General features: G+C 43.9%; 2 protein-coding genes across 4 annotated transcripts in view; one reads left to right on the top strand and one right to left on the bottom strand.

Annotated features, from left to right (window-relative positions):
• The first annotated feature begins 52,305 nt into the window (after positions 1-52,305).
• Positions 52,306-108,976, top strand: ARHGAP20 (Rho GTPase activating protein 20). Its single transcript, XM_059466239.1, has 15 exons — positions 52,306-52,404; positions 62,323-62,408; positions 80,055-80,225; positions 85,283-85,432; positions 87,275-87,316; positions 88,221-88,305; positions 90,904-90,981; positions 94,465-94,531; positions 96,459-96,641; positions 100,740-100,918; positions 103,849-104,010; positions 104,999-105,108; positions 105,340-105,529; positions 105,978-106,089; positions 107,685-108,976. Exons 1-15 carry the CDS (start codon positions 52,306-52,308, stop codon positions 108,782-108,784), a joined length of 2,814 nt encoding a protein of 937 aa, XP_059322222.1. The 3' UTR covers positions 108,785-108,976.
• A 25,305-nt stretch (positions 108,977-134,281) lies between these two features.
• The window catches only part of FDX1 (ferredoxin 1), a 15,327-nt gene continuing 5,429 nt past the window's right edge, over positions 134,282-144,179 (bottom strand). The window contains exons 2-5 of one of the 3 annotated variants that reach the window (XR_009420518.1): positions 143,644-143,768; positions 140,719-140,848; positions 134,958-137,237; positions 134,282-134,529 (exon numbers count right to left, since the gene is read on the bottom strand). Coding sequence is in view for 1 of the 3 variants with exons in the window: in XM_059493700.1 (XP_059349683.1) it covers positions 137,123-137,237; positions 140,719-140,848; positions 143,644-143,768 (370 nt within the window). In the remaining 2 variants the exon portion in view is untranslated. Of the gene's footprint in view, positions 137,238-140,718; positions 140,849-143,643; positions 143,769-144,179 lie in introns of all 3 variants that reach the window. The other 2 variants (XR_009420519.1, XM_059493700.1) reach the window with 2 other exon arrangements.

Genomic DNA, 144,179 nt, shown 5'->3' with positions numbered 1-144,179 from the left:
TGGCTGATTAAAGCCTTGCCCAGCCCTGCTGGAGGCTGAGCTTGTTTCTCTGCTTAGATGGTGCCTTGGCTGAAACAGAGCACCTCCCACAGCTCGGCGGGAAGCGCCAGCGTGATCCTGTGGAGGTGTCACGTCCCAAAATGTCAGCGGGGAAACGAGCAGTGATTTTTCTGGCACTACAAAGATGGTTCTGCATGTACTGCCTTGTATCACAGCGGGACTGGGCAGATGATAGACAGGGCTGGTGCGAAAAGCTATTTTCTCCTGAAGACTCACAAGGCCAGAGAATGCTCATGTCATTCCAGCCAGCTTGGTTGTGCCAGGTCCTCAGATAAAAATCAGCTTCTTGACTGTGGGCTTTGAACAGCCCTTAAAAGGCATCACGAGATGTAAGAAGATTAAGGTGCTGCATAGCTTTCACTTGCTTGGAAAGCTTCTGGAGCAGGGAACTTCCCCTTTCCCATAAGTTGTCCAGAATCTACTGTGGTATAAATCTTCCCAGCTAGCAAATACATGGAGTATCCTTCTTGGCAGGGCTGCTCAATCCCTTCATCTCCCATCCATCCTTGTTTGATACTAGGGGTTGCCCTGACCCAGGTGCAGGAATTTGAACTTGAGCTTGTCCAGGCCCCTCGGGATGGCATCCCATCCTTCAGGTGCATCAGCCATGCCACTCAGCTGGGTGTTGTCTGAAACTTGCTTGATCCCACTGTCTGTCATTGATGAAGACAATAAACAGTCTGATTCCAATACAGACCCCTGAGGACACTGCTTGTCTCTGATTTTCATCTGGAAATGGAGCTGTTGACCACTGATCTCCGGGTGTGACCACACAACCAATTTGCAATGTGGTAACAAAGTGAGGGTTTTCTGGAGGCTGTCTCCAGCCCCATGGCCAATGACTTGGGACCAGAAGTAAACATACTCTCCACTGTCTCTGAGGTTGCTGTGGGTAAGATGGGGATGGAGAGGATACCTTTTACAGGTACAGAGCTTCATCCTATACAGGAACACTCTGGCTGTGGGAGATACTTGCACATGTATGTTTTAATTACAGCTGGTAATGCCTCTTGCTGACAAGTTACAATGTTTGTGGCCAGCATATCAGGGGCAATCCCAATTCTAGCACTTCAGATCTGCTTTAATACCCAAAATTTGGGGTTTTTTAATGGTGAAACAAAATATGTCTCATATTTACACATGCAGGTGCAGTTCTGTCAAGGTTTAAAACCATTCTAAACTGGGAGAGAAAGTTGGTGCCTGAAGTGACGGCTGTGTCAGTGTGAAAACTGTGACTACAAACATTGCTGGAGGTGGACTGAGAGCCTGAGCATAGTCTAGCTGCTCCTTAAGAAAAGCTGTGGATGCTCCTTCCCAGAAAGAGAGCAAGTGAATTCATGACAGCTGATTCTCCCCCTATGACAGTTCTTCCCTCGGCAAAGCAAAATGAATTAGAAACAAAATCCCAACACAGCATCCACCCTGCCCCTGTGGTGTGCAGCTGAATGTATTGTAGCAGATGTCTCTGATGCCCTCTAAGAGCAACAGGACATGATTATTTTCAGCAGAGCTGAGTCCTTAGCCAGAAAAAAGAACACAACACAGTGGCTATGGCCTTCAGGAGATGGACAGAGCCATAAACAGACTGGAAGAAGGCAGACATCACTCCTGGCTTCAGGAAGGGCAGGGAGGAGGCTGCATGCTGGTCAGCCTTGCTACAGCTCCTGGGAAGATAGTGGAGCAAATCCCCTTGGAAGCCATAATTATCATCTGAAGGAAAAGAAGGTGATGGGGATCCAGCCCCACTGGACTTACCAAGGACAAATTGTGTCTGGCCAAACTTGTTGCTTTCTGTGGTAAAAGCTCTGTGGTGAAGAGGGAGTTGCTGGAGATTTCAGACAGATCTCAACAGCCTGGAGTGGCAGAGCCCTCATAAAATTGTGTAAGGACAAATGGAAAATAGCTGGAAGGGAATAACCCTCTAGCACAGTGCAGGCTGGGGACCCACTGGCTGGAAAGCAGCTTTGCAGAGGACCTGAGGATCCTGGGATCAAAAAATTGGACATGCCAGCACTCTCTTTGCAGCAAATAAGTTCAATAGCATCCTGGGTTGAATTAGGCAAAGTGTTGCCATCAGCTCAAGATAAGTGATCCTTTCCCTCTGCTCAGTGCTGGTGGGACTCATCTGGAGTGCTGGATCAATTTCAGGGCTCCTCAGTATAAGTGAGACATGGACACATATGGGTGAGTCCAGAAGTGGCTACCAAGCTGGTGGGGACTTCAGCACTTGGCTGTGAGGAGAGGCTGAGGGAGCTGGGCTTGTTCAGCCCCAAAAGAGAAGCTCAAAGGGGAGCTAGCTGCATTGTTAGTTTCCTAGTGGGAGTTGCAGGAAAGATGGAGCTGGACTGTTCTTACCTTCTCTTGAACAGAGAAAGGCAAGAGCCAATGGAGACAAGTAGCAAAATAGGTAATTTCTCCTGCATAAGGAGAAAATCTTCTGAACTAGGATAAAGATCAGAACAGAGGCTGAGAGAGGCAGTGAGATCTCCATCCTTTAGAGGGTTCAAAACTCATCTGGGTAACCTGATGTAACCTTGATTTGAGTGGGTGGTGGTGAAGCAAAAGTTCTTCCAGCAAAGAGGAAAAGAGTTTCAAGATTTTAACAGGAAGACTCCATACAAAATGCTTCCTATAGTTCATCAGTTGGAATGTTGATGATTTCACTGGTAATGTTGCCTGTCTCCATCTTCTCAGCAGTGCAGAAATTGTTAAGGTTTTGTTGGGCTTCCCTTGGCAAATGCTGCCACCAGAAAGCAGAGTATAAATACTGAGACTATGCTACATGGAGCTGTCAATCCTGCTTTGTTTTTAAGGCAATTCCCATTTCTTGAAAAACACCCTTTATTTGCTTTTCTCTCCCCACCTGAGTGGGGTGACACAGCTCCTGTGGAGTTTTACATGGTGTTTGCCGTCACTAATTGACAAAAAAGAAGTAACACAATAGGAAGGACTATTTCTGCTTTGTATTTGGCTCAGTCTCTTTTTCCTCAGCAGCTGGGATAAGTGACTTGTGATGGAAAGATACATGCACTCAGTACATTGTCTTCACACAGTCTGACACAACCAGATCACCAGATTTGCCCTTGAATTCTGAGAGTGACTTTGAAAACAGACTTTGGAAATGTGGGTCTAGCTCTGGTGCAGCTTGAAAAATCCACGTGGCAGGGACATTTTGTCCTGATGTCAAGTCTTGAGATCAGCACGGCGGTGTGAAGGCACGGCTTTGTGAAGCCTGTTTTCACACCGGGGTGCGCACTGGGAACGCGCCGGGGAGCCGGGGAGCAGCCCTGCTTCCCTGCAGCCTCCCTCCCTCTCTGCTGCTGCTGCTGCTGCAGCAACACTCCTGCACTGCTGGGGCCGTGCCAGCATGCTCTCAGCTGTCACCGCCCTGCCGCCTGCCCTCGGCTCCAAAATTCAACTGACAAATCACCTAAACCAAACACATGCGGCCCGACTTGCAAAATGGAAATAATTAAGTGTCTGCATGAAGGATTGCATTAACTCTGTGATGTTCAGGGGTGTCTGAGAGTCTGTCTGCTGCACATGTGAATTTCCTGGGGACATTGGTGCTGAGAGCTGTGGTGCAAGGCTCTAATCCATCAGGCTGAACATCAGCTTGAGCATGGCTGGACTCTGGACCATCAGGTAATCCAATGCAGCCTTTTATTTCAGCAACAGCTAAACACAGTCTTGGTTTCTTATTGTACCCTGGCCAAAGCAGAAGGGACAATCAACTTCCAACAAGGTGGATTTCCCAAAGCTGAAAATATATATGAGAAAAATTGACTGTAAGGAAAAGTGACACGGATAAATGTGAGCAACATTTGGAATTAAAACCACCTCACCACGTGGTAAAAAACCTCATGTTATCATGTGGTCTTAAAACCATTATGCCACAAACACATTAGGAACCTATAGATGTAGGTTAAAAAAGCCATGTGGTGTAGAAAAGAGGAGAAAGAGAATAAACACAGAAGGATGGAAGTTGATCTACCTAATTTAGACACCTGACTGCTGGCAAATAACAGTAAAGCATCCCTTGAATCAACCTATTTCTCACTGCTAACTGAGGGAGACACACGGACACCTTTTTCAGGAGGGCTTATCCATTCACTGCAAATTAGGGGCCCCAGCTGGGCACCCAGCTGGCTGTCACAACAGGAAAAACATTCAGTGGTTCAGTAGGGAGGTTATGGAAGTGAAGATACCAGCAGTGAGGAAAACAAGATAAGAAGAAGAGACCAGTGAGAAATTGGTGTCTAGTCAGGATAACAAGGAGGATGCCCTCCTTACCTACCTGAGTGGTCCTGGCATCCATGTTAAACTTAAAAATGCCTCAGTGCAGAGCTGGACATGTAGAACACAAGATCAGTAACAACTCAGACAGGATGCACATGGTAAATAAACTCTGCTGGGCTGCATTTAGATGATATTTAGCACCATGTAGTGATAAGGAATTATTTTCTGTCCAGCAGTAACTGAAAGGGATGTTAAACAGTAACTGCTAGCAGATCAAAGATCTGGTCAGTATAGCTTATATCCAGAAGATTGAGGTGCACTTGCAGTGGTAGAGCAGATGTCACTCTTGAGTAAATCCTTGACACCAAGGCAGGTTCCAGCATAGAGCCCTAAGGATGAGGCTGGAGAGGTTTTCAGAAGGGGGAGATAAATAGCCAGCCAGCTTTGCTAACACCACATGCCTCTTGTACAAAATGATGGAATACCCACCTCCTCCCTGCAGCCTCCAAGCACACAGTAAGGAACACAGAAATACCAGGGAAAATCACACAGGCAAAATAGTTTCTGTCCCAAATCATCAGCCCTATTAATCACCCAGGAGCTGTCCCTTTACTTAGCAAAACAAAGGTATAAGAAATTATTACATTTTTCAGGATCTGTAGTGGATCTGAACAATCCATAACTATTTCAGTTATCTTGATTTCACTTGTGTTTGTGAACATGCACTATGCTATGCTGGTATTGCCATATTAGCTATAGTGGCCTGAGTTCTGTATTTTGGAGGGTGTTCTTTCCCGGATGACACTGATACTGACTTCTTTCCAAACATTTGTTACATCCTCCATTGTTTCTTGACTGCCTTTGTGTACATGTGCATTTTCCACATGTTCGTATATTTGGATTCTGTTTTGTTCTTTGCATCCATTTTTAGAAAGTAAATAGAATGATTAATCCAAACATTTCCATATTCTCAACAGAGACATTTTGATAGTGATTTGAACAGTTTTCTCAAGAGAAAGAGCAGAGTTGAGGCTGTTTTATGTTAAAGCTTTCAAACATAGTTGTTTACCTTCTTTTAAGTGTCAGAAATTTATTTTTTAAATAAAGGAGAGCTCCAAAACCCTAATGGGAACTAGAAAAGTACTTAAGTGTACTGTTTAAATGTCACCTGTTTCCATTACACACGTTGTAAGGAATCCCTGCAGGCTCTGCAGTAGCTGTGGTTTATGTCCTGCAGTGCCAGGTCCTGCTGTGACACGGGCACAGAGTGCACAGGAGTTACCACGGCGTTCTCTAGAGGCAAGGACAGCGTGTCTTCTAAATGACATGTACCTGAGGAGCACAACTGTGTGTTTCAGACAGCCTCAGCCTGAGAGCAGGCCGCTAACAAAAAGAGGCAAAAGGTGCCTTTAAAGAACACGTACTCCAGTTTGGAATGGCCCTCAGGTGTTGCTTCATGGACTGGAACAGGTAGGAAACAGCTTATGATAGGGACAGAATTTTCTGGATTTGCCAGTACTCAGCCTCATGGCTGGGATCTGTTCAGTTCCTAAAAGTTGTGAGACTAAAAGGTGTGCTCCAGAGAGGGAGAGGTACAGGACAGACCTTCCTGAAACCCTGAAAAAGGTTTCCATGGATCTGCTGGGACACCTCCAGGAATGGTTCCCCCTCTGACTGCCCACCAACGTCAAAGATGGGTAGGGAAGTCTAAAGTAGTTAAACACCTAATTTCAGGTGTCCAAATTAAGTGCTTACATGTAAGTGAGATGACTGTGGGCAAGGGCAACCTTACTGCAAAATGTAGGCAGTTACCTAACTTTTCCCAGCAGATATAAGGAATATTGTGATAATAAACCCCATAAGCAACAGGAAGCAGCACTTTCCTGTACCTCTTCAGCTGTGAGCAGAGTGCTGGGCTGTCTGTAGGTCTTTGCTGGTCAGGGCTCCCATCTCCAGACTGGTAGGCCCTTTCACAGTCTTGATGACTTCCAGCTCATTTTGCATGGCACATTAACTTAGAAGCAGATACTCATGCTTTTATTCTTGATGAGAGATGCCGTTCTTCACACACAGCCCCATGGAGTTACCTGAAATAATTTGTGTTGACATCAGCCTCAGTAAGCACATTATTTCTGCATGTGGAAACTGCAATGAAATAAGAACATGTTTATATGTCCTGACTCAGAGACCGGCATCAGCCTTGGAAGCTCCATGTACCATTTGATTTTTGCATTTCCTTGTTATATGCAACTCTTCTTTGACTCAGGGAAAAAGGTGCCAATCCTGATTCCTGCATCCTCTCTGCTTCTGCTTGGGCTGGAGGCATGCAGGTCCTGGAGAAGGGGCTGCTGGCTGTGTGTCCACCATATCATCATCTGCCTGATGGTACAGATCAAAACCTCTTGACTTCTGTAGCATTTTACAAACTCATTCTCTCAAAGTCCTGCCCCTTGGGATGTCAAGAGTGGCAGGTCAGTGACAGACTGTGGGTTTTGTTGTTTTTTTTTAAATCTGCCAATATTGTGATAATAAGTTATTTTAAAAACACAGTTCTGGCAAACAATAAATTTGCCAGAAAGTATGACCCCACACTATCCTGTAATACAGCATAAAGTTAATTCACTGGAGGACTCCACTTGGAAAAATATTTCTCTGGCTAGGACTTCTGTAATCAGAGGGCAAGGTGCCACCACGCCTCCTGCATCCCAGGGCACATCATGTTCCTCCAAAATATGCAGTCTATATTTAGTGACCCCCTGCAGGGGTGAGGGATCTGAGCCCTGCCCATGGGCAGCTGGTGAGGAGTGTAAGGCAGGGAGCTCTTGGGCGACCCAGGGTGATGTGCTTGCTCTTGGTGAGGGCAGGACCAGACCAGTGCAAGCACCAGCAGTGAGGTGTGGAACAACTGCCCTGGTGGCCTCCAACCCCTCAGTGCAGGACAAGTGATGGGCACTGGGAACCCAATTGCTGGTCCTGGCTTTAAAGAGGTTTTCTCCTACTTACACGTGTGTCAGGGCTGCTTGATTGAATTGCTGATGGCAGCTTGGGGCCAGACAGCAGCTTTGGCTGGGCTGGGCTCCTCACAGCCTGTTCGGTACCTCCTGTACTTTATTGCTCTCCTTCCTCAGCAGTGCCTCATGCAGATGAGCTGCCTGCAGGAAGCTGCCCTGGGGATGAGGGCAGCCCCTGAGCAGTGCCTGCTCACCCAGGGTGGGATGGGGCAAGCTGGCAGAGCTGTGCTTCCTTGGCACCCTTCTCAGGGAAAAGCTTTTCTCCATTCACCCTGCAGGTTTTAATGGGCAAAGCAACGACAGACATGTGAAAAATATCTGCTGGGATCACAGCAGGGTAAGCACAGCTGGCTGCAGTGAGTGAGTCACACCTGTGTGACACTGCTGACTTTCATGGAGAGCATTCAGATTTACAGCCTTGCTGGTGGAACAGAGCTAGCATGTCTTTATTTCTTGCCTGGGTGTAATCAACCCTAGTCACTGAAGCCTGTGCAGTAAATCCTCTGGCTGAGATGAACCATAGCTTGGTGCTGGTGATGACCAGCAGTATCAGCTGATGCAACTTTTCCTATGGAAGAAAATTAGTGTACCTCCTCAATTCCCCAACCTGTTCCAAAAATAATCAAGAAAATATAAAACCTAAGCTGCTTGAATGGCAGGAAAATCTACAGGCACACTTCCCTCCCCCTGCCCCCCCAACCAAAATAAGAAACACCCGAGATCTTTGGCACACCCACAGCTGCCACCACTGAATGAGTAGGCTTTAAACCAAACACCTTAGGCAAAACTCTCACACAAAACTGACTTAAGCAAGTGGCATGAAACCCTAAGGAACCTGCCCAAAAGAAACAAAATTCCAGCTCTAATAACTACATAAACTTTACCTAAGCTGTTTTAAAAATCTTCTCTTTCCTTGTGTCATGAACATGGCTGGTTAAAAAACTCAATAATTGCTGAAGTATAACCTGTTGTATCGTTGTCTAATACAAGCTGACAAACAGAAACACCCTGAAGGTGATGAAGTCACCCCCAGTTGGTCACAAACGTGTCCCCCATGTTGAGCAAAGGACATCCTGGAGACCCAGCAAAATCCCCCACCCAGAGTCCACAGGGACAGGTGGCTGCCAAAATGCCAAACAGTAAAAAGCCAGTTTCTCCTGTTCTACAACACAACCAGGAGCACACCGTGCTCCAGGAGCAGAGATGTTCTCCCAGACCACACACTTTTGCTGTGATGGGTAAGCATAAGCTACTTTGAGTGAAAACAAACACCAAGATAGGTGTGTTGTCATTAGAAAACAGCCGAGGAAGAAGCCAAGGAATGGCCCCATTTTGGTTACAGCTTTTAGGTTTATTGGATCAAACAGGGTCTTACTATGGGCTTGATTTGTTCCCACAGTGCCCTCATCATGTGCATGCCATTTAAACTTACTAAGCAAAGATAAAGTCTGATGGTGAGGAGCCTTTATAGAACATGTTATATGTAACCATATCCCTGGGAATGCCTTTCTGTTCAGATCAAAGTCCTGCCTTGACCTGCAGGGCTGAATAATGAAGGACAGGAGAGTATTTTTAACTCAGCAGCTGGAGCTACGGGTGCATCCCAGAGAGATGCCCAGAGCTACCAGTCTATAAAAGGGATGGCAGAAGCAGCCTGGCCTTGAGCTCACGGGGCTGGGGGCAGTGACCTGGCTCTGCAGGATCCCCTCAGCCCCCTCCCCAAACGGGGACACCACTGCAGGAATGGCGAGGGGACGTTGATCTTTAGACAGGAGCTGAATGAAAGACCAAAGTGAGACCAGCGCGGTGACATACATTCTGCATTCTGACAAACAAAACACATTTGTGTGTGATACACACTTGGAGTGGTGACTTGGGGTCCCAGCACCACTGCTGGTTTGGATTCAATCACCCATGCAGCTGGTAGCTAACAGCGACACATGCCTGAAAGACAGGTACCTAAACAAAAACTTCCAATTTCATATTTAAACATCTGAGTGTGTCACCCAGAAAAGCTCCTTTTGAGCTGCCTGTTACTAAGCATCCCAAAAAAACAATATAAGTGCTGTTGGTATGAACTGTGAAATTAGTGTGAATTTAAGGGTCTAATTGTTGGCACCCAAGTCATGAAAATCTAAGTTTCCCTGGTCTAATCCATAAGGGAAAATTATTCTTTTCAGCTTTTGTGAGATTTCTCTCCTGATGTGGCTACGTCTGAGTAGTGTCATGCATTTCACTTTAATCTGTGAGACAATTTGCAATGGGGGCTAAATGTTGGTTCCTATTAATACTAAACTGAAATGCTAGGAGAACTTTAAAAATAAATGTTATGAATAGGAGAGAACAAGAAATAGAGGAAAGAGTGGAGGTATTTTTAACAAAGCAAAAATGGAGACAGTACACTATGTATTGTACTGTATTTATTATTAATGGGACAAATCAAATGAAATGCAGATCTGCTTTCCAAGGAGCCCACTGTGTGAGTCTAGGAGTGCTTACAAGTGCATGCATTTCTCATCCCCTGACATCTTGGAGGTTTGGGGATTGGTTGATTTATGGCCACTGACTCAAGCTGCAATTCTCTTTCATGGTTTTGTTTCAGAGATATGGGCAGCACTGAATTCAGTGTGGTCATAAATCGTGTGCTGGTAATTCAGTGACAAGTGGTGATGCTGTGTCAGCCCTCATCAGGGCTGGCATGGTCCCCACACACACTGCAGCCCTGCCTGCACTCTCCAGCCTCACCCAGAGGGTAAAGCAAGTGTCCTGGGGAGGGACCTCTTGGCCTTCTGGGGCTGGGAGGGCACAGCTGTGCTCACAACAGAGCTGGTTTCTCATGAAGAAGTCCTTGGTTACAATATTGTTCTCACTTAGCATGAGAAATGGAGATCCTTAGACGTGAGAGATAGCCTGAGCAGGGTTGCCCAGCTGCCCCCAGCAAAGCAGGAGACAGCAATTTTATTCTAAGGATCTGACTGCAGTGGGTGGGCAGTATACATTTTAAAAGAGGATTAAGTGAATTAAAAGCCTTTCTGCCCTTAGGAAAAAGCTGCAACACCTTCCTTACCATACAAACATACTCATCTACCCCCTTGCCCAATTGTTCCAAAGCCCTGTCAGAAAAATCCCTCTCTAGAACAATGCCAGAGCAAATGACTATGGCCAAAAGAGGGATCTCATCCAGAAAACATATCCTGGAGATATGTCAAGGACTCCATGAGGTCTGCTCGCCTTTCCTGTTTAATCTCACATGAAAGACACTCAGCTGTGGCAGCAGTGGGGATCAGGGGGAGGCAGTGATGTGTTCAAAAAATATTACATGAAAGGGTGATGTAAAATGGGCCTAAGCATCAGAGGCTCAGCCTGATGAAGGTGTCTCATTCTTAGCAATCCAAAGTACACATCCCATGCCTCTTGCCCTGCTGCAATGGGGGTGGTGCTGTAGGTCCCCCACACAACGCACCCACGTGAAGCAGAGAGGAGTTTGCTCTTTGGAAATGCCTCATTGTCTTGGAAATTTATATTTAAATTAATTCTTTCAGCATTAATTAATTAATTAATTAATTGTCTTAAAGTTGCCTTTGCTAAAGAGGAAGCTAAGTTTTGTCAGTTCACATTAGATGAGACAAATGTCCCTTGAAGTGTTTAGCTCAGATAAAAATACTGCAAGCTCTAAAGAGTTAACATTTACAGCGAGCTGAGAATGAGAGGCTCTGAGACAACAATTACTGCAAAAGTTTTAAGCATAGTCACAGAAAGGTACTGAGCCATAAATAGAGCATCAGACTTTCCCACTTGAGGTTGATTGGGGTATGAAAGTTTTTAGGAGATAATCCTTCTTTTGCCTTTGGAAAAAAAAAAAAAAAGAAAGAAAAAGCAACACACAACAAATTTCTTCTCTTTGATGAGATGTGAGATTACATTCCTTTCAACTTCACATTTTATGATGCGCTGTCACAGCAAAGGGGTGATGAATGTCCTGTGTACAAACTATTTCCAGCTGTTGATAAAACCATGGTGACCAGTGGCTTGCCCTGACCAAATGCTGCAGACAGCCTCTGCAGGCACATTTAGAGCAAAGGAGTCGCTGCCTTTGTCCAGCTCAGGAGGCCAGTTTTACTGATATCTTTGCTGGGGCACATGGAGAACTGACTGAATTCAACCTAACTCTCCAGTTTTCTGGAGCTAGGGGTTCACCTAATTTTTAAGTCTGGATAGTTCACATATTTCTTTTAACACCCTTCACATCTTTCTTTGAAAGCATAAGCAAAGCCAAGATTATGCCCTGCACCACCCTCTCCTGATGGCTGCTGGTGCCTGAGGTCACAGAGGAGATTGTCTCACAGAGCTCACGGTGGTTTTGCAGCCACTTGTTTGATGCAACTGGAGAAGGAGGAGCAGGATGACTTCACTGCAGTCCCCTGTTGCACAGGGCTGTGTGAAAGGGCTGTGGTGGGCAAGACAGCAGTGACACCACTGTGCACAACAGGCTGTGTTGACTGGCTGGTTTTCCAGGGACAGAAGTGGAGAGAACCAGCATATTGCTGACACCCTACCAAAACTTGCACCTCTGTTCCCTCTCAGTGCTGGGAAATGCCGTGATGGTTTTGCTCCAAGGAGGCTGCTCAGGCTGGAAGGGCATCCCCACCCACAGGGACAGGACAAGAAGTCCTGATGCCTTGCAAGGCTTTGGGGGCACTCTGGGCCCCCAGAGGCAGGGCCAGTGTCTAATGGCACCGGCAGTGAGCAGAGGAATGGGCTGCCCAGGGAGGCACTGGCTTGTGCACTGCTGGAAGTATTCAACTAAACAGGTCAGAAAAATATATTGGGAGCAGTGGCTGCTCTCTGAGGGCAAGTGGGATGAACTAGCAGGAGGCAGAGCCTACAGATACCCAGAAAATACATCTCTATAAAATACCTCATGAGATCCAGAAAACAATGTTTCTAAGATCACTAATATATCTTTCTTCTCCACTGGTGCCATTGCAGCTAGGGGTAATAAATATGTCTACTTAAGTAAATAAGTATGTTTGATTTTATTAAGGATTGCAGAACTGGAAACATGCTATGAGATGTGCTGTAGTGTCTTCAGTTTAACTCTTCCTTTAAATGGTATTGGATCCTATTTATGCTCTTAGCAGGAAAAAAACCCAAATATATTATTTACTGTTCTTTGAGTCTGTCTGCCAACAGTGACACCATGTTTCTTTTCCACACTTTTGGAATGATACTCTCCTTACTTCTTGTTCTGAAGTTGTACCAACCACAGCTGTTTTTCCAGGCTGTGCAGGATTCACAGATGTCTACATGCAGGTCACATGCATTTCAATGACTCAAGGCTCATCTCCAAAGGAGTAACTTCTGGCTGGAGACATTTAGTTTAAAGTAATAGAAATCTGAAATTCTGCAAAATATATCAGCAGCTTGAGCAAGACTAACACATAGCACAGCCATAAGACAATTCCTCCCGTCACTTGAAAACCAAAGCAGGCTGTATGCTGAAATTTCTATACTAATTCTTTAAGAATTTTTTAGCAGCAATCATTTGTGGTTTTTTTCTTTCAGTTCACTAACATGTGTGCGTGCATGCTGGCTGTGTCCTGACCACCCTCTGGTGAGCTTGACATCTCCATTGTTGGGTGATGGAGATCTTTCACTTCTCTGTTTTGATAAATGACTTCTGACAGGGAAAATCTGAAGTCATTGTTTCACAAACACATTCCCCTGGGCCTCTTCTAAAGAGCAGTGGCAGAGTGGAGAGTCTGAAGTGCATCTAAGTGATTGCTGCCTGCTGAAATTTATTCAGAGTTCTCTGGTCTGGAGAAGAGGTTCAATATGTCACAAGAACAAGATGTTCAGTTCTTACTGAGCTTTTGGCCTGGTCAGTAATAATTTAAAAACTCTGTCACCCTGTATATAACCTTATCTAGTCAACCTGCCAAGGCATGTGTCCTGTGCTTATTACACTCCAGTATTAGAGTGCTCTGGCTGAGAAAATAATGACCAGGAAAGACTCAGAGTGCAGGGCAGGATATATTGGAAGAGACAATATCTTCTACTAGACCTACAGATAGAAATCATGAAATGTGGACAGGCCACCCTTCCCTGGGAGCTGAAATGGGGACGGGGTCTTCCCATCTTTTCTCTGGTGACACCTTCTGCTCTCCCAAATATTTTTTTTTAACAGCACGACAGATCAGCATAGCCAGACTGCACCCAGAACAGTTGCTCTGGATCTGTATTTGATTCTTTTGCTGTCCCAATCCTAAGGAAAGCACTGTTTTCTTCAAGGCTTGTTTTGTCCAACTGTGTCCATCCATGAAAAGATGGTATTAACATTGCCTTAATTTGCCTCAGGAGAGGAAGCTCCTTCAGGCCAGAGATCAGCCCAGGGCATAGAGAGGAATAGGAAATTAAAGTGACAACAATATGCTGTTCACTGGCTTGACCTGTTACACTGTGATTTTGCACTATGCCTGTGCTTGCAGAGCTCTTGACCTGGTAGATGGCAGCAGGCTGCCCTTTACAGCTGGCATAGGGCAGCCTCACCAGCAAGGAGCACCCACAAGCTCCTGGATGGGGAGCAGCCCAGTGTGGGCTTCAGGATGCCCACCCCATCCTGCCTGTCCCTGAGGAATTTGTCTCATGTCTGCAGGCAGCAGTGACAGCTTCATGCCTCCAACAGCCATCCCACCAAGCACCCACATCTGTGGGAGCTTGCACTGGGAGTAATAGATGGGTTTATTTCAGTAACCAGGTTGTGCAAACAATTCCTTTAAGAATTTCTCTTCTTCTTGTCAGTTTTCAGGGTGTTTAATTTTTCTCTCTCAGCTTTTCCTTTGACTTTATCTGCACAGTTTTTCTTACTGATTCAGGCATGAATGCTAGGAGGAGTTATTAGAAGATCAGCAGGAGCTCTATTCATGTAAATGTAATAATAAATTACATCATTATAGTGCAGTGCAGTGCAGTGCACCTACACCACCATGCCAAGTAGATGCCACTAAATTGCAGATGCCACCTTCAGCCACAGCTTATCCCTGCCTGTACAGTTGTGCAGGAAAGTCTTGCCCCAGACTGATGCAGCTGAGATAGTAATGAAAAATCATACAGGGCCTGTGCAGGCAGGGTGTGCTTTGACAAGGATGAATTATTTTATCTGGGCAGAACAGGCAGCAAAGGCAGGAGAGAGCCTGGACCCACCTGCTGTAGGTGCAGCATGCATGCTGCTACCAGTGCACTAGCAGGGTGCTCTTTACACTGTCCTGGCCAGAGGGTGATCCTCCTTTGAATTAATTTGCTTAGAGCACTACAAAGTTACAGTTCTTTTAGAAATTCTGCCTGTGGTGCAGTGATGGAGCAATGCCCATGGGACTGTGCTAGCACCCTTCACCTGGCAACAGCATTCATCCCACTGTTTGGGAAGCTCCAGCATGGCACAGACTCCTCTGTGAGCAGCAGAAATTACTGGAAGGGCTTTGTTTTCTATGTAAATGCCCATGAAATTTCATACATGTGTGTGCATCTGATGGTAACACTTTTATTTACTGCAGTGGGAATTGCATGCCTTGCTGGTTCCTGTTACTATTCCCTTAGAGGTGTAAGTTCTGTCCAGAAGTGTTTTAGGCCAATAGAAAGGACATTGGTTTCCTATTTCTTTATCCAACTTGTCTTTTTCTTTGAGCATCTGTTTCCCAAATGTACCCCTCTTGTTCTGCACTGGAAACTGGTTCAAAACTAAGTAGGAGGTATGATGGTTAGATTGCACCCAGGGCTCTAATTTCAGGAGAAAAAATTTGAATAGAGGCTTGAAGGTGTGGGCTGCCTCTAACCAGAGCAGTGTTTAGGGGAGATATGCCCAAAATCTGATGATGCCTGTGTCTGGGAGAGGAAGGATGGCTCCAGTGAAGCTGTGGACGTTGTGCAAGATGGATTGTCTCTCGCACAATTTTGTTTTGTTTTTGTAAACTTAGCGGGATGCTTTGCCTTTTCCCATCCTTACATCAGACCTTGCTGAGTAGGACTCAACACCAAACATGCACTGCCCAGATATTGCAGGGCTTTGCTCATCACTGCTAGCAAGGCACTTGGAGGAGCAAGAGTTACAGGCATGCATAGACATATCTTGATGTCAGATGATGTTTTTGGCAGAAAGCATGAACTGCACCACTCTGGGTACAACCCCTTGTGCACATTAAGTCCTGCTTCCCCTTCCACGTCCTTGCAGCCAGGCATGCCAAGACTCAGTGCAATTCTTTATGGACTGCCAAAGAAACAAATTATTATGCACTACAAAATGAAACTGGCATTTAAAATCTAAAACACATGACATCATCACTACATGTGGAACCAGTACCATCAAATCACATGTCACCTCATAAATATTCAGGCTGGTGGGGCAAAAGAAATGAGTGGGGGATTGCTGGACAGCAAACACTCCCCAGGGTGTACTGCTTCATAAAAGGCTTTTAAGCAATATGGGGAGTGTACATACAGCTCATTCTGGATAATCCATGAGGAGCTGACTCTGCAGTGCTTGCAGGTTTGCTTGGGAGGTTCTAAGAGGGACCTTTTTTGCATGAGAGCACTGGGATGGCTGTGCGCAGGCCCATAGGAGGGGACAAAGGCCAAGAAGCCATTAGCAGGAACAGAAGCCATTTGACTCAAAATCCCACAGGAGATTGGGATCAGAATGATGCATTGCTGCTCAGCATCAGTCTGCTGACCTGATGTGGAAGTGTGTGAAAGCACCGGCTTGCTACCTCTTCCCTACAGCATCCTTCAGAACATGGAAGAATTGTCCCAAAAACTACCACTTGTGGTACTTGCTGGAAGAGAATGGGCTTCATGTTTGCCTTGTCAACATCCCAGAAAACTAATGTACAAGCTGGAAACTGTGGTTTGGTTTTGTTGAATCAGCCCCTAGTGCAACCTCCTTCCAAAGCAGCATCTAGATAATTTAAAACTAACCAGAATAAACTTAGCATTTGATTAAAATGCGATTCACCCGTTTTTATGGGATTCTTTTTGGTAGCATTGAAAAAAAATTAATTTTCAGAGAAAGAACTCATCCAGAATTCAGAATAGCTTGGTACATTAGAAATGTAATCCTCCCATTATCTCCCTGCACAACCTTTGTGAGAAACTCGATTAAATCCAATTTACATATTTCTAAGAATAGACTGTTCTGCTCTTAGTATCCATCCATCCTGAATTTATTATGAGTTCAACAAATATTTGCCTTTTTTTTCCTGAATGTAAAAATGATTTGAATTCAGCCAAATCTTACAGCATAACTGGAAGCTAAGCTTACAGAAGATTTGGAAAGCATGCTTATTATAAGACACTTCAAAATTTCTCCTAAGGGCCATGACAGGGCTCTTCCAGCATTTTTGATATAACCTGTAGGCTGGAAGCAATATGCTGCAGTAATAACTGTTCCCTGGTTTTTATACTTTACTTGTGGAAGACTATTCCCCCAAACTTAGAGCTGACAAAGAGAGCAGAGTGCTTGGGGGAAGAGAGGATGAATTAGGGTTTTCTTTGCTCCTGACAGATCTCCATTGATCTGCTGCAAGCTGTGGAAGGGAAGGGCTCCCCTAGTTGTTCCAAGGGGAGGCATGGAGAAGATGTGTGTGCCCACTGGAAGAGGCAGGGTGCTGCAGCTGGGACCTCACTGCAGAGACCTGGCAGAGCTGTTACAGCCACAGCTCTCCCCCGTTGGTTCTGTCTCCAAAGGGGAAGGCAGAAAAAGCTTTCCAAGGAGCAAAGCTGCACAGTGTCTGCAGCCCAACATCCTCACACCAGGTAGGTGGTGTGTTTCCAACAGCTTGGATGTTGGGTGGGAGTGGAAAGAGGAAAAGTTGAGCTAAAATTTAATGTCAGAAAAAATGTTTGATTTCATCATGAATGATCTTGCTGGAATTTTGCAGGCACTTTTGCTGTCTCTGTGTGCTGTGATTGGACAAGGAGTGGTGGTCCTTGATTCTGCAGTGGCGGGCAGGAGACTCCTGTGTGAAGCCGTGATGAGGTCTCTGGTGTCGAGATGACCCTGAGATGTTACAAAGTCTCTTCTTCCCAGCCCTGAGACTGAAGAAGAAGATGGGATTCCTCATCTCTTGTTCTCAAGGTTGTTTATTTTTCCTTATCTATAACATTCTTACCCTGGCCTGCTGAGGTCTGTCTGGCAGGTCTGTTCACGGCACACTGGCCGCCCTCAGGGCGGTGTTATCTTTTTATACTAAAAACTACATATACTTTATTTACAATAATTTTCCAATACCTATCACCTATGTTAGACAGTCTGTCTCTACTTGAAACTAATCCAAAAGTGCCACCATCACAGCAGAAGATGGAGGACAAGAAGGAGAAGGAGAAGGAGAAGGAGAAGGAGAAGGAGAAGGAGAAGGAGAAGGAGAAGGAGAAGGAGAAGGAGAAGGAGAAGGAGAAGGAGAAGGAGAAGGAGAAGGAGAAGGAGAAGGAGAAGGAGAAGGAGAAGGAGAAGGAGAAGGAGAAGGAGAAGGAGAAAGGCTGGACATGCCCAGATCCTTCCATCTCGCCTCTTGAACTCCCATTCTAAGAACCCCAAAATTCTACATTTTCACCCAGTGATAAATTCACTATCATTCTATTCAAACCCCTGTGGCTTCTACATCTTCATACAAAGTTGGTAATTGTTTCCATGGGTTAAAATCAAAGGCACAGGTGTCTTTGACTCCATGCCAAGGTCTCTGAGCCCCCTGCCAGGGTCTCGAGTGCTCCAGGGCATTCAGAGGAATATCCTGGGTTCTGACAAAGCCCACTCAGCTTAGACAGGACCTTTATGTGGTTCTGAGGGATGTGCTTGTCTGTGGAGTCAAATAAATCGGGCACCGAGCTGTACTGAGGGGCTGCAGGGGAAGCCAGGGTGGGGTCAGCGCTCCCAGCATTGCTCCCTAAACAAGTTCCCTGGGGCCAGTTGCCAGAAAGAGCTGTAGCACACAGCAGAAGATCCCTCAGCCAGAAACACTGGGAGTATGATGTGGGAACCCAGAACATCTCTCTGGCTGCCCAGAAGGGCCACGACCCCTGCCAGAGGGCTCAGAAGCCCTGGCATGGAACCCAAAATGCCTGTGGTTTTGATTATGACCCGTGGAACAAATTACCAACCTTACATGAAGACCAGTAAGCCACAACAATTTAGGCAGAATGACAGTGAATTTATCATGGGGTGGAAAAGTAGATTTTGGGATTTTTAGAATGGGGGTTCAGGAGGCAAGATGGAGGGGTCTGGGCGTGTCCAGCCTTTCTCCTTCTTCTTCTTCTTCTTGGCCTCCATCTTCTGCTGGGATGCTGGCACTTTTAGATTGGCTTAGAGTAGAAGCTCACTGTCTAACATAGGTGATAGGTATTGCAAAGTAATTGTAAACATTGTAAACGTAGTTTTTAGTATAAAGACATAACACCACCCCGAGGGCAGGGAGAGTGCCTGGAACTGTCCTGCTGGACGGACCTCGGCAGGGCAGGAGAAAATTTTTTATAGATAAAATGCAATAAACAACCTTGAGACCGAGAAATGAAGAGCTCCGACTCATTCTTCAAGCAGCTGGGCTGGGAAAAGAGACTTTTAACATCTCTCGGGGTCACAGTGACCAGCAAAAGATGCCGAGAGCATGAGGGCTGGCTGTGGTGGCCCTGGGCTGGGATGTGCCCTCTCCTGCACGACCATGGCCAGGAGAATGGTGACTTTCATCCCACTCCTTACAAACAGCAGATTTCCAAGTGCAGCGATTATCTGGAGAACGTGACCAGCAGAGGGTCAGACAGCAGAAGGCAGGAACAAGAACCTGCTATTCATAAGTTTTATGGCACTCAGAGCCAGCCCCAGGCTGGGCAGCAGATCCATGCTGTTTGGACAGCTGGGGCTGGGAGCAGGGCACAGGGCAGCCTGCACCAGCCCTGGCCCTGTGGATATTTCTGCCCCACTCCAACAGCACCTCTCCCTTTCTAGAAATGAACATTCAGGAGCAATTAACAAAAATAAAGGATTAAGGTGCACAGCAACAAAGGACAAGCAATGAACTCACTGCTAGAAACTGTAGCACAACAAAAAAATTAAGCTCTTTGCATTTATGTTTTACCTTTCAATTTACATTCAGCTGGCTCGCAAATGCAGGAAGGGTCCCACCTCCTGATACTTTTTTTTTTTAATGGAAATCTTTTCTCCTCTTCTGCGACTGTACAAAAAACCTCTGAAGAGGGAGAATGACTGTAGGTGGAAAGAGGCAATAGATTGCTGCAAAGAGATAGAGATGGCTGTGTGAATGCAAGGGTGGGGGGAGCAAAATAACAAAGACTTTTACCTCTTCTTTGCCTTCATTTATATTGAGCTGCAGCTTTATTTGTGGCAAGGGACAGTGAGTACTTTACAGGCAGAGATGCAGTAATTTTTAAATTGACAGTGCCCTTGTGAGTACTCACTTGTGTTTCCAATAAATCTATTTAGGACAAGTCAAGAGAAAGGAGACGACTTTTTTATAAATATGGCTTTTTGCTATTCTCCCAGACCTCTGGGTTCTATCCTTTTCCTTGCAAGGCAAAGGGCAGAATGGTTGTCTTTTCCCCTCTCTGCTGCTAGAACAGACAGAAACTGAAACTGAAGTGGCATGTAAAGAAAAATATTAAATAGAACAGAATAATACATATTAAATTGCCATCATCTTTAACAAGCACAGGGAGGATTACAGAGGTTAATAAGGACATATTTTAGAGTGTCTCCTTATCCTGAGCTCTACTCACTGTCAGTGCAAATGTTGATTAACTCAAGTGGGAGGAGCACGGCCTTTTTTGATTGCACTTGATGAGAAGAAGCAGCCAGAGAAATATAAGAAACAATAAGATATATCCTATGCCACAGTTCTGTTCACCTACTTTTTTGTTACTCTTTCTCATGAGCCCTTTTCAGCATTTGTTTCTTGCTTAGGAATGGCAGCTCACACCAGGACCTGGCTAGCCCTGCCCATGCATGGGGTCACAGACGAGGGGCAGGGATGATGAGCTGCAAAAATCTCCCACTTGCAACAAGGGTAGTGAAGCTCCCCCAGCACTTGGGAAACATCCCTACATTGCTGCTGGAGCACAGTGAGCACCCACTGCAGGATGGGGTCTGCACACTGTCCCTGGGGAAGCTGGCAACTCCTTATCCTGCATATAAACATCATTGCTGTGAAAGGGACACCATCAGCCTGCCCCTCTGTACAGACAGACAGACACACACAGCAGTCTCTGCTCGTGAGGCTCTGTATTTCCAGGGAAACAGAGGGTGTCTCTGTGCAAATCAAGGTACTGGGTGAGGCTGTGGCTTCGTGCTCTGGCTGAGTCACTGCAGCCTGTGACAAGAGGGACAGCCTGGCCTCCTGGCCCCGTTGCAGTCTGTTCCTTGCTGTGAGAGAGGGGGACATGGAGGAGCAGAGGAGGAAGGACTGCTGGGCTATTAACAGGTTTTATACTTCAGCATACACACATCTTGGTAACACAGCATGATGGGTATTGGTAGAAATAAGTCCACTTCTGTCTGTGGCAAAATTTACTGCAATACTTGTAATATTTCCATTTGGCAGTGACGACATCACACATACTTAGTATGGAAAATGTGCTTTTTTCCCCCAAATTATTCCATTACATACTGGTCCATGGACTGCCTGACCAATTAATACCACTGGGAAAAGTCTGCAAGTTTCACTTATAAACTCCTTACTTTTTTAAGCTGCTACTAGGTTCTTAAAAAATACACAAATCTCTAGAAGTACGTGTGATGTTGAATTGTCATGACTTGAAGGGACCCACCTACCATTATCAAAAATTTAAATTATTCATACCTACTTCACTATATGCTTTTAATCACAGAATAATTTGGGTTGGAAGGAACTTTTTAAGGCCAGCTAGTCTAATCCATCCTCAATGAGCAGGAACATCTTCAGGTTGATCAGATTATTCAGAAACCAATTCAACCTCATTATTCAAAGTTTCCAAGGATTTGGAGAAGTTTTCCAAGTATCCACAACCTCTCTGGTCTGTTTGTCACACAAGTTTTTTTCACAGAGGATGACACAAGCATGCAGTGAGCCCTTCTTTGGACATCCCTGCCTGAAATAGAGGGAACTTTGCCTTTTTGTTTTCAGATAGAACAATTTAAAAACATGCTAGTTTGAGGTAAGAAATCCTACTGAAATCTTGATCTTGGGGACGTGTTATGTTTGTTTGGCAGCAAGAGAAACTTGTCTTTCCTGTTCCTGGAGATTAATATACTAACAGGCCCAATTCTTATGAATTACAGAATGTTTATTAGCTGGTTTTGTTTGTTTTCTTTTCATAAAAAGAGGTTTAAAAGTAAAAGATATTGGTCTGGTGGTGCATTGCTGCTGATTCCAGTGGGTAAAAGAGTGCACCTGGGGTTTAATAGCTTCATCAGGTGTTTTCCAGGTGTAAAGTCTTCTCAAAAGTGATGATGCCACCTTCACAACTCACAAGATTTCCATTCTTTCATCATCAAGGGATATATCTGCTTGTCACCTCCATGCCTCAGGGCACCAGATTAATTTTTCATGCTAGAACTGGATGTTTCACACGGGGATGCGTACAAGACAAACCTCAAAATGAACTCTAGCAATGCATGATTCATCCCAAAACATCTCATCAGTGAAATGAATAATGAGGAACTCCTGGTACACAAGAGTTCTCTTAGTGATGGCATGTTGCCTAGAAAGAGCAGTTTCCAAAACAGTTGTGAACTTAAAACTCCAGAGTATGAATGTTCCTTAGAGATGCTGAATTAACTACAAATATGATAGTCCCTGCTTTTTCCCTTGATTTAGCTTCAACATTGACCTTCATTCAAGAATAAGGGACCAGATGTACAAAGGGGTGAATATTTTAATTCAGAATTAACTACTCAAAGAAAAACCCCATAATTCTGAAATCCTGTCATTTGGTTAATGTTGCAGAATATAATGAATTAATATCTTAAGTTAAAGATGAATTCATCACCAAGAAAAATTAATCAAAAGCAATTTAAGCTGTTATGCTAATTTTCAAATCTCAGTTGGCTTGTGCTATTCCAAAATCAGTATGCTGCTTAGCTCCAGAGCTGGATGAAGACTCTTGGGGAATGGCATGAGCTTGTTTGGAGCTGGCTGCTTTGAGCACTTTACAACTTTCAGATTCAATTATCTGTATTTTTGGTAGCCAAGAGGCAGTCACACTTCAAATTGTGAATTGTCTGAATCTGAAAGCTTTTCTTATTATATTTGGTTTGGTCACTAGGTATCTGGGAGTGTTGCAGAAGGTGTTATGGTACATTTTTATCCAAAGGTGCTTGCAATCCCTTAGCTTGACTTGTCAGCTGGCACACAGCAATGAGCTGAGTATTGAGAGCTCAGTGGTCTCTGCTCAGGACAATGGTTTCTTTACCCACCCATGGTCACAGGTCAGGGTAGGATCATTTTTATTATGCTCTATGATTTTATATGACATTTTCTTATGTCCTGTGACTCTTACTCCTTTTGCTTCTGCACAGGGCTGCTTAGCAGACCTCTCAGTCTGCATTTCTCTCTGAATTTGCCTCTGAAAAGCAAGTAGCCTGCTGTCAGAAAAGACAAATCACTGCAAAGTTGATGAATAAGAAATGTGAGTCAAACCAACTGATTTGATTTATCTGGCTTATCACAGTGGCTGCAACTTTGGGGCTGACTTTAGACATGACTCACATTGTACTTGCAAAATAGCTGCCTTAAAAATATTTTGATAGTGTATCTCAAGTAATTGGCAGCATTTCTGTTAATGCTATATGCTGTGCATGCCAGCCAACCTTTAAAAACACAGCTCAGGGCAGGTGGAGAGGAAAAAGAGAATTTGCACTAATTTTGCCAAAGCTGAAATACACGACAGGAGCTGACACAAACCCACTGATCTGCCTGACCAGCTCCTTGTCATGCTCCACCTTGCCAGGACATCTTGTGCTAGAGGAATCCAGTCTTGCATGAGGTGGGGGCATTTTGACAGTTAACAAATGGCTGATTAACACAAGCTACCTACCTAATTAATCATGAGCCTCAAATTAAATGACTGAGGGACTGATTCAGGTCAGGAGCTGTGCAACTAAATGAAGGTTATTGGGGTTACAGGCGCTGATTTGCAGTGGAAACTGTTCATCACCAGAGGCTGGAAATCAGCCTGGTGTTTGAGATCCAAGCATATCACTTTGCCAGTTAGAACAGTTTTTCCAGGCAAACAAATAAAATTTAAAAATGTGATGATGAGGATGGTCTGCAAACAGTTATCATTGGTGTCCAGTGATGTGAGCTGCTGCATCTGGGTCCCTGGAACGATGCTGACTGGTGTTCCATCAAGATCTGATGTCCTGATCTTCAGTAATCTTCATTATCTTATTTTACAACCTCATCTGGCGTTGTGCGGCTCCTTGAGCCTAATGAGAGAATTGTAAGCTGTGAGGGGCTGACTGCAGGCAGCACACCCACGGGGCACTGTGCCACCCTTGTGCTCTTCCCAGGCAGGTTCTTTAGCTAGTGTCTGAATTTCATAAGGGAAAAAAGGAAAATAAAATGTCTGGTCTGATATTTGGTAATCTGTTGGTCATGCAGAAAATGATGAAGAGTTGAAAACTTGTCAATATGCAGATCTTACTACAGTGTGACTGTATGGCTGGAAAACTGTTTCTGTTTTCCATAATCATTTCCCTCAAGTGTCCTCAGCCTTCCAACATCTCAACTGTTTGGGAATCATAACATGTGAGTTGCTTGGGCAACCAAAATCTGCCTGAACCCCTATATCCAGCTGACTGGAAGACTCCACATTTCAGAACATGGATGAGTCTTGGAAAGAAACGTTGGCTGAATGTGACACAGCTTCCCTGTCATGGACTCTAACAAGGCACTCACAGTAAGCTGAGAGCCATGTACACCAACCACCTCTAGGTGAGGACATGGAATTGAACTATTGCAGTACACACTGGTGGTAGGGTTTGATACTCTTGACACTATTTGGCACGATTCCCCTGTTTAGGATGACATGGGTCTGTGCTACAGGCATGAGGAGACTCGGGGACTGAACGAGGTACATCAGCAAGGTGTGCACTGTCGAAGGAATTGTGCTCTGGAAAGGAGCAGGAGACAACCTAGCAGAGTCCCTACCATGAGATCCCTGCTCCTTCCCTCTGTTTCATTAGAGCTCAGACTAACCTGCAGGAAAGGACCCACTCTGTCGTGCTGCCCAGTTCCTCTGCTTGCAGTGCTTTCAATGCATGTGGGATTTTGTCCATCCTCTTTGAGAGCTCTTCTGGACTTAGCTTGGACCTAGAGCTCTTTGTCCTGCTGCCATTGTGTGCCCGACCTCCATGCCATCCTCCTCACACTTGCCTGTTCTGGGGAGGAAGCATTGGCCTCATTTGAGAAATGGGAACAGAGATCCTGTGTCACCAGAAGACACTGAAAAATCTCTCAAAGAGTAGGGCACTAAGTGCAAGGAAATACTGGAGACTCAGGTATGACCTTTCTTAGATTCTGCTCTGTGCTCAGAAATGAGACTTCAAACTCTGTAGGAAAAGGCATTCACCATTAGCTTCACTGAAGCTTCTAGGAGCTTCATTCAAGATTTCATTGGAACCAAGGACTTACCCAGTGAGATCAGTAATAACCAGCATCTCTGCATAAAATGGATCCTAAAGCATAGTTAGATATATCTTATACAGCAATTGCATGTTTTTCTTAATTTACATTGGATTTTAAAAGCACAGCTGGATTTGTGAAGAGAAAATCCTGCAGTGCCTACATAGGATGGTACAGTGCCAGGTGGCACTGCTGATCCTGCAGCACATCCATGTTAACACAGCTAACCTTATAATCTGTATCCCCAGATGCATCACACACCCTGCCAGACTCCTGTCTGATTATTCTGTCTCAAAATCACTGAATCACTGCCATTTCGTTACTGATAGGTTGAATGATCAAATAAATTTGGCAGATAGTGGATAGCATTTTTTCCTGACAGATTCAAAACTAGTTGCACATGTCCTTTCCCCATAAACTGTGGGCTATCTTACAAAAAAAAAAAAAAAACAAAAGGCAAGTAGATGAACTTTTTCCCAGGAACATTAAAAAAAAAATTGTTGATATTTTCTACCATGAACTGTTAGACTATAAGGAACAATGAATAGAACACTTAATCTTGGGAACAGAGGGCATGAGCAGCTCCCCTAGTGCTGGACTGGACCTTCATGGTTTTCAGGACATCTCTCCTGATGGTTCTTTTTTGTAGGTTTAGAACTCTAAATTCTGATTTGGTTATTGTATGCTGGAAGGTTTCAGCACATCCCCTGAAGGTACCAGAACTCTTCTCCTCTCTGATTTTCAGAATTGATGTCATTCTGCTCCTTCTTAATTAATCTGACCTGTTGTGCTCTGCTACTGCTTTTGCAGTTAGGGCTTTAACCACTATTAGAAGCATGATGAATCATTTATCTTTTCCTGGAAAAGTACTTGAATCTTCCACAGAATTGTCTTCAGTTCATCTTGTCCCTTCCTGTCCAAAAACCGGCATATGTTTCTGCTGTGCTCCTCGGCTGGAAAGCGTTGTGGAGTTCAGGACTGACTTGGTCTGAGCAGTTCTAACTGCTTATAATGCTCAGAGTTGTTATAACACAATGTTCTTTTGAAAAATAATTGTTTTCCCTGCTTTGTCTGAGAAGACATGCAGCGATACCAGGAAAAGTGTGAGCTCCTTGCTCCAGGTGTTTGTCCTGCCAGAGCGTTTCAGCTAGGCGGGCTGAGGGCCCGTGGCAGCAGGTTTTGCATGAGCGTGGCACAGATGGTCCTAATCCAAAGTGCTTACAAGCTAATTGCCATGTCTCTGTACTCATTAGCGTGCGGGCACTTTTCCCAGCCGTGGTGCCGGGCTGTACGTGTGCCTGGCCAGCTGATCCCCACAATCACAGCGGCACTTCCCCGCTTCCCCTGCGGCGCTGGGCTGGAGCCACCAACCTCCAGAGCCGTGTTCACAGCTCCTCCATGTCCTGGGGTCATCTCCTGCACACAGAGCTGCCACACAGAGCTTCTCCATCCCTGACCTCTGCCAGCTTCTCCTCCTGGGAGCGGTGACTCAGGCAGCCACAAGGATGGACTCTGCTGCACTTGCTTGACCCTGCTGCCAGCAGCAAGAGGCACTTGAGGACTTACCTAACAGCATGCAGATTAACCAGGAAATGTTCTGTGCTGTTACTGACCCAAAAACATTCATGTTTCTTTAAGTGGTGGTAGCATCACATAATAAGTGAACACACACTTACCTAAAAAGGCACTTCTTTCCCCATTTGAGGAGAATTGTTTCCCAAGACTCACTTGCCCTCCTTTTGTGGCTTCCTCTTGCTAAGATGGCTGTCCTGTTTCTCTCTTGTTTTGCACACTTCTGATTTGCTTTCTCTGAAAAATATCTGCAAGTAGTTACATGGTGCTAATATATATCCACCAAGGGATGCTGTAAAATCTTTAAATGGTGATCGGGCGTTTGGCAGGCAGAAGGTGAATTGCTCTGTCTTTCCATGATCTCACACGTCGCATAAAGGGTGAACAAGGAATTTTCTAAACTGCAAAGTCCCAGAGCTGCTGTCATTCAGCAAATGTTTAAGGCACACACTGAACAGCTCCTATTTTTACTGGAAACATTTCACTAGAGCAAAAGGGAGTTGAAAACCAGAATGCCATCCTGTTTCTCAGCCCCAGAGGTGGAACTCTTCAGGTCAGGCTCAAGCAGTTCTGGAGGATGCTATGGTTGGGGAAGTTTGCACTGCTGTGCTGGGAGGATGAAATTCACTCCTAAGGACAGGAATTTTTAGGATGTGGTTAGCACCAAGGTCTTATGTCTTCCCTTTTTACTGACCTGTTCCACCCTGCAGGAACAGAAGCTATCCTTCTTCAGTGCCTTCATTCTGAAAAACCATGTTAATAGTATGTAGAAATAAATAGCCTCTGTGTGTGTTAGACCAGAAAGACACTGCCACACAGGCTGTGGTGCCCTTGCTGTCACCTGTGCTACTAAGTGTCATAAGCTCTCTAGCCTCCCCAGGACCAATAAAAAGGAAAAAAGTGACACACAGTTAACTCTCTCAGTCTTTCCAGTTTTAGCTGCTTCTGTGCAGAGTGATTTATCTTCTGTTTTCACCTGCTCTGAAATACACTAGCAAGGAGTGAGGACAGAATGGCTGCTTTTCAGTGCTTGGGGCTGGAACAGCTTTATGTTGATGCTGAGCACGTTTATGTTAATAATAATGACACATAAGACTCGTTCCTACAGAGAACCATGTCCAAATTAATCTCATGCATACAAAACCAAGGGAATTACTCACCATGCATAGCCCACCAAGATGATTAGAGAGATGGAGCTCCTTTCCTATGAGGAAAGGCTGAGAAAATTGGGGTTGTTCAGCCTGGAATAGAGAAGGCTTTGAGAAAACCTCATTGCAGCCTTCCAGTACCTAAAGGAGGCCTACAAGAAAGATGGAGAGAGGCTATTTGCATGGGCATGTAGTGACAGGAAAAGAGGAAATTGCTTCAAACTGAAAGAGAGTAGGTTTAGATTAGACATGAGGAAGAAATTCATGACTGTGAGAATGGTGAAGCACAGGTTGCCCAGAGAGGTTGTGGATGCCCCATCTCTGGAAGTGTTCAAGGCTGGGTTGGATGGGGCTCTGAGCAACCTGTGGAAAATATCCCTGACCATGGCGGGGGCATTAGAACTAGACAATTTTTTCTTTGGGTCCCTTCCAACCCAAACCATTCTATGGTTCTTTGAGGAGATTAAGGATGCATGTATCTGTGCAGAAGCAGGACTAGGCTGGCAGACAGCAGGACATGTTGCAGTTGCACACTGTGTGGTGATGCCAAACCCCTGTGTGCCACCCCCAGCCTGTGCAGGCCCTGTGCAGGAGCTCCTCAGGTGTGGTTTTGCTGCACAGAGAACAACCTGCCCCAAGAGCCTCCATACAGGGTTTGCATCCAGCATCTCAGGAGTGACAGCCCAGCCCAGCTGACCTCCCACTGCAGATGGCTACATCCCAAAGTGCAGCTTCCCTACCACCAAAGGAGAGCTTTCACCTGCTTCCAAAAAGCTCTGTTCTGAGCCAGTCTGCTACACCTTTATTGTCCCTGTGGAGCTGCACATGCTTCAGCAGTTTCTGGAGCTGTGCAGGGCAGAAGCTGGGACTGGAGAAGCTTTCTGAGAAACCTTTGCTTGCTGGAGTGGGGAAGGGGTGAGAAGGGGGCACAACAGATCACAGGTTAATTCCTGGGGCTTGCCTGAAAGTGATTCCCCAGAAGGAAGGAGAAAAAAACCCCTTGCTTTGTCCCCTTTTTTTTTTAATGTAATCTGTTACATAGCAGTACATACCAGCATCTCATATTGTGGGTTGCTTCATCCACACTAAATATCACCTCTTTTTGCAATCTGTCCTGACATATTTCTCTCAGATTATCTCATTTTGCTGTGTACAAATGCATCTGTGCCTGTACCTAAAATTAAAAAGGAAATATGATAAAAATGGGTTATTCATGCCAAAGTAACCAGAAAGTAAAGCTTTTCTTTAGTGTCTAAGCACAACATTCCCTGTAAGTATCTTTGGTACTAGAAAGCCAGTTTATTCAAGTTAAATATTGAATGTGGGTCACAATTCATCAAAAGACATTCTTAGCTTCCAGTCCATGACTGTCTCTATAGATGTCTAGTGAAAAACATCAGGATGTGCTGAAACCCTTCTGAAAACTTGCATAATTTGGGAATAAGTGCCTTTTGTGCCCTTGCTGCTTGAGTCTGAAAAACCCGGAAGCATGGATGGCAGTTTTTAGCTTTGTGAATCAGTTTCTGCATGGATGTCTTTAGCAGCCAGGGTAGGGAAAGCCTTGAAGGACTGGGTGCAGTGGCCAGCAGCTATAGTAGTCCCACACTACACAATCTGTAGTATCACCGACATGCTCTGCCAAACCCCCGCGCTGCAGCGTTTCCAAGGAGACATTAGACCATGTTAGTGTCTCGTAGGAGTTTGAAACCTGCTCCATCTGATATATTATTTAATATTTCCATTAATAGACCTCGGGGAAACTACTAATTTCTGGTCGAGCTTCTCTCAGGTCAGAGGCCAATAGCTACCCTTGCACATGAACAGGAGTTTTGGTGCTCACATGTGAAAAAAGTGGGAGAAAGTAGAAAAGAGAACTTGAAAATACTTTGAGGTTATAGAGGGAACTTGCAGTGAAATTCCCAAGCTCACTCTTTGGTTTGCAAGGGGCAGAAATGGGAGCAGAGACTGTCAGAAAACTCAGGGAAACAAATGGAAAAAATGGAAATATTTTGTGTTTTGTAACACTTTAGTAATCATGTGTTTTGGAGAAAAATGCATTGAAAGCAGAATTTTGCTACTTAAAATTCACATTTTTTTCTTTCTCTACAGGGACATCGCATTGCATAGTCATGAGCACGGAATATATAAGGGACAAGCCCTGGGCAGACTAGGAAAGCTCTAGTCTGCCCTGGGCGTGTCCCTTGTATATTCTGTATATACACTCCTCTCCTGGGCCCATGGGGAGAGATGAGTGGAGCAGCACTGCTCACCTTCATGCTCTGAGATGCTCATTTGTTTTCCCATCTATTCTTGTCCTCCAAAAAATGTGACTGTGTCAATAACAGTTTCACTAGTAAGGCAGTAATGAAATACTTACTTTGGCCTGGATTTTGACCCTGAACCCCTATAAAATACCAGCGAGATCTCAGAACTCCTCTTCTCCATTGTTACATGACTTCCCTGGGGATCAGACTGGCACACAAGCGGTAGTCAGCTATATTTTGCAGCTAGAGACATTTAATTTTACAACTTTCTAATTAGAAGGATAATTAAAAAATTTTCAAGACAAGGTCAGAGAAACATCCGTCAGGGACAGTCTGGATGTCTTGCAGCCTGTCTCAGTGTGGGGTTTGGACTGTGTGATGTCCCAAGGCTCCTTGCAGGCTTTCACACCTTCTGGCTGGAACAGTTGGACGCAGCACCCTGCCTCACCAGCTGTGCTGTGGGAGGCTTCTGCTGACAGGGAAAACGGGAGCCTCTCCAGGTGTGAGAATGTTAAAAGCAAATATAATCTTGCATTTGAAGTGACAGAGACGAATGCCTTCCCACCCTTGCCAGAACCACTCACGAGTCACCTCACCGACATTAATTTTACTCTCACTTCGTGCTGGAGAGCCAGACTGGGTTATGGATGATGACTGAAGAATGTTACTGTCCTTAGGAAAGCATTTGGGCTGCATGCTTCTGTTTTCCAGCCTTGTGAGAGGCTCACTGTTGCTCCCCAAATTCATCAGACCTGATGAATTTGCTTACTGGATTAGTGGACAAGGGGAAACAGTACAGTTCATCCAGCTGCCAGGGGTGCATTTAATACTGCATTGCGCAACAGATTGATTTGCAAGGTCAGAAAGCATGGCAGAGAATAGGCAAGAAAATGTTGAAAGGGATTAAAAAGATGGCTTAAGGGCAGAGAAAAGGCAAAGCCATTAATGAGGAAAATTTTAAGCAGTTATCTTTACTGTCGTATGGCTCTGGGTTTTTTTTTTGTGCCAGTTCTCTTGAAGAGGATACTTGGAAAACAGTGAAGGGGGAGGATGGTCCAGCCTGGCAGGATGGCAAAGGATGCAAATGCAGAGTTGAGGTGCCTTCCAGCATTCTCCTTTCTGTCCTCAGGAACTGGGTACCAGTTTGCATCAGATTCAGACTGAACGCAAAAGCAGAAGTTGATGAGCAAAGGAGTCATCCTGCTTCTGTGAGAACCCAGGCTCTTGTTTGCACACACAGCAGGACTGAGTTTTCCCCCTTTGCTTTCACATTTTCTCCCCAAGATCCCCTATTGTTTGAAAAAAAGATATGGAAATACTGGATTTCAGTTCAGCAAACAGATAAATCTTTCCCCTGGTGATGCCCAAGAGCTGGTCTTTGCCACTTGCATGGCCAGGCCAGGCAGTGCTGATGTGCTGGAACTTGGAGAGACCCTGCAGAATGACCCTACACAGCTCCAGATCCTCTGCTTTGTAAGAGCCTTTGAAAAATTGGTTACAATGGGTCACTTTGAACATACCTGGGCTGTAGCCCTCTTTGAGAAGTTCTGAGACCTTCTTGGCTTGAGGCAAAAAGGTGAAAGTGTAGATTATTTTCTGCATGAAGTGATTAGGAAACATGGCTGCGACAGCATTGCGTTTGGAAACTTAGGGCCTTTTTTCCCTGCTTCTTCCTGGTTTTCAGATTTAACACATTTTCTTTTTTCAGCTCTATGCTAATTAACATCAAACTGTAATGAGATAGAATACTTTAAAAAATAACTTAAACGAGCCAAGAGTTATAAAAATAACAAATCCTGTGGGTAGCATCCAAAAGACTTTCTATCATGCTGACTGATTAGAAGACTCACTGAATTGTCTGTATGGAAATTTTGTGTCACCAATCCCTGGCATTCAGAAATTTTGAGATTTTAAAATTATCAGGCTCACATCACTTCTATTTGCTTTTTGACTGATTTTGTAACCTCTGTACTGCAGGCTCCTTTGTTTCAATATGAGGATTTTTTCTGAAAATTCAAGGAATAGAAGCTTTTTCAATTCTTAAAGGCAAGCTGAGATTCTCTGATGTTCACTGGGTTTCAAGAACAGAGGTCTTAAAATATTGCAGATGTTGGGCATGTCACAGAGGTTATAAGGAACTGTAGGAGTAATTTATTTTCAATATGAAGAAAATACACAGATTTCAGTTTCAAAAATTTTCCTTTAAAGTGTTAAGACATTTTCATCAGAAATTGGACTCACTGTGTGCTGTTGGGCTTTCACTAGACTGGTGGTGCAAGGTGGACAGCCTGGTTGGAAAAGCAAGCCACACAACATGATTTTTCAAGGGTTGCATCCTGGAGGATTTAAATTCTTCATTCCTAAAATGACTGGAAAGGGTCTGATCCAGGTATACCCATCACTGCCTGTCATACACACTGGGACGGTGCCCCATTTGTCTGGGTACAAGGGGTGTTTCCACCTCCATCCCACTCCACTTGTCTTGACTCCTGCAGGCCAGGGCTGGGCTCTCTCAGCAGCCATCCAGATGGGGCCAGGAGATGGATGCCAGGGAGAGCTGGACTCCCCAGGGAAGTGCTGGCAGCACTCCATCGTGGGAGCTGGACCCCACTGCAGCACTGGTTCCTGGGCAGAGAACTGAAGCTCTGCATGGCTGATGCCTTTGGGAAAAGGGATGTCAGGAGCACTGATGCTGCAGCACACATTCCAGGAGACCAGGTCTGCTCAAGGCCCTGCTGACTGCAACCAATACCTCGGGTATTAAGAAGAACTGGGAGACAACCAGTTTATCTGCCAGCTTCTTCCCCCTGGCTGGAGACACCTGTGGTAAGCCATGGAGAAGGGTGCTTTACAGAAGCAGCCCCAGTAGCAGTTAAACTGGCCACAGACAAGCTTTCTTCCAAAGTTCATCCTTCCCATTCCAGAGGGTTTACTTAAGGCAGGGAATGACTTGAGCAGACAGGCAGTGCCTGAAAGCTCAGGAGACAAGGAGAAGTGACACAGGAGGGACAGAGCTGTGTCATCATAGCTGGTATCAAGCATGGCTGTGGCCATAGCTCAGCTTTCTCTATAATGGCGTTGTTTAAAAACTGTGCTCAGGCCAGGCTCTCCTTGGTTAAGAGCAGCCAGATGGACACCATAAATCAGCTGGAAAACTCTGGGCCAAACTCCATGCTCGCACTGATTCAAACAGCCCTATTTAATGTCACAAATGGGATTTGTGGAAAAGGAGCCCAAAGCAGAATTTGGCCTTTCGTGTTTGTTTAGATTAAGAAATTTGGACAGTAAAAGCCCACTTATATTCTGGCTAGCAGGGTGGGTATCAGAGCACTCGAACAGTGGGAAGCCCAGACAGATGGTTGCATGAATCACAGAGAGGCAGGTCTGATTATCTTGATATTTTCCATGAGATAAAGCGGGGGGATGTGGTGCCATATGGTGGAATATGGCTGAGGGACTCTCAGCAGCTGGGCAGGATGTGAGCACTTTCCAAGGCAAGTGGAAGAGTTCTCAGAGGGTCAGACAAGGAAAAGGTCGCTTTCTGGGACAGCCAGGGATGCTGAGCCACTGGAGCAGCAGTGTCCTGAGAGAAGGATGAGAGAATAAAACCAGACAGGATGGTCAGTGCAAAAGCACTGCAGCATGGAGGGAAACAGGGAGGAGAAAGGTAAATGTGTGAGGGCAAAGAAAGAAGGAAAGAAGTTTTGCATGGAGGAGGAGGGAAGGGAAGCCAGTGGCATTTTTGGGGCTGAGTGCCTACAGAAAGGGCAAAGGGAACAGGAGACCAGTGCTGCTGGTGTTCTCTGTCTCCAGAGGCTGCTGTTGTTTTGCTGAACCTCACAGTTATTTCTTATAGGGTACACTAAAATAAAAACAGCCTAGGATTTGCCAGTCCATCTTATCCTGAGGACTGCAGCCAAAAGGAAATTGCATAAAAGAAGTGAATTTCCACAGACATCTTTAAAAAGTGACCTTGTGCACAGTCATTTAGACTCACTTCACTTTCATGAGCTATTGGCTGGGATTGCTGGTCCAAGGCTTTCTGTTTTGCTTGCCGCAAATCTATTTGAAGAATACCCATTTTAAATATGCTACCTAAAAGCAAGGAAATTTACTCCTCTGAGGTAATCAAAGGATACAGTGGATTTATTTTTTTGAGCCCAAGAGATGCAGGACACAGCGGGTTTATTTTTTTGAGACAAGAACTCTCTGGCAGACAATGCTTAGGGGCCTGCAGGTGCACCAGGACAGTGGGTGCCTTTCACACAGAGAGTGTCAAGGAGATGACACAGTGCCACAGGACCTACCAGAAATAGCTCTCCACATCAGTAGCAAATCCAGATTATAGTGCTAAAAAACATACTCAAGAGGTTAAAAAGATTTTAGCTGCAACTCATTGGATAACCAAGGGTGCAAGGGGCTGATCCAAGGTCTGGATACCCAGAGTGGAGGCAGGGGCTTGAGATGCAGGGAGATGTGCAGTGCTGTGTCGCAGCTTGACCACTGTTTCCCAGAGAGGATTATTTGGTGTTTTTTTTTTCCCAGTGGCTGGCAGGCAAATCTCACGTGTTCAAATTGGGGAAGTGTCATAGATGTTGTTTGGGTCTGGTCAGGAAAATGAGGAATGAGCTTTCTTTTGTTTGGGTTCCGTGGTTTGCTTGAAGCCAGCCGTGTGTTTAGCAAACCTCAGAAATGAGGGTAGATACGTCAGTGAGCAAGTGGAAAAGTACTGGGGAGGAAGTGTACTAGGGCTGTCTGGAAGATGCCACATGGGCTGGCTGGACCAAAGATGCCACATGGGCTGGCTGGATCACAGGCTGGGTGAACCAAAGCTCATGCCCTGCAGTGCTGGATCTGGCTGTGGTCACGAAACCCAGGGGACACAGCGTGTGAGCCCTGGTGACACTGCAGCAGGGCCCCCTGCCTCCAGGCCTTCCAGCAGCAGGAGCCAGCCCAGCCTGGCAGGACAAACTGGAAAGGCAGCATTGGAAACCTCTTTAGGGGGCAAAGTATCAATAACTTGAGTAGTAAGGAAACAGCAGACTGGATGACTTGCTGGAAGTAAAATGGGACAAATAGTTTCAAAGCAGGTGCCTAACTTTACTCATCCAGCATGCAGCTAGTTGCTCTGATTTATTAACATTAGCTGATGTCCAGCAGTACAATTCCAGAGGGAAGCCATAATTCCCACCTTCTTTATAAGTCTCAAAAAGCTACTGGGAGTACATGTGCAGGCAGCACAGGGTCAATTTTCAGAGTGAATTACATGCTGCTGTTTTATTCTAAGAATAAGAAAGAGACTTTACATTATTTCTGTCAAGTCATTGCCCCATAGAAGGGCTGATTGTCTCTTGCATGCTGAGGAAATAGCAAATGTCTCTTTTTTTCTGTCAGAAGATCAAATAGACAGATTGCACAACAGAGGAACTGGACCCTTTGCATGGAGAAGTAGCTGTGTGAAGTAAGTGACAGCCTTTTGAGTCAGCAGACAGCTTCATCAAGAAATACAGGGTATATTTGCAGGGATGTAAAAGTGCCAGTGTGTGGGCAGACTCTTACCAGAGGCAGGTAATATGAGAGGCCCAAGGGAATGGAAGTAGTGAGGGATAACCTTGTTATGCTCCCAAGGTGGGGCTCGTGTCATGACACATGATGTGAAAAGTAGGAATGATTAACTGTGGATGTAAAAAGGCAGGATTTAGGGTGAGAAAAGGGAATTGATATCAGATTTAGTGTATGAGGCACTTTCACAGAATGGCTCTGTCAATTTGTTAGCCAGATCAACGTATGCTTTCTTACTTCAGAAATGTTCATCTCTGCTTGACACGCCGACGCAGGGATGGATGTCAGTGAAGACAAGAAAAAGGACTGCTTTGCCTTATCTGGCCTCTTTTGCAAATGTCTTACTTTCAGCAGTTTATAGCTTCCATCTTGTCCACATAATTCAGAAACATCTCCAGACAAATCCTGACTTCAGAGGCCAAGCCACAAAATCCCTTTCCAGTCGTGACCTGGTATGCAGCAGAGCTGTGAACCAGTCCTCTTGCTGTTGCTATTGCCAGCAAAGGCGCAGTGAGAGGCAGAGTTCTCCTCCCAGGGATCCTCTGAGCTCAGGGACAGGCATTTGAGGGATTTTGGCACACTCCCAGGTGATGGGGTCTTCATGCAAACCAGCTGTCTGCATGTGCTGTGCGAAGCTGAACTCTGGGCAGCAGGACTGAAACGGTTTCTTGGAAAGCGATGTGGACTTGCTACTTCCCTGGAGCTGCTATGACTGCAGTAGAACAGCATGTGTGCTCTGATCCAATGGCAATTACCCAGTCTCAAAGCAGAGGTCATGGTCATTAATGTCAGGGACCCTTTCTGGCCACAAACAACACAGTAAATAACAACATCCATGCAGCCTGCGAGAGGAGCACGGAAAGCACAGTCCCAGGTTTGATCTTCAGGATGCTCAGCCGCACCTGGGGACTGTAGCAGCTCTTTCCCAATCAAGCTGCTCTCCTGCTTGTACCACCCATGAGCTGGACTCATCTGTCCTGTGGAGATAAATTTGTGTGGGTTATGAAGACCATACAGTTTGGATTTTATGATCGGAGACATCTCCAGCTGCAGGAGGGCAGGATACAAGCTCTCTTCCCAGCTGGAAGCAGAAACCACCTGCCTGGCTCTTGTTCCAGCTGCCTGTGGACAGGCTGAGCCAAAGGAACATGCAAGGGCTTGCTGACAGAGTAGGGCAAGGGCTTGCACAGTGGGACAATGCTGCCCCACAGGTGGCCAGAGCCCTTGGCTGAAAACTGCAGGATGAAACCAGAGCAGGCAGGAAAACAATGGACAGGAAAGTGATGAATCCATCTAGGTGTCTGTGCACATGAATGTGTGTACATGTGGCTGAGGAAAGCGCAGAGCCAGAAATGCATAGAAGCAAACCCTCCAGGACGAGGACAGGTTATAGAGCCTCTCTTTGATTTACTCTAAAGGAGGCCTTCCCATTATGTCATGGGGGAAAGAAAAATGTTATTACTGTTTTATGGTGATCAAGGTAAAAATGTGTTGATCTGCCACTCTTTTGATCCAGAAAGCCTGAGCTGGTATGGTGTGATACTGAGTTTTGACAGATGAAAAGAGGGAAAATGAGCAGTGCATGAACACACTGTGCTAAGGAGCAGTCACACCTGGAAAGGACAAGGGAAGTATTCCTTTCTTTTCTGATGGTGGCAAGTGGAAAGCTCACTATAGACAGGCACAGACAGAGATGTCATTTGCAATCACCTTGCCCATGGATGACAACAATCATAAACAACTGGAAAATATGTATTTCATTAGGCTCACACACAATTACTGTCTATTTTCCACACAATTACTGCCTATTTTCTTTTCTACATTTGCATATTCATTCCAAATCCTTTCATACACAATTTAACAGATAGAAAAGAAACCCTCCCTCAAAATTCTTTGTTTTTACATAAGAAGTTAAACTGTCAATAATAATCACCATTTCCAAAGACAGCTTAAGCAGCAGAAAACTTGTGGAAGGCCATGGAATTTACTTTTTTTGTTGTTTGTTTGAGCCATATTCTTATTTAATAAGAAATTTATAGAGTATCAGTTTTCTATAAATATGTTTTCGTTGTTACCTTGTGAGATTATTTCCCCCATCAGCCATCACTAAGGTGGGAAGGGGCAGACCACAGCATCCCTGGTTTGGGCTGTTCCTGCAGGTCTCAGGATAGGCAACCACAATATTGCTGGGAAGGTGCAAAGGACACTTGAGACTCCCATTACTGCAGTGCTTGTGAGATGCTTTATTACCAGAATACTTGATGACTTGACTCTTTCTGAATACTAGCCAAGACAATGCATCAGAAGGTGCATGGATTTTCACAGCTTCTACCCATTCAGCTGCATTTTATGAATTAGGCTGTATTTTAGCAAGTTTTTTAACTAAAGTGATGTTCAGAATCTGCAACATTTTAAAGCTTGGCTTGTTTGAGATGGTTTTTTACATTTTTAATAATGAATTTAGTGAGACAGATTTCTCTCAAACTTGAGCCTGATTACCCCCAATTATTTATCCTACCTTGGACATTGTCCCTTCCATTTTCAGCTGGGCACCACTGTTTCCCATTTGGCTGCCTCTGATGGTACCATGTGAGCTGAGCTAATTTATCCAAGTGCTATGATTTCAGAAAATAGTATTGAGTTAATTTAGAGGCTGACTCAGCAGTTTTCTGAGGATAACTTTATTTAGAGACAGGATCTGAATTGTCCATCCCTGAGGTATTGAAAAGTTGCATCTCTTTCACAGGTGGCTCGTTGCACATCCCAGCCAAGCCCAAAGTCTGCCTGTCCAGGCATGTGGCATCGTCATCAGTGTCACATCTGGCTTCTCTGAAAGTGCAGCAGACTCAGTCGAAAATATTTCTGGGACAAACTTACAAAAATGCTGATCTGAAGATAGTTGTTAACCTTGCCCTCAGGACAACCGACGTAAAATCATGGTTTAGAACTTGTGTGTAGCAAAAATCCCACAATGAGGAAAAGAAACAAACTGTCTCTGTCCTGACATTTGCTATGATTATTGCTGCAATGCTCTACAACACGGCTCTCACCTTTCCATACCAAGTGGATGCCACAAACTCTAAATCAAGTAACATTAGCTCTAACATTTTGGCTATTATAGTAGCAGACCAAAAGATTTATATTTTGCTCAACATAAAATAGTTACAGCTTGTCTCTGCTGAGGAGAAAGTCACAAGTGGAATTTGGTGTCATTAAAACAATTTCTTTCTCCTTAAAACAAACCCTGTTTGTTATGGTGATTTAGCTCAACCTATCTCTTGTCCTTACCACCTGCTGCTTAGAGATGCCTAGTCAGCTTTTGGCTGGCAAAATAAACTTCTCTAGCAAGTCCCACCAGTGTTCTCATTCTATCAAGGCAAAAATAGACTCTATATGAAGAAATTCAACTTCAGACATATCAGAAATTTGAGCCACCCACCCCCTTCCAAACAACAAGTTCCTTTTTACATTATATACTGAATACACATCTTTCATTTCCTCAAGGAAATATATCTGTAATATTTCCAAAGGCAAAAAATGTATACACATATACATCTTCAGGCTTATAGAAACCTGAAACTCCAATGTATTAACTTGTCCTTGTCAGTTCTCTATCACGTGTATATGAGCTAATTTTGAAGCCTGCTCTCATTGCAGTCAGTAATAACCTATGCAGAGGTAGCAGAGTACACCCACAGTAATCACAGAATCTGCAAAGAGAAAATTCTTTAGTAGAGATAATATATTTAAACCTCAGGAACCTCCATGCTTATGTACTCTACATTTTCAGAGATGTAAATATACCTAAGAAGGGACAGAAGGGTATAAAGGTTGAAAATGGAGTTACCAAATTTGGACAAGTCTTTCCCAATGTGTCAACATCCAAATGCTTCCTGCTTGTCACCCTTTTTCCCTTCTTGTAGGGGATATGTGAAAATAACTGAAAGAATGGAAGTAAATGGGAAAACAGAGAGAAACCAGTGCAACAAATCTCTCCCAAATCTCTCACACATGCCCCCTTCTCACATCCCATGCATTGTGTTCTCAAATTGGCCAAGACTTGGTTTACTGATTAAAAGCTACGCCTCTCTGCTAAATGGTGATGAGCCATGGTGTGGTGGTAAACCAGCTCTGTGTATAGAAAGTTCTTGAAATCATTACTGTGTTGGCATCCTTCATGCATTTTACAAGTATTAGGTCTGCAATGCAAGTTATGAGAGAAATCTTTTTTTGTTTGTAAAGTAGTAAACATCTGGGGGAAAGGATAACCTTCTCACTGAGAACTAATGACAAAATAAACAAACAGCCTAAACCACATGGAAAAATAACACAGCTCCCTTGCATATGTGCTCTACATTATAGGAAGTCTAAATGCATAAAAAATGATTGGTCAGGTATGAAACAAATGTGTGTATGTACCTCCCTTTCCTCCACATTAATACAACACTAAGATTGAAAATATGATCATGAAACATCAACAGAGCAGCGGAATTATGTGCAATAAGCCACATGTGTTTCTAAATGAAAGATCTTGCCAAACAGTCTTGATTACATTTTATGATGGTGTTTTACTATCACTGGACAAAAGCAATGACGTAAAGGAAACATTCTGGGATTTTAGGGAGGCAAATGATAGGGTATCTCACACCAAAGAATAATAATCAAAACTGGCCTGGAAATGAACATTGTCACATGGATTAAAAACTGGCTGGAAAGCTACAAACACAAAGCTATGAGGCATAACAAAACACTTAGTAGAAAAGCCTCATGATCAGCCAACCTTCAATTCCTTTTGCAGAAAAGCAGGACAGGCTAACAGCCAGGATCAGTGGTAGCCAACCTGCAGGTCAGGGAAATGTACAGAACAAAGTCTCTGGCCTCCAGCCTGCTTTCTGCTGCCAGCTAGCCTCAAAGTCCTCCAGACACAGGCAGCATGTGAGAACCACTGAGAACAAATGACTAATGCTAGCAGTTATTCAGAAAGATGAACAAACAACAAACAAAGGTGAAACAAGGGAAAACAATTTGGTTTGCGCCTGGGAAAATATCCCTTGCTGTAGGTAACTGTAGAAGGCAAAGGGGGAGAAGTAATATTGTGGCAAGAAAACTTAAACTTTGAGATCAGACAAATGAAGAGTTCTTGGAGGTTTTTGGATACCACCATCCTTGTCATCCCTCATGCAGGGCAGCTAAGACAGAGATGACTTTTTATCAGCCACAATTGCTCATCTGAGCTGCACTTCAATTCTCATTTTACTTTTATTGCCATCCTCTGAAATTTTCTACAGTATTGTGGGAGTATTTTGCTCCAGTAACTCTATGGTCCCACTCATAAATGAACATTACAACTTTATTGGTAAGCATCATATGAAAATGCTGACCACAGCTGATATAATGCTCCAGTTTACAGGGACTGTGTAAAATTGCAGTGCTTTATGCAGAGAGCTGAGTGGTTTGTGGGCCAAGAAAGCTCCTGGTTCAGATTAATTCCTACTTGAGAAGAGCAACTGCTAGTAGACAAAATTATATTTACTCCAAATTGATCAATATACAGGCCAGAAAGAAAAAAACTTTTATAATGAAAATCCTTCCATAATGTGATTTAGGTATTAATTTAGCAGCAGAGTATTATTATTCCCTAACATGGTATTTATTTTACTGACAGATTTTATAGTATTCAAAGCCCTGAGTAAAAGAAGGAGCTCTCAGTGATGACTGTTAGCTTTCTGGTGTGACTGTCTGGAAGAGCAAACCATTTGTTATCCCCATTGCCATGCTCATAGCTCATTACCTAACACTCTTAGGACAATTATACTTCCATCCATATATGCTCACTAGGCAGTAAAGCAGCCAAAGCCACAGTCAAGCTCACCTTATTTCCTGCAGTCTTTAAGACATGGAGCTTGAAGAAATACCTTTTTGGGTTGGGTGAATAGCAGCTGGAGGCAGAGCTGAAAACACTAATCCTCTTTGCTGAGTGCCATTCGGTCTATAGCGAGAAATGCAAGGTAGCCATCCCAGAGCAGGGGGGATGGATGCAAGGGGGGACAAGGATGGAGCATGCTAGTGGGGGGAAATACCACCAACAGCACCCTGTTTTCAGAGGGTTTGAGAGAGGAAGAGACAGACAGCTGCAATATTCTGGAATATCTCTGTCATGTTAATGAGTCTGTAAATGACATGAATCTGCTGGATAGAGTGACGGGCTGTGGTTTAAGAGACTGGTTTTTATGTCACAACTTCAAGAGCTGGCATTATAGCTTCAGGTCCAGACTTAAGAGGCACAGGGGCAGCTCCTAAGCCCTGTGTGCCACCCCACCAGTTCACAAAGCACCCACCACATTTCCCAGCAAAGCCCTGCAAGGCTGTAGCACAGCTTTGCATCAGAGCGCTGGCCTCCTCCCTTGCCCAGCTCTGGGAAGGGGTCTTAAATGAAAGGCATCTTTCAGGGGGAGTAAAAAGCTTTTCACACTGCTGGGGTGGTCTGGAGGGGCTGGCAGCAGATGGGAAGCAGCAGGGCTGTGGTGCTTTGGGATCCACATGGTGGAGCAGCCAGGGCTCCGGAATTTGCAGAGTAAACTATGCAGGAGGTGCAATGCGGGGCTTTTGTTTTTCTGCCTATGGAAACTTCTGAAACAAAGAGAAAGGGAGAGCTCTTGCACTGATGTTATTCCAGGAGTTTCCACTGATAACACTGATGATTTGCAGCCACATATCAACCTCCTTTCTGCACCAGCTCCTCCTCAGACACAGCGCTACCCCAGAGGTTTCATTAACATCAGATCACAAACCCCTGTTAAAGAAATATGATTTATGAGCATCTTGACTGTGAATGCAGAGGTGGAGGTTTCCTGGACTGTTTTTAATGGGTTTGCATTCAGGTGCAGGAGAAGGAAAGGTAAGCTAGAAAAGGCTTGGAATGTTGATGAATTTGTGGGTGAAATAACCTTCCTCTAGCAGCTTTTTACCTTTCCTCACCAATCCAGTGAGGTAACTGTAAAATTAGGGTATTCAAAGAAAATTGCAAAGCATTAAAAAAAGCACAAAGCCAGAATATATTGTAGAATGAGTGATCATGTGATATCCATGTCATCTCAACCTTTTGAAACCAGCAGAATTGTCCTGGGGACATAAAAATATGTGTCATAATGTCATACTGCAAAACACTGGAAATCCTGCAAAACCTAGAGTGCACATTTTTACACATTTTAATTTCAGTTCAATTGAAATGGACTTTTTGCTGCCTTGGTTACTGAAATTGGCCTGGTAAGCACAAGACTCGGCCAAACCCCATAATTCACTCATTTTTCTTGACAGGCCTCTCAGGATCAACAGTTTCCACTGACCTGTAAGTCTTCAAGCCAAGAGCAAATTTCTTCAGTGCAGAAATTAATCTGTGAACCTTGAACAGCAGGAGAATCAAACTGTGATATAGTCCTGTGATAACTACTTCAGATTTCTTTTTAATAAATGCCATATTTATTAATTTAATAAATAAGTAAATAAGTGCTCTCCTTGACAATAATTTTAAGCTGTTTTTTTAAATTTCTTTTTTATTTTCATGATCAAGTACACATCCCCACAGGCAACTATGCTTTGACAACTGCAAATACATAAGATGTGAAGCTGGTAGGCTTTCCATGCTGCCATGTTCCATGAAGATGGTCCAGGAGCATCTGACAGTGATTATCTGTGCTGCATGCTTTATTTTCTCAGGAATGACATTAGCTTATATCCCAGTTACAGTAAAATAATTATAAGGTGTTTCTGTATTGAAGTTGTGTGCAAAATGTAATGCGTGGCACTGCTGCATTGCTGATGCTGCCCAGCCCCATGTCAGAGAGCTCCCTTGAGAGAAAACTCCCTGTGAGAACTAGATCATCTAAGTGCAACATTTAAAAAGAGTCATGGGGGAAAAAAGCCATGCTCCTTGAAGAAAATCATGACTTTCAGTGAAGTAATTTTAAAATGCAACACCCCTGATGCCCCCTCTCTCTGCATGTGGCATTTCTTGACTCAGAGCTCCGTGGCTGCCAGCTCTGGGCCTCTTCTGCCTCCCCATCTCCCTCCACCCCTTCCAGTCCTCTCTGCTGTTACTCTGGCCCAGATCCTCTGCATTCACGGCAATGAACATTTTCACTCTTCCAGCTTTCTGAAGAATCCTTCTTCCAAAATGTGTTAACCATTTTTTCATATTTTGGTTTCCCTACTTTAGGTTTAATATTTAACAAAGTTTATGAAACAGTCTTTTGTTTTGAAGGATCTGGCATTTATGGTGGAGACACTGAAACCCAATGACCTTTAGGGTCCCTCCCAACCCAAACCATTCTATGGTTCTATGATAACAGTAACAAAGCTTTCTTTTTCCTCAAGCTGGAATCCTAAAATAATTCAAGCCCACTATTGTTCTGCAGCTTAGCTTTCCACCCAAATGTGTGCACCTCAGTAGCAATAAACTTTCTGTTAATTTGAAAGCAATAACCATTTAGCTTTGATTTGTAACCCGGGCCCATGTCCTGCTGATTCAGGAGAAATGCTGGGTCACAGCTTTCATATTGAGAAAGAAGCGTGATAGGAATATCTGCTGGAATCTCGTCTAAACTTGAACTATCCAAATATTTTAATAGCTTTGTGGATATTTTCTGAGTTCAACAGTTATAATGTCACTTAAGAAATGTAAAATTAATGTATTTTACTTTGCTAAATGGCTTTCCATATCATGGAGAATAAGAAAAATTTTTTGTAAAATATTAAGTATGGACTGCCAACCTCCCCATACCTCTCCCCACAGCTACACCTGTCTTCAGTTAATAAAAAAGCAGGGAAACATTTGGGTTGGAAGTGGGGTGTGAAAGGAAGAGAAACATGTGCACATCATCCTTACAAACAAAACACATCCTGCTTTGGAAATGATGATTTAGAAAGGAAACGTATCAAAACGGAAAGAATTCAGAAAACAAGATGGATTGGAGGATCAGGAATCATGGACTGCAAGGAAAGCTGGAGGATTTGGTATTGTTTAGTCTAGAAATAAGGGTTGTGGGGACATAGTGTCCAAATATGTAGAAGGTAGCTCTAAGGAAGAAAGAATAAACCCTGTTCATATCCCCTGGGGTTAGGACATGTTGTCATAGGCTTAACTGAGGAGGAGATGGTTTCACCAGGGAAAATAGTTCCCAGCTGAGGTGACAACAAAGAGACAGGCTCACAAGGGAGGCTGCACATCCTCATCACCCCTCACTTATAAGAACAAGTGATTGAGAAAAGACCGAGGGAAAGCTGCCTGATGATGAGGTTAAGTGATCTTCTTAAGTCCTTCCTAAGTCTGCTTCTTAAAATTACCACGTTGGAGTTGGGAGGAGCTCGGCTACACTCTGAAACCATTAGTTTTTTTGTTTAAACATTAGGATGCTCTAAGTAGCAGCTGTGAGGCAGAGTGACTGTGGTAGGAGCCTGGCAGAGATTTTGAGCACTCCTCTGCCTTGCTCCTGCTGGCCTCCCCTTTCTAGAAATTACATCCTCTTACATTGCAGTGAAAGTCAAATTCCATTTGGAGGTTGACGGTCCTCATTGTCCATATCAGACAGAAGATCCAGGGATTTCAGCCCTCAGTGTATTTGGTTTGTGTGGCAAGGTTTTGGTATTGTGTGTGTGGAGGCTATGGGGGTGGCCTCTGTGAGAAGCTGCCAGAAGCTTCCCCCGTTTCCAACAGAACCAATGCCAGCTCCATTCAGACCCACCACTGGCCAAGGATGAGCCCATCAGTGACAGAGAAGAGCAATGGAGTGGCTTTGTAAGCACTTAGCATCCAACCAGGGTCAACCTACCCCACTTTTGTATCAGACCATTTAATCTCTAAAATGCTGGGGCTGCTGTTATGGCTGAGAAAAGCAGGAGAGCAAAGACCCTGCTCAATGGAATGCAGTGAAGTCTGGGCTCCCACCTTGGCTTACAGAGGCTGAAGATATGTGCATCAGCTTATATGGAGGAATTCAACACTCTTTAAGAAAAATAGAGCTTCCTTTTGGATCCCAAGTGAGTGGGAGGATGTCTAGTTCATTTTTTATTCATCTGAATCACTTTTGAAAGCATCCTAGTCTTGCAGTGAAACATTTTGCAGTGCGTTATGAAAGGACAACTAAAAATCTTGTCCACCTTTTTTTTTAATGTCTGTCATTCTCAGAGTGGCAATCCTACAAGCTATTAGTAAAAGGGAGTCCTCTATGGTGAACGGAAAATAGTAAATCCAGGGTGGGATCAGAAGTACAATACAATCCATCAGCACGTTAAAAACACAAACTGACAAAAAATACAGCCCTCAGGGTTCTTAAACACACTCACAGTAAAAACTGTCTGGGTTATGAATTAGAGACAGAGAAAGTGATGCCTGAAATGGATACAGAGCAAGGAAGATAAGGTGACAATTTTTATGGATGAGTGTATATTACACTCGAAAGGGTCCCCTGTCCATGGGAGCTTCCTTCATGTTTCCTGAAGAGCCAATGTCAACAGTCAACTTTCTGCTTGCAGTAAATTTAAGTCCCATCAGCCATAAAACAAAGATGCCCTATTCTTAGTGCAACCTCAACAACTTCCCGTTCTAGTCACTATAAATGTTTCTGTTACGAATGTATAATTCTCACCAGTCCCTTATATGCCAACCTGACTCATGTTACCTAATTTATCACTCTGTGCCTCAAAGCACTGAAGTGGGGATTTGGCTGTCTATGTGGCCAGTGCTTTGTGGAGCTCCAGGGAGTCTGTTGGCAACACCTGGCTGTAACACAAAAAACAGTGCAGGTTATTTATGACCTGTATGCTGATAACTATGTTTCTCAACTGCAATTTTGGGACAAGCATCTGAAAACACCTTCCCCCAGCAAAGTTTAGGTGATAGAATGTCTTTTCTCAAGAATATGTTGAATATGAATAGAAACAAACCCTGATGTTGAGTATCACTGTGAATGCTGAGGACCGTAGGTTTTCCAGGACTCAGGGAGTGTAATGGGATCACTGAGATTCAGTAAGGCTCAAGCTTATACTGAAGAGTTGTGCGTTCTGCCCATATCTGAACACTTAGTAGATGTTTGCTAAGGTCAGCCTCCTTTGTCTCAATGGAACCTACCTTTTGTACTCAGGATTAAGCTGTGGTTCCATTTCTGTGCGTTCCCACCACTACCCACCTACCAGAGAGCAAAGTTAAACAGCTCCAGGCACAAGTGCTCAGATTAAGTTTGGAAATGTTGCACACAAAGGGAAGAGATTAGGCCTTATCTTAAATGAAATGCTATCCTTTCATGTCTGATACTTAGCTCTCCTGAGGTCCTTGTGGATGTATTTCCCGTTTCTGACTTTCAACTTTGCCTCGCAATTTGCAATTGAAAGACTGAGCACTGGACCAAGACACTAAGAAAATCTTCAGTGCAGAGAAACCAAAAATAAACAATCTTATGACTGTATTAGTGTGAATGAAAGAAATAAGGCATAAAAAAGAGAAGGAAGATATAGGAAAAACAGGGAAAATGTGCATGGTAGGAAAATTCAAATGTCACTTGCTTCTGGGAGGTGTTAATATTGGGCCATATACACACTGAGATACTTATGCCAGCCATCTTTGCTCACAAGCATAGTACTGGTTCAACTACACTGATTAAAAAACCAAACTTAATTAAATCAGAGCAATGTTTGCATGCAGGAAGCATGCAGCCCTTCAAAGGCAAATTTCCCTTTGATGTGCTGGACTGAATTTCACAGAGCATAAGGCTGAAGGGAATATTAAGAATTGGTAGAATCGTTGGCTGGTTCATCCATAAGGCTGGGACATAAAAGTCTTCCCTGGGCATTAGATGTAGCCATGGGAGGATGGCCCTAGATGGCCCTAGATGGTGATCCCATGTGGAGCACCCAAGCTCAGACTCTCCCTGTACTGTGCTGTGCCTGTTCCTACAGCTGAGATGTCAGCTGAGCTCCCCATTCAGCTCCACACTCATCCCTGCTGCTGGAACACACCCCATGCTGCAAACTTGGACTCCACATTCACGTGGGATCACCTGTACTTCTGGGATAGAGAGAGCAGGAAGGTCTCTATTTATTTGACAAGCCTTGGCAGAACAGCCCAAGCGAGGTGTTTCCCAGCCCTTAAGGAGCCTTGAGGCAGAGCATCTGGCACAAAAGGCCCTGTAAACTTTACTGCTTGGGAAGGGACAGGATGGGGTGCTTCCTGTTAACGTGATACTATCTGCACAAAACATTAATAACTGCTGTGGCCTGAATCCCAGGGCGTTCATGAATTCCACTTAGCAGCTACTCACATTGCATTTAGCAGTTTTATTAGCAGTTTGCTATCAAAACAGAAGGGCAGAGCTTGGTACCCGGGACACCTTCTACCCAAACCCTCTGAGACCAGAGCACAGAGGATGCTCTCAGGTCACCACAACTTTTTGGGAAAGGAGCAGCAATAAACACCATGAAGATGAGCAATGAAGGATTCACACTGTAGGGCAAATACCTGCCTCTAAAAGCTCCTGTGCTGAGTTCCAGCATCCATTCCATTCATCCTGTGTTCTTCTCCAAGTTTTCATTTCAGCTCAGCTTTTCTCCATCTGAGTAGCTCCAATCTGTCCAGGATATGGTCCTATTTTAAGCTGTTCACAATGCACGAGCAGCACAAGATTCTAGGTACTGGGATATTAAAACAGAAAGTCATTGCATCAGATCTCATTGAAATACAACTGCCCCTGGAGATTCCAATTCAGATCAACTTCATGTCTTTAATTGCATGGGGCACTTGTGTGGTTCATAAAATTAGTGTTCAGGCAACTGTGCCCTTTTGGGGCAGATTTGATAGAACCATGGGTTTTTAGTGCAGGTTAAGTACTGTTCATTCATTTATAGCCGCACATAGTTCCTCAGATATCATCATTTTCTTGGAAGGGAATGTCTGCTAGTGCTAATGTGCTTGGAAAGCTCATAAAACCCAGAGGTAGCAGCAGCCTGTGCATCTTGCATTTGCTGACAGTTCACTGTGGGTTTCTCTGATGTGGCAGATTTACAGGGGTCATATTTCCACCTGGATGAGCTTGACCATAAATAATTCTCCCATCTTGTGTACAAACGTGATTTTCCTACAACACCCATATATTTCTCTGTCCCAATTCTCCCCCTGTCTCTCTGGTATTTTTCTTCAAACCACACCGTGGTCAAGGCAACAGAAAGAAAATCTTTTTATTAACATGCATGTTATTTTCTGAGCCTTCTATGACTTTTTTGAGGGGGGTAGGGCTCAAGCAGGATTTTAGCTGGTGGTGATAATGGTGCAGTTTAAGGCTGATTAGGTGCAATTATACACCTTGTCTTTTCATTGTTCAGACCAACTCCGGCCAGAAATCCCCAGGCTCATGTTAAAACCCTGATAGCACGAGGAGCAGCACCTAGTAGGTGCCCCACAGCCTGGGCAATGTCGCAGTGTGCCTGCTTTGCGCTGTGGGGTGGCTTAGGCAGCAAGAGCCCTGTCCTCATGCCTGGCCTCACACCAGCCCATGCGGGATTTTCATCATCCTTGGACAAACACTGAGGGAGAGCTGGGTGATTTTCCCACTGGGAATCTCTTCACAGAGGAAGGTTAACCATCAGGCAGGGGCAGTTCTGGGAATTCTGCACAGGCTGCAATTGCATCCTGTCCCCAGCCTTGATCATGCCCTCAATTTTCAAAGTTCTCTCAAATCCAAATGAAATCCAAATGAAAACCAAAAAAAGTCCTGATCTGCCAGAAAGAAACTCTTGGTTAAACTCTGAACAGTCTTTAGGGAAAGCCTATTTTTCCTGTTTCCCATTTTTGGCTGTTCTTAGCAGGTTCATTTACTTTTACCCTTTGAGATTAATCACGGTAAGGCACGAGATCCACTTGCTGCTCATGTCACACAGGGCAAGGAGCTCCAGGCTGCCTGTAGATTGCTCCTGTAGTCTGCATGCTTCCTCCTGGTCATTTCTGCTCCAGCAAGGGAGGCTTGTAAAGCCCTCCCAGTCACTCCTGCCCGTTCACACCTCCTGCTCCAAACTTCCTGTCCACTTTTCTGCCAGAGGAGGTTAAGGAAAGGTGTGGAAACATTGGATGCACAGAAGAACTGAAGCTAACAAAAACACGTTGTCTGTATGTTTGCATATGTAAATATATTTGTGCTTCAAAGAGAAGAAAGCTTCTCCATCTTGGTCACAAAACAGCAAGATTTTGATCTATTTGCCTCTGTGAGAAGGTGAAAGTCAATATTCAATGAAGACTGTGGGAAATGTGCTCATGGTAGTAGATAAAAGAACACCTCTGTGCACGTGCAAGCATTTTGGAAAGCTTATGCAACATTTCCTTTTCAAATAAACAGATACATACAGCCCTGTTTCCAAAATGTCACCGAGAATATCACTTGCAAATGTTTTTGGAAAGGAGGTTGCCAAATTGCTAAATATATTCTGTGCTTAGAATAGGCATTTTGTACTGTTTCCTTTCTACCCTGATAAATCTTTTCTAAGCCCTCCCACAGAAACTCAAAGACCTGCCTGGGGACAGCATCCCGCTGCGTTGGGTGCTTGTCCCCAGGTGTAGAGCTGGGTGCTGTGCCAGGGGAGGCCCATGGCCCTGCTCATGTCCACCTTGGTGCCAACCCCTCGCAGCACCGGCACCGTGGAGGAGCATGAAGGAGGAGAAGCAGGGACATGACCAAAGGGGTGGGAGTGGAAGGGCAGGAGAAGCTGTGAGAGCACCAGCACAAGCTCTGCACTGCATGGGGATGGTGCTCCCAGCTGGCCTGTGCCAAGGCCCAGAGGGGCAGAAACCAGCTGACATCATGGCTTTCAGAGACTCACGCTTTAAAAATTCAGAAGGCTTTTTAATATACTAGTCTGCCTCAGTGATGAATGGCCATCTGTCTGTAAATTAGTACAGATAGCAAGAATGCATCATTTCAGGGTTTTTACACTTCAGCTGAAAGACCTTACACATGCAAAGAGGAAATGGTGCAACTCATGACATGTTAGCACACACACTGCATACAGACCTCTGCCCTACCCATCCACTGCTTTCCCAGGGATATCAGGGACAGCCTGCTGGGCTTTCTGGAATCAGACAGTGTCCTCCAAGAGCTATTTCCTGTGGTCACAGGCATCTATGATTTTCTTTTTATTGGTCAGTTGTACAGTAGGGAGAAAAAGTCAGGTCAGATCCACGAAACCCCAGTGCTTCTGAGGAGGCAGAAGAACTCATACTGCATTCCAGACTTAAATATTTAATCTTTCCTTACTTACATGATTCCACTGACTCACAAAAATAAGGGCACAAGGAGAGGGCAGATCTCAACATCAATCTCAACAAAGAGATCACTGAAGCACTATTACATTGACATGCTGAGCCTAAATAATGCATCCAGGGTAGCCACATAACATGGAACCAAATTCATCATTTACGACTATTTTAGTCATATATGGCAAGAGCCACCGCCACCAAGCTGCAGAAGCAGCACATTCATTCGTGCTTCCAGGAGGAGAACCAGATTGGGTTCTCCAGATGTAAAGTAATCTTGTTAAAACTGAATCTCTTCCCAATCCAATTCACCACGGGGATGTAAAAATTCATCTTGCAGAAGGAAAGCAGTGAAATGCTGCACATGAGATGGTAGGGTCTCTGCTTTTCCTTTTGTGATCAACGTGGGAGAAAATGCATTTAGAGTCTATAACAGCTAGAAAGGCTGGAGATAAAAATATCCCTCACAACACGTAGGAAGGGTTGAAAAGAACCTCCTGGGTGATCAGGAGTAGCCCCTCACTGCTGAAGACACCACATTTAATGAAGGTATACAATAATGGACGGCTGTATCAAACCACCACCATTTGGAGCGCTACACCTTCTGCTCCTGGCTGGCAGGGATCCTCCTCCCCTTCGGATCAGTACGATCAGTACGCTTTCTTCCCTTCACCAGCTGAGATTAATTTATAGCCTACTTACAACCATTTGTTCTTGAGCCAACACCATCCATTAGTGGAACTAGCGGTCCCTCCTCCTTATTGCTCACGGCTTCCCAGAGCACGATGGCATCCCCTTGGCGATGGCATCCCCTTGGCACTGGGAGCGCACTGGGAGCCTCTGGTGCCGTGGTCGCCGGGACCCCCAGAGCTGCCCCCAGCCCACTGCTCGCTCCTCAGACGGGAGGGCTCAGGGGAGAGCCATGCCTGGCGCTGAACCGGCTGTGCAGGGACATACGGGGCACCACAGTTCTGGCAGCACCCGCGCCACTCCTCCCGGGACCGCACAGCAGCTCCCGGTGCTCTGAGCCCGCACCGCCCACCACAGCGCCCTGTGCCCACAACACCCGCGCCACTTCGGGCACCGTGCAGCGCGCCCCCAGCGCTGTGACCCCCGCCATGCCCCGCAGAGCTGTGTCCCTGTCACACCCGTCCCGTTCCCGGGATCCCTCAGCTCCCGGCTCGCCGCCGTCCCCGCGCGCCCCCGGCCCCGCAGCGCGCGCAGGCGCGGGACGCGAGCGCGCGCACCGCCGCCCACCGCCGTCCCCGTCCGCCCGCGCCCCCCGGAGGCCGCGCATGCGCGCCTCCGCCCTGCCGCTGCGGGACCCCCCTGCCCGGAGCGGGCCCGGCGCGGCGGAGGGGGCGTGGCCTGCGAGGGCGTGTCCATCGGGGGCGTGTCCCGCGCGCGGGGGGCGTGGCGCGGCGCGGCGCGCCCTGTCCATGGTGCGGGCGGCGGCGGCGCGGGTGTCCCCGCGGCGGGAGCGCGGCGGCGCGGGGCTGTATGGACGTGATGTCCCCGCAACAGGAGCACCTCGGCCCGGCCCGCTCGTCCTCGGTGAGCGGCGAGACCAGGGGCTTCGCCGCCGCCGACAGCAAGAAGGTGAGGCCGCCCCCGGAGACCGCACGGGAAAGCGCCCCCCGGTCCTCGCCCGTGTCCCGGAGCTTCCCGCGGCGGGCACCGCCGGTCAGCGCGGCCACACCGCGCGCTCCGCCGCGCCATCTCCCCGCGTCCTGTACGCCGCCGTCGGAACCGGGCTCGGGGGAGCCGCTGGCGGAGCCGGGGCTGTCGGCGGGAAGGGTTCGTGCTCCCCGGGGAGCCGGTAGTGCGGCGGTGCCCGGTGACCGGTGGATAACCGGGCACCTCGGGGGTGGCTGCACGCAGGTCCCGGCAGCACGGGGAGGCTGCTCCGGGTGTCCGGGGTAGGTCCGGAGCGCCGCTGCTCAGCTGTCCCGGGCAGCTCGGAAGGGTTTGCCGGGTGCTGTGCGGTGCGGGCACGGGGCCTGGCTGCAGGGATCTCCCAGGCAGCTGGCGCGGAGGGTGCTGCTGCACGGATGTGCGGGACCGATAAAAGGGTTTGCTACATGGATCTCGTGGGGAAACCTAAAGGACGTTTTGCTGGATGTATTTCTGGAGGTTTTGCTCGGTGGATATCGGAGCTGGGGAATGGTTTGCAGAGCGGTTATCCAGGGGATCGAGGAGGGATCGGCTGCATGTGTGCCTGGAGAGGGCGAGGGAAGGGTTTGTTGGAGATGAGGGTGTTTGGTGGCTGCTCTCGCACGTGCTTTGTGCAAGAGGAATATAAGAAGCTCCCTGAAGAAGCACCTTGTGCACGGTGTATACAATTGGTAGCAGAGGAATCTCATCCCGTCTTCAACACTGGTTGTAAAATCTGTTTGATGTCTCAGATTGTTTTTCAGCATTTGACACAATCAAGTGCAAAATGCTGTCTTCTGCATACAGCCAAGCACTTGTTTCTGCCTTTTACTTAGCTGTAACGAGCTGTGATAACCAGATTCTTCCTGCTGTATAAAACAGAAATTCTCTTTTTCTCTAGGGTTTAGCAAGTGCTGAAATGTTTTTCTATCCAAAGTAGAGCTGGTACCTTGCTGCCTTGCAGATTTTGCTTCACAATGACATTTAAATCTATTCACTGCCTTGTCTTTAGAGGTGCACTTCAGACCACTGCCAAATAGGCTGGCAGGATTAGAATGACTGGCCAGGTTTCAGTGTCTCTTAGTAAATCTGTCCACCTGGTGACAATTTAGGATGGTAGTAAAGTCTGAGCTTGTGTCCAACGCTGTGGCTGAGCAGTCCCTGGGATTTTGCTGGCCGTGGCACAGCAGTGCTGATGGGTCTCTTTGGACTGGGAGGTGATGCTGTGTGTTTCCATGGATTGTGTCCCACCAAGCCACATAGCCACAAGTCCAGCCTGACTGCAGCCCTGGGGACCTCTTCTTATGGCAGCTGCTGTCAGTGGTGGAATGGTTGCCTGGAGAGAGTTTTGCCACGATTTCTACTACACTTAAAGTACTGCAGTTAATACCTGATTGGTTTCTGAACTGGGCATGTGATACACCTACACAAGGTGGTGGAGTACCTTCTGCTGCCCAGCTGGGCAAAATGATGGAGCAGATACTCACTCTTTCCAAGTGCTGTGATCTAATTTCAGATGGCTACATGTGCAGCTTTGATTTTTATCAAACATTTATTTCATTTTTGCTGAAGACAGAACACCTTGTACCTTCCAACCTGGCAGAGCCCTGATGCTAGGCACCCAGCTGAAATGAGAAGTTATGTTCGAGTACTGCGAAGATGAACGCTTTTATCGTGCAAGTTCCACTTCATTATTCAGCATTCTGAGGACAAATATTAATGGTAGCACTTGTGTTTCCCATTCCTGCTCCAGAGAGCCCACAGTCGAAGGAATGCAGACCTTGTTTTTGCCAACGCTGACAAGAGAGCAGGGATATTACTTTTTACGGATCTTGGCAGCCCTTTTGGAATTCCTCAGCGTGGAGGCACATGCAGCGGGGGTACAGATGGAGATCCTCCTGTGGAGAAGCAGCTTGAGACCCTGGCTGGGCCCTGCAGCATATGGCAGCTTTGTACACCGTGCACAACCAGCATAGGCAGCCACCAACATCCAGCCAGCAGCCCAGCTGCTTGTCCACAGTTGTGGTGCTTCCTTGAGACGCTAGCATGTCACCTCTTTGTGTCTCTCTGGGGAAGAAGATTCCTGCCTTTATCCGTGTACAGGAAGGGAGTACTCCTAATTTTGCCTGAAGCTGAATCTCAGTGACAGTTCAAATATTTCTTTTACTGTTTGGGTCCTTTGGACTCTATATACGCCTCTTTGTTGTCTTCTACTCAGTGCCAATGCATCATTTTTTCACAACATGGAAAATCTTTTTTGGTAACAGGGATCTTACCTTGTTTGTATTGGTTGCATTCAGTGAAATGGAAGAATGTGTTAGCAAGAAATCAGTTTTGATGCTGGTGACACAACATGTCAATTAAACAATTTTGTTGCAAATATGTATTTAACAACACTGTTTTGCTTTCTGGCAAAAGCTACCTCTAAATATGTGATGCTAGTCGACCACTGAGCCTTTCTCCCTTTTTATTATTGTGACTATGTTTGCTCAGATTAGCTGAGATTTGCTGCATTGTTCTGTGGTTTCTGAACTCCTACTTCATCTTCCACTTGGCTGTCAAAACCAAGCTGAAGGATCACGTGCTTGATCACACCACAGAACCAGAACAGGGACAGAAAATGTCTAGGGCTTTTTTCATGTATTTTATGTGACCATTTAAACTAATATCCTGGAAACGTTTCTGTGCCTGTTCTTGGCATGCAAAATAATTTGCACTGCTAACCTACCTCACAGTCTGTGGGAGGTTCTCTCTGTTAAATGCTTACAACACTCTGCTAAAAGGTGACATTGAAGTGCAGTGTTTTAGTTAATGCTTTTGGAAAATTCTGGGCTAGTTTCCCTCCTTTACTGGACTTACTGGAGTCACTGGAGTCACCATGTGTGATTGACCTACAGAGAAGTTTTGTATTGACGGTTTAGCTTAGAAACCAATACCAATAAATTGATGCAACTGAAGTGGATTGCAGTAGCATGAGTAAAAGTGATTATACTGATAGAGCTTATTTCTACAAATTTGTCAAAACAAACCATGCAGCAGAGATGTCTTTTATGCCAATGTAACTGTGTCAGCAGTAGCAGCTGGGTCATTTAACCATATTTATAATTTCCTGGTGTTTCACTTCTCTCTTCTCAGAGGGGCTAGATTCCAACCAACCCTGAATATTTTATGCAGAACAATATCTGGTAGCTCAAGGAGTCAGTCCTAGGATTTTTGCTGCATCCTTGAAGATTTCAAGTAAATTCTTATAATGTTTTGGAGGCTCAGCAATTAATATTTACATCTACAAAGTGTGCAAAAAATTAACCATTTTGAATACTAATCAAAGTAGCATTTATGGTTTGAGACTTGAAATCTGGCAATTCCATCACTGTAAATACGTGTTTCTTTGTGATTCTGGTCACAAATGCAGCAACAGTTTACTGGCAGGGAAAAGAGAGTTCTAGTGTTCCTCAACAGTGTATTAAATGGACAAATTCAAGCAAATTAATGGCATTGGAAGAGTAATAATTCATAATCTTCATCCCTTGTTTTACTCTGAAAAGATGAATCAAGTATGTATTTGCCATTATATTGTATGATACCTTGATCTCATGCCAAGAGATTTATCTTTTTTAAGATAAATCTCCTTAAGCAGGGATTTCTTCTTCCTGCAAGATTCTGTCCTGGCTGAGGATGTGGTGGGTTGTTTCTAAAATCACACCTGGTAGTGCTGGAAATTTCAGACACATAGAAACACTTCTGGCATTATTTAGTGAAGTGATGAACAATTCCTATCATCCTGCAGATATATCCTGGAGCTATTTTGTCTCTGATGAGGACTGAAAAAGCTCCTACTTTAATGAAATCACCTGCAAAGTGGGTCATTAGGTTAAAATCACCTTGGTAGGGTGTGCTGGCTTGTGGTAACTTCCTGTGGTGATGTGCCTCCTGGTGCTGATTCAATTACTAACTAGTGTTAGCAATCCTTCATTTCTCTGTCCATGAGAGAACCTGAAAATTATGCAGAAAACAATGTGTGCTAGTTCTTGAGTTTCCTATTCCTGGGTTTTTTGTTTGCCCTTCCTGGTGGCACTAGGAAAGAGAGGGGCACAGTAGGTCATGTGGGATGTAACACCCAAGAACCACAAATAAAAAATTATTGCCTTTTTACTTAATGTTGCTTGAAGTAGGGATGTGGAGTGGGGGGAATCTCCTCTCTCTGTCATCTCTAAACTGCTGCTGAGAAAGTCTGTACATACAGAAACTGGGGCAGAATTTTATCCATGTATTAACCTTCATGCTTTGTGGCAAGCTTGAAAGGAAACTTTGGGCTTCAGCAAGACCATCACAAACAGAGTCACTGGTCTGAACAGTGCCCTGACTCAGTGCAGGACCCACAAGCAGCATACTCAATGTTCCCCTCCTCTGTGATGTGTTTCCTGATCTTTCACATCTTCATCTTGTGATGTAGATGAGTGGAATCTTATGAAGACATCCATATAAGTGCTTCCAAAGATTTGTATCCTTCGGGAAGAATGGTGAAACATGTTTTGTTCCTGGTTTCTTTTATCCATTTTTCTTTCTACTCCGAGATAGCCTTCAGCCTTTGCTGTGCTCTCTGGCAGCTGCTGTTCCATGAGGATGTGCTTTTGGGTCCACTGTGTTGGTAGCTCTTTTGTCTTGTGCCCCTGCAATTGTTTTCTCCACAATTATCCATCCAAAAATGGCTTTCTTTCTAGGAAGGTCCTTGTAAGTAAAAGTATTCTGCCAGCATAAACAAAAGCACATAGTTTTGTCACCTGCTCTGCCCTTATGGTAAATGGGTCTCTCTACATCTCTGCTGCTTGAGCCAGCAGTTCAAATGCAGTCATCTTCTCACCCTGTTTTTGAGGGCTCAAGAATGCTATAGGTCAGCATAGGTCCATTTCTTCCTTTAACAGAGTATAAGAATTCTTGTTATTTTTGGTACTTTTTGACAACTCTAGTCTGTAAGTCTAACAAATACTGGATTTTAGTAGGTAGGAAAATATAATCTATTGCCTCTCATAAGTGCTCCAGTGATACAGGGGTAAGAGTGATGCCCAGCTATTCTGCAAAATTGACTGCTATATGCTGAGGGTTGTTGTGATTTTTCTGATTTTCAGGCATTTAGGTGAAACTTAAAAACTGCCCCACAGTTTCAGGTATGGATTTGTTGTCAGTGCTTTGGTTGATATCTAGCTAAACCAGGAGTGTGTGCCACAGATATGTTTTGTTGCTCAGACAACAAGAGCAGAGTTTGCATGGGTGAAATCCCTTGCAGTTAACTTAAATACATTTAGAGAGTAGGATTTGTTAAAATCGGACTTCCTTTCGTTAGAAAAATAAAGCAGTGAAAGGGAGAGCTTAGCCACTTGAAAGCAATCCTCAGCTCAAGGCATTGGCACATCTGAGAGCTGTCCCTGTCACCCAGTTAAATGACCCAGGCAGATGTCCCAGCCTTGACCCATTTCTGGAGTGAGCCTGTAAATCAGGAGCCTGAAATCCTTCAGTGTCTGGGGAGGCTTTAACAAGGTTATCTGCACATTGCTGAGGAGGCATTTCTGCTGTGTTTACCTGTCACTCAGGAACTAAGTAAATTTTTCGACTGTTTTGTGTGTCTGTTCTTAAACAGACATCAAGCAACATTTTCTCATCCTAAGCTCAAACCACTGCAAGAAGACAGTTCTTCCCTGAGTTACTGAGCATACATGTTTTTCTATTCCCTGTCCTTTGCTCAGATAGCAAGGAGAGGATTGATGATGATTATTTTCTTGGTCACCTTGCTTTTCTTTTACAGTCAGTGGAGAAAAACTTCTTCAGACAAGATGAGCCGTGCCCTAAATTTTCCTTTTCTCTCTGTCAGCTCTAAAAGGAGCACAGGGCAGACAGCTCAGGTGTGTGAGTCAGAGGCTGGGGAGAGGAATCTTCCTGCCTGTGTCTCACCATGGCACGGGTCAGGCAGCACAACCTGGCAATGTGGGCAGTGTGTTCCTGGGGATTCACTGCACACAGCCCCTGGCTTAGCCTGCCTGCTCTCACCAGTAGCTGCAGCAGGGTATCCACTTAGTGCATAATTTTTAACTTCTCTAGACACTTGAAAATATTATAAACACTCTATATGCATTACTTAACACCACAAAATAAATAGTAAGTACCATTATTTTTTTTCATACATTCTTTATTTAATTCACACTCTGCCATTCTCTTTAGAAGCGTGATATAGTAAAGTGATACATGTAAAGTGCAGGAACAGTTCCAGATTTTTTGGTCTTACCATGTGTTACCTTTCCACAGTGGAAATCAATGTTGCAACTTGGCAATATATTGATTTATATAAATTTCAAATAGTGCCATCATCCGCTTCCACTGTGAGGCAAAATTAGTTGAATACTGGCATCCAGGAATAGATTTTTCCCCAAGCTGATGACTTGGGAGATACTTGTGCAAGTTTTACTGTAACCCATGGGGGTTTCTGAGGAGAGACAACATATTTTCAGTGATGTTTTGCAAGCTTTCTGTCTTCAGCATGGTGGGCTGGTCTGCTCATAAACCGCCTACCATCACGGTTTACAAAACAGTGTGTCAGATTGTAGGTCTGATTGATATCTGATGTAAATTCATTCTTCTCCAGTCTACAGGACTATGACTTTTTTTATACCACAGGAGAAACTGGCCAAATACTACCACCAGTCCAACAACTGAAATTGCAAAACCTTTTTGTTTCTGTTAAGAAGTGAAGACAACCACAACCAGAAATGCAGAAAGTATGAAGTTAAACCTGAATCGGAGGGGAAGGGGCAGCAACTCCAGCTTTTGGATGTGAGGAAGACAGAAGTAACTCTAGTTTGTCCTGACTGACACAAGATTATCATCTTTGCATCTGGCACACTGTAAACATTCATCATAGATACTGATTTTATGATACATTTCACATGGGCGTGACTCAGCCAGCAAGTATGAGAATTTCTGTCTGTGTTGACCTTTCTAATATTTAGATGAAAAAATGGGAGGTAATGATGTGGGACACATGTTGAGAAATGCTTCTCTGTGTCCCATGCTTAGATAATTGGTCAGTGCATCTCCTTTTCCTCCCAAACATCTGCTCTCACAACAGCTGTTCAGGATATATCTCCTCTTCTCCACATTGCCATCCTTGCACATAATAAAAGCAATATAAATGAGGATAGCAGGCAACTGGATCCAACTTAAAGAAAAGTGAATTTATCCTCTCCCTTCTCAAAGTGAATCGATTCAAATTGTCATAATGGTCACTTATTTTCTCTTCCCAAACTCTGTACGTAGCAAAACAGAAATAAAACACCCCTTTCTGTCTGTAATCAATGTCTCTGTGTAATGTGTTTATTTGCATACAGCTGACCTGACTCACTTGAGTGCTGTGAAAATTTTCCTTTTCTCATCAGTGATCTTTTTATGTTTTGAGGCTATTTTTTTTTCTGTTAAGATATGCTTAGTAGCTGTGCTAAGAGTTTGCCCCGAGAGGCTGTGGAATCTCATCCTTGGAGGTGTCCCAGGGTGGCCTGCTTGAATGGGTCTTGCTGTCAGCAGGTTCAGAGAGGCTGGCTCACAGACCTCTGGGATCCCCCTAACCAAGATAATCTCTGCCAGTTATTGGAGCTCTTCCTAAATTTGCTGTAGTCTAGACTTTGCTTTGGTCTTCAGACATTTGAGTCAAGACTAGAATCTCGCTGGCACAGGTGCTATTCAGCACTGCTAACCCAAGCATGAAAAATAATGCTGTAATTGCCATAGATTTTAAAATACTGCAGGTTTTTTCCCAGTGGCTTTCTTTTCAGACCTGAAGATCTCTTTGAAAATGTAATCAAACTTCCACTGCATTTGCAGGAGCTGAGATGCTCCAGTTTTTATGCCCCCAAAAAGCCACCTGCCCAGTAATGTGTAAATTGCAGTAAATTTCCCACTGGGAGGTGATGCTTTATATTAACTTCTGAAATCTGCCTGTTGTGTGACATGTGGCTGGTCTTCTGTGGCATGTTACACTGCATTGTTACACAGATTTCCTTTTGTCTTTGTATTTGCAGGTGTGCTACTTTTAAAACCTCTAACAGCTTTTCAGATTAGCTAGCAGTAAGACAAACAGATTTAATTCACTAGAACAATTTATCTTATTTAGCTATTTAAAAAACTATTTAAAAGGGACATTTCTTTTGTTAGTAATCTCTTAGTATCCAGTTATAGTCCAATTGGAGGCAGCTAAATGTTCCAAGACTTAATTTATCAGTCTTCTCTATAAGAGAAGGTTATTTTTTGATAAAATATGGAGGAGGAGATAATTTTTAAAGGCAAATTGAAATTACACAGTTGAATTTATAACAATTGCTGCACAATAGCTGTAACTGAGTGGCAAAACAAACAAGCGTGCTCTGCATCAATAAAGAGAGAACCAAAAAACTGACACAATAACAGATGGACTGCAGTGAGTAAAATAAATGCACTTGTCACAAGTGAGTAAAATATGCAGTTTCTCCGAGGGGAGCACACTGTGCACCTGCCCAAACAGAACGAGTGCCACGTCCAGCACATACATTGGCAGAAGAATCAGTTGTTCCCACTGTCCTGACATATTTGTCCTGGTAGTCAGAGGTTATTTCTGGTATGAAGGAAGAGAGTCATGCTCTGTGATTAGCTGAGAGCAGGGATTTCATGGCTGTCAGAGGTTCACCTGTTTGTGGGCTCTCAGTGGTGCTGTAAGGTACCACTGCATTGTTGGATATTATCCTGTCAGGGTCTCAGGAGGAGTTTGACCCTGGTTCTTTTGTTCCCCAGTTTATTCTGAAAAGTATTTGAGCTAAATAAGGTAACAGTCACCCTTCTGGTGGAGGGTCAGTGAGAGGAGAGGTCGTGCACCTTGGCAGCAGGCTGCACAACCAGTTCAAGACAGCCCTCCAGGGTTAGGGCCAGGACTGCTCTGCTGGTCCTGCTTCTGGCTGCAGGAGGGAGACTGAATGCATTGTGGTGAACACATGTGCGTTCAGGAAAATGTGTGTTTTTGTCTCCTGTGGGTGCTTTTGAAAATTTCTACCTCTGGGGAAAACTGTGGTATTTATTTGCTCAGGATTTTTATTGTAGTGTTCAACTTCACTGACTGGAAATCCATGCTCTCTTGTTAGCTACTGACATTTTCATCTCTTCCTTGTGCTTTCTTTTTTTTCCCCTGTGGTGTTCTCTGTCTTTGAGTGTCTCCTTTTTCCCATTCTCTTTCTACTTCTGTGCTAACAACTGTCCTGTCTCTCCCCATTTTATTTTTCTCATGCATAATCAGCAACAAAAAATGTGTCATTGTTGGCTACTGAGGGGTAAGATATGCTCCAGATTGAGTAGTAGGGAAGGAAAATGCTCTCATCTCTAAAGATTTGTTAAAAAGAGGTAGCCTAATATAATGTTTAAGGTCAGGTGAGTAGAATACAAACCTTAAATAATGGTAGATGTCAGATGTGACACAGAAATGTATGAAGTATTTGAAATTTAAACCACCATCTGGATATTTGATAAATACATCTTACTAAGGGACAAAAAAGTGGATGAGGACCAGCTCTATGTGTTTATTTCGTGTGTGCAGGGTACCTCAAGTATCTGTGTGTAGACGCTACTTTTCAGCTTTTCTTTACACTGGCTTTCTTGTAATGCTCCTGCTTTTCTTACCATATTTCCCCCTCCAGGGGGAATTTCTCTGTGATATTTTCCCCCTCAAGGGTTGCTGAGGGCACTAACAGCCTTTTTCCCATGGCCTGAAATTGGAGTGTGGCTGTGCCCAGTCTGTATGCATGCAGTTACTGTTCCAAATTTCACCTGTGATTTCATTTTGTTTCTCTTTCCAATCAGAAGATGAAGAGTTTGGCCCAAAGACGTCAGTCTGCACCATCTTTGATCTTTGTCAAAGCACTCAGCAGATCTAGATCGGCCTCCAGGTGAGTCAGTGACTTTTGCTGGCTGTGTTGTTTTGCAGTTTCTCAGCCCAAAGCTTGAAATGTTTTTGAACTATTGTCCGCATCGGGTTGTTGCACACAATTCAGGCTCCTCGGTAGCTGCACAGCTGTAAAGGCTGCTGAAAGATGTGACAGAACCAGCCCAGGCACCTGGTGGTCTCCTAGAAGGGGTTTCCCCAGTGCTGCCCCACTGAGCTGTTTATACCTGTCTGGGTGGGCAGGGCTGCTCTGCGGTTTGTAACCAGGCATGTGACGTTTGGGCTGCTCAGCTGTGAACAGTTTGTGACTGGCTTTGATTGCATGCTGTGGAGATGGCATGGGCAGAAGAAGATGAGTGCTTGCTGCCTTGGGCACTTCCACACTGTCAGGCATAACTCTGGATTGTTCACTGTAGAAATGCACAATTTAATTTGAGCTAAGTTTCTTCTGTCATTGCCTGCTGCATGGTACAGGCTCTCCAGGGCTCTGGAAGCACCTGCTGATTCAGGACAATGATGTGGGCCAGGATCTGGTGATCACAACCTTCCCCTGTCCAGTATTAGCACTTGTGGGGCTGAATTTGTGGGTGTTAAGCATTCAGCCTTTTTTGTCCTTTGTCTTCTGCCAGCACCAGCCATCCTTCCTCCCTCCCTCTCTCCTTCCTCCCATGTAAAGCTGCTATAGAAGTGGAAGTTTCTGTGGAGCCAGTCCCCTGTCCAGCCCCAGCCCTGACCTGCCATTTGAACCACTCTGCATACATAACTTTTTTCTCCCTGCACTGCAGTTCATTAGACTTTAAACTTACAAAACGTGTTTATCGAGAAGTGAACCATCTGGTCGGCTGTTAATGCTTCCAGCTGTGTACTGCTCTTTATGAAGAAATGTTATGGAGGGAAATAAAAGTATGGCTTTGTAAGGAATATTTTTTCCCACTCTATGGTGTGTTAAGTAATCAGTACGTGAGCTGTGGAAAGTTTTCTGTCTTTGATCTAATTAATATCTGGTTGGCATAATTTAGAATTCCACAGTATTTCAGAAACCTGTGAAAGTATTCTGTGAAAAAATCAGAGTTGCAAAATAGGAAAGTCAAAATTCATTTACCTGCTGGTATTCAGGCAACATTTTTCTTCAATTCTGCTTTTTGAATTTACTTTATTGCCTGCTCCATAAGTATCAGAAATCAGAAATAGCTGGAGAGACACCGACTGTAATACACATTACATTTTCACCTAAGAATTTTGTGCTTTCTGAAGTGTCTTGCTTGTATAGCCCAGATCAGAATTATTTCCAAATCTAGTGTGTGAAAAGATTCTCTCCTATGGCCAGTTGGCAGAAGCTATGTGGTAGAGAGGACCAAAGAGGGGGATGCATTTCCTTGTTCTGCAGTAAGCCATGCTTATCCTACACAACAACTGATGGATGCTGCCTCAGTCATGTCTGTCCTCTGCGTGTGGCATGGAACAATTTAGCTGCTTCCATTGTTTCCAACAGAAGTCTGTGGCCTTTGTGAGAGGTATTGGGTGAGGACTCTGAAGTCAGAGCAGGCGATTTTGTAGCTTCAGAGTCTTTCAGTTTAGAGGGTGGCACTTTGGATGGTGTTTATTATTGCTCTCAGGAGCAGCAATTCTCACCTGTGCCTGACTTTCTTGTTTGGCTGTGCAAAGTACATTCCTCTTCATCACCAAACTGATGGATGAGTTTGATCTTTCCACTCCGTTTGTTGTGTAAATGCTTAACTCTGGTGAAGTGCTTTCTCTGAAGGAGAGCTGAAGAGCAACAAAATGACTTCTCATGTTTTCTAATCTCCTCCAAATGTTTTACCTCAGACCTGTCTCTGCTCTTAGTTCTTACAGACACAGCCAGCCTGCGAAATCTATCATTCTTCTCTGGCAGTGAACCTTAATACTGGGACTCCATAACACTTACTTGTTAATGGTTGATTAATGATTTGTAGATAATAAAGCTCCTATCTGAGGTTAACAAACATCTGTGAGGGATTTATTTGAATACTCTCACCTCAGCAGCTGGCTCACCTCAATATTTGTTGAAATTAATGAACAAGTGCAAAGTTTAAAAGGGCAGGAAATACTTAGCCGAGTCAGTTTGTATTTTTATACCACTTTATATGTCAGGTGTCCCTGGTTTATATACAGGGCACTTTCATAAAATGTAGTGGCACTTTGGACAGACTTACTCTGGGGCATTTTAAAGTTTACTTTGAATAATATAAATGCTATTTATTCAAAGAAACCATTGTGACATCTGGAGATGGCTATTTAGCATTCAGAGGACTAAGGTTTTCGATGGTGGTGTTATGGTAGCTGTGATGACACAAGCATGTGAGCAAGACAAGAGGATCTAGCTGGAAAAAACAGTGCTTGTTTGTGCCATTGTCCTCTTATCAGTCCTGAAAGAGAAGCAAGTCTGAAAGTGTGGTGTGCTTAAAAGCTTGTCATCTTTTTCTCCAGCTGTATCATTGGGTTAATGAGCATTCAGCTTTCATTACAAATCTTTCCTTGCCTTGTCAATCATATAGAAGGAGTTACATGATATTTGGCCTACAGAAGAATTCTGGGATGGCTGTGTGGCATGGTGGTGCACAGAGGGAAACCTTGCTATAATCCAAGCCTCACTTGACTTGTACCTGCACGCAGAAGAGAAACATAGTAAATAGTACAGATATTATGGTGGAATTTGGGCCCTTACATCCAAGAGATGAAGATATGCAGGCCACCATTGCCACATTGTTCTTGTTTTTCTTCCTTTTTTCCCTCTACAGCTCCTTTTTCATCACAAACTTGTGATGAATAGCCATGTAGAGACTCTTCACATCATCAGATGTACTCTTCAGAAGCACTTTGAGCAATGTTATTGTAGAAATACATTGGAAAAGTAAGCTTTTGGTGTTTTTCTTGGCTCATATTTAGGTGCAGAAAAAATAAATTTGATTTTTAACTTCGTTAATGTGTATGAAATCAACAAAGGATTTGGGTTAGTTATATTTGTCCACAGACTTGTTCCACGGTTGTAATCTTCCTCTTACTTTTTCTTGGTGTCTTTTAGTGAAACCTGCACAACTTAATGATACAGTTCAGTGCAATGCAAATAACATGCTTGAAACAGAAATGTCTGAGGCCCAGATTTAAAGCAATGGGTATTGTCATCTCAAATAATTGACACAGAATAATAAAGACTTGTTTCAAGTAAAATTTTCAGCTTTTGTTCTGCCGTTGCTCAAAACAATTTTCACATGTGACAAAACCCAAATTTTTCCTCTGCATTGGTGGTCTTCTGCTTGCATCTCTAATATTTCACAGGGACAGCCAAAGTCTGTGCTGCAGCTGCCAGCAGCTTCCCCTTTTCTATTGCACACCTCAACAGATCTTTGGAGGTGATATTTTTACATGCTGAAACCAAGTAATATAATCTCACAATTTCTAAGTCTGGAAGACCATTTATAGATCTGTGTCTCCATACATTAAAGGTGTTAAAATACTGAAAATGTAGCAACTCTTTTTTGCAGTATGAAGAGTGTTTATAATATTATTTTGGTGTAAGCTGGAAGCACAGGCTGTTTTTAAAAAAAAATCCCAAAGGATATTTTTTAGAAAGTTTTATGAATAAATCCCTAAAGAACCTGAAAAGGAAGTTCCTAAAATGTTACCTCTACTCAATTTTGTTATGTGGCTTTTATGGTTGGAGAAGGGGAAGGTAAAAACTGGAGATTCGACAAGTTTCCAAGGTGTTTCCTCCCCTTGTTTACATAGAAGTAATGTTATGCCATTCACAGAGAGTCTGTTCTTCCTTCTTCCAGTGCACAGTAAGTGATTCTGGCATGTCACTTCTAGGGGTCCTGTGCCAAAGGCTAAATATCCCAGATAACGAAGATCATATGTGTAATCTAGTAATACATTCCACTTGGCGCGAGGCAAATACAGAGTGTTCCCGGAGCCTTGGACATTGTGTTTTCAGAGTTTTAGTCAGAAGAAATGTGGATGATCCAAGCTATGGGACTAGAAGAAGACAAAAAAATAGAGACTTTTAATAAATGTAAATTGCCAGAAGGCCTTAACTGTCTCTTTTTCACGGGGAAGATGAGTAGTTGATGTTTCAGGCAAAACTGACGGCAGGGATGAAAGTTCATTGTGGGTAACCAGCTTGTTATATAGATATTCCAGCTGTGATAATTTTGCTCGTTCTTCAGTCATTTCCATGCTGGTGAATAATTTGCCTGGCAGTGTAATCTCTGTGAGGCAGGTTTGGCTGGTGAGGCAATGGAGAGGGAGCTCAGGCCCCTGGCGTGCACCACGGCCATTTTTACCTGCTGGCACAGGCTGAGGCCCTGATGCAGAAGCTCTCCTGCCCGTGCTGAGGTGGGTGTTGCTCTTGCACAGCCCCCAGGCACCATGGCAGCATTTGCTGGAGCCTGGGCTGTGGATGGCACCTCCCTGGCAGAGGCCGCCCGTGCCGGGCGGAGGAGCGGCCACCATGGCCTGGCCGGCCGATGGCGCCGCTGCTGGTGAGGGCATGGCTTGGGCCAGGCAGTGCCTCGCCAGGGAGTTTGCAGAGCTGAGAGGGGCAAAGGCCGTGCTGTGTGTGCCTGCCAGTTTCCAGGTGTGCCTTCCATGTGTAGTCGGTGGGGATTTACCTCTGGAGCAGCTGCACGCCGCCAGCAGGGCTCAGAGGCAGAGCGGGAGTTGGCATGGCCAGGTACGATCCCGGCTGGCTCCAGGCTCCAGGCTCCAGCCAGTCATCTAAACTGAGTCTCCTATTCCTAGAGAGTCAGTCACCAAAGCAAAGGAAGGTGTGTCTTTGCTTCTGGGTTTAATTCTTAGATTTAATTCAGCCTCGAAAAACTTGATCAGGATTTTTTTTGTGAGGTTTTTTATTTCATTAAAAGTTTTGATGTTTTAACATTTTGTGCAGAAATCTCTGTATGAGAACTGCCCTGGATTTCTCCCCTCAATACGTCGTGTTTCCCCATGTTAGGTAAACATATATGAATGTAGCTATGATATTTTCTGAAAAATCCTTTTTTTAGGATTTTTCCTCCTGAGAAGCTGAGAGGCCTCAGGAACAAAATGTAAACAATGATTATCTGCTGCTGTGGAATGCAACAGGTGCATCTGTGATTGGTCTCATGTGGTTGTTTCTAATCAATGGCCAATCACAGTCAGCTGGCTCAGACTCTCTCTCCAAGCCACAACCCTTTGTTATCATTCCTTCTTTTTCTATTCTTAGCTAGCCTTCGAAAATCCTTTCTTCTATTCTTTTAGTACAGTTTTAATATAATATATATCATAAAATACTAAATCAAGTCTTCTGAAACATGGAGTCAGATCCTCGTCTCTTCCCTCATCCTCGGACCCCTGTGAACACGGTCACATATGAATTTGTAGAAAAATTGTAATTTAAAAACCTTGCTATTTTGTATGCTCTTCCTTTTTAATGGAATTATCATTAAAACAGCTTGTGATGATATTCTACAAGTTGTCAGTTTCTAGTATATCTAATTCATGCTTGATTAAAGCTAATTGTAACACTGGAGTATTGCTTCCTTAAGCCATGTGTTTGAACACAAAAGTTACTTTTACATAATAATAGCTGAGGATAAAATTTTATTAGCTGTTAACAAGGTGAACTTTCTGAAGCCTCAGATGGCCTTTTAACTCAGAGATTGGCAATCCTGCCCTTCTGCTGTGTTTTTTCTGTTTTGTTTTGTGTGAGTATATGTGTGCATATGTTTGTTTTTGATAAAACTCCTCAGTTCTTCATTTACGACCTACAAACTGGCTTTTAGCGATGTTTGTACATCTGGAGATCAAAATGAGCTGCGGCTTTCGGAGATATGCTGCTTTTTTATTAAAAGGAAAGGACTGGAGGTAAGAAGGAAGGCTTGGAAACAGGGTGTTGGAGGGATTGGAGTTTAAATAGGGGATTAATTTTACAGTAAGTGGCTAATAGTTTAATGCCAGTGCCTTAAGCCAATTCCCTTTTGGAGAGAATTGTGGCAGTATGAAGACAGTGAGGGGCAGTGCTCATCAGGATGCGTGCAGGGCTCTGCTTGTCCAGATGTCTCAGTGTCCACATGTGCTTTTGTCTGCAGCCCATTTAAAGGACTTTTTGGATTAGGCCTTGAGGTCTGGCAGAGCGCAGCTGTTGTCCAGCCATTGTGTATTGATGATTTTAGACCATAAAATCTCTGCCAACTGACAGTCTGGCCAAGCAGTTTGGGCAACAGCATACCTGAGGAAATCACAGACCAACTTGCTCAGTCTGCTTGTGTAAACAAGCAGAAGGGCTCTAATGATGTGCAGGCTGATGTGCTGCCTCTGGTGCTCCCACCTCTGACAAGGGCCAGCGTTAAATACCCTTTGGTCTCAGCATGGCATTGCTTCTCCTTGTCCAGCTGTGTCCTTGTGGTGCACAAAGCTGCTAGTGAGGGGTTTGTAATCACATTCTGGGAGTAACAGTCTGTATTTAGGTATCTTCTGTGCCCACTCTTCAGTGTTTGGGTACGGGGGGCTAGATCCAATAAAGGATAATAAGCCTTGGGGGCAGGGCACTAAACCCATGACAGAAAGACATTATCTCAGAGGCTTCCTGACCTCTCAAGTGCCTCTGTTGTTTAGACACTGTCCTGCTGACCAGACAGCTTACCAAACACCTGGAGTTTTGCTTTTGCACATGCCAGTGGAGCATAGCTGTTGGCAGCACTGAACAGGTAATTATCATCAAAAGGCACAGAGATGTGGGCGATCCTCTAACAGCTTTTCTCCCCAGCTCAGATCACTTGTGGAGTAGGAACCTCTGACTAATCTGCCTGAGTTGCTCTGTGAAAAACTTGTTGAATAAATAGGTGGGCAGTGAGTTATGGGAGAGCAAACAGGTGCATGTGGCTCCATGCATGTTCACAAGGAATCTAGGTCACTACACTTGCCATAGCTGGCAGCAGCAGGCATATTAAGTAATCTCTTCACCGTAATAAGATAATTCCTGTGCCGTAGTGAAAGTATCAAAATATAATTCAAAGCCCTGTAGGCACAACAAAGCCAGATTTGTTCCTGTTACAACTGGACAGGTGAGGTGACAGCCCTGTCTTCCATGTTGGCACCCAAATTGGTCATCTCTCTTAGAGGAGTGGTTCTTATACACTGCAGCCACTACAGGGGCTGAGCAGATCCTCTCTGCATGTCTGTGGTGGGGCTTTGTGGAGTTCACCCCACTGTGTCCCACAATTCACAGACTCATAGGATGGCTTGTGTTGGAAGAGACCTTGAAATCATCTACTTCTAAGCTCTTTGCCATGGAAAGGGACACTTTCCACTAGACCAGGTGGCTCAGGGCCCCATCCAGCCTGGCATTAGACACTGCCAGGGATGAGGTAACTGTAGCTTTTCTGGGAAGCCTGTGCCAGTGCCTAACCCACAATCACAGTAACAATTCTTCCTAAGATCTAATCCAAACCTACCTATCTGAATTGCTTCTTCAATAATGGGAAAATCAGACTCTGAAGGGGAAGGGCTATTGGGCAGTGAAACTCTGAGAGACCATGAGCAGCCTCACTGATATTGCCCAATGATTGAGTGGGCTGACTGACAGGCAGTGAACCCAGGCAGTCAACTAGAAAATACCATTTCCCTGTTGAAAGGACATGGTCACACCAGTGCCCTACTCTTGCCCATCTGCAGCCTGTATGACACAGAGCTGGAGATGTTAGGGTCAGCAGAAACATGTAGGCTCACTGACAGCCATTCATGATGGTCCAGAAGGGATTTCTAAAGATGTCTACACCAGTCTTTTTACCTCATGTGCACATCAGCTTTAAATTACCTGTTTCTGTAGAGATCTGCAGGATGTCCTAGCTATTTTTGGTCACCCAGGATTCCTGGCTGTTGCATGACCTGTGCTGAACTCTTGTAATACACTTTACAAGAAGATGTATGAAAACACCTTTTGAATAAAAGATCGGTTTCATCTGTGAGGTAAGTCAAAGTCAATGGAGTTGAGCCAGGCTTTTAAATGTTCCAGTTGTGATTAAGTAGGATTAATTCTCCTAACTGAAATTACTACTTCTCAAAAAAGTTAAGGTAGGACAAAACCTGTATCTCTTCAGGCAACTAAAACAATACTGGATCTCCTACTGGGACTGAGATCCCAGAGTGCTCCTCTGTATATCTCCTCAGAATGGGTAGGAAGGAGTTTTGTTGGTAGTAGCAAAGATAGCCTGTGCATCCAGGCTTCTTGTAGGCTATGAGAAGCTCCAAAAGCCCAGACATCCATGGTAGAGCTGGGGTGTTAGGTTTTGGGCTTTTCTTTTGCCTCAGTTCATCCTACTTTTTTTCTTTTTTTTTTTCTTCATTATCTTTGTTTTCTTTATTTTTTTTCCCACAAAGGTCACTTTTTGTGATCTTCTTTTTTTTTTTTTTTTTTGTCTGAACAATAAGATCTCTGTTTGGGTAGACAGTGCCTGGAATGGCATTTCCCTGGTGCAACTGCAAAGAGAGAGTAACTCAAGGTGGTGCTGCTATGTCGGTCAGTTAAAGTGAGTGGGAACTGCAGTGGGGAACAGAGGATTGATTCTTCCAAGGGCCAAAAAGCTTCTATTGACTTCTGCATGTGAATGTGTCCTCTCCCAAACGTCTCCCTTGCTCAGGGGGCCATAGACCAAAACTCCTTGAACTTGCTGGCTGACTGGAGAACACCCACACTGCAAGAGCTTTTCAACAGGATTTACATCACTTGCCCTAAATTGTTTTCTGGTGGAGATAGGCAAAATATGACCAAAACGTGTGGTGCTAATTTATACTAATAGAAAATTTTGCCCTTGTGTTAAATTTTCAGAGTAAACACCTTGCAGCTGTTTATTAAAATAAAACAAAAAGCCTTGGAAGCAAACCAAACCACAAGCGTGTTTCCTGTCTCCAGCCTCCATGCTGTGGTGCATGCTTGCTCTGCAGAGGATTGTGTCCTTTTGGCTATGTAAAAATTACTTAAGTGCAGCTTTGTTTACAGTTAAGCTGCCAAGCTTCCAGCCTGAAAAGTGTGAGGATTTTGTTTTAATGATGCATTTTACCCTACAGCTATGTGATATTTTACTGCCAGACTACAGAAAAGTAGTCTGTTATGTGCCTCTGCACCTGAAACATGTAGTGCAAACCACCACCTTATTATCTGTAGTAATTTTTATTATGCTTCATAAGGTTTTGACATCATGTAGAGATGATACAAGACAATTTTTAGAATCCTATTATAATTTAAGTTGGAATATTTTTCTCAATAAATATTGCATTACAATGTGCACGCTGAGTTTTAGAAGCAGAGGAGTCATATCCAATTTAATAAATATGAGCTTTAACCTTGATTTCTGCCCTAAAATGTAAATAAGTCAATTTATCTGAGTAAAGCTTGCTCCCAGTCCCAATTAACATATATCTTCCTCCCATTGTCCAGGCTTGTGCTTGCCCTGCCAGTGCGGAGAGTGCTTTGCAGCACATTTTGGTGGGAAGTCTTTGTGACCCTGCTGGGACTCACTGCTTGGTCTTGGGTATAATTTTCTGGAGTCCAGCTGCTTGCCTGCATAGAATGAGGACAGCCCTGTGCTGGAGGCTGTGAACTGAGGGTGATACTTGCTCCAGGTCAGAGGAGTCCCTGTGAGATCCAGGGGCACAGTCCATAAGGGAAAATGCAAGGGTGAGGGGTGACTGCCCCCTATTTGTTCGAACACATTACTTGTAAAAAAGAAGCTGCAACCAGTATAGAACACTTCTAAAGTAGAATCAGGCATTGTAAAACTTAGCAACTAATGCTCTTTGAAAATCCAAGCAGATCTCACTTCTTTCATGGTACAAAAGCTACTGTACCCACAATGGTGATGGCCTAGGGGACTTTAAAGGAGTGCTGCAGAAAATAGAACTTGCTATTTCTGGAATGCTGCACTGTTTTCACAAAGTGCTGCTTCAACTACATAAAATTTAGCAGAAATAACAGCATGCAAACATGCCCAGCATCCTCAGAACGAAGCTGCCTTGGCATAGCAGGGATCAGTTGACAGCAGATTCAGAAAAGGATTGGCAGCCCATGTGATTAAGAGAGTTTCATGCTTGTTTATTCAAGTCCCTTCTATAAATAGTCCGTGTAAGTTTACAACTGCATACTACCTTTGTGCTGGCCCACATCTTACCTACCACCTTCCTGGAAAACACTCCTACCCTCCAAGCCCATATTTTTTGTGCTTTCTTTCGCTCTCCAAGTCTAATTATTATTTATTACAATAAAGTGCGATACAAATGTAGATGAAGTGCATATTCAGGATCACAAAGATTTGAAGTGGGCAGATCCTGAGCACGTGGGTGACTCACTGAGGGCACTGGTTGTGGTTCAGAGGCAGTGGCAGAAAGGAGCAGTTAGCACCTTTAAAAATGCAGAGGATTTTATATCTCTATCTCTATATATATCTATAGCTATATATATCTGCCTAAGTAGGGCTCTGAGTTGCAGATTGCTCCGTGTGGGTGAGCCTTGTCTTGTGTTACCTCGTTCGTGGCAATGGGGGCTGTGAATGCTCATCCCTGAGACCAGCAGGGCTTTGTGTGGTTGTGCTGAACAGGCAGTGGAGATGGAGCAGGCTGGACTGAGCAGGTCATGGGAAATGGGCATGGCTGTTGGCATCCCTGTTTTCAGCACCCTTTTCCATCTATAGATAGTTTGTGCCATGCCAGAACTGTCACAAGGACACCTCCAGATAGATAGCATTACTATGAGGAGTACTGTGTTATGTCTCCCTGTTTCTTCCCTTTTCCATCTACAGCTGGGAATGATCAAGAACTTGATCAAGAACTTTCCATCTACAGCTCAATAAACAAGAACATTTGAGGGAATGATCAAGAACTTACACAGGGCTTTGCTTGTTCCTCAGCTCTTTTTCAAAGACAAAGCCCCTGGCTGACAGATTTTGGAGGTAGGTCTGCAAATGGGTGTAGTGCAGTTGTAGCCTCCTTTCTCTTCACGGCTGTTCTAGCCTGAAGAGTGATTCTTCAAGCCATGTGCTTTAATAAGCTGCCAGCATGATAGAAATTAAATTCATCTGGAGCATGAGCAGGACTATCTCCATTGTCCTGTGTTCAGGCCCGAGCATGGGCAGTTGTTTTCAGTGTACAAGAAAAGCTCTTCTTTCATTTAGTTTCTCACTCTTCTCCTTTAGCATACCGAACACAATGATCTGTTTTGTGTGATTATTTTGGCAAAGGCTGGGATGATTTTTTCAAGTTGGCTATAATGCAGTTCAAGTCACATCCAGATTGCCATTTATGATGAAATTCAATGAATGTTGAAGTTCTGAAACCTTAACATTGCCCTTTGGTGCACTATAAGGAGGGCTGCAGTGTGAGTCAGTACTCACTCCTGAGCTACAGATTTGGTTGCGTTTTTTGTTCCACCCTATCTCACCTTATTTGGTGAGCCCTTGCACACCAAATTGGACCTGTTTGCTTTTGGTTACTTAAATAATTGTTCTCACTGCCTTAGTAAGTTAATTATCTTGAATGCAAAACACCCTCTTGCCACAGGATAGATAACATGTCTGAGTGTTAACTGATTTCCAGCAGTAAACTATCTTGCCTTCCAAGCTCCAGTTAGCAGGTCTTGAATCATTAGCAAAAAAAACAGGCAAGGAAACCATCTATTAAGCTCCTATTGAAGTTCCTTCTCAAAGGACTGTTTAGGAGCTTAAGGGTCAGAGTAGGAGGCACAGAAAAAAAGTGCAAATACTGTTACCTGATTTCCAATATAAGCTCTGTTAAGAAAGTGGAGGAACTTACTTTCTAAATCTTGCTTGCTTTTGGGGGTATCTCTGCTGGTCACAAATGACATGTTTTCCCTTACTGGTAATCCATTTTGGCAAAAATACATAATGTGGGCTGAACTGTAGGCATTAGGGTGCAGATAGCTGCTGTTTTCACTAGCCTTGAAAGGATGTGGGTAGCTCCTGCTTCTCTCAGTGCGCTGCTGTAGCCCAAAGCTGTGATTCAGTGATGGTAAAGTATTTTACTGAGAGACACTGAAGTTGATTCATTGGCTTTATTATTCCTAAAGGATAAATTGTTTATTCTTTAGAGCCATGCAAAACTGGCCTTTGAGGTATACAAAGTAAGTCTGATGTCTTTGAACATGGTGAGGAAGGTTAGCAGGTGCTCTGCTTGGTGGCTTCTCTGGCCTGTAGCCAAAGCAAGGTTAGATTTATGCTGCAAGCTGCAAGCTCTACACCTCTAGGCAGATCCTCTTCATTGTCTTCATAAATGACTTGGACACATGACTTGAAGTTACACTTACATCATTTTGCTGATGATACCAAACTGGAAGGAACTGTTGCCTCCCTGGAAGGCAGAGGGGCCCTGCAGAGAGACGTAGGCAAATTAGAGACCTGGGCAATGACCAACTGCATGAAGTGTAACGTGGGCAAGCGCTGGATTCTGCACCTGGAACGGGGCAATTGTGGATGTATGGATTGACTAGGAAGTGAGACCCTGGAAAGTTCCAGGAGAAAGGGATCTGAGAGTCCTGGTCAATGACAAGTTGAATATGAGTCAGCAGTGCCCTGGCAGCCAGGAGGGCCAAGCATGTCCTGGGGTGCATCTAAAGCAGCGTGGGCAGCTGGTCGAGGAAGGGGATTCTCCTCCTCTACGCCACTCTGGTGAGATCCCACCTGGAGTTCTGTGTCCAGTTCTGGGGTCCTCAGCACAGAAAGAACATGAACCTATTGGAGCCAGGAGAGGAAAGCCATGAAGATTACTAGAAAGATGGAACACCTCTCCTAAGAGGAAAGGCTGACAGAATTGGAACTCTTCAGCCTGGAGAAGAGCTCTGTGGAGACCTTAGAGCAGCCTTCCAGTACCTAAAGGTGGCCTGTGAAAGAGGTTTCCTTAAGGGGTGTTAAGATACCCCGTGCCTAGAAAGATTCAATGTCAGGTTGGTCAGGGCTCTGAGCAACCTGATGTAGAGGAAGCTGTCCCTGCTGTTTGCAGGGGTGTAGGACTAGATAACCTTTAAATGTCCCTCCCAACCCAGGCTACTCTGTGATTCTGTGATTGAATGATTCTTGTGGGTCCTTTCCACGTCAGGACATTCTATGTTTCTGTGATTGATTGTATGAAAACTGGAAAGAACTTCTGGTCCTTACTTGAGCTTCAGCACCAGTGGAGGCATGCAGGATTTATACCTACAGTACATATTTGTGAAATGAGTGTAAGCTGAGTTGTTCACTGTAAGAGGAATTTGGAAAGGTATTGCGTATGTGTTAGACACACCAAAAGCAGCCTCAAACGTGGCTGGGCTAGTTCAGGTTTCAGCCTTTTGAACAGCTATCATTTGACTGGTCTGCTGGTGAAAAGGTGAATTTCTCACCTACATCTTGAGAAGGCCTTCAGAGGTTAAAAAGGGAAATGGCAATTTATTTCAATAGGTATCAGTCATGCAGAGAGCACTGGTGCTGCACCGTAAGAGGAAATCGACTTCTGTGGCTGCAGAGGGATCATCGGTGGAGGAAAGTTCTGGCAGAGAGCAACAACCAAACAGTGGAATGGGGTTTTGGGTGCATGAGCAGTCTGTGAGAAGGATGTCATGTACCTGAGATACCTGCAGCAGCTCATTCCAGCTTAGCTGCCTTGGAACAGGTTGTTCCCCTGAGGCATCTTAGAGCTTAATCTAAACCAATGATAGGCTGAACTCATCATCAGCTGAAGTCGGGGGAAAGCTTCCTATTGGAATAAATGACATTGGGATCATGGATTTAGTAACCACTTAGCATGGACTGTTTAGCTCTCCTTCAAAACATATTTTCTTTCATTGTTTTTGCTACAGAGAATAAAGCTGACATCTCCATTAACACCAAGAATAAACATTTTGTGGGTGATGCCATTCAGCTTTATTGGAAACCCCAAGGAAGCTCTTCAGGGGAAAGAAGTATTTTTTGTGTTTCTGTGGTTTCTGGTAAATGCAAGATCAATGAAGTGAGCTCTGATGTTTGCTTTCACACTGAATGCAGCCACGATGTGTTTTTCAGTATTTGGCTGACTACTGTAGATTTCACCCTCATATGTTTCACCTACAAATTTGCAGTGGTATTTTAAATCATAGTGTCTTTTGAATAGGCACGAAACGACTATTTTGATTAATTTGCAAAATAAGAAGTATAAAAATTTATGTTCTGTAAGCATCCAGAGAGAAATCTTCAATTATCTTTTTACTAATTTCATCCAGCACAGTGATTTTAGTCTTTTCCTGAAGAGCTCAAGAATATCTCTGTATATATCCTCCAATTACAAAATTTTCTCCTTAGCTAAAATCACACATGAAAATTTCAGACTTCCCAAAATAGCACTCTTAGAAAAAAATGTCCACTCAAGACTGGAGTTTTATAATGGCAGTGCCTTCAAAACATCAGTGTCAGCCTTAGTTCTTCACAAAATGGAACATGGTTGATTGCTGGCTCTACAGGATCCCCATCTCACCCCATCTTTCAGGAATCAGTTCACAGTTCCTTCTTAACAAACCTGGATGACAGCTTTTTTTTTTCTTCCAAAATGGAAAGATGTTACTGTGTGGGTTTTTACTTGTGCTAATCATAATCATAGTCATGATTTTAAGGGAAACACAGGAAAGGAAGACAGAGCCCTACATCACTGATTTTCATTTTCATTTATATCAGAAATCATGTTGACCTGGCTTTTGTCTAATTTTAAATAAAGGAATTTTCAAAGAATCAGTATTTATGTACTTAGCACTTTGTCAGAATTTGACTCATTTAATGGCCAGAAAAATCATTGAGCCATTAAAAACTGAACTGCAAAAATACTTCTCTCATATAAATCCCTATGCCTGAGGATATTGCTGATCTGCATTTTCAATGTAACAACACTTGGGTTTCATTCATGTCTTGTAACAAAGGAACATTAATTGAGAGGATCAAAAGCCTGGTTTCCAAAAGACATTTTTGTCACTGCTGACATAAATTTCCTCCATGTTCCTTGTTCCTGGGATGTTAGAATATTGTGGCTAAATTAATGGCTTTGATTTTTTTTTCCACTTTGAAGAAAATATTGGCACTTTTTTTTTTTTTTTTTTTTTTGATAAGGCTTATCAGGTAAGGTCTAATGTTAGTGTATGTAAGACTGCTTATTGGAGTTCAGCTGACAGGTGTGCTTGAAAGGCACTGGCTCAAAAGACAGTTCAATTCGCTTGACCCTTCTGGCAGTACTAAACCTACCACACCTTAATTTGTGTACCAACATGGCAAAGATTTTGCTTAGTTTAATTTGAGAGGCTCCTGGGCTTGAATCATGATGTAGAAAATGTACAAATAGGAATAATGAAACAGAATTGCCTATATGGAGACATAAAAGCCTGACCTTATGATTGTAAGAATGCTTACAGCGGTGTAACATGAAAAGGGTTTTCCTCACATTTGTTGTTATTGGGTTCAAGTACAGGTGAGTGTATTCCTGATTTAATCTTTGAGGTAAAAGGCATGCATGGCTTTCATGCAGGTGGACTCATCAGCATTCCTGAATTCTGCTTGAGTTTCCGTGCTGAGTGCTGCTAGGGAGTTAATGAATTGGAGTCCAGTTACCTAACACTCATTGATGAACTGGTGAGGTGGCAATTTCTAGTCCCATGGGGGTGGCAGGGTAGGAGAGGAGCTTGTTGTTCCCCTGTCTCCTGTTGCTGGCCACACATGTGTACCCCTGTTATGCTGGACCAACATTCCTCCCTCTGCTTTAACCTCCACGCTCCTGGACACCCTTTCTGCATAGGAGTGACCAAATAACTTACATTTGCATTTTTCATTCTGTAAGTCATTCCTCTTCTTTCTCTCTTACCTGAAGGGGTAGGTAATGAAAGACAAGATTAAAACACAGTTTAAGACAAAATAAGTTGAGGAATTCTTTTAAAAATTGAAGACTTCCAGCCATAAAGGGGAATCCAAGGCCCTTCCCAGCAGGTAGGGATCCTTGCCAGCTCTTTATACATCAGTGAAAGTGTGTCCTGCTAATGTAGGCCAATCTTGGAGCTTATCCTTTCTCTCCCAGCTGTCAGGATTTCCTAAATAACTTTCTGCATAATCCAGCCACAAGTATCAAGGAGAGGAGGGTCATGAGTCATCCAGGCTCTAACATAGGTACAAGGTTTATGACCTCCTTTGAAAGTTTCCTGTCCTTGTTCCTGTTTTCTTTCATTTCCTCCCCATTTGTTTTGTGACTTTCACCATACAAGCTCCATTTCTTCTCCCAGAAAAGTCTTTAGGTGTTTGTCATCCATTCCAATGGGACCAAGAATAAACTGGAATTGCAAAGTTGTTCATTTCAGCCTGCCCTTGCCAAAACTGATCCTGCCAAGTGTTTGCTTAATTTTTTAACAAGAAAAAAATAAGTAAATTATATTTGAATAAAAATTGAACTGATTTGTTTTGCCAAAGGGAAATGGTTCATTTGGAGTCATCTCTTGGGAAAGCAAATAATTGCAATGTTGGATTTCAAAATCATGAGTAAAGATACTGATGGTACCTGGATTTAATCCAGAAATTCATTATTTAAGGTACACCAGGGGTATAGGAGACCCAGGTTCAGTTCTCTCAGCTTAGTATGAGAACTTGAGGCCATGCTCTGGCTTTCTAGACCTGCTACAAGCTTCCAGGGAACCCTAGAGAAAGAGTGTCCTCCTCTCAGACCATCACATTCATTTGGTTTGGCTCCATATAAATGGTCATTTGTTACAGCAAGGCTCAGAAGGTAGGGATATCCTGGCTGGGTGAGTAAGCTGACCATCATGCTAGAGAAAATCTGTTTCTGCTTCAATAACTATTCAGCTGCTTTATGTAGAACAGTTAGATCAGGAGAGTTTGAGAGAATCATGTCTCCACCCTGTGCTGCAACTTACTCAATACCTCCTTTGAATAGATCAGTGTCTTCCAGGAGAGAGCCTGGTATTTCCCCCACAGGCTTGGGTTTGGATAACCCAGCAGCCTCAGATGAGCATAGCTGTGCTCCAGCCACACAACCAAACCCTGGAGCAGGAGCTTATTCAGTGCTTCTGGGTTGTGTACTGGGAGAGAGAAAGGCTGAGCAGCATTCTCATGTTGATAGTATGTGGTGTGTCTCTAGTAAGGTTCAGTAACACCTTATATTTGTCATTGTTTCTCAGTAATTTCTGTAAATGGCTTTTAACCCTGAGTATGAGTCCTGTTCTGATCAAGGTGGGTGTGCGGTTCACTGTTCATCATGCATTATGTGTCCCCTCTCTATTTGGAGAGCCTACAGGAGATGAAAGACTTCAGTACAAAGGGAAACAAATACAAATAGCAAAAATGGGGAGGGCTGTGTCTATATTATTGTCCTTTGCTAAATGCTACTCATGCTAAATGCTACGGGTTTTACAGCTTGGGCTGTAAAGGTTCAGTGAGGACAGTGCCTAACAGATTTTGTGTCAGAATCTGACTATTGAATTATCCTGTAAGTGCCTCTCACCTTTCACTGAAATGTGGTCAAATAAATTACTTTTTGGCAGCAGGTATGGGAAGTCACTGCCTGATTCTCACTCTCAGGCAAGTAGCTGTTTTGCTTTCCTTTATTCCATTTGTTTTATGTCCTTTTGCAGGGAAGGCTGCTTGTCCCCCATCAGCCCAGAGTCATGGCCCCTTGTGCAGTCTTTCATATGCCACAACCGAGTGCTCATCCTGGACGGCCACGTGCAGCTGAAGACGAGTCTGCAAACCCAGGAGCGACACCTTTTCCTCTTCACAGACCTTCTGGTTGTTGCCAAGTCCAAGTGAGTAAGGCCCCTCAGGTGCTGCTCCTGCAGAGCAGACCTTTTCTTCAGTGGAACATAGCATGGATTTCCAGAATGCTTTTATAGTAGAAATCTTCCCTAAATCATAAGGAAACATTTTATTTTGACCTCTCCAGGGACCTTTGAAAGCCTCATAGCCATGGAGGAATTTCAAAATGCAACATTTTATGGAAGTATCAGATGTTCTTTCATATATTTCTTGTTTTCTGTCATCTTCTCCACTTTGGGAGTGCAGTGTCACAAAAGACTCATTGGCACTCAGCTATGTCCAACGTGCTAACTTCAACTTCTTGTTTTAGACAGGTCATCTACATCCTGTGGGGTTTGGATAACACCAGTGGTTGTGTTGTAGAGGGATTAGAGGTTTTAACCCTTACCTGGAAGCTGCTTTGATACACACCAGGCATGAGCAGCTGTATAAAAATAGAGATTGCAGGCAGCGCTGCGGTGACTGGCTCTGTAGGTTGTCCTGTGCCAGAAGGAAGGAGCATGGGGAAGGGGAAGCCATGCTGAGCAGTCTGGGTAGTGTTCATGTGTAATCAGGCTTGCTGTTGAGCTCTGATTATTCACTCTACCATTCACAATTAAATCACATTTACAAGCTGTGTCGAGCATGCCAGCTTCATGCGGCATTTTTGGTTTAAGACAGTTTTAGAGGGTGCTTTCACTTGTTGTTATGGGTTATGAAGAAATAATAATAAAAAATCCTGATGTAGCTTCATTCTCTGTTAGGCACTGTGTTGTGGTTTCACAGGGTGGGCAGTCTCAATGTGAATCCTGGGCTTTTGCAACGTGTCATTTTGCTTAAGCAATTGTTTCAGGGGCTTCTGGGAAAAGCCAGAAGAAGTCTGTGTTTTTTGTAGAAATCCAAGCTGTGTCTGTTTGAATCACACATAGTAAACATAAGCCCCCCAGCTGAACTCCCTCACTTGATGTGGTGTGACAACACAGAGGATATTTTACACAAAACACGTTCCGCTGTGGGTGGGTGGAGAACATAAGGATGTTATGGGGAAATCTTGGTGTTCTACCAGCACCAGCAGTAACAGCATTGTTCTGTATTGATTTTTGTCTGTTGCTGGTTTAGGGTGGAATCCACCTCACCTAATTTCAGCTGTAAAGTGAAATACTTGCAACTTACATACGCTTCTGGGTTCCTCTTACAGTCACTGAGGCAAAACCAGCTCCTGACTGTGGCAAACTCACCTGTGCTGAGAGAGCATTGATAGTTGGGAGTCTCTCTCTCTGTCCACTGGCCATTCAGTGGGCATGGTCCCCTAGCTTAGCTCCTTAATTGTAGAGTAGTCCAGTCAGGAGGGATAAAGCCCCCTTCCCTGGTCAGCCTGCTGAGCACAAGCTGTGTTAGAGCCCCTGAGCTGCGCATTACTGCACGTTTGGCTGGGTCCCAGTGGGACTATTTGCATAGGAAAGCACTAGTTGGTGTAACCGCACAAAAATCTGCTCCCCAGGGAGTAATAACAGCTCCTACAGCATGTGATTTAATGTGGTGAAGAGAAACAATGTTAAAAAAGGTGGAAGAGAACAATTTGTGCTTTTGCATGTGAAAAAGAGGGGGGAGCAAGTCTTTGCTAGGAATGGCAAAAATAGTATTTTGAGTGATTTTACTTCATGTATTTTGAAGAACTAATTGGGATGTTCTCTCTACAGCTGCCCTGTCAGCAATTAAAGCATCAGAGCTGTCACTAATGAATGCTTCTTAAAAATCAGCATTTTTAAAGCTGTCTCACACTAAAATGCCAATGCTGATTCCTAGAAGGAAAACCCAAGTGTGTATTTTGCTATGTGGCTGTGACTCTTGACTGCCATTGACTTTTTAATAGCTGGTACAGAGTCAAAGCAGTAAGACTAGCACAGAATTAGTGATACTGTTGAATCTGACTTAACTTCAGAATTATTCCTTGTGAATAATTCTGTCTTAAGTAGTTTTTCATCTTGGGGCATATGAACCCCTAAGGTATCTTTGGTCCATCTGGGCCCATTTGGGTGGGAGCTCAGCTGCAGATGACCAGTCACTGCACAAATGGAGCTCATGTACAGTCAGGCTTTGGATGGCCAGCAAATGGGGACAAGTTTTTGCTAAAGAGAACAAGTGTCTTGTGTCCTCTGAGCTTGCTGAGTAAACTGCTTGTACAGGACTGAGCTCCTGCTTAAAGGCAACAAATTGGCATTGCTCCCATTGGAATTTGTCCATAACTGGTCCATGTATGACTTTGGACAAGGGGCCTGTGGGTTCATTTTTTTGCTTCATTCTAATAATATCTGAAATACAAACTGCTACGGTTTCCTATGATGCATTAGACTAGTTTGTAAAAAATAATAATGATACTTACATGCTGTGCTCCTCTGCTGTCCTGTCCATCACTACCTTCATGTGAGGGTTAAGTCACAAATGAAAGTTTTTCTAACTAAACCAAAGTCAAGTATGTAAAATGTTATACTCTTTTCTATGTATTGATTAGATTTCTTACAGAGAGTGTATGTCTTTATTTGTCAGAGTAAATATTACAAGGATCTGTTAGTTCAGTGATCAAGGTGTCTCACATGTGTTTTTGTGTGAGAGACACAGAGAAATTGTTTCCTTTTTCTCCTTTGTGATGTACACCTGCATACATATACGTGCCTTTTAAGGGTATTTTCCTGAAGTGGCTGGACATAGAAATGAATGGCTGAGTTCATACATGGAATTATGGCAGCAATCTCACAGTAGATCCATAAATGCTTTTGTCAGATAATTCAGTTAAGGAGATTAGCAAATCTGGAGAGAAATTAATCTCCCATCTGTTGTCGGCTGCAAGGAATCCAATTGTAAGCGAAAGGAACTGTGTGTACTCTGCAGAGGTGGCATAACTTGGGGTGTGCCGGTATCTACAGCACTGGTCTTCATGATTGTTCTGTTGATTTCAGTTGATTTGGAATCTGCCTGATATTCACAGTAACATTTGCTAGGGGACTTCCTTAAAAAATATACAATACTCATTAGATTGTTACTGCACCCATTTTTAAAATGTTCTGTCATGTTTCTTCCTTAGTCAGCAATATATTGATTTCTAAAGGTAATACTTTGGCATTTAAATAGAAGACACATGTTTCACAAATGCTAAGAAGCCATGGATTGCATAAAGGACATGGCAGATAGGGATAAAATTATACTTCAGGCTCTTTAGATGTTAGTGGAGGCTACTGTTTCAGCACCTCTGGAAATCAGGCCACTTGAATACTGATAATAGCTGAAAGCTGTGACTAGGCATGGCAAACAGGGAAGAATATACATCAAGCATGACTGGAGAACCTCCTTGTGTTTCTGCCAACACCCTGCTGACACCTGCTACTGGCACTGTAGGGATCTGACTTTATGGACCGTAAATATTAAAAAATGAAACAGCATGTAGAGTGTTCAATGTACTGGGTAATGGCAAAAAGAAGTTGAGGAGAAAGGGAGGGTCAGCAGATTGATTTGGTGGTGGAGTCAGACCAGACATCCATTTATTAACATCTACATTAGTATTCACAGCTGTATTTTTTGGTAAATCTACATTTTCACAATTAATTCAGTGGTCAGCCAAAATACAGTTATTTTTGTATTATTGACAGACCTTACTTGTTGCATCATAAACTCATTTGTTAACAAGCATGTTGAAAGGTGCTCCCGTTCTTTAAGTTTCTCTTTAATTGGGTAGCAAAATGTAATAAAGAGAGGTGAAATGTGCAGCTGATCAGGAGACACCATAGCCTTAGGTTTGATAAATATTGATGGTTCTTTCTTGACCTTCCTCTGAATGTGCTGCTCTGTCCCACCACACCTGTTAGCACAGTGTCAGCTGGAAAACTCAGACCAGCCAGGTTCATCTCTGTCCTCTTTAAAGCCACAAGGGTCAGGTGCTTTCATGTTTCAGGCTGTGTTAGTTCTGTCTGTCCCAAATCAAATACCTTGTAAACGAGGCTAATCTCAGAGAAGGTAGTCCATGTGTGCCAAAGCCCTAAGAAACTGCTCACCTGACATATTTATTTATAGAGCACTAATCACTGTGATGCCCAGCACTGTCCCTGTCCACATTTGCAACACAGTGGTGAGCTGATGTGCTCTTGGTTTCAGGGAGGTTTCTCCTCCAGCCTTTCCCTGCTGGCCCAGGAGAACCATAGCTCAGGTAATTCTGCAGGGCTTGAAGTGAGTGGCTCTAGCAGTGCTACAGAGCTGGATTGACTTCAGGAATTTTTACTTGTTTCTCACATTGCACTGCCACTCACTAATCCTACAAAGGAAGGACACTTAAAAAGAGAAATCTATTGGAAGAGTTGAAGTTAAAATGTGAAATTCTGTAAATTTGACCTTTACTCAATTTTTAGCTACATAAAACATAGGAAGGGCCACGTTTTTAAAAATTGGGCAGATTATGTCTCTTCCTTGTAGATGAGTAATTATTTTGAGAATGCACAAGGTCATGCCTCATTCTCCAGGTGATATGTTCCTAAAGCTACCATGTGGGAAGTTTATGAGGGCTGTGTGGTGACCTGTGCTATAGTTAACACAAATAGCAATTTTCTGCTTGTTTTTTCTTCAGGTTTGCTTCATTTGCCCTGGCCTAGTTGTCACTACTTAAACTCATCATCGTTTTTGACCCTGAGACTAAGCAATAGAATTGTATTGTGAACTCCTCAATGGCATTAAAGTCACTGAAAGCAGAGTCAAATACAAGTGGCAACCTTTGCCTCATAGGAAGATTTGGAGGGCAACTCTAGACATGGACAGCTTTCCCCCAAGAAGGGGGATGTCCAGGGATGCCAGAAGCAATCTGTTTATCCCATAAATAAGAGATTTGTTGATCCCATTGAAATGAAAAATTGGTATGTTTTTATATGCAACCCAATAAAACATTTTCTTCAACTGAAGCAGAAGAGCTTCTTCTATCAGCTCCAGTGCAAGCCTCACATGTGCCTGAAGGAAGGAAAACTCTAGTTGTTTAATCTGCTGTCTGTGTTTTCATGTGTGTGACACACCTGTGAATTTCCACCTGCAGGTCACACTCTCATTTCAAGCTGAAGTGCCAAGCGCGTCTCTGTGAGATGTGGACAGCATTTTGTACAGAAGAAGTGTGTGAAGGCAGCACAGACCCAGACAGGTCCTTTGTTTTGGGCTGGCCCACCACAAACTGTGTGGCAAACTTCAGGTAAGAACTGAGATAGATTTTATTTAACAAGTTACGTAGATGTTTCTAGGCTGACATGCCAGCCTATCACAGATTGATTGAGACTATCACAGATTGATTTCAGCACCAGTGAATGTGGGGAGCAGGAACTTAACTGATTCTCAAACCAATTCCTTCTACTGCTCTGAGCGAGCTGCCCTCCATACCTCATCTTCCATCTCACTTATCATTTTAAAATTTGAGAAAATACATAATTTGAGAAAGCACTTTCTGTGCTACAAACTTGGTCAGTGAAAATTACCTTTTTTTGCTATAACTCGGCAAATACCTTGGCTAATTAATAAGATGAACTACAAATATTAAACAGCCAAGCTAATGAAAGGATCAAAGACTCTCTTATATGACAATTTTAAACAGAAGGCCATGTATTGGAAGTAGCAGAAAACTTACAGTGAAATAATGACCTTTGTCCTATTTATCTTTTTTGATTTAATTGTGCCAGAGAAAATGTCAAAATTCCTCTTAAAGCAGAATCTCTGAATTTTAATATCAAGAAAAAATTTGGCTGTCTTTGCAGCATTGACTGTAAGACACATCAGGGCTGTAGAGGTAATTTCAGTGATTAGGATAATTTTAGTCTCAGCAGGAGGGCTCTTTCATTGCTTTGGATGAGGGGAGGGCACCATCCCCCTGAAATCCCAGCTGCTTTGCCTGAGTCTCAGGAATCACATTTTCTTCTTTATCAACACAGAGCAAAAGCTGGAGTATCTGGCTTAATTTCTATGTCCCATTGTCCATATCTAAGGACAATGTTGTCTACAAATTGCACTCTCCTGAGCTGGTTGTGCTGTTTGTTTTTTACACATAATAGTCCCGAAGCAGAGATGAAATTTTCTGTTGATTTTCAATTGAAGTCTTGCCAGAATTTCAGGAGCTCTGCTCTAAAGACAGTATGTGATCCTTTATAGATAACTGAAAGTAGTTGAGTAAGAAAGCAATAGCTTCAGTCAAAAACAGCTAGAGATTTACAGAAGTGAAATTATTTGATGTCTGGTACAAAGAAAAATCTAAAGGGCCATGCGTGAGTGCATAGATGTCTGTCCAGCAGAACTGAAACAACCAAATCAGAATAATTTTTTTAACATTATAAAGTGCATTTTCCTCACAGCATCAGTGAGTAGGTTTGTAGTTCCCTAAATGCCTGCTGTGTAAATTTGAAAAACTAGATTTGCAAAAGCAGCAATGGAAATAGCAGTTACATTTGGGCTGGGATTTAAATCAAGAAAGTTGAAGCAAAATTAGGTTAGATTCCTTGAACTGTCACATTATTAGCTATATTTTACTAGACTGCTTTTTATCCTTCCTAGGATACACATGAGATAAAGAGAAATGAGATAAGCCTCAAAATGTCCAAAGTTAAACCCTACTAAGTGCAGTGGACTTTTATGTACTTTGTGATGTGCTGACAAAACAAGTAATAAATAGGAATTAGAGTGGAAAGAAATCTGTGTACCTGAGGAAATACCTTTAAACTTTTGAATTAAGCTTTTTTTTTAAAGTGCCTTCCTCTTCTATTTGGACATTACTTTCAGAGTTCAACACATTTCCTACGAAATTCACTGGTGAAGCTTTACCTTCTGTGGCAAAAATGGTAACTGGGGCTTTGGATCGCCCTGGCAGGCTTCTCAGCTGACTTTTCTGAGAAGCAGACTTTTCATTCAAATCTGGGTAAACCTTTTAGGTTTTATAGGTATTTATGAAACTGCAATCAAGAGAAGGTGCATTCCATTGTTGTTTGTAGAAGGACTGTTTTGGTTTTAGAATGAAGGCTGATTTGTCCTGTTTTTCCTTTAATTCTTTCAGGTCTGCAGAACAAAAGGAAACATGGCTGTCTGTTTTGCAAAGGTACTTTATTACATGGTCTCTAAAGACACTGGAAAGAGTCCTGGTCTAGACCAGTGATTCCCAAGCTGTGGTGCTTATGCCATCATGATAGATAATATTAAGAAAAATAAAATTTCAAATATTAAGAAAAAAGAATCTCATGTCTTCTCCCTCAGTAGATGTTGTGTGCTTTATGCAACAATCCCTGTGCAAGGAGGAAGTTGCTTCTCTGTGCTCAGCAGAAAACTGGAGCAATTCCTATCACGCGTTGTTCCTTCCCAACACAGCAGCAGGAGCCTCTGCCACCATGGCTCAAGTTGAGCCTGGAGCTCTTTCCATTGTGGTGGCATTCAGGCAAGCCCAGCTCAGAAACCTCTGCTCTAACCTCTCTGCTGCTCAAGGCTGGCTGTATTTTGTCCTGAAAAAACATGCCCAGTGCTGGAGGGTTCTGTTTTCTGGTTGCCCAGTTCTTCTGGTTGAGGCTTTTGTCTTTACCTGCTTCTTCAGAGTAGCTGGGTTGTTTAAATCATCCTTGCTGGGATGATTTCCAGTTCACTGTTCTCCTGTTCAGTCCTTGGAACTAGTCTGTACTGATGGAACTGATTCCAGTAGGAGTCTGTAGTGCAGACTCAGGCATCACAATGATGGGTAGTTTTAGCTTGATTTTTTTTCCCATTTCTTTCTCTGCTGCTTACTCTGATTTCTGCAATGAACTTCAGTGCAAGAGGGCATTAGGGGGTGCCACAGTCAGCCTCCCTTCCACACACTGCTGGATACTTTCTTGTCCTCAGAGATCTTTCTACTGCAGCACGTCTGCAAAACATCTCCTTCTTACCAAGTTACTGCTTGATTGCTGTATAAACTATGTCTTGCTATTTATGTGTGCAATATTAAAAATTTACTTGTTTTGTTCTTGTTTTGTCAGTCGGATAAGAGAAGAGAAGGAAAAGGACAATCCTAAAAGCATCCGCCTGACGATAATTGCAAAGGACGTGGGGACTTGTGCATATGTAAGTGTTCTTGAGCTAAACTGGGCTCCAAATCCACATCACCTAGCAGTGCTAGTCACCTGCAAATCCTTTGCATATTGAGAGGTTTCCTTTGGTTTGCTATCTCCTTTAAGGATTCAACCCCTCGAAAAGTCTTGGCATAGACAGCCCTGTTTGTTCCCTATCTTTAATATACAATTTCTGTTTTAAGGCAGTGTGCTTGGTAAGAAATACTGGTTCTGGCAAATGAGCTAAAGACGAGAGTGTGAAGTCCCAAGAAACACCTCTAGTAGAATTTATGCATAAGCATCTCCAGAAATGTCAGTTACAGTTGTTATATTGTTTATAATAATCTTAAGTCAGTAAATCAGTGTATAAGAGCACCCCAAAATTGCCTTAAGCATGTTAATCATCAAATAATAGATTTTGGTGGATTTATAGGCGAAGAGTAGATAGTAAAGGAAGGCCACCCATAATGTGATTTGTACCTTTTTGACTATATAACTTTTAACCAATTTAAGCTAAATTCTTGTATGTAGCCAGTTCCATAGAGATACTCTAGCATTCAGTGATAGTCAAACCATCAAACCATTCTTCCTCTGCTTTTTGTAATTTCTTTCTAACTGTGCTTGTGGCATCTGTATTTCAAGCTCAGAATCCTAAGGAGCATGGACAAGGGCATAAGAAGTTTTCACAGAAGTTAGATTTCACTGTAAGTCTTTGCCCAAAAATGACTCTCCACTTAGAACTCTATATTTGCATAGATGTAAGCATAAAGGAGTCTGCCTTTTTCTATTTTTTTCCCCCCAGAAAAATCATTATTAAGTTAAACAATGACAGAATTGCCAGGTTGCTAAGACAAAAGTTAATAAGCAATACTAATAATTGTGACAGTTCAAATGCAGGACTGCTCAGGTGTAAAAGTCTATAAATCATACATGCACTCAGGTGTTGTAGTCTTGTGCCAGGGTTTGTTGGGGCTTTCTGCAGTGTCTTTTCTCCTTAGCTATAATTAGCTCTTGTGCCATATATGGTCCCTTGATGCTGACAGTCCTAGGAACAACACTCTGTAGTCTAGATATTATCAGTAATAGAACAGTAGAGGAACAGATGGAAATTTTGTGATGCACATAGTTCTTATGGTGCTGTGGTTCCTGTGCTACAGCAGCTGCAGACACCCAAGAATTATTGCATTTTTGGACAGTAGGGAAGGCTGAACACAAGGCACAAACTGTATTCTAGCCAAGAGCAAAACTTATGCAAATGTCCTGACCTACTCCTGAGAGCCAGATGTCATTGCTTCAAGCAAATGTTAAATTTTTTATGGTATGAGCGTTCAGATCTGTCCTGAAGCAAGATACACAGTATTCTCACTACTTTCCTTTCATTGCAGTGGCAGCTTGTTACTGCCAGGGTCTTACACAAAGGTACAGCTTAGATATTTTTAAAATGCAAACTGTCAGGGGTTTGTTTCACCTGAACTTCTTATGGCCAGCATAAAAGTGATGTGCTACAGGGTATTGCAGACTCTCTTGGGACTGGCAGTAAACATCTCCATCCCAGCTCTGCTGCCTTCTGTTCTTTAAGGTGGGCCTGGGTGGTTTCCTGCAGTGCGCTTGCCTTGGTTCTGCCAAGCCTTTGGTCTGACCATGAAGCAGCTGCAATCCACAAGCTGTGTGGTCCTGGTGGCAGAGCCAAGCCAGCCTCTAACAGGGCTCAGTGACCTGTGCCTGGTGAGTGGGAGCTGGCTGGGAGGCCAGGCCAGCATGGGTGTGGTGCTGTAAGCGTTGGAGCAGCCCATGGGGTGAGGCACGGAGCACTGCCCTGCAGGACAGGAGCCATGCTGCTGCCAGGCAGCAGGTGCTGAAATCTCCCTCTGGAAGGACAGCTGTGGGAAGTGGCACTTGGGCTGACACAGAGCTTGGCATTTTGTGCTGGTCACTGTAGCTGGTTAGAAAGTGGGGTCTCTGCTGCTCTGTGCTTTTCCAAACTGCCTATCTGCAGATTCAGGAGGATGCTGGAAAGGTCTTGTTTTAACTGGATGGAACATTTCCAGGAGGAAGTGCTTCTGGTACTAAGCCAAATCTAGCTTTGAGAAATCTATATAGAATGTGGGAAAGGTTATGGGGATGAACAGCCTGTGTACAATTCTTTCTTACCACAGAGATCTTCAGTTGAAAAGGACAGAAATTAACAATTGATATTTCACTGAAAAAAACTCCCTGAAATGTTTCATTGAAACTTCCATGCTTTTAAATTAATCAAACCATTATTCTTCCCTTATGCAGTGTCTAAAAGTGCTGTTAGTGGTTCTGACTTCTTGCATATTTTAATGTGGAAGTCATGTCCCAGTAATTGTAATACTCTCTTCTGATTGAGCTGTTGGGGAAGCAGGAAGCAAATATGGAAAGTGTGTGACAAAGCAGAGGAGTCAAACCCTGGTTTCAGACAGCTGGACCTTTATCTATGTAGTATAATTTATTTATCAAGTAAAATTTTAACAGGATATTCTCATTTTTTCTAACAATGAATTATGCAGAGCTACTGCACTACTCAGATACTCTTTGCAAATCCAAAATTTTAATGCCACTTTCCCCTTCTCTTTTTTTCTGTTCACAGTCAAAAACCCTAAATGTAACCAATGTTGATACAGCAAATGATGTCATTCTGATGGCTTTGCAGCAGCTGGGAATTAATGTAAGTCCTTGCACCAATTTTAATGAATCTTTCTTTGTAGGTACTTTTAACAATCAGATCTTCCCTTGCACTTTTTCCAAGTTTTAGGATATGAACATTAATGAAATCCTTTAACATAGTAGTCCAGAGTTGTTGAAATGCAGCAGAAGTGCCTTGTTAACATACAGACCTCCAGAGATTATCAAGTGCCTTAAAATTTTTGAGTGAGACTCTCATCCCTGTAAGGGATCAGTCATGTTTCAAGTTACTTTTATATCAGGTTGCTTTTGCTGATGCCTAAGAGGAGATACCTTGACACAAGGAGTGAGAGTTTGATAGAGCTCCTTTTGCATGCTTCAGTGTGAGCAAGAAGCCTGCTGGTCTGCCTGTTAGCTGGTTTCAGAGTGTGCAGACATGCATGATCAGCTGTGTCCCCAGATTGCACTGCTCCCAAGTGTCCCAGTCAGGTATTCTGAATATCCGTGGACCTTTGGAGTTATGTAATACACAAATGTAACTAGTGATTGCGTGGAATCTGAATGCACCCAATTTAAACAGTGTCCTGAGACTGTTTTGGAGAAAGGCTTTTACAGAACTTACAATAATGCAGGGTAGTGTACCAGATAGATGCAGTGATCCCTGCTAGATCAAGTGCTGCCTCAGCTGGCTTCCTTTGCCCTAACCCAGACTAGGTAGTGCCTCAGGTGTGGTAGAGGATCAGTGCCAGGGACAAGAATTCTGGCTTCTCACTGTGTTTCACAGCATGGCTCCAACCAGTACCAGTGATCATCATACACAAGCTCCTGGTGACAGCTTTTTAGCTGGTCTATCAGCTTGCTGTTTGGGTAACAGGATTTTTTAAAATGTTTTACTCATGATGCATACATTCATCTCATTGCATGGAATCTGACAAGTCTTTCCTTACCACAGCCCTGAGTGTGAAGAGTTAAATATGATGAGGAAAATGCCACTGTTATGCTTCCCTGGGGCTTCTGGAGACTCACAGCAAAAGTTGGAGTAACCTCAGGATTTGCCTTCCCCAGCATCCATTATCCATAATTTACACAGGCTTTTAATGCAGGAGTCTATTCTGCTGGCTTGGCATTTCCCAGGCACAGCAATTTGTGTCTGCCCATCTTGTTATGGCTCAGACATCTCATTTACACCAGGGCTGGGGCCCTGGCTCAGAATCCAGTAGTCCATTTAATTAAGGAATCTCTGGAGTCAATAGAGGGATTGTAAGGTGAAAAGGATAAAAGGTGAATTAAAATTAGGATTTTAATTGCAGATTGTCTCCCCTGCTCTGCACCAAAAATCAGGAGACTGAGTGCTATTACAGCTGCAAGTCTTTATTGTGATGTGCTTCATTTTTACCCATTTTACGGGAATCATTTGCGTTTCCTCACTTTGTGTACAGAAAAACCAGGAAAATGGTAATATTTAAAGAGAATACTTGGAGATTAGCAGGACAAGGAGCTGGTTGGGTTTCAGCATTGTGTTCTTTTGTATGTACCACAATCAATCTTTTCCTCCTCTTTACGTTTTTATTTCAAGTAGAAAAAGAATGAAAGCCATATGAAAGATATAAAACCTTGCCTGCAGAATTATTTGCCCAGCTAATATACTACATTTTTTACTGCGTCTTTATAGCAGAAAGCTTTTTTTTTTCATTAGAGGCGTATCATAAGATTAGCAATAAAATCAAACAAGCTAAATAAATTAAGCTGTAGCCTGCATATCAATCAAACACCCAGCCCCCTGGTAGGATTGTTCGGGCTGTAAGGAAGCTCTGCCTTACGTGCTGTATCAAGGTTTTTTATTTCTGTCCACAGAGAACCACTTGAAAGGAGCTCCATGACTTTTCAATGGCACTTATAAAAACTACATTTCACATATTGTGTGATTAATGGGGCTATTACTTTGGCTGAGTTCACTCTGGTTTAACACATCAGGGTTTTTTCCTCTGTGGTTTCTCTAGTGAAATGACAGCTAGCTCGTGCAAAATGGCATTGATCATCTGCTCCAAATTATCAAGTGGGGCAGAAAGAAGGGCCTTGGGTTTCTCAGCTTTGTAAGTACACTTGCTGACTTTTCTGGGACAGTCACATTTATCCTGACAAATGGCCTCATAAAGCCATAAAGGACAGGATTTGCAGTCAGAGATGAGCAGTCTGCCTCCTGCAACCATGCTTAACTGGCCCTTCCCTTCCCTGCTTCCCCTTCACAGCAACGAACCCTTTCATATATGTCTGTGAAAGGAAAAGCAAATACCCTTTCTTGTGCTCTTCAGCTGTATTTATTTGCTCCTGGCTGCTTGCCCCAAGGCATCAGGGATGTCTCCAAAGCCTATTTATTTTCTTTCTGCCCCCTGCTAACTGACTTAACAGCAGTGCTAATATGGGCCAGAAAGCTCTGTCAGTCAGAGAGCAGACTGCAAAGGCTTTGTTGGGTGTATCAGCATTACATCAGGTGCATGCAGCAAGTAGGAAGAGTCTCAAAAGCCTTAGGAACGCTGGGTGAAGGTCCAGAAAATGCAGGATAGTAGGCAAGTCTGTTTGAAAGGAGGTAGGAATTAACTTTGGATCTAAGTAAATGCTGTCATGAGGTATTTATTTCTTTTTATAGCCAGAAAACTTTTTTATTTTGAACTATTCTGATTTAGTAGTCTCACCAAAAAGGGATTGAAGGTAAAATAGATCACTTTTAATGCAGTGTATTTATCCACCTTTTTTTGGTACATTTATGCTAAAGGCAATATTTAGAGCTCGCTTTAATTTGGTTTGATTTAAATGAGAGGTTTTCACAGCTTTTCCCAAAAACATCACATTCCCCAGTCTTTTGAAAATGGTCTCTTTTGATGTAAATTTATCCTCTCTACTGTACACTTTAAAAGAGGGCTCAGTAGTCTTAAAACACCATCCAGCAGTCCCAAGCCCTTCCACACATAAGGGCTGCACAAAAAGGCTGCCAGCGCCCTACAACAAGATTTTGGGGCAGCACTGAGTGCCAGGAGCCTGGGGCTGCCACCCTTGCCTTGGCATCATTAGCGTGGGCTCACGTGGAGGTGCTCCTGCCCTGTGCTCCAGTGTCAGTCACAGGATGCTCTCAGCTCACCAGCATGAGCTCCTCCTGCTTAGAGATGTGGAAAAGCTGTGGAGAGGGTGGAGCAGAGTAGTGAGGGGGTCTGACATCCATCCCTCTGCTGCCAGGAGGCGCTGCAGTCCGAGGGAAAGAACTGGGGGCAGATCTCCCCCTTTTTCTTCAGAGATGATGGGCTCCAGCACCTCTCACTGCTCGGAACTGAGCCCAGGTCACATAAACCACACTACATACGACAGACACACTGCAGGAATTTTGCTGGTGGCAGACTTGGGCACTGCAAAAGTAAAGGGGATTCCTTTGACCCTGCTGGCAAGGTGCAGATTATCCTTATATTGTGAGAAACTTTATCTGAGAACCTGTCCTTAATGGCTGACAAGCTGATTCTTAGTTTTGGTTTTAAAGGGCTCTGAAAAAGACTACAAGCTATGGGTGATTTCAGGAAGAGAACATGCTCCTTACCCTCTTATTGGTAAGTTGTTGACATTGTCTTGTTTTTCAATATTCACTCAGTTACTACTGCTGTAGGGACCAAGAAATAGAGAGAAGACTAAAGTTCAGCTTCCTCTTTTGCTTTGTTTTTCCTGTTTTTTCTCTTACTTCCCTATCACATGAGTTTGCCTCTCTGGAGTTAGGGAAATGGTGATCCTTTGTTTTGAAGAGCAGATGTCTGCTTGTGTCACTAAGAGGTTGAAGAAGTTCATTTATTTCTGCCCCAGTTTTGCTGCATGAGCCCCAGAGTTTCTGCAGAGTTGGCCTCTCAAGTCACCTCCTCTTCTGGAGGTTGTCCAGCTTTCCCATATTTCTTCCTACACCTCCATAGCATTGTCCCCTCCTCAGCAAAACTCAGCAGAACTTTGAGAAATGATTTTTCCTTCCACAACTCAAGTTAACTGATTCAATCCTTTCCAATCCTGTATTTCTCATTTTAGCTGACAGCTCCTCTCTGATTAGGAGCAAATTAGTGTTTATTAATTTCTAAAATGCATTTCAAAACATTTCAGGACCAGGAATCAACACAAATCTCAGAAGTGATTGGATGGAGTGATTTGATTTTGGCCCATGATTCACTGAGAACAAATCCCTTTCCATTACTAAGAACATTTTCCTTTAGAAGCCCAGCATTACTTGTGCTGCATGAGTTTGCAGATAATTAGAACAAGAAAAACTTGTGGATTTTCTGGTTTTTTCTCCTGCACATCTAATCCCAGTAAATCTTAGCATTCCTTCTCAAAGTAACCTTAGCTACAAATGCTTCACTGGAGTCAGACAACATTAATATTTATAAAGTGTCTAACTTGTGCACCTTATAGAGAGTGCAAACTGTTTTGCCTTTGAAACATACCAGACTTTGGGTTTCTGACCATTATTGTGTATCTTCTTCAGATCAAATCACATCCATGGCGTTAAACATAAAACCAGAGAATTCAGAAATGGAAAAGGCCTTTCTAATTGACTGACTCTCACTGCAAATTCAAGTTGCAATCCTTGGAAAAGAAGAATCTGACATGAAAGTGATGCTTTTCTTGATACTTTTATGCAAAGGTTTATTAGATAAGGCAAACTTTTATTACAGGTGCACGTCAGAAGCAGAGTTTGCCTATGCCATAGCTTCTTACTATAATCTCAAATAACACCTCTTCCATTCTCTTAGTGTTCAAGTCTAACTGCAAGCTAACAAAAACATCTTAGCATTGCATCCACATTTCATATATTTAACCCACCAGGTCTTCAGACAAGTTGGAAAAGCATCTTTCCGGTGGCATTTGTGAAAGCTCCTCCAGAAATGAATTGCCTCTGTGTAGTCCCCAAAGATGCTGGTTAAGCCAACAGAGCTCATTTGCATCAGCCCTGTGATTAACGTTTCCTTCCTGTTTCAGCCTCAGACAGGAACCATAATTGTGTCTCATTTGACTGAGCTGGTGGCTGTTGGACTTAACATGCTATGGGAGGGAAGATCACTTTCATACTGGAATTTTTTGGTTTTGCATGCTCAGCAGAAATTTGACATGTCTGATCCCAAAATCTCATTTCCCTCCAGAATGATGTGAGCAAGCAGTACCTAACTTTCAGTGCCACAATAAAAGCAGTAGAAAGAGTAAACGCTGAACTCAGAAATAGTCACTTTTATTTTTTTTTTGACAGGCTTTTTTATGTGATACAGCTGTAATAGATCAGATTTTACTTTTACATCTGTTTAACTACACCAAACACGGTAACTCCCTATCTGCCAGTTTATGATTTATGCCCATGCAAATATGGAGAAAAGCAACAATTCTTAGATTACTGAGAAAGTGCTGCGGGCCAGCAAGCCAAATCTGCTTTTCCTCCAGGGCAGATGGAGTTTTGCAAGTCTCCAGTCAATCCAACAGAGATGATTTCTATTTCTCTTTGAACAGGCCACGAGTATCCCTTTGGAATCACAATGAGCCACATTCGTGACGCCATGCCCCACGGATCAAAGCCCTGTGCCTGCCCCAGGCAGCTCCAGGGCCCTTTCCTGCCGGAGCAGCTGCCCCAGGAGCTGCAGTGCCAGTTTGTGCTGAAGCCCAGCCAGGTGGCCGTGTGCCAGCAGCTGAACGGTACGTTGTCCCCTCAGCCCAGCTCTGTCCCCACACACAGCCTGGCCACCTGGCTCTGCTGCAGAAGGCACATGTGCCGGGCTGGGGGCACAGAGGAGCGTGCAGGTGTATCTTCCAGCTGCTCTGGGGGGGTTTGCACTCTAGCACTCACTGATCTGAGTGTGCTGTTGTACATGTGTCATCTTTGGAAGTTACATTGTGACAAGCTGCCTGTCAAGTGATTGTTCTCAAGTCAGCAAAAGAAAGAATCTCTCCCCTGCAATTTTTGTGAGTCTTGTTAGCTGAGCTTCTCTCTGCAGCCCTTGCTGTGCTCTGCAACAAGGCAGGATGGTTTCACAGTTCAAGAATCAAGGCTTTGGCACAGAATTCCCATGGAACATTTGGGAAATCCTTCATCTTATAAAGTACTTAGGACAACGCTCTGCCTTACTGGGACCCTCAAGTGGCAAAGTCTAGGCAGGTACCTGGGTACCTAGATGAAGTAAAGTGAATAGAACTGAGCAGATAGAACTTTATTTCAGTGCTCTTTGAGTAAAATAAAGAAGGTAATATTTTCTTCTGCCTTTGGCCTTGATGCTGCAAAAATAGGAGCACCTGCTGTCTGTTTTGTACTCTGTTGTCAATGACACAATGACTGTGCTCTGCTCATGATAAAACAAATAAGGAGATAGTGACAGGATTGGGAAATTAGACTTAGGGCAAGGATACATCCCATGGTGTGTTTTTGTTGTTCTGAACACCCTAGCATTTTCAGCTCAATTAGGTGCCTCACTTCACCATTAATAACCATATCATAGAAAAAATAACATCCACACTGTTTTCTTGGGCACTCCCCAATACTTAAAATCTTCCACAATATATGAATATTAATAGAATCCATTTGTAATGGTTTTAGAAATTAAGTACAGTGAAGCTATACCAGAGTCCATTACAAATTATTTTGGAAATTGATTATATTTTATATAAATTAATTTCCTTTCCACATGCATTCATCCACCCCCCTCCCAGTAATTTGTATCATATATTACTTCATGGCATATTTTAAGAATGAGGCAATCTAGCAAAGGGGTGTAATTAGGTTTACAGGCCCTGCTTTGGCAGCTGATGTTGACTGGCAAAAGAAAATAGAAATGCAAATCAGGCCTGTAGAGTTCTAATGCAGATGTGTTATCATCAGTGCTGTGCAAGCTGTAGGAGTGGAATGAGCCTGGCTTGGGGCAGCAGCAGCCTGGGGCAGCCTGCAGGTCATGCACAGAGACTGTGCTAAATGGGAGAAAGAGGCTTTTAGTGCATTCACCTTTCCTTCTTTCATTAGACAAAACCTGTTGAAGCGATGTATAGGTGTAAATGCTTACAAAGCAGGTTATCTCACATACAGTGCTGTTCCTTGTGCTTTTCCCGACTGTTTTAGGTTTGGAAAATGGCAAAAATTACCTGCATGCAAGCCAAGGCAATGGTCTGGCCTTTGAGCTTCAAATCAGCAAGCCAAAATCTGTGTTGGGTACCCACTGGGCGCACTGCCACATACAGAGTGAATATACAGAGTAAATTCAGTATCTGTAACCCCACACTTCACTGCCACATGCTGTGCTGCCCTCCCTGCCATCACTTCCCTGCAGTGGGACACCGCTGTGCAGGATGTGCTGTCCCTGCTGGAGGCATCAGGGACCAGCTGCCAGCTCCAGCAGTGTGCACCAGGGTGGGACAGCAGTGCAGGTGCTGACAGGCTGGTGTGACTGAGAGCTGGCCCTCAGGTCATGTAAGTGGTTCTGTGGACACCAAATTGCATCAAGTGTCCTGGCAGGATGGTTAAAGCAGTACAGGAGAGTTTTCTGTGTGGAATAAATGGGGTCTTTCTGTTGCCTCTGTTGTAGCCTTTCAGCGTGTAACAGGAATGGTCACCTACCAGTTAAACATAGCCATTAAATTATGCTCATGAGCACATTGTTAAGTAGAGCTGAAGATTTATTTAGAAGTTTCTGATTAGTTTCAAGGAGAGGAAATGCCATTTCCATGGCTAGGACATTAACTATGACTAGACATTCCCTTCATGTAAAATATGAGCAAGAAGAGGTGGCTGCTGGGAGCTCTGACCAAATTTTTCCAACAAACTGGTATTACTTTTTTCTGATTCTGGCTTAGAATAATCCACCAGAGTGAGGCCATGAGGTCTTTGTGTGGAAGTACTTCTGCAGAGCAGTAATTGGCATCTGTCTTGGCTGAGAGGAGTCTGGCCTTGTCCTAGTATTATAACTTTGCAGAGGTTCAAGGAAAGAAAGTGAACACTCACCCCTTCTCATCTCTTCTTCAGCTTAAGACTTGTGAACACCCTTTAAAAGGAGGTATGAAAAGGATGAGTTTTCCTGTTTTTCAGTGAATGTTAGTTTTTAAGGGACAGGGCATTTCATTGGCACACATCAGTTGTTGGTTTCTGCCCTGGTGTGCTGAAGAACTGGCTGAGATTTCCTTCCTGTCCCAGGAGAGAGCTGCAGTTCCTTGCAATGACCCCTTCTTCACATTCTCAGTTTGAGACATGGCTGATAAGGGGGGAACAATTAGTAAAATACTGAGAAGAGTTCCTAATTTTAAAACTCTTTTTTTTCTATTCCTTGTTCTCCAAAGTAACTTCTTCATTTTTGCTTCCACTGAGATCTACTGGGTGTACAGAAAAAAACACCAATATGTATTTGCTGCTGTGTCACTAGAACACTGGCAAACCTTTGTTTGTGAAGCAAACCTTATTCAGGTGTCAATATCTAGTTCACCTGAAGGAAAAATTATCATTTTTCAAAGTTACAGGTCAGATATGGTCTCCCAAAACATAATGTTAGACACTGCCAGACTTGCATTTCTTGAAGCTTTGGACTGCTTAAAATGTATGTCCTCATTATTTTTTATGGAAAGCATTTTTCTTCAGGCTTTCACATTCATATGTTCACGTTTGGAGTTAAACTGTAACTTTTCATCCTGTAAGCATCTAATGAAAAGACTTCCACCCATTCCCAAAGGGAGCATGATCTGGAATGGAATGACCTATAATGAAAATCACTCTTTGAGCTAAAAACCAAATTCTAATAAAGTATTGGAGAGAAAAATCTGGTATTGTACCACAATCCTTAGTTCTGCAAGACTTGGTTCTGGCCTCCACGATAGCAGAAAGTAAAATGTTTGGGAGAACCATCTAATTAAAATGTCTGTGGGGTAGGCAAGAAACTAAATCAATGCTGATTGGCTTTGAAAACATCTCAGAAAGGAAAAATATATCAGATTCAGTTTTTCCCAGTCAGCACTTCTGTCATAAACAGTCCACCCTCCTTTTCCCTTTAGCAGTAACCCATGCTGTTAAGAAGACTTCACAGTGGCTGGTGTTGAGAAAGGTCATATAAAACTCCCATTTCTCTGTCCCAATACCAGTATTTCCTTCTCTCCACCCTGCAAACAGGAGTTTCAGTTAGTTGATGTCTGATGAGGTATGTTACAGTGGGGACAAGCAGAGCCCATCAGTGTGCTGGCAGCGTGCTGCAGTGCTGGAAGGCAGTGATTGAAGGGCAGGCACCATCCTTGGGCCACAGTCAGCAAATGCTTGGAGTGAGGACACTGATGATACTCCTGCTTTGTGGAGAAGAGAGCAAAGGCTTTTCCTGGTCTGAAAATGCCCCATCCCGTTAGCTGATTCTCTGTTGGTATTTGTGGGGAGAGTCTCCCACATTGTCAGGAGAGCTAGGATGTGCTGAGGTGAGGGCAGTGGATTTGCGCCTGTGGGTGGAAAATGAGTTATTTAGCAGAGTGCAGCTGTGTGAAGTCAGCAGGCTGAGGTTTGCCATCCTGCACTTGGTGGAGAGTGCTGGCATTGCTCCAACAGTGCAGGGCAGACCCTGGTGATCCCCTTCAGGGCATGAGTGAGGCAACACATTCTACACACACACACACACACACACACAGAGGTATGTGCATGGTGGATTAGGCTTAGCTGGATGCAAGGAGTTGGTTGAGTTCATGACATTTTTTCCTTTGAAACCATAGCAACCACCAAAACCCAAATACTGGAACTAGAATTGAAATGCATTTCTTGTAATAAACACCTTTCTCTTTCCCCAGACTTAAGCCAAAAGTCATTTAAAAGGAAAAGATCTATCATAAATTGGGCTTTTTGGCGTGGCCCAGGCACTCACTTGGACAATGCACCCCTCTCCTCAACATCTGCTGTTCCTGGGAAGCTCTTTGGCCTCTTACTAACAACCATCTGTGAGGATGACAACCTGCCCAAACCCCTCTTGGTGAGTCCCAGGCTCAGGGTTGGGTCTTACAGTGGTGGGATTTCTCTGTGTGGTAAATGAGGGTATGTTTGTAAAAGGGACATTGAAATTACCCAAGCAAAGAAACCAGAAAGCTTTCCATAGGGAAACCTCATTTGTGAGTCCCAGCAAGAACTTTGGTTTTGAACATATTCTGTGGTCAGGCCAAGTTAACAACAGCTTGAGAAATGCATGTGATCAGTCTGCTGCTCTGGGCTATTTCTCCTTTATAGCCCATGCTATAAGGCTGGTTCCCTAATCCTCACTCACACAGTGTAAATAAATGCCACATTCACACATATTTTTTAAACCACTCCCAAGATCTCTGTAAAATCCCCACATCCATAAATGTCTCATCCACTGTCCCATATAGGCAGCCCACGCATGCATAAAATGCCACCTGCCCATAACCAGGCAATTTCAGAGCCTTTCTTGAAGTCATTCCAGGGCAGACAAGCATCCTGAGTCCTCATTTTTGGTCTGACAGCACCCCTGCAAAAAATAGGTGGCAGTGTGGAGGCTACAGTATCATCTTTTCATCCTGCCTTGAGGGAGCTCTGGTGCTGTGGGTGCTCTCAAAACCAGCCTAGGAGCATGAAAAAGGTTGTCCTAGAGCCCATTCCTAGGCATAATTAAGGCATGTATGTGGCATTTTTGGTCATTAGAAGGCCCTGTTGTCAGTACAGCAGATGAAGTAGTTACAAAGTGGGAATGAGGGCCCTTCATCCTAGCAGCCTGACTTCTGGCTGGAAGAAATTGCCAGAACCCCACTGAAATCAGTGGGGTCACACCAGTTTACAAGAGGAGGTGTTCTGTCTCCTAAGCTGGTGCTTGATGTGCTGCTTTATCACTGCCTGAATAGTGAATCATACCATGTTTCAGGTCTTTTAATAGTGTTTTCTTTTGAAGAAGTGTGCATTTTTATTATTTAGGTTATTTAAATAAGCCCTACAGAGATGGACTCTGTGTGGCTATGATCACCTGATCTCTCCTTCTCTCTGTTTAAGAAATGAGCCAATGCTGCATTTCAGAAATTTCTCCAACACATAAATAATAGTAAATTTTATTTGAAAAAAAATCCCCAAAGTTACTAAGCAGAGAATCACAGCTTGGTAGACTTCATGCTTTGAATTTTAAACATTGTGTTCATACCATAAAATAGAACTTCTGAATTCATGCAGCATCTCTGGAGAATAGAATACTGGGGAACTGAATGGGATTTACTTGCAAGAGAAAAAATAGCAGGGATGAATGCTGCAGGCATGCTGGATAACTGCTTCAGAGCTTGCAGCTTGCTTTCACAGCTGAAGGACTCTCTTTTAGTCATTGTCACACTGAATTGTCTTGCATCATAGCTTCATTCATGCAATTTCATCTGGGTTTGTTAGTTTAATAGGGGCTTCCCATTTTTATCTTGTGCATATTTTGTTCAAAATGTATTTTGAAAGGGTTTATTCATGTGCTAACACCCTGTGCTGTGGGAGTCAGCTTGTTTTGATGGGAGAGCTGTAAATTCCTGCAAAGAGAATGAAAATGCTGACTTGAGTCCTGCTGCCATGAAGGTGCTCCTCCAAAGTATCTGCACTTCCATTAATTCTTGATCTTGGACTTCTGCAAGAGTGAGAAAGAAACAGGAAAGAATAAAAGCAGAAGTAATAGCTTCCATTAGAGTTACTTGCTCTGCTGTGTGGCAGGAGAACCTACCTTACAATCCAGTCTAGAAAAGTCCCCAAACTCCATTCCTTATCCATTACTGTTCACTAATTCAGTTTAATGATGATGGACCAGTGTCCCAGGACCCCCCTTTGGTGTCCCTTCTCTTGCCATCATTTTTGATAACTTGGTCCTCAGGCCACTGTGTGCATGCAGATAATCCCAGGGTCTGTGTGCACGTGTTTCCCCTTTCAGAGGGATAACCCTGACAGATTCTCCATGGCATGGAGCAGGCCTGCAGGAGTTCACCTGCATGTCTGAGAGATGGCCCTCAGGAGACTGCAGAGAACTAAGCATCAAAATAAGCATCTGGCAAATATCCTGAACTTGTTATCTCAGGAGAAATTTCTGCATTTCTTTTTCTCCTTGTTTTCCTTTTATTATTTAACAGAAAATATCAGTCCCTCCTATTATTTTAAAGGCTAGGCAGGAATCTGCTTGTTTTCCCTTCTCTAATAAGCTGTGTGCTTGTTTAATCCTGTGCAGCCTCACTGGCTTCAGGGGAGCCACAAGCTGAACTTTGTCCCCCTTGGAGTGACCTCCCAGGCAGGAGCACCTTGCCTCAGAGCTGGTTCTGCTGACAGCCCTGAGCTGCTTGCAGAGTCTGATACTGCTCACAAGCAGCAAAGGGGTAAAAACCTGACTCTGATCTGCTGTAGAAGTGCAGATATGTATTAACAAACAAAGCACTTTCTAGTTTAGATAAAAATCACTTTTTTTTTCAGATATCAACAGTGAAACAGAATTCTGTCTGTGGTTGGTGATAATATTAGCTACAGTGATGAGCAGTGAGGGTCTCATACCTTTCTGCAAAGCAGTGTCTGACTGAGGCCACTGTCAAATGCAAAGCTTTGAATTAGATAGACCACTCTCCATTTCCCATACCACAGCATTTATATGTTTAAATGACTTGGCTGAAACTTGCACGGGTCCTGGAAGGTCATAAAGAAAGTTAGTGCTCAGCAGTGGCAGCACAGTATTTCTGAGGGGATGTTTCCCAAAATGAGATCCCTAAATCACAGCTTTGCTGTGCAATTTGGCAAGATCTGGAGAGTGAGCCTAGATTGTGTTTGATTTCTGATATGTTTTAGGATGAAAAGGTTTTCTTCTGTGGCAAAAATGGCAAAACTACATTTTAGTGGCACTGGACAATAAAATATATTTATGGGAAATCCTCTTGGCCTTTTTAATTTTTTTAGGACATGCTTTCCCTCCTTTACCAAGAGGGGCCTTCCACCAAGGGTATTTTCAGACGCTCTGGAAGTGCAAAAACATTCAAAGAGCTAAAGGAGAAGCTTGATTCAGGCACTGAAGTGGACCTGGCCCATGAATCCATATTTGTGACAGCATCTTTGTTTAAGGTATGTGAAGATTGTTCCTGTCTCTCTTTTTGGGTGAGCGCAGCACAGATCCTGTGCTCAACCAGGGAGGGCTTTTCTCCAGGGACAGGCCCAAAGAGGAATGAATTAACAAGAATGGGTGGCACATTAACCTTGTGAGGATCTCCACAGGAGGCTACCATTGAATTAGCATGAGGAAGAGAAGTAGCCAGCTTGTTTTGCTGACAGCTTTCCTGAGGTCTGTGCTACACCCTGGTCCTGTTACCCTCTGCATATGAAATACTAAAAGGCATGTTTGCAGACCTGTCTCCTTACACATCAGTACTACCCTACACTGCAGATCCTAGTGAGTTTATAGTGCTGCCATAAGATTTTGATTATTTTCTCCATGCATTGTACAGTCTTGTATGTCAAAACCAATGTTCCTTGTGCAAAAAAAGCATCATAGCTTCCCTCAGCCTAACTATTTTGGGAAGCTAGGATTTGGCCTTTTTCCTAAGCTGCAACAATTTCCATGTTCACAGTTGAAGTGTTAGGAAAGAAGAATAGCAGGACAATCAATGATTAGTTTAAGTACTCCATTGATTAGAGGAAGGAAGGTATTGATGCCTTGGAGTGCTTATGGTTGGGAGGTATTTGAGCTTGTCAGCTGAGGAGAAGAAACAGGTACTACAGATGAAGTGAAGTGATAAGACAGACATTATGCAACATCAAAATAACTGGTCTCACTGCAGATTTTTTAGTTCAGCAATATCAGATGAAGCATTCAAATACCTCTATTTTGACAGGAAAAGGTAGAGAAAGGCTGGAAAATAATCACTTTAAGCATAATCTAAAGTGCCTCTATCTCAGATGATTTTCTTCTGTTTTTGGTGGTTGTATGTAACAATATACTTGCCAGCAAGTGCTGTCCTATTGATACATCCTCTTGTATCTGTGTATGTTATTCCTACCCCCTCACATGCCCCAGAACAGCTACTCACGTGTTTTGTTTTTTTCTCTTGATAAGGATTTTCTTCGCAACATCCCAGGCAGTATTTTATCATCCCAGCTGTGTGATAAGTGGGTCTCTGTGCTGGATCAAGGAAATAATGAAGAGAAGATAAAAAGCATCCAAAGGTGGTTATTTATATTCTCTACATTCTTTTCCTACAAATGTATATCCCAGAATTCAGAATCACAAATATTCAATTTGCAGGTTTTTTTTAAACAAGAACATATCTTTGACGTTCTCCCTGGTTTAATTAGTGGACCATATTACCCTGTTTCTGCATTTCCATTATCTTGACTGGTGTATATCTATGGAAAGTGGTCACTGATGTGAAGAACTCTGTTTTTATGTGTTTTCAGGTTACTAGAGCATCTCCCCAGAGCTAATGTTGTTCTCCTGCGTTACATCTTTGGAGTGCTGCATGGGATAAAAATGCGATCTGAAGAGAACCAGATGAATGCCTTTAATCTGGCTGTCTGCATTGCACCTAGCCTGCTCTGGCCTCCTGTACCCTCCACTCCTGATATAGAAAGTGAATTTATTAAAAAGGTGAGAAACACTTTGGTGTAGCAGAAAACCCAACCAACCTTCATCCCATTCAACCAGGCTGTTGGTTGCAAACATGAGAAGCTTGGTACCTCTTCAAATCAGGTCTTGTCCTCTTATCAGGGCTCCAGAAACATTCATCAGTCCATTCTCATAACCTTCCTAGGAGAGGGAGAGAGAGGTCATAAAGCAATGTCCAGTGTGTCAGCAAAATGCTTCTCTCTTCAAGAGGATCTGTGGTTGTGGTGACCCCTGAACAGGACAGAGTAGAATGGAAAACATGTTTACAAGGATGTTTACCAGGACGGTTTATTGGGTCCAGGAGACCAAGAGAGTAGCTCCTGGCTGCCTTCATGGATGACATTTTGCTCCTGTTCCTCATCTGTATGGTGAGCTTGTCCTGAGTTGAGAATAGAAGATCTGACATCTCTCTCCCATTGCTTTGTTGCAGATTTCTAGTCTGGTACAGTTCCTCATTGAGAATTGCTGCAGGATTTTTGGAGATGAAATTGCCTCCCTCTTTGGAGAAATACTGATGACATGCAAGAGGGAGAACAGCTCAGGTAATGCAGATTGACGTTTTGATCCTATTAAGACAGATAAACTCAGCCAGGCAAAAGACTGGTATATTCCATGGAAGAATGCTGTTCCTTCTTCATGGGGTGTTCCCAGATACTGCTGTTCTCTTTCCATTCAGTTCCCCAAAGAATTGGTCATAATCACTGATTCAACTTACCATAGACCTGGATCATGTCACAAAATGCTTTCACAAAGACTCTTGCTCCTGTACCGGTCATCTGAACCACTACAGTTAAAAAAGGAGGGAGGGGAAACAAAGAAAATTTTAAAAGAAAAAATTTGGTGAAGGTTTCCTCTCAAATCTAGAATTTTTGCCTCAGCCTTTGTCTTCCCAAAATATCAGGAGTGATCAACAGTGGTCATAATACAGCTGTCACACCATTACACTAGGGTTGAAAGTGTCTGTTCATTATCAAAAGAGAGAGATCTCCAGAGTTTCAATGGGACATCCAGATTTTGCTGCTAGCACAGAAAAATCATGGAACTGGTGACTGAAGGTGTTTGGCAGACTAGTTGACAGAGATTTCCAGATTATCGTTAATGCTTTTATTTCTCCAGCCCTCTGATTTTGATGAAGTTTTGTGTCTCTCTTTAAAGTATTTCTGAAGCAGCATTTTTGTAAAATAAATTTTGTCACAGGTGGCCTGTACTAAAAGTGGTAATGGCACTTGTGTCAGCATGTCTGACTGACTGTGTGTGGCTGTTTCAAACTCCTGATGCTCTGCCTCCAGAGAGATTGGGTGAAATTTGGCCTGCCCCCTTCCCAGGAGTGAAGCACATAGGGTCTGCAGTGCTGGGATGTGCTGGCACTGAGAGCTCAGACCCACAACAGCAAGGTCACAGCAGCTGAATGAGCTTTCAGGCAGGCACTGAGGCACGGTGACTGCCCGTGCATGAACTGTGTCTGCTGCAAATGTGAGATAAGACAGCTTAGCCTAACCCAGAGCAAAAGAAATTTAATGTAATTCCAATTATTGCAGGTGCAGGATAGGGTCCAGGTGTGCACTGCTCAGTGCAAATGAGGTGGCTGTTTAAGCTGAGCCTAAAACTTCACAGTGTTGCTCTTAAAAATACTGTATTTTCTGGAAGAAGTAGAGGTAAGAAATATATACCCTGTTCTCTGCATTTGTCTAAAAGAAGGATAGAAAGATTAAATGCTGCTTTCATTGTCCAATAATGAAAAGAAAAAATAAATAAATTACCAAAATATGTATACCATATATGTATCTATGTATATAAATTATTGTTTACAGCTGGATTAGCTACTATCCATTTAAAAAAACCAAACCAAAGCAAAACCACAACAAAAACCCCCAAGCCTTATTTGTGCCGTTATCCTGTATTTCTTGACTGAACAGTAGCTTAGTACTCACTTTAGCTTCTCCAGTTCAAAATTAAGGGAGCAATTTTTTATTAAATTCTTAGTACTTTTGCTTGAAGAATCTTTAAAGGGCAAATGCTCCTGAAAGTAAAGGATACTTGCCGGAAAAAAAAAAAAAAAAAAAGGAAAAAAAAAAAAGCTGCTTGTCAGGAGGGCGGTTCAGTCACTGATGTGTTAACACTTGGTTTGTCCTTGCAGATGTTGCTTCTCTCCATCAGAACGACTCTTCCTATGACAGCCTGGAAAATGAGGCAAATGATGAAGCTGACTCTTCCTCCAGTGACTGGATTAAAACCTGTGATCAGGATTACAGAAGCAGGGAGTCTGTCTTCACTCTGAGCGACGGCGATTCGGAGCAGACAGAGGTGGACGAAATCCAAAGCCAAACCAAGCTGAAGCAGTTGGAAATTTCTGACGACGCGCACCCGAAGTTTTCCTTGCAAGACAACTCAAGCAAGTCTCCCTACTCCAGTGGTTTCCCCCCGGGAGCTGCCTCGGGTGCTCCCAAGGCTGTGCGGAGGCAGCGGCGCTCCTCCGAGCCAACGGTTGGCCTGCAGGCCCGCGGTTCCGGCCGCGCCGAGGACGCCGGGCCACGCGAGAGGGCCACACGCAAAGCCAGCTGTGACGTGGTCCTGCCTCATGGAAATGAGGAGTGTCTCTGCCAGCGCCGGTCGCTGCAGGTGGAGAGGCAAAAGCTCAGCAATCAGAGCTTGCTTGTAGGGATTGATGTTGGTAGAAGTGACAACACAAACAAAAACGTTGAAAGGAAAGACCTGTCTCATGGTCTCCTGCCTCCAACGCCAGAGGGATTAAATACTTGCTCAGGATTTAGCTCTTTTAGCCAGTCTTCTTCTGGGACATCTCCATCTGTGTCGTCAATTTGCTCCCTGGACAGTGCTTTCTCCCAGTTTTCAGACCAGGCTCTGTTTACTTTCAGTGAAACCTCCTCCCATTTCGACAGCACTTTCCAGTTGCTAAAGAAACACGAGGATGCTGCTGCTGCTGCCGCTGTGGCTGATGACTGTTTCCTTCCATCCACCACAGTGCCACCATCTCCACAACCTACTGACACTGGGGCTGAGAGGGGCTTGGTGGGGCCCAGCAGCAGGTCAGCACCCCTGAAACCTACTGATGGAGGCCGTGGCTGTTGCATTAAGCCCGACCTTCAGCCATTGCCTCTGAAAGTCACTGGGAGAGACGGACTTCATGAGCAAAGAGGTGGTCTAGAAAAGCATTACAGCAATCCAAAGTTTGAAGAGACTGACCAAAGCTTTTTGCAGAGGAATTTTAATGCTTAAAATAAACACCATAAAGAAAATGCCTTTGGTGTTGATGTGTGTTCATTTTAAGTTTAACATCCAGATTGTTCAAATTTAATTGAGCAGTCCCCGGACTCACAGGTTTTCTTTTTTTAGGAAACTGAGTAATGTTCCAATATGAAGCTTTGCGGGAACATTGCAGGAATAATAAAAATTGCTGAAAAGCAAGCAAACAGAAATCTCCTGAAAATCTGGAAGGGACCCAGGAGGTAACTAAGGCCAGTGTCCTGTTCCCTGACCCTGCGAGGGCAGCGGGCTGCCTGCTGGGCCTCTGTCCTTGAGCACTCGAGTGTTGAGCCTTGCAGATGTGAGTCCGAGTCCTTTGTGCTTTTGATGTAGCGTGCAAAGTCAGCATAGCTTCCATAACTGTGGTACTATACTACTGTTCTGAAACTGATAAATATGACCTTCATTGTCCTCCAAGGAGTGTGTTGTTTTCTGTATGTTTATACAGTACGTTCAATAGGTGTAGTTATTTCTTTCACGCTGCAAAAGAAAGAAAAAAGTAAACCCAAAAATATGTAAAGGGAAATGCTGAATCTTGTAACTAACACCTTGCAACTCTATGTTTCATTTATTGTGCTTTGTTGGCTGTTTTGTTCATGTTTAAGTTGTGAATAGTTTCTTAACATTGCTGTAAATGGCATTATGTATTATTGCAAGCAGAACACACGTAATTTTATTATGCAAGATCTAAAACATAAAACCACAGAATGGATTGGGTTGGAAAGGACCTTAAAGATCATCCAGTTCCAACCTCCTGCCATAGAGACAGGGGTACCTCCCACTAGACCAGGTTGCTCAGAGCCCCATCCAACCCAGCCTTGAATACTTCCAGGGATGGGGCATCCACAACTTCTTGAGGCAACCTGTTCTAGTGCTTCACCACTCTCTGAGAAGAATTTCTTCCTAATCTAATCCTGCTCTCTTTTAGTTTAAAACCTTGCCCCTTGTCCTGCTGCTATCTGCCCGTATAAAAAGTCACCTCCCTTCTTTTTGTAAGCCCCCTTAAGGTAATGGAAGGCCTAAGTGAGGTCTACCTGAAACCTCCTCTTCTCCAGGCTTAACAATCCCAACTCTCAACATTTCCTTACAGAGGAGATTTTCCATTCCTCTAATGTTCTTTGTGGTCCTCCTCTGTACCAACTCCAGCAGGTCCCTGTCCTCCCTGTGCTGGTGCCCCAGAGCTGATGCAGCCCTGCAGTGGGCTCTGAGCAGAGCAGAGGGGCAGAATCCCCTCCCTGGCCCTGCTGCCCACCACTGGATGCAGCCCAGGACACGTTTGGCTCTCTGGGCTGTGGGAGCACACTGACAGCTCATGGCCAGCCTCTCATCCTCCAGCACCTGCAAATCCTTCTCGGCCATGCTGCTCTCAGTGAGTTCCTCTCCCAGTCTGTACCTGTATCTGGGCTTGCCCTGACCCAGGGAAAGGTGCAGCACCTTGCACTTAGACTTGTTGAACCTCCTGAGGTTCTCATGGGCCCACTTCTCAAGTTTGTCCAGGTCCCTTGGGTGACATCCCGTCCTTCTGTTGTGTCAGCTGCGCCTCTCGGCATCCTGTCACCTACCAACTGCCGAGGGTGTGCTCAGTCTCACTGTCTGTGTCATACATCATATAATATATTGGAGTAATGCATTATCTAAATGCTTTGAGTTTGTATAATATATCCTGTTTAAATTTTGCTATTATATATGTTCTGAAAAAAATGTGTATTTTTGTACTTGCAAAAAACTGCTGCTAATTTTACAAGTTCTGTTTTGTTGTTACGGCACTGGTATTGATGTGTATGCATTCAATGCTATATATTAAATATTTGTTATGTCATAAATTCAGTTTATATTCTGTGGAATTTTTTTATGTGTCAGTTCTACAAGCTATTGCTGAATTCCCAATGATAGCACTGCAAATCTTGTGTGATAAAGGACTGAAGCATTTTTCTTCCACTTTGAGTGGCATCATTTCTACTGCATGCCATCATCCTGTTGATTTTTGTAAATTCTAGTAATTCTCAAGCAAGAATTCCTACTCTTTTTCTCTTAATCTAGTGGTAGGGGAATGTTTTCAGCTAATGGGATTCAGTCAACAATATGGAGGTGAAGAGAGATCTCATGGGATAATACCTATTAGGATTGGGAACAAGGAAGGGAGGGGAGTAAACCAATGAATGAGAGCAAGATTTATTCTTTAATATTAGCTGATTCTTCTTTTTCATATTCAGCTGTTTTAATAAAAACAGTAGTATGCAGGATCTGATCTGTAACAGTCACCTTCCAAAGGTAAAATACTTGGTATGCATTTTGAGACCTGTCATCTAACAGCCCTACATATCCACCTCCTTCAAAACAAACAAAGGAACGGCTGATTGATGTGATGCTATTTTGAAATAAAACAGCTACTCTGCATTTCCATTTTTTTTCAAAACAGTAAAAAGCGTATTGCCATGCTGCCAAGATTACATTGAGTAGCAAATACTGATTCATTGCATCAATAATAAAGCTTTAGAAAATCTCTAGTCTCTGCAACATAAATTTTCTGTCCTGCAAATGGTGTCTTCCTACAAGTCATTTATCCCTGCTGTCTGAAGAAAGAGTATATCAAAGTACACTTCCATATAAAGTGAATTATGTGTCTCCTTTTGAGCTGTAGCTAATGCTGGAGTGATTTCAGTTTTCAATGTATGGCAGACAAGCTGGATGTAGACCCAGCACAGTTTGAAATGCACCCTTACAAGACATACACCCTTCTGCTGCACGAGGCGTGTTCCGTGACAATCACAAAAAGAGCACTAATGGGGAAAATCACTGTCTGCAACACCCCTGAGCACACGGTGAAGGAATTGAATGCTGCTCAGACCCAAATGAATTGTACTGAACCTTTTTAGAGTGTCAGATGCAGCTCTGAGCACTGCAGTATGCATCCTCTGGCTCTGCTGTGGGTCTCCTCCATGGGCTGCAGGGAGATCTGTGCATCCCCATGGTCTGCTCCAGGCGCTGCAGAGGAATCACAGCTCTGGTACCTGGAGCACCTCCTGCCCCTCCTCTGCACCGAGCTGGGTGTCTGTAGAGCCATCCCTTGATGGCTCTCTCCAGCTGACATTGTGCATTTTTTGGCCTTTCCTTAACCCTGTTATCCCAGCTGCTGCGCTCAGCCATGACCAGCACTGGGACCATCTTGGAGCAGGCTGGCTTTGGCTCTGTTGGATACAGGGAAGATTCTGACAGCATTTCCCCCCCACAAACACATCCCTCCACACACCCCCCCACACACACACACATTCTTCTGTAGGCCCCCAGTACCAAAACCCTGCCATGTACGTCCAACACATTCTGTGAGAAGGGGGTGAGCTAGAGGTGGCCCCAAGCACTGAGCCCCCTCTCCTGCCCTGGCTCCAGCTGAGTGTCCCCCACACATCCTGCTCACTGTGGGTCACCTGTCTCCATAAAGTCCATGTAAGCTTGTCTCCATAAACTAGGGTGCTGCTTTGGAGGAGCTGCTCAAGTTCTTGTGACAAATGGTAGGTGAGATGTTTCCCAACTGCTTACTTCTTTGGTGAAGTACCAAAACCTCACAGAGAAAACATAAAATAAAAAGATAACTGACTTAGGGAAGAAACAGTGGCTGTGACTTCTCATTTACTGCTGTCAAAGACAGAAAAGGAAGCAAACTGACAAATTACCTCACTACTGGGACTTTCTGTGCCACAGGGGTTAGTGTTCTCATTGTTAGTGAGCATCCTGCCTCTGTTTCACAAGTGCTAGCCCTCATTCTTTTAAGGTAATTTCAGAGATTACTAAAATGTAAATTTAGAGCAATTTGTTCTCAGCCTTCTTTAAAGGTTTTTTGATTTTGATTTTTTTTTTTTGGTGGTTTTTTGGGTTTTTTTGGTGGGCTCTTCCATTCTTCTTCACCAATCTCATAAATGCTATTGCTTCATCCCTGCAAGTTTTATTTCTCCAGCATAGCCCAATTCAGGAAGCAGGAAGACATGTACCATCTAATCCTTATCTAAACAAGTTTGTAGAGTTGCAGCAAAATGGATTTAGATCCAGGAAATGAAGCATGACCTTTAAACTGAATGTGTCTCTCTATCCAAAACTCCAAATCACTGGATTTCTGTTAATAGCTGTTGTTTCACACCCTTTTTTGTTCTGGGGACATATGTTGTCCCAGGACCTGGTAGTTGACATCTCATTTCCAGATACGATCTACTCTATGATATTGGACAAATTTGTTTGCTTCCTCTGCTGCCTGTTTTGCACCACTGGTCTTTTCTCTGAGTATCCTGGTGTGCTGGGTCACGGTGGTGGTTGGTGTTTCCCCTCATCCTAAATATAGTGGTTGACCCAGACACGGGGGGCTGGGAGGTAGCTGCTGCTTTTGGGGACCACATGCAGAAGTGCAACCACACACATATGCACACGGTGAGGCTGCCATAACCTGTGCAAACAGGTTCGTTTCATGTCTTGCAGATGAGCCTGTGCATCTACAAAACACCCCAAACAATCTCACTGAGTTGGGCCTGTCAACCTCCTCTCATTTTTATCCATGAAAATACTGGGGAATGGAGGAGTTCAGGCTGCAAGGGGCCTTGGGAGATGCCTGGTTCAATCTCTTGCTTGCACATCCATGTATAATCATAGGATCATAGAGTTGTTTAGGTTGAAAAAACCTTTAAGATCATCATGTCCATTGCTAAACCATGTCCCTAAGCACCACATCTACACACCTTTTATGTACTTCCAGGGATGGACTCCAACACTTCCCTGGACAGCCTACTTCAGTTCTTGACAGCCCTTTATGTTTTCCTAAAAAACATAAAGGGTCTAAAACTCTCCTGGTGCAAGCTGATGCCATTTTCTCTTGTCCTATTTTTATTTGAGGGAAGAAGCTGAGCCCCACCTGGCTGCACGCTCCTGTCAGGCAGCTGCAGAGAGTGCTGAGGGCCCCCTGAGCCTCCTTTTCTCCAGGCTGAACAGCCCCAGCTTCCTCAGCTGCCCCTCACAGCACTTGTGCTCCAGACCCTTCCCCAGCTCCGCTGCCCTTCCCTGGACACGCTCCAGCCCCTCAATGTCTCTCTGGCACTGAGGGGCCCAGAACTGAGCACAGGATTGGAGCTGTGGCCTCAGCAGTGCTGGGTACAGGGGGACGGTCCCTGCCCTGCTCCTGCTGGCCACACCTGGCTGAGCCAGGCCAGGATGCCATCGGCCCTCTGGGCCACCTGGGCACACCCTGGATCATGTTCAGCTGCTGTTTGCCATCATCTCCAGGTCCTTTTCCACCGGGCAGCTTCCCAGGCACTGCCCCCAGCCTGCAGCACTGCCCGGGGTTGTTGTGACCCCAGTGCAGGACCCAACCTTGGCCTTGCTGAACATCATGCAATTGGCCCTGGCCCTGTGGTCCAGCCTGCCCAGATCCCTCTGCAGAGCCTTCCTGCCCTCCAGCAGATCAACACTCCCACTCAACTTGGTGTCATCTGTGAATTTACTGAGGCAGGTCTCAATTCCTTCACCTAGATCATTGATACAGATATCAAACAGAGCTAACTGCAAAACTGATCCCTGGGGAACATCACTTGTGACCGGCCACCTGTTGGATTTATATCTATTCCCCTCCACTCTCTGGCCCCACACATCCAACCAGCAGAGTTCTCACTCAGCAGAGTTCACCTGCCCAAGCCATGAGCAGAATGTTTGCTCCAGGTGAATGCTTCAGGTGACAGCATTGAAGGCTTGTGTCAAAGACTTGTAGCTCGTGTCCAGATGAGAGACAGCAATGTTCATCACAGCTGGAGAAATTTAGTTAAAAGCAGCTGCCTCAGGTAATTAAATAAACATAATGTTTTGGAACAATGATTACAGAATCAAGTATCACAGAATATGCTGAGTTGGAGGGGACCCACAAAAATCAACAAGTCCAACTCTTGTTCCTGCACAGCACCATCCCCAAGAGTCACACCATGTGCCCAAGAGTACTGATGAAGTTGTCTTAAATAACTCAGAAAAGGTCTAAGAAACCAGCAAAAGTTGTAGTCTTACATCCAATCTTCAGGTTATCCCAACAAACATATATTAGGACCAGAGACTACGATACATTTTCCCTCAGTATTTAGCATCTCTCCATATCCTGTGTTTGGAATACCTGAACATGCCTAAGGACGTTGCCTCAGTCCAGAACACCAGTGGCCATCCTCAAGCACTCACATCTGCAGCGAGACCCAAGGCACCAGACACGCTGGAGGCTTTTCCCTCTCCAGGGTCTGGTGAGGGAAGAGGCAGAGCAAGGGGCCGTGGCTGCACTGAGCCTCATCTTTGGCATTTGTGCAAGGCCACTTCTGCCTGGAAGAGTCCTTGGCTCCGGCCAAGTGTGAGGGGCACTGGAGCATGATGTCTGCCGGCTGAGCAGAGCCTCACAGCAACATCAGGGGAGGGAGCCAGCTCTCCCTTTCACAGACCTGCTTGCATGATTGCACTTGCTCCCAGGATTAGTTACCAACATCCCTGCGTTGAGGCCACTGTCAAGCTCAACTGATTGACCCCCTGGTGTCCAAAGGGGAAGATTCTTTGGTTAAAGGTGTTGAATATTTCTGTTAAAGCGTGGTTGCCACACAAGGCCTAAAGGTTTTGGACATCATTTGTCTTTTATAAATATGTACAATGCAGTCTGTGCTGTCATTTTTCCTTGATAGTAGGTTTGCTCCAGGCCCTGTTTTGTCGGTTTCATTGTGGCTTCAGTGCAAATGTCAGCAGTTCCTCCAGGACAAGTACTCGGTAGCTGCTGCCAGTTTCATTAAGTTAAATATTTCAGAATTTAGCCATTCTGTGACCCTGTATGGGAGAGGTGTTTCCAGTACAGAAATTATTTCTCTGCACATGATTCTCATGTCACAAACTATTTCTGTCAATGTGCTACAAATCTGCTCTCAGGCTCGGCAATAATTCTGATATAACCATTGAAGGCAAGGCTCTCCTGCTCCTCCTCCTGCTCCTCCTCTTGGCTTTTTAGAGTTTCCACAGAGTTCCCTGCTGCCCCAGAGGCTGGGATGGGGTAATGGGGGCTGGGTGGTCTGCCAGCCAGGAAGGGAAGGGACAGGAATGTGCTGCCAGTGTGCACAGCTGAGGCTCCACCATCCCAGCTGGGAGTTCAGACAATGACCTGACAGTAAGGGCTGATAAAGACAGAGTGATCAATGACCTGATGGTAAGGGCTGATAAAGACAGACTGACCTGTCTTTAAAGAAAGTGGAGAGGGACCCACTGGTGGCTGAAGCCTGGACTCAAGAGGATCCCCACAGGAGTCAAAGGGCAATGCTGGCTGTAGGATCCCAGTCACTCCTCCTACACCAAGGGGGCCCCATCCCATTCTCTTGGACTGTTGGAGGAGAGTGGGCAGCTCAGGGCTCCTGCGTGAACCCCACCAAGGCATTAGTGGGACCCTGCAGGAACACAAGGCTCATGGGGGGCTGTGTGGGAGAAGTGTTTGAGGATGCTGGATGGACAGCCTCTTAGGAGGTGTTCCAAGTGGGCTGTAGCACTGTGCCAGGCTCATTATGGGATGTTTAGGGTAAGGATCAAAGGCAGGGACAGGGAGGGATTAGGATGGACAGGGGAGGAACCAGCACAAAAAAAATTGAGGGAAAACAGGATTAAAGGGGCTGGGGTGGGTGACAGCTGGCTGGTCAGAATACAACCCTCTGACTGAGCCTGTACCTCATGGCCACAGCCTGCCCTACTCTTACTAAATATGCAAAGGTAATGATGTAACTAACTATATATTACTAGTAATAATCACTGCTTCATTCTCTCAGTTGCCTTTCTATGAGCACACCCTCTACTCTGAGTCCATGTGAGACACCAGCACCTGCCTTCAAGCCGGACAAATGGGCAGCTGCAACTGAGCCAAGTGCGAGCAGCTGGAATGAGACCACAAACCTCAGACTGAAGGGTGCCAGTGCTGTCTCTGGGGCACGCTGAGTAGCCAATGCCAGACACTGGAGAGACCCATTTTCCATGTGTGTGTGCGTATTTGCCTGGTGGATGTCAATCCTGATGAGCTGGAAGGAGCAGCACCTGCCACGTGTGCTGCTCACGTGTGCAAGTGGCTGCCTCACAACAGAGAGAGCAGCTTTGAACAAGAAGGGAGTTTAAAATCTAAAGTGCTCCATGGACAGCTTGCAGAGATGTAGTGTAAATTGCTTTGAAACGACCTAGTGCAGGAGAGAGATTAAATCCCTCCCCAAATCCAGTCAAAGCCACCAAGGGGTCACTCACCATTTGCTACAGGGAGCAGCTCATGTGCAGCCTGACCTTGACAAGGCAACAGCAGCTCTGTTAATGCTACAACTTAAATGTTTTCCCTGCAGAAATGGTTTTTGCCTGAAACACCACTGAAAGCACCACTGGAAGTTCCCTTAGCAGAGCTGGGGCCTGACTGGGTAGGGGTGGCAGGAAGGAGGCAGGGCTGAGCTTCATTGTTTTATTGGCACAACTGCTCAGGAAAGGGACATCTGACACCACAGGTGTCATGACTTGAGGAACCTGAGGTGACCAGGCAGACAAGGAAGTTCATGGCCCAAAGTCATCTTTCCAAGAAGGACTTGGTCTCCACGATGGCTGTCATTGAAAGATGGTCTTCATTGCTCAGGTCCAACTGAATACTTCCATGGCATTGCTATCCCTCTGAGGAATGCCCAAATACTTGCAGAAATGTGCAGCATCTAAATGATGTCATGCTTTTCATCCAGAGATAGATGAGGAATCTGGAAGGTCACCTTCAGCAGAGTTCCTGGGCTTGGGCTTAGCTTCTATGTGTAAATAGTCCCAGAGAAATCCAATAAAATTGCTTATGCACTTAAATTCCTTACTGGGCTGGAGCCATGCCTGTTTTCTAAATAAATTAGAAACCATACCAGATGTTCCTGTTTTATTGAAAAAAAAAAATTCCTATGAAGCTTCCATTTAAAATTTTAATTTATATTACAGAGATATATCTATTTGAAAATGTAGAGACTCCAAAATATTCTTTTATGGTGTAAGAAATAATAAAAAGTACTCAATACTTACGCATCCTGTCTAGATATAACAATAAAATTTTAAAAAGAGAAGGATTTGTCCAATAAAATGTTTGGCAAAGCCAAAGTCTGAATTTTTTCCATTTTTTTACCTTGGGATATGAATTTACTGTCGACTTGTCTGAAGTATGTAAATTCAACATACACAGTAATTGGTTTACTATGCAGAAACTGAAGGTTTGGACTTTGCCAAGAATTTTTACTGTGTAAATTCTTCACTTTCCTCACATTCAAAAAGGCCATAAAAGCCATAATTCTGAAAACAGGTATCAGTGAACAAAATCTCAGCCCTGCCTCAGGGTGAGGAGACCCACATGATGTGGGTGCAGAGCAGGTCCCACTGTAAACTGGGTTGTTCCAAGGTATTTATGGCCTTAACACAGTCCCCATACTTCCCTTTCTGTTAGGAATGCTTAGACTCCCATCTCATAAAAAGATGAGCGCTCTCAAATTTGATTTTCTTCTGTGGCTGATGCAGAAGCAGGCCCTGAAATCTATTTATTTTATAACAAATTGATTTTATTTGGGTTTATTGCAATGAATGGGAGAAGGTGGGATTGGCTGCCAAACTTCCAAAAGCAGGATACAACACTCTCTGCTCTTCAGGTCTGTGTCACTAATTGGCTGTGATATACCTTCTGAGGAGGGACAAGGAAAGGACAGTCCTCCGGAGCAGGACAGGGACAGAGGTGGCTGGGAATGCCAGGAATCTGGATTCAGGCCCAGAACAAACATTCATATTCTTCTCTGTCCTTGAAGCATCCCAGGAGATATTTTGCTGCTTGTTTCTAAGAGAAGTGATTCAGAAACATCTGAATTGTTTCCTGGAAAAAAAAACCAAACAAACAAGAAAAGGTTTATGGGGCTTGCATGGCCAGACCTGTTTCCTGACTGCACTTTCTGTGTACAATCCATGCAGGACATAAGAGGGAACTATCTACTCTACCCCAGACTGGTAAACTGGTAACAATGGACAAGGACAAGGCTGAGGTACTCAGCAACTTTTTTGCCTCATTCTTCAATGGCAGCCTCTCTTCCCATGCCTCTCACAGGGGTGGACTGCAAGATGGGGGCTGGGGCAGCAAACAGATTCCGACTGTAAGAGAAGATCAGGTTCATGACCACCTGAGGAGCCTGAATGTACATAAATCTGTGGAATCTTATGAGGTGCATCCCCTCATGAGGGAATTGGCTGATATAGTTGCCAAGACACTCTCCATGACGTTCAAGAAGTCATAGCAGTCAGGTGAAATCCCAGGTAACTGGAAAAAGAAAAAAAATTACCCATCTTTAAAGACAGTAGAAAGGAGGACTCTGGGAATTGTCAACCTGTGTGAGAGACAAGATCCCATCCTTGAAGAGAAAAGCTGTCTCTTGGCATGTGGATCATTTAGCTCATAGGAGAGAGAGTCCATCACACCTGCAGTCATGAGTTAGCAGCAGTGTAAACCATCAGATCCTGGTGCTCCGTGTATACCCAGTGACAAAGTGGCTCCAATAACACACTTGTCATCCCTGCTGGAAGAACTCACCATCATTCTGTGGTTGCAAGCCCATGGCTCCTTTGTTTCTGCCAATCTCCTTGACCTCCTCTCCAGGTGGCACTGGAACAACTGAAGTCCCCAGCACAGAATGTATCAAACCCAGCAGGCGAGGGCTCAATTCCAGCAGGTGAGCCCATGGGGAGGAGGAGCTATTTTACCATGGATTTCCATATATTTGGAAGTCAAAATGAAAACATCCTACATGGATTAACTGAAAAGGGAATTCAGGAATGGAGCACATTTGGGAAGCCTTTTCCTGACATGGAGAATCCTTGCTCTTGTCATCCCTTGAGCATCACGTCCCCACTGAGCCCAGCCCAGGTGTCTGATCTCTCCTCGCTCAGTGCTTGGAGGGCGTTTAGCTGACCACCCAACAAACCCAAAATAACCCATCAGGGTAGAGGCAGAACTACTTCCATTTATTTTCCTATCAGTAAATATGATTACAAAATACCAGCCCAACAATCAGATTCAGCCCATTCCCTTGCTGATTTCAGGTTTTTTTAGGTGCCTGCTTTTGGTTACAAGGAACTGACAAAAACATGCACCTATGATTTCTTTTTCTTTTTTTTTTTTTGGTTTAGCTATTTTCAAAGGGAAAGAATTTGTACAGAATGATCTTTTTAAAGAAAAACTCAAACAGTTCACACAAAGGTGAGCTTAGTTTTTAAAGGAAATAGGCAAAACAACAAAAACCAGCAAGCAGATGTTTTAAAGTTAAAAGCTTGGAAATCATAATTTTCAGTCATGTATTTATTTACCACAATACTTAACCTAGAGGTTTAGTGAGACTTTGCCCGGAGTTTCAGCTGTTGATTGGGGAATATCCATGTCCAGCCCAGCTCCTAACAGGGAGCCTCCTGGAAAGGGTCCCCAGTGGCCACCAGATCTGGGTGGTTCATTGCTCAAGAACACCCAGACACACGTTAAACACTAAAGTAGCCAATGCTCTTGACAAAATTGCCCAGAGCACCACCTGCTCCTGGAGGTGGGAAGATGAGGACAGGGCTGCCCCATGCATCTGCTCCATGATGGGATCTCCATGTGGGAAGAGCCTCCCTGCAACACTGGGGTTGGTGCCAGCACTGGCTCTGCCCCGCTTCTCCCTCCTTGGGGGCAGGCAGTGAGGACATGGGAGAGGAGCAACACTGTGGTGGTGGCTTTTGCCTCCTTGCTCAGGTGATGCCTGCACATTTCCATGCAGGGGAATGCTGCAAAAAGCTTTTGGCATGAGATTTTGGCATCTTGGACTTGCTGTAGCAGTGAGTTCAAGGCTGAGCTCTGCCTGCATGAGAAAGGTCTCTGGGGGCTTTGTTCCAAACCTGCCGCCTGCAACAAAATGCTGATGAAGGGTTGGCTAAAACCACAACCAAGGTTTCAAACCTGCCCCCTCCCCAGGCCTAGGGCATCCCAAAGTGGACAGGGATCCCTGGGATCCTGAAGTGGACAGGCCTGAAGCTGTGCGCTGTAGGACCTTGCAGGACCCGGAGCAGTCATGTCACACACAGCCTGCTGCTTTCCTGGAGCAATGGAGCTCACACTCTTCGAGCAATCAGAGCTTTTCACTGACTGAGGGTGCAGGGGCGAGGTTTTTATTGCCTGGATATCAGGGAGTGGATGAGTTCTGTGTTGGCATTTTTAGCTTGTCAGAGTGACCCCAAGAAGGGTTCAAAAGTCTCTTTTCCCAGCCCAGCGCTTGAAGAATGAGTCGGAGCTCTTCATTTCTTGATCTCAAGGTTGTTTATTGCATCTTATCTATAAAAAAATTTTCTCCTGCCCTGCCAAGGTCCGTTCAGCAGGACAGTCCGAAGCACTCTGCCTGCCCCAGCGTGGTCTTACGTCTTTATACTAAAAACTACGTTTACAATGTTTACAATTACTTTCCAATACCTATCACCTATGTTAGAGAGTGAGCTTCTACTCTAAGCCAATCTAAAAGTGCCAACATCACAGCAGAAGATGGAGGCCAAGAAGAAGAAGAAGGAGAAAGGCTGGACATGTCCAGATCCCTTCATCTTGCCCCGCTTAATCCCCATTCTAAAAACCCCAAAATCTACTTTATCACCTTGTGATAAATTCACTATCATTCTACATAAACTGTTGTGGCTTGCTGGCCTTCATCTAAGGTTGGTAATTTGTTCCACGGGTCATAATCAAAACCACAGTCATTCTGGGCTCTGTGCCAGGGTCTCTGAGACCCCTGGCAGGGGTTTGGCTGCTCAGGACAGCCAGAGGGACGTCCTGGGTTTCCACAGTTCTGTATGCAACATTGAGCTTTATACCAAAAATCAGCCCAGAAGGATGGCGACTGAACCCCTTATTTGCCAATTTACTATATGAGATTGGTCTTAAATGGAGTCTGGGCACTTGGTGAGAAAATGCATACGGAAAGCTACACATACATATACATATAACATATATACATATACATATACATATACATATACATATACATATACATATACATGTGCGTGTATCCACCTGTGTGGGCAGAGGAGCAGCACGCTCAGGATTGCTCATTGTCTCCTTCTCCCTTCTGAGGCCAGCTCGGGGCAGGAGCAGGATCGGGATGGATGGTGCCGCTCATCCCGGGGCAGGAGCAGGATCGGGATGGATGGTGCCGCTCATCCCAGGGCGGGCACACGCTATCAGCCAGCGGCACCGAACCATCCTGCACGGCGGGGCAGCTGCTCCAATTGCTGCAGAGACAGCGCTGGCTGCGGAAAAGGGCATCAAAGAGAGCGGGCTGGGCTCGCAGGCAGTGAAAAACAGGACTGTATTCTTCAGATAATTTATTTGCAATGAATAATTCAGCTAGCGGTAGCTGGGAAGCTGGATTAAATACAGAGCATTAGGCACACTGAGAGCCCCCAATAAAGGGCGCTATTCACTCCTAGCACAAAGGAATATTATTTACTATCATTAATTAACTTCCACACAAAGCCACAGCCATTTCCTTGGGTTCTGAGAAAGAATAAGAGGAGAATGTGGGCACAGAGCTGCTGCAATTTCCCTTTGGTTTCCTCTCTGCAGACACACACTGGCTGCAGGCTGAGCTTTGCTCTCCAGGGTGTTTTTGGCAGCACTGTCCCTGTGCTGGAGCACAGGCAGGTCGCTCCTTGTGGAGTGATGCATGAGCGGAATCTGTGCTGGGGGTCCTGCCCGGTGCTGGGCTTGGGGCTGCCCCATCCGTCCCTCCTTGTCCCCCCAGCTGCCCCATCCATCCCTCCTTGTTCCCCCGACTGCCCCATCCATCCATCCATCCATCCATCCATCCATCCATCCATCCATCCATCCATCCATCCATCCATCCATCCATCCATCCCCCGCTGCCCATTGCGGCTGCAGAAGCCTGGCACACGATATAAACTGGCACTCCCGACGCTCCTGCAGCTCGGGGATTCAGACTGCTAAAAGCCCAAGGCGGCAGGGAGGCGTTTGCCTTTGGGAAATGGGTTAAGAGTCTGGATGCTCCATCCAGAGCATGTTTTAGATTTAATGAACCGCTGTGCTAATTAGTTCTCTGAAGTGACTGCTTTGAAATACCAAGCTTTAGGATAAGTAGAAATGCAAATTCTTGGCAATTATTATTACTGCTGCAGTAGTGACTAGAGAGCAGCAGCTCTTTGCAAGCAGAAGGGGAGACAGGCAGATTGTGCTGGGTGGTTACAGAGCTTGTTTTCATCTGTCACATTGTGCTCTTGGCAGGTGATGCTGTAGATCACACAAAAGGCTGGGTGGGGATTCTTGGTCAAAATATTTTTCTGTTAGAAGACAAGGATTTAAGTTATATTGGAATATTTCATAAATACACATTGATTTTTAATTATTTTTTCTGTTTTAGTGCTGAAGCCCTGTTCTCTTCATCCACGAAAGACCACATTTTCCTCTGAGATTTTAGATGAAAAAGGCAAAATGAAATTCTATGTCAGATCTTGCTTCAACGAATGACATACTTTTGGAAATGTCAAGAAAAGAAGTCAGAAAATTAAGTCTCAAATGGAATTAGAGGTTCCATTTGATTCCATGTGATTTCCCTCTACTTTTTTTTATTTGCTGAGAAATCTGGAGGGCTTTGCAGCCCAAGCATTCTGCTGGGAGAAGGTTGTGGGGTGGCTGAGTGAGGAAGAGACCTGCCAGCAATCCCACAGTGCTGCACCAACCAGCTGAGGCTGAGCCTGGAGACAGACCCCTAGCATTGGGCAGGGTGTGGGGTGGAATTAATTGTCTTCACAGTGGCTGGTGTGGGAGAGTGTTTTAGATTTGTGCTGAGCAGGGGGCTGATAACACAGAGATGTTTTTGTTGTTGCTGAGCAGGGCCCACACAGAGCCAGGGCCTTTTCTGCTTTTGCACTGCCATGCTGGGGAGGGGCTGGGGGTGCTTGGGAAGCTGGGAGGGGACACAGCCAGGACAGGTGACCCCAAGTGACCAAAGGACATTCCAGACCATCTGACATCATGTTCTGTGCTTGAAGAGGGGTAAAGGAGGAAGAGGAGGACATTTGCAGTGATGGCTTTTGTATTCCCAAGTCGCCATTACACGTGGCGGGCCCCTGCTCTCCTGGGGGTGGCTGAACACTGCCTGCCCATGGGAAGCAGTGAATTCCTTGTTCTGCTTTGCTTGTGTGCATGGCTTTGCCTATTAAAATGCCTTTGTCTCAACCCATGAATTTTTCCATCTTTCACCTTGTGATTCTCCCCCTGATCCCCTGTTGGGGCAGTGAGTGAGTGGCAATGTGGGGCCTGGCTGCTGGCTGGGGTTACACCATGACAGAGACGTGGCACAGGTGCCATGCCACACAGGTCTAGGCAGGAGCCTAAGTGGTTCCCTAGGATTTAGGTGCCTTTAGGTGGATTTAGGTTAAATCCCATTGTAGGTAGGATTTAGATGGCCAGCTGTAGCCATTGCTACCTCTATTTTACCATGTGAAGTGCACTGACAGGCAGTCACAAACCTGTTAGACATGCCCTGGGTGTGGTGGGGTGATGTGGGAGCGGGTTTGTGCACTGCCCATCCCAGAGGCTGCCTGAATCCAGAGGTGCCTTTGGCAGAAGCCCTGCATCCCCCCCTCTGGCAGCAGCAGCCAGCACTCACCACGTGCCCCCTGCTTTGGGCTGCCAAGGGGGCTGCTGTGTGTGCATGGGCCCTTTGGACCCCTCCAGCTGCCCTTCTCTTGGTCCGGCAGAGGTAAGAGCAAGGTGTGGTAGGGAGAGGGAATATTCACACAGAGAAACCGGGCACAAAGCAGGAGTTGAGTTTTCTCATCATGGTCCTTGCTGTTCCCACACAAGAGCTCCATCGTCCCACCGAGCTGCTGAGACAGGGAACAAGCTGTGATCTTTAAAAGTAATTGCCTGTGGGAGATATTAATTCTATTTTTATCCTTCCCTGTAACAAAAGCTTTTCAATAATGTCCTCACCACTCATCAGCATTACCCACTACATACATTTAAATAACACAGTTTCTGTCTATCCTTTTAACTCCCTGCTTGCCTCTTGATTTTTGGCCCAAGAAATAAATGCCACATTTCTGTTTCCAACACTATTGTACTTAGACACTCTCAGGACACCTTCCAAAGATCATTTCCTAAGATAGAAAGGTACTCTGTTGTGAAGGGGACTATCCTAACCTGGAAAACAAGAAAGTAGCACATACACACTCAACCCAGAGATCAATTGAAAATGTACATGGTAAAAAAGAAGAACTTACGAGTCCATCTGAGCTTCAAATTCAATTTGAACAAAAAAGATTAGGTAGAGAGGATTAATGAAGCCCCTTGCTTGCACAGTCCCTGATAAAACTGGCATTAGCAAATATTTTGAGCATAGACCTCCATTAAATATAAAATATAGACCCACCTAAATCACACACAGGCACAGCAAACACACAGTGAGCAGGAAGATCTGTCATGAAACACTGGGCTAGACTTGAGGCGACTGTCAACCTTCATCAAAACTCCCCAAACAATTTAAAAAAACAAACCAAAAAGCCTGCCTGCAGAGATTAATGGGAAAGACATGAGCCATAAAGACTCCTCAGATCACCCTCTATCCTGTGCCGCTGTTAGGGACTCTGCCTTGGTGGTCACAGGGCTGTGAGAGTGCCCCAGCCCTGTTCCTGAGCCACAGGCTCCCACAATGGGCCAGCGAGGCAGGGAGTGGGCACACAGCCCGGGGAGCAGAGGTGCACAACATCAACCCCCTCCACACTAAACCAGCCCAAGATCCACAAATGGAGAGATTAAAAGTCAACCTTCCAGCAGGGGGAAATGGACCTAAGGGTTTGCACCTTCTGAGGCACAGCACAGAAATTCCTTGCCCATGATGAAGATGAATCACAAAAAAACCCTTGGATGCAGAGCCAGGGGTGATTAAAACTCTCTCTAATCCTCCCACTCTAAGTTCCTTAATTTCCCAAGAGAAATGATAGCATCTGGGTATTTACATACTCTGTGCAGACTGACGGGAAAACAAAAAATTCCACCCAAGATCACAAAAATTTCTCCTTCCTCTGGGTACATCTCGAAAAATGTTGAATAATTACAACCTAGTTGGAAGACCATACTTAAAAATAACTTTTCTTAGACCTGTGTTGGGCTTTTTTACCCACAACCCCTCCAGGCACCTCCCACCCACTCCAGTCTCATCACCAGAAGCGAGATACGTAAGATTAGAAATTATTTGGGTAAAAGCTAAGTGACCATTAATCACCACACCTGACTTAGAGGGAGAGCTGATAAAGCTCTCAGCTTCTGATTCTCAAGGGATCCAGCTGTTTTCAAAAGGTAAAACTTCAAAGAGAAATTTGTGACTACTTCAGATATGAAAAATTATGTCTATATTTCCAGCTGAGTGATTTCCTAACAATTATCATTTTTCCTTCTCAGACTTGATCTCTGAAGAGCTTTCTCTGGATTTTGTTTTTCTTTTGCTAGGAGAACAGTTTTGTCTTCTAAAGCCACTTATCCCCATGGTGGTTACTCAACTCATGCCAGAGTAGGACACATTGGGTTCACATATGTCACACCAGAAGCTCTACACTAAGAATAACCTTTGAATTAACTCTTCAACTTAATCCTTATTCCTATATATATTTATGGATTTATATTTATGAAAAACAGCAATAAAACCGCTTTTAAAGCCCATTGAGAAAATGTCTTGGTATCCTGGAGTATTTTTTTTTACTTCTGGAGTAAAAAATTGTTAAGAAGAACTGCTTGATAACGTACCATTAATTATTTAACATATTAAACCAATAAAGTCTGTGAAAAGATACCAAATTTCAGTAATCAATTTCCTCAAAAAAGTCAGGACAAGTTCAGCAATAAACTTATCAGATACACTGGAAATTTTATGCAACAAACTTACCAGATGCACAAAGTTTATGCAGTTGCCTAATCAAGTGCACTGGGGGCTGAAATTGGAGGTATCTGAACATTTCTTCCAGCCCAAACTCTTCTGAGATTGTGTGACTCCCAAGGGGCCAGATACCTGGGGTTTATACCCCTCTGTTCTTCATTTTGAGAAATAATGCAACATTAGAAAAGACCTGTTAGATCCTGTGCTGCAGAGAGATAATTTCAGTACTTACCAGACTTGGATGTTGGAATCCTGGATGCTGAGAATTTTAAACTTTCTGTGCTGAAAGGCACAGACCCGCAAGAGAGCACTGCATTTGACCTGAGGCTCTGGAGAAGTCTTCCAAAATTGATGAATAGCACTGGAATTGTGGGTGTGTAGTTGGTTAGAAGTGTGTAATATCACAGGGTGGAAAACTTAGAGTTTGGGGTTTTCGAATATAGAAATAAACATGAAGGAAGATGGAGGTTTTAGGGAGGAGGCAGGTTGTTCTTTACCTTCTTCTTCTTTCTCCTTCATGGGTTTGGGTGATGTTTTGTAGTTGGACAGAAAAGTCTGCATTGCAGGCTTCCAGGGATCAGTTATTGGGTTAAAGGGGCAAATAATCCAGGTGTTATTTCTTAATTGGATAGTTTAGTCTTAAAAGACCTTGTAACAAGAGACAGTTAGCCATTTCATGCCTTGCTAATGAAAGGCTGCAGAACTCATAGTTGTGAGGCTGTTTCACTGATAAGAAATAAAAAACACCTGGGTCCAAACATGAACTACTGCCTCAAGTGCCGTCATTTCAGACCCAGAGAAACCAACATTTGGAAAACAGTATGAACACACCAGAATTAAATGGTATCATGTGTTAACCATGATTACCAAGAATTTATTTTCTGCACACACGTTCTAAATTTACTGCTTCACTGAAGAGCATGTGTGAAGAGCAATACAAAAAGAAAAATATCCAGATTCCACACTTTTTTCCCAAAGGAAAAAAAAAAAGAATTAGGAAAAAAAGAATTAGAAAATTTCAGCAGATAATTTACATTTTCCGCAAGAAGATAAACATGGTAATTATGAAAATTCTGTAGCCTGAAATTGTTTGGAAGGTAAAAATCTCCCAGACAGGACCTCCAGAAGTTGTCAGCAAAGGGATCTTTTTCAAAATCCCTACTACCAAGGCTATGAAATTAGAAAAAGAGCAATTTGACATTATAGATGGCCTCAGAGCCATGGATAACCTGGGAGAAAGTAGAGAAGTAGCTTCAGACTTCTGCTGCTTCATCTTTTCAGAAGAAGTGATGGTGATGTTTCCAAGGAGCACATCCAAGCCAGCAGCAGGAGCAGAGAGCCCTGCCTGGCAGAGACAGTGTATGGAGGCTGTGGGGCTGGATGGAGCTGTTTGGATGTGGCTTTTTTGTGCAATCACCAATTAAATTGTCTCCAGCTCTCTGCCCAGCCACCCAGTGCAGCTCCAGCACTTCCAGCAGGAGTCTTGGCAGAAGCCACGCAGCAGAGACCTGAGGTTTTCTGGCTTTGCATGGCTCTGGGAGTGTCTGCTCCATGAATTCCTTTGGGCAGCTCCTCCAGTGCTGAGCTGTGTCATGCTGTGTCATGCTGGGGTCAAAGCCTGGGTTCCTCCTGCAGCTCCTGGGCATGGAATAGGGGACACAGCCAGTGATGTGGCACTGCAGCCAGGAGCTGCTCCTGCACCCCTTCCCTGTTTCCTCTGGCAGCTCCTGCAGAGCTTGTACATGGTTCTCTGACTTGGAAAGTGAGATAGAGCTGAAGATTTTCATTATTGGAATGAGCAGAGCTCACTTTCAACGCAAATATTTGACTTGTGTGGTATAAAGAAATTTTTTGCAGCACACCTGATGTCTCTCTGACAAAGGAACACCATAAAAAGGACATAGATTGAGCAGAAGGAAAACCTAACAGATGTACCCTCTGAGTGAGTGGAAGTCACGAGAAGCTTCAGGCAGTGGAGTGGGAGGGAACAGTCAATAAATCACAGACTCTCCTGCACAATCAGTGTGGGAAGGAACAGCAGAGAGGGCTGGGAGCTCAGTGCATGCCCCAGTGGGGCCTGGCCAGGTGGGCTTTTATGATATCTAAATATTCAGTGGGCTCTTGAAGGAATATTGTGGCTTTTGCTTTTGAAATAGTACCGTGACTTGTGTCAAATGCAATTTGTTTAAACACTTTTGCTAAACCAAAATATACCAGCCTGTTTGTTTTGGAGAGATGAGGAGCTAGTGGCAAAGATTGGCAAAAGGTCTTTTCCTTCCCTCAGTGGATTTGGGTCAAGTGTTTACAGATTCACACAGTCTGTCAGAGCAGCATCCACCCAAATTTCTGGCAGGAATGAACTCCTTAATTAACACGAGTCTCCATCCGGGCTCGAAGGTGAACATCAGTTTACAGCAAGAGGACCTCCCTGTGTATTTTTGAGTGCACTCTAGACTTGAAGGAGCTAAAAAATCCTTATTGGTTTGGTACACAGCACCTCATTGCAGAAAACACAAACTTCTGCCTGTGCCTGCGTTGGGCAGTACATCAGGCCCTGGGTCAGCCCAGGTTACACTGCAGCTCAAGCTGAGCTGATTTTTGACTCACTTGCTGAAAGATTTGGGGAAATTATTTTGCAAGAGACTAAGAACTTCTGGTACCTGTCCCGCAGGGGAATGTTAATATTACAAATTTCCTGTGATTAGAGCCATTTATGGAGACTTTTGAGCTGGAAGGAAGTAGAAATGGATTAAAAGTATTATATATGGTGGCTTTGGAGCAGCCCAGTGCTGGGCCATGGGCAGCACTGATTAACCAGTCATATAAGCAGGGAAACACCACAGCAAATATCTGGTGGCTACTCTGTATTTTTACTCTAAGAATTAACTCCTATTCCCCAGTAATTAGCTTTTCCCTTCATTTCTGTGCGCTGCTGTAAAGATCTCTAGTGTCGTGTGCCCCCTTTAAGCATTTTTACCTCCAAAAGTAAGGACTACAACAGGCAACTCAGAAGCTAGGTATCTCCCAACCTTTTTAACCAAATATTTGATAAAAGGCAAAAGAGTAGAGAATAAAAGACCAGTGATGAGGTGTTTAATGAAGGTAATATTTAATGTGAAGCTCACATTGAATGCTCAGACACAAGCTCTTCAAGCTGTAAAAACATTTTTTGTATACATCACTCAGCAGGGGGAGACCCCAGATTCCTGAGCTTCCCTACCAGGACAACATTCACCCTCAGGGCAGCTCTGCTTTAATTCCCCAGGCCTCTGCCTCAGAGACTCCTGTTGTTGCTCTCCTCCTTGAAGGACAGCCCCAGAAGGGCAGGAAACTTCAAGACAAGGGACGCTGATTGCTTTTATTTCTCCATACCAGGACAAAACATGTTTTTCCTGATTTTCTGATTCCAAAATTCTAAAAGCTGTGATGATCATAACAACTCAATTAGGCTGGAAGAAAAAACCAAAGAGTGCTGAAATCTGAAGCAGACTCTCCTGCTCCAGCCATCCCCTGCTGTGCTCCCTCCTGACAGTCATCAGTCCCTGGAACTGAACCACAGCCTGAACAAGCTTCCCTGTCACTCTGAGCTACCATATCCCTTGTCTCTGTGACACCATTTGTTTTCTTTTATAGCTATTTTCATCTGTTGCTAAACATTCCTCTGAAATGACACCTTCTCCTTTAATCTGTAGCCAAAACACATTGCTTGCTCCCTGGGTGGGACATGTCTGCCTCTTTCCTGGATCTGAGAAGCTGCAGCTGCATCACAGTGATCTTGTGTCTGGTCTCCTTCTCCCCTTCAGTCAAAGTTTTCTAGAAAGGGAATGCCCTTCTTCTTCCAAGCCATTCCCAGTAAAGCCTGTGAGCAGTCCTCATATCAAAAGCTAGTGCTAGCTTACCTGTGCAAAGCAGGGCTGCTCCTTGAAGAAGAGTAAAATGAAAAGGAGCTGCTAACCTGCCCCTCAGTCTGCTCAGGTGCACTTGGATGGAGTAAGAACATCCAACTCATCTGCATATTTGTTTGATGCAAAACTGGATGTCACTACAGGACACGAAACAACATGAGCGCACACACCGCTGCTCTCAAGGTGAAGAAAAGGGAAGCTTATTTGTCTGACTCCAACATTTATAGTTTTTCAAAAGTGACAGTGGATTGGAGGGTGAAAGTGCCACCCCTCCAATGACACTGGACAAACCAACAGTCCATCAGCTTTCTCCTCCTCCATAAAAGAATGCAGAAAAATAAGCTATTTACAGAAAGTGTGTGAGAAACTTCGTTGCAAGAATGAAAACATCAGAAGGCTTCGAAAATCTTAAAAACCAGGGTGACAACTGGATCCTTAAGAAGAGGCATTTTTCATCAAACACATCCTGAAGGAGGAATGCTGTCTGTGGCCTGGTATTTCCTTCAGTGAGATGGCAGACTTCTCCAAAAACAGGGATTTCAGCCCCCCAGCTGCCAGTGGCATTTTGCTGCCAGCAGGAGGAAAATTGAATCAGCCATAGTTGCCAGCAGGTACAGTTGCCACAGGTGCCTGCAGATTTCCCTGGAGTATCTGGAAGAGGTTACTTAACATGGCACCAGCATCCCTGGTTGTTACCACTTCTCACATGTCAATAATAATAATAATAATAATAATAATCATCATCATCATCATCATCATAAATCGTGCTGGAGAAACCAGGAGCACAAATGTCCCACGCTGAGCAGCGTTGGGTTATGTGATTGATGGATCCCTGCCACCAAGACGTGGAAGCAGACACACTATGACAAGCAGGGGAACCCCATGGTGGCACCGGGGCCGCCTGAGCCCGCGCTGGGGCTGCTCCCGGGGCTGTCCCGGGAAAGCAGCAGTGTAAGATCCGTGTCTCTCGGGCTGTTCACGTCCAATCCGGTTAGCTATGGACCCCAGCCCACACGATCTTACATGGACGAAAGCAAAAGACCAGAAGGACTCCTCTCCACGTGGGGAACGAATGTCCTCCGTTCATTGACTTGAGAAGCACCACAGGGAAAAACCCACATGGAAAGAGGCCGGGCAGCTTCCTCTAGGGGCTTTTGTACCTGAGGAAGGGGGGCGGAGGAAGAGGACCACAAGCAATGGGATACAAGTGGGGAGAGACGAGGGGAGGGACTGACCAGGGGAGAGACTACCAGGGGGTACTGGGGCGAGGGTGGGTGAGGGGAAAAGCATGTGATAAGAGGGGAAGAACAAGCCATGTGATATAACAGAAACTATTCAGTGCAATATAAAGACTGGTCAGTGCAAATCCCCAATCACCCAGTGCAAAACAACAACTAAATAAACTATTTAGTGCACTATAACACACCAGTCCTACACCAGCTCCCCGGCAGCTCACGGCCGAAGGTGCGGCTGCCCGTGGGGCTGGGGCTCACGGAGCACAGGGCGGGCGGCGCGTTCCGTGTGGTGTGATCGATGGCTGTGTGTCCGATGGCTGTGTGTCCGTGCAGCTGTGTGTCTCCCATCAGCTGTGGCTGATTTGGCTCACAGCCAAGCCTTGCCGCAGCCCGGCCTGAAGCAGCAACGGCGCTTTTCCAGTGCCAGCCCCGCGTTCCCTGCACTGCCCGGCTGCAGAGCGAGCAGCTCCCTCCAGGGCGGCGCTGAGCGGGGCTGTCCCACACGGCTGCTCCGCTCCCACGGGGAGTTTTCATCCCTGGAGCGCTGTGCTGCAGGGATGCACCGCCTGGGGTCAGCACCAGCCGAGGCGATGTCGGAAACACAGGCTCTCTGAAAGTGCCACAAACGGGACGGCTCCGCTGTACCTGAGCGGACCCGAAGGAGGCGGCACCGAGTCTGTTCAGACCCCGTTCTAGACTTTCTCATCTCCCGCAGGTGCCCTAGTGCCGGCTCGGGGAGGGGGTAGGCGCAGGGAACAGGATGCCGGCTGGACCTGGCCACATGGAAGCACAGGGGCAGTGTAAATGCACGGAACACCCTTTTCCTGGCCAAGCTGGAGTCAAGGGAATGAACTTCAAGGAACCTTCCAGAACTGTGAAGGGCAGCCCCAGAGACGCTTGGCCGAGCACAATAAGCCAACAGCTTTTTGATGAAGAGTTGAAGTTGCAAATGCTAAACCACTGCCGGCTAGAAATGACTTTTTAAAGACATTTTGAAATGTGGACTACTTCACATCAAAAACCTCTGCTTAACTCCATAAAAAGCAGAAGTGGTGGCCAGTGGATTAGAAAGTAAATCTCAGGGTTACTTTTAATGCCATCGTTTATACTTTTAATGCCTGTTTGCTTATGGATGGACCGTGCCTCTTGTCACTGTCCTGGCAGCACAACAGGGAGAGAAAGCCCCGAGGCACTGCAGCCCAGAGCAGGACGTGGGGCTGCACAGCCACCCTGCGAGGCCACAGCCCCGGCCATGCAGGAAATTCCCACTCTCCCATCTTTTCAGGTCACTTGGTAACTCACTGACTCAGCTTGAGCATCTCTTCTCCTCCTTTTATTTCTCCTTTTTTCTCCCAAGACATAAGGATTTTTTGTATGCCCTATCTTTGCATACCATATTGTCCATTCCAAGGGCAAAATATAGGCTGTAGGAAATCTCCACACTCTAGCCTGGACCTGTGAGAAGGGCAAGCACTGCATCTTCCCTGCACCTTTTTTGGACACAGCCTTTTCAACTTGCCCCCAACTGGGATGTGAATTATGTTTGAACACAGCTGTCTTAAATCCTCTGGAGACCCATAGCCAAAAAAAAAAAAAAAAAACAAACTCTCAATATTTAGTTTTTGTCTGAGAAGTCACAAACTGCCTACAGAACTTGCCTTTTTCAGTCTCACAACAGCCTGCAGTCCAGATAATGGGAACTCCTGAGAGATGAAGATGTGGTGGTGTGGGAATGATGCAAGGCACACCCTTCTTCCCCCTTCAGACACCACACAAACATGCCACAAAATGTCACAGACTGCTGGCTTGGACCTGACTGCAGTTTAGGGCAGTAGAGGGGAGGGACAGTGTAGAGCCACAGACAAGTTCCTCCACACTCCTGAAAAGGCAGAGGGATGGTTTTGGCCTGACTTTCTCACAAACACGACCCAAGCTAAAGGACCTTTTTACCCACCAGCAACAGATGACACTGCAACCCACCACTCCCTCAAAGCTTGTGAAGTAAAGATCTGTGCCAGCCCCAGACTTTGAGTATGCTTCTAAAGTTTAGAACACAACACAAAGGAAACTGTCAGTTTTGATTTGCTCCTCATTTTTTAGGGGGGAGAGACAGAAGAAACCCACTGACCCCATCTTTTAATAAAGAAAGGAAATGGTTTTAGAAAGCAAATTACCTGTAATCTTTATTTGAACAGGGAAATAAACATGTATTCAACTAATTTGGATGCTATAATTGTGTGTCACTACACAAAATTTCATACTTACACTTTAAAGTGCACCATTAATGGGTAAGGTCCATTTTCCCCCTAGAAATACATTCAATAGCTTATAGAAGAAGGAAAGAAAAATCCACAAAACAAGAGGTGTCAGAAAGAGGTTAAAAATAAGATTTATTTGCAAATAATTTTGACAATAAACTAGTATCTCTGAGATGTGCATTTTGGGGACTACAAGTCAGTTCCTTTGTGTTCTGAGATTTCCATTTGCATGCAGTATGGGATACCTCCAGAATTCAAAATGAACTTCGAAGTGTCCTTTTTTTTGCCTTGCTGTGATGAGTGATTCATTCCACAGGCACACTGTAGGAGAGTCAAAGTCTTTGTAACAAGTTGCTGTCACAGGAAACACACAATGAAACCACCTTGGCTTAGAAAGAAAATTCACTTGGGAGCTGTTCCACATTTGTTTAACACAGTGTTAAGCACTTCAAGATTCCCACAAGAAGTACCTGGTGCTGTATTAAAAAAGCCCAAATAATCCAATGGAAAAAAACCCCCAAAAACCTTAAAACCAAACCAAAAACACAAGACGAGCCCAAAACTCAATAAATATCAACATCTACCCCTAAACTTCACAGGTATACTGAAAACTTATATTTCTTTCCGATACATAAATGCACAACACATCTGGTCATGACCCAGTTGCCCCTCTTGGAAGCTGATGAGCTGTCTCATGTAAAAAACCCCCAAACCTCAAGATTCAATAGTAATAACTGTATATAAATGAGCTCAGGACAAAGGCAATACAAGGTAAGATTTACCTTAAGGTCTGACTGTGTGAGGGCAACCTCCCAGTCACGGTTAGTGTCACAGCAGCAGAAAAAGAAGACAGCAGCAGTCTGAATCAGATTACATCAGAATTGAATTCTGAAACCTCTACACGATTAGGTTTTGAGCAGACCACAATTAGTATACCTTGCATTAGAACCAAGCTGAAAGGTAACAGAAGGAAACAAGGCAACTAAGAGAGGAAATAAAAGAATCTAACCCAATATTTGACACTGGAAAAATATTTTTTCTCTCCTCCATACATATAATAATACAAGAAAAGATGTCCAGGTGGCATTGTTACCAGTTCACACAATTAATGAATGTACTATATCAGCCAAATGTAAACAAAGATGGTTGTATATATATATATATATATATGTATATATATATATATATATATATATATATATATAAAAATGCCCAAAAAATCAAAAGTTAATTACTACTGGTGATAACCAGTACACATAAGTATTTATGTAAAGTTGGTGATAATAGCAGTCTTAGAAACATTATTTAATTTGAGCTACTTTAGAAAGACTAAACCTATATTCAGCTGGAAGTTCTTTATCATCAATGCAGACATCTCACCACAGGGGTTTCCCTACACCTTCTGGAGAACCTAGTCCATTTTTATGAAACATATCCACTTGGTCATTTTGCATCAGCCATTACTGAAATGATCCTGTGAGCAAGGCCCAGAATCAAGTAATTTCTTCAAGCTGAACACTCTAGCTAATGTCAGACTGCCTCCTGCACAAGCTCAATTTGTGCAGGAGGAATAAAGATTTCAGAACAAATCTGATGTTGACAAACATTGCCCTGTTCAATCCCAACTCAGCTATATTCAGAGAACAATAAGAGTTTGTGATGTGTAAATTGTAATTCCACCGGGCATGTTCTCCCATTACACAGTTCCAAGGACTCATTCTTCTAAGCCTGGTCTACCACAGTATTTGTGGTATAGTCAAATGTAAATATTATTGAGGTTTACTGACATCTTATTTGGGCCAGGGTTAAGCTGCAGGTGCCAACATCCTGCGTCAGCCTGTCCTGGTTTCAGCTGGGGGAGAGCTGATTTTCATCCCAGTAGCTGGTACAGTGCTGCTTTGGATGCAGAATCAGAATAATGTTGATAACACACTGGTGTTTTAATGTAAACACAGCTTAGCCACAACTCAGTCAAAGCCTTTTGAGACTCTCACCTCCCCTCGTGGGGGTACACAAAGCCAGAACTGCTGACCCCAAGTGACCACTGGGAGGTCCCACAGTCTATGGTGTCATGCTCAAAATATCAGCTGGGGCAAAAGCTGGCTGGGGACACTGCCTAGAAACTGGCTGGGCATCAGTCATCAGGTGGTGGGCAATCGTGCTGTGCCTCACTAGATTTATGTGTTTTATTTGTCATCATTACTGTTGTTTTCCTTTCTGTTTCTGTCCTATTGAACTGTCTTTATCTCCACATATCAATGTTACTGTTTTCCCTCCAAGTCTATCCCCTCCATCCCATTTGGAAGGGGGAGGTTGGGCAGTGGTGGGGGGCAAGTGAATGGCTGTGTGGCATTTAGCTGCCTGCTGGGTTAAACCATAACACAGCTCCTAGAACTCATGGATTCAGCAGTATTTTCACAAGACAACATTTGCCACATCTCATTAAGATTCCAAAGTCTGAAAATTCCTATCCTGAAAATCTACTGTTTGCGGAGGAAGTACCATATTTACCAAGAATTTAACTAGTTCTGAGCACACCATCTTTCATGGCAACACTTCAAAAAGACCCCATACAGTCCTACAAGTTCATTTCTCTTACACATTCAGGTCTGACAGCTAGAAATGCTCAGAGTTTGTTTTAGGAGAAGTCCTGTACAAGTGATCCAGTTTTTAAATGTCATTAAATGTTTTGGCAGAATAATGTTATATGAAATCTCTAATACATTTGCTAATGTTTATAATACAATGATTACTTATAAGAAGTATTATTGCATTTTAAGCGTAAAAATATAAGAGGTTCTATAAAGAAAATTAAAATACCATTAATCTAATATTGATATTCATATAAAATAACTCACAATTATGTAAGTTTCCATATTTAATTACACATTTAAAAATAAGTTATAAAAATAGTTAAGCTTCTTTAAAACCCCTAGGATATTTTCTTTTAGGAGTTTTTACTCATATCTACTGATTGTCTAGCATCAGCCACAGCTTCTGGTACTCGAACAGTCATATCATTCATTGATTTCTTCAAGCAGATTTGGCAGCCTAAACGTGATCTGTGGGGAAACAGGACATCATTGTTAGTTCTAGCCGACCAGCAATCTAACAGCATTTACCCCCTTACATCTCCAACACTCAGCCACCCCAACAGACCATGGACTAGGAACAGCCACTCTTGTGCAGGGCCTTAGTCCAGCACAGAGTGAACCACGTGCATCAGCACAAGGATCTGTGTGGCAATAGCCAGGATTTATGGCCAGAAGAGAGCTCAGCACACTGGAAAGTCCCACAGCTGAGTACTTCCTGCTCACTGAGACAATGCAGGGGATGGGTGACCCTTCCCTTTTCAGTGGGTCACTAACAGGTCAGTCCAGTGCAGGGAGTGATGCTTGATCTCCCAAGGGACATCTGGCACCTCTGAAGAGATAAAGGCAATGACTCTGAATGAAAGCCTCAGAAAAAACAAAGCCTAGCCCTTCCATCCAGAATTCAATGTTCTTAAACTAAAAAACTCAAGATTAGGGGTAAGCCAGAAAAGTAAGAGTGAAAAGACAAGAAACAGGAAGGAGAAGGATAAAACACTCAACACACCAGAGGAGATGTCATCCTTCATTTCTATACCTATCATTCAGCACAAGAAAACCAGATGTTGCTCATGAGCAATTAAAACCAGATTCAATACTACAACAAAACTCTGCAGACATCACAAGCTGCTTTTATTGCTGGGATAACTTTAATTCGATGTCCATGTGTCCGAATTTAAGTACAGAATACTAAAGACATCAGCAAGGATGGGCAATGTTCTGGAGTACCACAGACACTAACTAGCTGACAGCCTGTTTCAAGACTGTAAAGTTCTCACTCTTTTCTCCACCTCTCCATATGCATTTATTTGCATTTGTCTTTTAACTCCAAATGTCATTTCCTATTGTTCAAGAGCATAAAATCCTCCTGCATGTTTTCACAGGCAGGTGACATTACCACAGCACAGTAAACAACCTTTACTCCTCACTGTGTTTTCCTAAGTCTTCCAGAAGGATGCTCACACTAATTAAAACCTAGCACCCATCACTTTTACATCATGCTGTTGATCATATACTCTTACCAGGCATAATACTTCTTATTAAAAGATTGGGGGGGGAGGGTGGTTTAACCAATTACTTAGCCTTTACAGGGCTTTTGCTCTTATGCTGTTGCACCTCAAAATTTAGTGAACAATCTCTAGACCTAAGTAAACTACATGAACTGCAGATCTTTCTTCATTTCAATAAGTTATATGAATAATGTAAGTAATTTTTCATTTTTTAATTGGTATGAGTAACACTATATCTGTGGACACATTAGTTTGAAAGAAGGTCACAGAATACACCAGGACACCCCCTGCAAAGAAGCCTTCCAGTATGCGGACAGCCCATAAAACCTCTAGAGAAAAAAGCCAAGTTTCTTTTGCATTATGTTATCTTTTTCTATTTTACGTTCACCTTCTACATCACCCATTGGCTCAGCACGTAGACAAAGTTTCCTGTTGCTGATAGGTTAGAAACAAAAGTATTTGCCTACTTTTTGCAAGCTGTTTCTCATCTTATTTTTTGCTTTAGTATTTTAACTTGCCAGGGTTTGCAGTCCCCTATCTTACTACTTTCTACTGTTCCACAGTTGATCAAAAGAATTTCATTTTAACCAATTAATCCTTCATTTTCAAAAACATGAACTTTCATGGCAGTTGCTGGTTGAAACTTTCCCAGATAAAGAGTCACTGACAAGAATAAGCTGCTGTGCTTATACCTGTGACAGAACAGAGAAGTACATCTCCATGACACAAATTTACATCAGCACAGGAGTCCAGGTAACGTGCACCAAATACCAACCACTTAGAGCTCCACCTTTCAGAAGAGTCATCCCCTCACATAAATGGAAGGTCCCTGGCCATAGGAAGAACATGTGATGCTAGGAAAACCTAATAGAAGTACCAAACACCTTCAGAGGGTGTAAAACTTCATTTCATATGAAGTACTTAGAGGAGAAAATAGAAACATTTAAACAGAGAGCTCTGGTTTTCTACTGTTTTCCAATTCCTCAGTAAAATCTCCTTGCTTTAAACATTTACTTAAAAGGTAGCCAAAGAAAAGTTTTAATTAATCATATGCCTTCAGAGCTATTCAGGAATTATTTTGGCCCTGAACCTAAAAGTTACTCTTTTTATTATGGTAGGTGGCAGGCTTAATAGGCTTATGTTTTTTTTTTTTTTTTTCAAAAGTGAAAATGGGTTTTTGTGAGACAGGAAAAATGATAAAACAAAAGAAGCTACAAGTTTCTCATAGCTTGACTTCTTTGCCCTTCCAACTTCACATAAATGCTCAAATTTGGCTTGAGAAAGTGTCATGTAGAAATAAATGATGAGTATAGGATTCCTTTTACTGATATAAGGAGACAGATCAGTTAATTCAGAGTACTTCTTTGCAGAGACAAACTCTATGCTATATAGACCAGATATAAAGCCTCTGACATCATTGGAAAGATTCTCAAAAACTTCAACAAGCAGTTCTGTTGAAACACGAAGGAATGGGCTTATGAAACCTCAAAAGGCACAGCTGCCTACTGTTTGTGTGAGCATGTTCTGTGGTAAAGGCACTTGTGCACCAGCAAGTATAAGAGACCACCAGGAATGGGTGGGTCTGTGATGAGGATTAACACCCTAACTACAAGATGTGTGATGGTGGGGGTGATGCAGAACAGAGGCTTACTTTGGAGCACCACTAGTCTAATCCTAATGCCTCTGAGCAGTCAGAGCACACTTCAGGATCAGTTTCTCCCAAAAGGGAATGTGGCTTGTGTGCACAAGGATCACTATGATAGGAGTCAAGGCATAACAAGTATGTTCACTGACATCTCTACGCTGTTTGTCCTAGAGAAGGCTTGGAGGAAGGATCTTCGCAAACCTGGGTACATAAATACCACAGAGGTTGGATAAGGTGGGGTCTCCATCCTTGGATATATTCAAAAGCTGTCTGGACATGGTGTTGGGCATCAGATCTAGGTGATCCTGCTTGAGCAGTGGGTTGGACCAGTTGACCTCAAGAGGTCCCCTCCAATCTCAACGTTCTGTGACTCTGAAAAGAAGATCTGACCAAAACCTAAAACACTGACATAAACACATTAATAAAATACATTAACTAGCTACAGACTAACAATGGAGAGGAAATAGAGAGAATAAGAAAATCCACACACAGGACAGCAGTGGCAAAGCTTTCATGGAAGGAACTGGGTTTCCAGTCATGCTTTAGCACTAACATTTCTGCACCAGACCCCTCTGAAGACCAAGTACTGACACTTTTCAGTCACAAAAACAACGATGACATTTTTTAATACTAATTAAGACAAACAAGATATAAACTTGGCAGTCCCATTTGTGTAACAAAATCCATCTATTCATTAAAAGCTGGTTAAGGTGCTCCAAGAACATTGGATTGCCCCATCTGCAAACCTTTCTTCCCATTCTCTGAAGTAGTAATGTAGGGAAGTGTTATGTCGCCTTACGTTTCTGTGAGGCCATAAGCCAGGTCCAGCATGTCCATCTCTTCATCAGTAATTGCATCTAGTTTCTCAAATATGTGGTCTTCAAATATTAAATGACAAGTTGAACAGGCTAGTGTTCCTTCACATGCACCTAAAGAAAAATAAATCAAGATAATAGAAAACCCAGTTTCAAATTGCAGCTGAATTTCAGAAGAAATACTACTTGTGTTTATTTCATACAAGAAGTCTCAGTTGATTAGCAAAATTAATGTTCTGTATGTTCCCATATTCATATACCTACTCTGCATTCAACTATTAATAGCATTTCTACAGTTACTATAGCAGTAAGATTTACTTAAATGCTAAGTAATTACTTTAAAAATGCTATGTAATCAGTTAAAATATGCTATCTAATCAGTTAAAATACTTAACTAATTTCCTTCCCATTATTTAAAGAATAGCTTTCTACTATAAGAATGCAAAAACAGACAATGCTGTCAATCAACACTACTTCATTTGTTTCCAATGCTGATCCTTCTTATCTCTCTCTTTCCCAAGGTTTTGAGAAGGTTTTCTCCAGAAGTTCAACAGCAGACACCTGCTACACAAGAACAATTCCTTAGAAGTACAGGGAGGAGGGATTTTATGCTTATTTCTTCTCACTTAAAGAGAACAGTAAATGAGAACGACAAAGGTAGTCAGGCTAGAAAGAGATGGCCTACATGGATTATGAAGTGCTCCAGTAGGAGTCAAGGACCTAACAAGTTGCTGGGGCAGAGCAGCACAAGCACCAACTCCACCTACCTGCTACAGCAATTAGGTCACCACAGCACAGCACAAGTTTGAACTGCAACAAATTTGTCTCTGTCACTGTACTGGTCTGTGTCTTGGGCTGGCACCAAGTTGAAAAAGAAATATGCAATTTCAGGAAGAGTGGGACAGCTAAATACTGTGGAGATTACAAACCTCGGGCTCTGATTTAAATTCATAGAAGAGAATCAGATAACACAGCCAATCTTCACTTGTTTACTTATTTCTACGGAGAGCAGGACAAAATCTACTGTGACCACATCACCTTTGTAATCATGGAAATAAGAGAAGCAAGGCTGTATGTATAACCACTGCTATGAAAAGAAATAATGGAATTCATCACTAGACCTTGAGAACCACACAGAAAGCATCATGCTGCTACAGAACCAAAAGCATGTATTCAAGGTGAGCATGACACTGTAATACAACATTTGATTTTTAAATTATATCATGTCTTCAAATACATGAAAAAGCAGAGCTTAATTAAAATGTCAAACAAAATTTGTCCTATCAGCAGCTTAAGGATCATTTATGTTGGGGAAGTGAGGGAAGGGGTGAGGGGGAAGGAAAGAACACTGACCAGTCTCTTTGAACAGTGGAAAGTCTTTCCACAAACATAAAGCCATAAAACTGGCAACAAATTGAGTGCAGCTGAAGCTTTCAACAGATCTGTAAGCCTTTATACAAAGATAAATCTATTATTGTTAATGCACATGGGATGCCCCCTAGTGACAGAAGCAAATAAGCAGGATTTTCCCTTATTACTTTGTTCTTAAACACAGAACATACATTTTTGCTACATTATTTCTCTGCCCTAGTACAATGTTTCATTAGCAAGCAGTTATTGAAAAGGGACTAGCTCGCATTATAATTAAAGACTGTAACACTATTCTGAATTTTCAGTTTGACTTCCTTTTATTGACAGCATTGCCTTTTGCCACTTTACCACAATACTCTAACACAGCTGATATTGACAAGAGAACACTTACTGTAGAATGCAAGCAGACCAGCCATAAACCTAAATGAGTAATAAGTGATACATAAAGCCAGTTGCATTACAGATTTTTGAGACAGTTTTTCTTCCCCAGACATATGCAACTCCAGACATAAACGATATCTCGATATTAAGTATAAAATTTTAATCCTACCAAAGATTTTATCACTAGCAGTAAAATTTATTTGCACTTAACTAAAACACACATCAAATTTAAACTGTGCTACAATATTCTGCTGCCTTTTTTTTTCTACCAATTGCTCCACATTACGCATTCATTTCTGAAAATTGTACTGCGACTTTCTGCTTTAGATCTATTAATTTTTCAGCTCATGTTCATATAAATACCTTCCCAAGGTATTTCATTGCAATTACCTAATACCTTTGAGCAATGTGGTCTTGTAGTTTGAGCAACAAGGGCAGGTGGAAGATGCCCATGACAGGGCGGTTTGGAACTGAACAATCTTCAAGGTCCCTTAAAGCCCAAACCATCCTATGAGTCTAACTATGGAAAGTGAAAAATTCTGAAGAAATAGAGAGAAGTTGTAACTTCATCCTGTTTTGATTTTAAACAGAACTTGTACCAAGTTAGAATTCCATAAGGTCTCCTTTACTCCAGTTCTTTAATAAGAATTAAACTCCTTGCTCTTCCCTGCTAACTGACATGGATTTGGCTGTTTCTTTCACTTTGCACTTCTCTGCTACAGATATGGAGGTGCTACAAAAAGCCTGATAATAAATTGAGACAGTCTGGCACTACAGAAGTAACCAGACACTTAGAAATGCACCATGTCTGTGTTGCCTCCAGAACAGAACCTTTGAGCTCAGAACAGGTCTGCAGGTGGCAACTTTCAGACTCCGCTTTGACAGCACTCTGGGCATATTCTCTGTTTTAGTACTCAAGCCCAGATCACCTCAAGTACTTTTTAAAACTTGAACCAAAATATTCTATGCATCTGTAGGACAAAAAAAAGGGGAGAAAACCCAAGTGAAGTACAGCTAGGTTTTATATATAAAATATTCATTTACAGTGGGACTCAATGATGTTGAGGGTCTTTTGCAATCTAAATTATACTGTAAATATTTATGCATAAAGAGAAAATTTCTAGACACTGAATAAAATACTCAGTGAATCTACTTACCAAAACCATCTATGTCTAGATTATTGTCAACAACAACATCCAGCAGTGAATCCCCAGGTTTTCCCTTAGCTGTCAGTTTGTCACCGTCACGGTTTATGAAGTGAACAGTTATTTTATCTTCTGAGCTGAAAAATAAAATTATATAATATAATTAAAGAATGCTAGAATTTTTTAGCACTTTAGAATTGCTTGACTACTACTTAAATAATAGCTGATACTACTACTACCAACTCCAAGAAAAGAGAAATCAAAGTTATTGGCTTTTAAAAGCTTTAACATGTACAGGCTTTTACTGTTGTACATTGAACAAAGACCATGAAAAATAAAAAAAAAAAAACAACCTTGGTGTTTGTTTTGTCACTACAAGCCATATGGGATCCAGATGTTTTGCCTTTCACCAAAGACAAACAGTTTATTTTAGGCACAATATTTGTATTTTTAACAAATAACTGAGCTTATTTTAAATGTTTCTCTCACCACCTTTCTGTGAACTCTTGCTTAGGATTTATGAATTTTCTGTTGCTCTCATAATTATA

This window comes from Ammospiza nelsoni, chromosome 2, assembly GCF_027579445.1.
Source record: "Ammospiza nelsoni isolate bAmmNel1 chromosome 2, bAmmNel1.pri, whole genome shotgun sequence".
Taxonomy (NCBI): domain Eukaryota; kingdom Metazoa; phylum Chordata; class Aves; order Passeriformes; family Passerellidae; genus Ammospiza; species Ammospiza nelsoni.
This window is presented reverse-complemented; position numbering and strand designations above follow the sequence as displayed.

What these genes read in the sequence shown, in the direction of transcription:
- ARHGAP20 (XM_059466239.1), top strand. Translation starts at nt 52,306, where the DNA reads ATGGACGTGATGTCCCCGCAACAGGAGCACCTCGGCCCGGCCCGCTCG. An exon ending in AGATCTAGATCGGCCTCCAG is followed by an intron (nt 62,409 to 80,054) that starts GTGAGTCAGTGA and finishes GTCCTTTTGCAG; the next exon opens with GGAAGGCTGCTTGTCCCCCA. An exon ending in TGACAGCATCTTTGTTTAAG is followed by an intron (nt 104,011 to 104,998) that starts GTATGTGAAGAT and finishes TCTCTTGATAAG; the next exon opens with GATTTTCTTCGCAACATCCC.